This window comes from Pelobates fuscus, chromosome 3, assembly GCF_036172605.1.
Source record: "Pelobates fuscus isolate aPelFus1 chromosome 3, aPelFus1.pri, whole genome shotgun sequence".
Taxonomy (NCBI): domain Eukaryota; kingdom Metazoa; phylum Chordata; class Amphibia; order Anura; family Pelobatidae; genus Pelobates; species Pelobates fuscus.
The window spans coordinates 22821480-22937656 of record NC_086319.1 but is presented as its reverse complement, the minus strand read 5'-3'; the positions used below and the strand labels follow the sequence as shown (position 1 = coordinate 22937656).

The 116177-nt window shown below is 44.7% G+C and overlaps 3 protein-coding genes across 5 annotated transcripts in view; 1 reads left to right on the top strand and 2 right to left on the bottom strand.

The window, feature by feature from the left end:
* TRABD (TraB domain containing) overlaps positions 1-10020 on the bottom strand; it is a 22145-nt gene extending 12125 nt beyond the window's left edge. For both annotated transcript variants that reach the window (XM_063445072.1, XM_063445073.1), the window contains exon 1: positions 9794-10020. The gene's annotated coding sequence lies outside the window, so the exon portion shown is untranslated. The remainder of the gene's footprint in view (positions 1-9793) is intronic.
* A 7238-nt stretch (positions 10021-17258) lies between these two features.
* LOC134600693 (tetraspanin-7-like) lies at positions 17259-19564 on the top strand. The gene is made up of 2 exons (XM_063445071.1): positions 17259-17926; positions 18866-19564. Exons 1-2 carry the CDS (start codon positions 17334-17336, stop codon positions 19305-19307), a joined length of 1035 nt encoding a protein of 344 aa, XP_063301141.1. The 5' UTR covers positions 17259-17333; the 3' UTR covers positions 19308-19564.
* A 13018-nt stretch (positions 19565-32582) lies between these two features.
* Positions 32583-85162, bottom strand: PANX2 (pannexin 2). 2 transcript variants are annotated; one of them, XM_063445069.1, is made up of 4 exons: positions 84799-85162; positions 83960-84298; positions 40511-41962; positions 32583-33402 (listed from the first exon to the last, which is right to left on the bottom strand). In XM_063445069.1, exons 2-4 carry the CDS (start codon positions 84183-84185, stop codon positions 33026-33028), a joined length of 2055 nt encoding a protein of 684 aa, XP_063301139.1. In that variant the 5' UTR covers positions 84186-84298; positions 84799-85162; the 3' UTR covers positions 32583-33025. The 2 variants fall into 2 exon arrangements, with proteins under 2 accessions (XP_063301139.1, XP_063301140.1); XM_063445070.1 differs by having other exon boundaries at positions 84884-85162.
* Positions 85163-116177: the final 31015 nt, after the last annotated feature.

Genomic DNA, 116177 nt, shown 5'->3' with positions numbered 1-116177 from the left:
AGGGGAAGTTGATACTCCGTATATTCTGTATCAAAGACCATTTTCACACCGTATGGTATTTGTATGCCCAATGCAGGGGGCAGTCGATTTACAACTACCTGGGTGCTGGGGTGTGCTCACCTTTATTCTTTAAAGGTAAAGTATGATTTACTGTGGAGTATACAGGTTGGAGAGAGAGAGAGAGACACACACACTATTTTGCAAAATCACAAACACCAATGCCAGAGGAGACAATGTACAGAATCCCAAGCTCAGCAGCTGCACTGCACCCTTCCCCTCACAGTAAACAGATGGAAACAATGAATCACCCATGACGCTGTGATCATACAAAGTACACAGCACAAGACCTGTATTCATAGAAAGAACAGGAACAACCAATCATGTGATTGCCTTTACAAATACACAATAAGGAACATAGAGAATGGAGACCAAGGCTGGCCAATTCCAGCTGTTGTGAAACTATAACTCTCATGATCCTCTGCTTACCATTCTGGCCATCCCAGATATAAAGCGCCTTGTGCAGAGCTGACACAGACCATAAAAAGCATACGATAGGACAAACGCACAATGCAGAGAGATAAGAATTGTTACACTGTAACTAGATTTGTTAACGAGAGATTGGTTAGTGATTCACAGATTACGGGAGTCGTGGATGCCACGGAAGTCACAGAAAAACTCAGAAATCTAATCATTCTATGACCCACAGGAAAGGGAAGCAATGGGTGTACTCAACAACCACCAATATGAACAGTTATTTCTATTCCCCTGCTTCGCATACAGCACTGCAGACCTTTATAAATAGTCAGGCACATCTAGAAGCTTAGTCTAATGCCATTTCCGAACATTTTATTTCATGAGCTCATAGTGGACGTACATATTAGGCCTAAAAAAGGTACGTACGTGGGTGTTTATGACTATAGTAGGCATTTAAACACAATCACACAGCAGCACAGATAACCAATAAGATGCTCCTTTTTAAATGGAATTTAGAACGTAATCTAATATTACGAAGGATGAGAGGTAACATTTGTCTACCACTTAAAGGTCTATTTTAGAAATCTGTTACCATGGCACCGCAACAGAAAGTGTTTGGGATTTTTTTCCGACTGATACAGTGTTTAGCATAACTATCATGCCTATACAACAGATCAAACCCAATGAAATGGTTTTCACCAGAATGTCATAGAAAATATCAATGCTAAAACCCAGAACTGGTGTAAAGTCTAACATCTTTTGTTTTTGCCAATCTTCAGTTTGGATTAGGATAGGAATGTGGTTGTGAGCTGTTGACTGTGCCCAGATTTCCTTTATTCGTATTGTGACAAATCACTAAACAGTCTCTTTCACGAAGATAAACACGTTTCACACAGATTCTTTAAACATAACCTACACTCATTATACCCAGGTGGAAGCAGGTCCCATGTCTGCACTTTGTTGCTTAGAACTGCAGAGATTTGCAAAACTGGTGCAGCTACAAGTAGCCCATTCCCCAGGGTCCAATATGTAACAGGCTAAGCTTTTTCTCCTCAAGCCAAAGATGTAGAGTTTGCCCAAAGGACAGGTGCATTCCATACAACATCCCTGCATGATTAAATACATCCATTCATGAAACATAAATCAAATGCAGCCAAGTGTGGGTATGAAAGAAGCTGTGCCACTGTTTCTATAAGCAAGATTCATGTTATTTCATGAATGAACCTGAACTAGCTGCAAAATGCTGAGACTAGTTGTCCCAGAAACCCCTGCTACTCTGTTCAATGGAATCTTTGAGCAATGGCGGGCTAGACCTTAAAAGTTCCTTGAGGGTCCATGGCATACTCCCTCACCACGGCTGAGTTTTTACTCACTCATGGCTAGTGGAAATGTTGAGCCTTGAAAGTGAAACAAAAAGGAAACCAGCTCAGCTTTCTGCTCTGAAAAACTGGAAGGAAAATAGCTGATGTAATTTCAAAACTGACACCTTTATATCAAATGTCACAAAACACTGAGTAATACATAAAGCAGAAATCACGGTGTTTTATCTACCTGCACGATATATTGAGACCTGAGTGGGGGGGTTATCAAGTCAGACCGGTCTGTGGGACCCTGTGAATTAAAGGACCACTATAGTGCCAGGAAAACAAGGTCCCCCCCACACTCAGGGCCAAGTTATGTCTTAATTTCTGTTGCATTGTTTTATAAACTGTCACTCCCAATTCTGCTACATACTCTGGCCTGAAGTCCAAAATTTTCAGGATGTTCGTTCAGGTCTGAAGATCTAGCAACCCTAAGCAAGCTACATACCCAGTGGTTCATTTGTTAAGCTTAATGTCAGTTCCTTTGAGTCCCTTACCACTTATACTCCTCCACTCTTAGCGGACATGTTCACTTTCACTTGGATCAAGCATTATTCAGCTTCATGTCAGGATAATCATCTACGTAGTTTTAATAGTTCAGTATAAGCTTATACCTGGCCCACTTTACCTTGTTTCACTTTATTTTACTTTGAAATAGTGCAATGTATTTACGTGCCATGCCTCTGTACCACCGTGTATGATATTGAATGCCTGTCGATGCTGCTGTGGCATCACAAGCTTGTCTGTAACTACCTACACTAAAAAAATAAAGAATTATTAAAAAAAATGTTTAATACATCTGCCTTTTAAATAAAGGATTGCTACTATAAATCATTTCATTCACTGACCTTTAAGATCACAAAAATATTAAAATGAATTACTAGTCTCCAATAAAGCTTCAACTTAATGAAGACACAATCATTACAAGATGTTTTTTGTATCAATTTGCACCGCTTTTTTTTTTTTATTTTTTTTTTTTTAACAAGAGACTGAATTAGCACAAAACATTGTTAAAAGGATGTATATCCCCAGACACATGGCACCAAGTGGATTAAAAAATGATGGTCTGGTCCTGCATTCTTCTGACATATCAAAAGCTCATAACACCACTGCTTTATGATGCAAAGAGTACATTTATCTAGTTTGATCACATTTTAACAGTCAGAACAACAAACAAGGCTCGTCTCAGCAAAAATGAATCTACACTGGGCACAGAAAGGGTATTATAATGGCACAGTCTGTAATTTCCTGTATAGCATGTATGATGCTATGAGACAGCTGTACAGTGTATCTGTGCTAGGATTCAGGTAAATCAGGTGCTATTTGGGGTACAGAGTGCTAAATGTTATTATATGGGAATAGTATTTATTACGTATTTAAACACTTGTTTATGCCTTAATAAATCTCACCTTACATGTATGAGCTCAAAAGGTTCTCCGTGCTGTCAGTATAGAGCTGTCTGACAAAAGATGACTGACTGCTAGGGAAGAGTACAGTTTAATTTAGATTTTTTTTTTGTTTGTTAATTTTATACATTTGCTAGCAGCCTCGCTAGTGATAATGTGGAGCCTTGCCTTATTTACTAAACCTAAATTTTATTTACGTTGACAACAAGTTAAGCAACCACTTCTCAAGTTTAAGGGAAAGTAACATAACTTAGTTGAATGGCCATAAGTTGCACAGGTTAAAAAATAAATAAATAAAGTAGCCACAGGTAAAATGCAAAAAGGTTAGCAGCTCTCAGCAACAGTTTCTTGTAGGAAAGGTGACTCGCTGTTGCAAACAGGACGACGTGGTGGGTGTTAAACCACGTTAGCAGATAATGAGCTTTCTGCAGTAAAGGTTAAATATATTCTCCTTCCATCAGGCTGGAGCAATTCATAGTGACCCTGGAACACAACCTTCACTGACATTTGCTCGCATCAAGACATCAGCCTACCGGCTTGAAGCCATGCCACTATAGAGGCATGAAACTAGAATGAGAGGGTTTGTGCCAGCGACGCAATGCCCAGGGCTGCATTAACACCAACAAAATACAACCATACCATATTGTCAGGACTTCTCAGTGGAATCCAGGCCAGTTATAAGGTATATATGCCATATCTAATAGCCACCTGTGAGCAAACAGGGCTCCCAATACATTACAAGAGGATTGAGTATACACCATTCCAGTTCTAAGAATGGCTTGGATTTGTTTTTTTAAATTAGAAAGATATCAGAGAGATGCTCCGTTTCCAAATACCGGATATCAATTTGCCCAAGCGGCATGTGCGGACTGTATACACGGCATTGCACAAAGTTCTTTTCCCGTCAACTAAAGAGTAGAATTGCAGATAATGGCCATCAGCACATACGTGTAAACTGATAGAAACACTGTGTGTAGACCAGGGGTGCCCAAAAAGGTAGATCCCCAGATGTTGTAGAATTACAACTCTCATGATGCTTTGCCTACCTTTGGAATGCCTATCATCATGAAAGTTGTAGTTTTAAAAACATCTGGGGATCTATCTTGCATTCCTGGTGTAGACAGAACTTCTGCTGGGGGTAAATTACTTATTCCATGAACCCCTGATGGACAGGAAATCTGTAGGAGAACAACATATTCCCATCGACTCCAGATTGAATGTCTCTTTCTGATCAGGAAGCAATTGCACATAGCAGCAAAAACCAGACTACCTATGATGCTGTATTTCCTGTATCACTTTAACAACGGACGTATTTTATGCAATAAATGTGCAAAATATATTGCCGATTTAAGGAAATGAACTACAACTCCCATGATGCTCAGTCAGCCCAGAGGATGTCAAGCTTGGCCATCGAAAGTGACAGTCACTTCAATAGACAAACACATGATTTCTAAACGCAGATAGTCTATTCACTTTACAATTCCAATAATTATCCCAATGATATGCATCTCTATATCACTCTCAGAGCAAACTTCCCCTTTTATTTATATCTGCTTCGACCTCACACATACACACGCACAGAGAGAGACTAATATTCCGTGACACGAGGAGTCGTTATCTATGCTAGAGATGGCTCCAGTCAGTATTCGAGATATACTCGTGGATGCACCCCTATGTGTCTGCCTGGAATACCGGTGTGTTGCTGCAAAGCAGGTTTTTGTGATTAAACGAAGAAAAAAGAAAAAAAAAGAAAGTTTCAAAATTAAGCTTCTACAAAAATACACAAAACTAGCTCAGATTTCCCCTAGATATAGCCATGACTGTGCTGATCTGTACAGAAATTTAGACGGGGAAGATTCAGAAAACTGGGGTTATGTAAAAGCAAAGCAAAAACTATGAAGACCAGTTGAATGGCCATAACTACTTCTGGTAGAGAAACGTTTATAACTCATGCCATTAGTCCCTAAAAACATTTTTCAGTCAGAGCCAGCCAGCAGTAAACAGCACGATGTTAATGAAGATGTTACACTTCCAGACTGGCAAAATCAAATTAGCCCATGCCTGGACAGCATTCACTGGTTTAACACGTCCGCTGACTCAATGCGCCTCCAGTCCATATTCGAGGGCAATTTGTGAGATCACCAACTTGCTAAACTCTGTGTGAAATCAAAAAACAAAATCCCTATAAAACCAACCTTTATTCTAGTGCTCCACCTCCCGTGAAGTAATCAGTAACGGAACACTATAGCAAACTTGTAGCAGATTCTAGATAGTGAAACCAACTACAGCTAACGTGTCCTCAGCCTTTCCTTTCGAGGGCAGCTAACACAAACCCAAAGTTGCAGAAGAAAATAAGGATTAGCTGATCGCTAGATGCTAGCAGCCACATAGCCCCAACGCACATTTTGCCTGCCAAGCAGCTCTTAAAACGTGCTTTGGGGCTACGTTGCTGCCCCGTGAATTGCTGTTATGGACAATTTGATGATTTAGACTTTCAGTGACTGTTAGAGTACAGCATTGTATGTGCAGCAGCTATCTATCTTGCCTTTACATTTCATTAGCCAAGTCTCCTCTAAGTCTGCTTCGGATTACTTAAAGGGACACTATAGTCACCTGAACAACTTTAGCTTAATGAAGCAGTTTTGGTGTATAGAACATGCCCCTGCAGCCTCACTGCTCAATCCTCTGCCATTTAGGAGTTAAATCCCTTTGTTTATGAACCCTAGTCACACCTCCCTGCATGTGACTTGCACGGCCTTCCATCAACACTTCCTGTAAAGAGAGCCCTATTTAGGCTCTCTTTATTGCAAGTTCTGTTTAATTAAGATTTTCTTATCCCCTGCTATGTTAATAGCTTGCTAGACCATGCAAGAGCCTCCTGTATGTGATTAAAGTTCAATTTAGAGATTGAGATACAATTATTTAAGGTAAATTACATCTGTTTGAAAGTGAAACCAGAGGTGTGGCTAGGGCTGCATAAACAGAAACAAAGTGATTTAACTCCTAAATGACAGTGAATTGAGCAGTGACATTGCAGGGGAATGATCTATACACTAAAACTGCTTTATTTAGCTAAAGTAATTTAGGTGACTATAGTATTCCTTTAATATTAACCCTTATTTTCTAAGGCAGCTTAGGTTATGTGATAGTTGCCCTCAAAGAAAAGACTAGGGACACTTTAGCTCTAGTTAGTTCAATTATCTAGAAAATGCTTGGTGTCTTCGAAGTCACAATTAGGGATCTAGATTTGATTTTTCCTTGCTGTAGAGCCATTAGGGAGTTAGAACCCTCCGCTTTATTAAAAGAGCAGCAGCTATCTTATAGACCTAACACAAGACTACTAGAGAACCAATCCAATGCGAATTCTATATTAGAGATATCATTCCGCAACCTCTGTTTTGATTTGGCTAGATTGAGAATGATGGCTCTGTTTTTTTGTACTGTATATCTGTGATTTATTTCAATTGTTGATTACATTTAACGTACCAGTGATTCATTTTAAATAGACAGCAATAAATTTACGACTATTTGCATTTCTGGATTACTCTAGTGTTAGTTCAGTTCATTCCACCTACAGCTCCTGCCCCCACCCCCCTCCATTATTTCCTTCCTAGTTATACTTAAAGGAACACAAACATACATTCCTGACACTATAATGGTACAGGTCCCTGGCTCCTTCTTCCGACAGTAAAAAAGTTATGTACCTTTTTTCCAGCACCACTCCGGTCTTGCCCTGGCCGACCTCATCTTCGGAGCTGGGATCAAACTTTATGCTCTCTGCCCATCCAATGTTTGCCCATAGGAAGGCATTGGGAGGCTACTGCGCAAGCACAGCAAAACACTGCATTGTGTAAATCAGCATCTCCTCATAGAGACGCATTAAATCAATGCATCTCTATGCAATGCCTGTTGGAGCAAAGGAGCACATGGAGCTTGTAGACCTGCAAATTATACATACTATGCTTATTGCTACAAGAAAAAGTACTTGTCTTTCAAGAATGACCACAGTGTTCATCAGACAAGAAGATGTTGGAAGAAGAAGCGGTGTTATGCTTAGCAGGAGAACACCTAATGGAGGTGGAGAGGATGTAGCTGCAGGGGATTGTAACACAGAGAGAGAGCGACAGTGTTTGTAAGAGTTTGATTGTATTCCTGTGAATTGAATGAATGAGCTCTTGAGAATAGAGCGTTTGTTGTGTAGAGACCAGCACCGTCTCAGTGACTGCCACTAGAGGTGTTCCTAGGAAGTAATGCAAACACTGCCTTTTCTCTGAAAGGGCAATGTTTTACACAGTTTGAAAAAAACGGGCAGCATCTATACACCAAAACCACTTAAGAATAAGTAGTTTTGGTGCTTCGACTGTCCACTTAATGTGCTGCTGAACCTGTCTTTGGTAAATACCACATTTGGAGATTTACAGAGAGTTTTCTTGTAACGGAGTATCACTGACCTATAAGTCTTTGAAAATGAACCTGCATCTTTGGAAAGGAGGGAACAGTAATGTGTATTAATATCACACTAGTAAATTAATCCATACAAATGTATACACAACCTAATTTTCCACCCTCCTCACCCTCCCGCCCAAAGTTGTACTACAACTAATACATATACACACTATATATTACACGTTTTATAAGAAATATATAAAATGGCAGCATTGCTAGAAGAAATTATAGACAACCAGTCTTTGATGAATGAATTTCATGAATTAAGAATGAAATCAAAAGCGTGTTTAGAATTTTACTAATTAAAATTGAAATCAAAAGCATGTTTAAAATTTCAAACCAAAATTGCCAAATTGAACCTGGAAAAGTTTGCCCCCATTTTCTCTAGTGTGGGCTAAATTGTGAGCATTCCCAAGAATACACTTTTCAATGAGAATCTTTGAACGGGTTGTTACAAGCAAAATGTCAATGAATGATATAGAGTTAGATCTGTCACATGCTGGTAGAGTTATTTACATAAACATTAAAAAGAACTCAATAACTGCACCGTACAGAGCTCGAAACTTCAACTCCAGAACTACTAGCCGGGACTAAAAGATTCTCACCAGTTATTGCCGAGCTTGGTGGGTCACTGCATACTAAATTAACACTCACCAAGGGCTAGTGGACAATATGACCCCTGCAGTGTATTATACACACACACACACACACACACACACACACACACTTAAAGCAATACAGGAACCATATGTTTCAGGAAACCCAGCCAATATTAGTCCAAATGGCCAGTTACAGGTGTAGAATATCATACTGGAACATATTCTGACTCAATGCTTTTAAAAGCTGTTGGGATAGAAGTGCCCTACCCTCCATCTTTTTCTTTTTAAAGCAGAAATCACAGTGGGCATCAACTAGTAAATGAATACAAATACAACAACAATACAAGTAACCACAAGCATGGCAAAGCAGATACACACACATTTATCATAAAGTTAGACTCCAAGCTAGTGTAACGCTACAACTCCGCTATATATAACTTTAAACAAAAATAAACAAACACGAGAGGAAACCACTAGCATGGCAAAGGCACATTCTTTATAGAAAGGCCTACAGGTAGACTCTCGATACTTATAAAAAAAAAAACCTACAGCTCCCAAGATGCTCTGCCAGCTTTCAGACTGGGAGTGCTGTGTAAGGCAGGGACTGACAAGGATGGGGAGGGCTGGCAGTACCAGGAATGGTGTAAAACAGGTAAGGCTGAGCCTTTTAGCAGCTCCCAGCTGCCAGGGGCCCTCTAGCAGCTGTCAGCTGGGGGGTCACATAATCAGAATGTCAGGGGCCACATAACCAGCCTGCCAGGGGGCCCCTATAACCAGCCTGCCAGGGGGCCCCTATAACCAGCCTGCCAGGGGGCCCCTATAACCAGCCTGCCAGGGGGCCCCTATAACCAGCCTGCCAGGGGGCCCCTATAACCAGCCTGCCAGGGGGCCCCTATAACCAGCCTGCCAGGGGGCCCCTATAACCAGCCTGCCAGGGGGCCCCTATAACCAGCCTGTCAGGGGGCCCCTATAACCAGCCTGCCAGGGGGCCCCTATAACCAGCCTGCCAGGGGGCCCCTATAACCAGCCTGCCAGGGGGCCCCTATAACCAGCCTGCCAGGGGGCCCCTATAACCAGCCTGCCAGGGGGCCCCTATAACCAGCCTGCCAGGGGGCCCCTATAACCAGCCTGCCAGGGGGCCCCTATAACCAGCCTGCCAGGGGGCCCCTATAACCAGCCTGCCAGGGGGCCCCTATAACCAGCCTGCCAGGGGGCCCCTATAACCAGCCTGTCAGGGGGCCCCTATAACCAGCCTGCCAGGGGGCCCCTATAACCAGCCTGCCAGGGGGCCCCTATAACCAGCCTGCCAGGGGGCCCCTATAACCAGCCTGCCAGGGGCCCTATATCCAGCCTGCCAGGGGCCCTATATCCAGCCTGCCAGGGGCCCTATAACCAGCCTGCCAGGGGCCCTATATCCAGCCTGCCAGGGGCCCCTGTCTCTGGGACTGTGAGATCCACTAGGAGCCTGCTGGGACACGTGCAGTGTAATGGCTGTCATGGCACTCACTGGATCCAGTGACCGGGCTGTGGGTGCAGGTTGGGCTCTCAGGCTGTCAGGCTCTCGGTGCCCGGAAACTGCGCTCAGCTGGAACTAGAGCAAATTGACGGTCCAACATGCTGCACTAGTCATCTCTCAGGAGGCGAACTACTACAGGCGGCCGCTAGCATCCACGGGAGTCGTAGTCCTCGCCCTTGCACTAGCGGGGCTCTTTGGTAAGCGGCATAAATAATGTGGAACTACAACTCCCGGCATGCCCCGGGCTGCACGCTCAGCTGAGGAAATACTCTCCAGTCGGCGACGGTCTGTCAGCAGAACTTGGAGCCAATCAGAGCGCGAATTGTAGAAGGGGCGTGGTTTAGAGCCACGTCACGGCTGCTTACGTCACTGAGTAGTGATGGCTGCATTGCCTACCTGGCTGGGGTTTATTCCCTGGTCTGGTGCATACCTCCCAAGTGTCCTGGATTCAGTGGGACAGTCCTAATTAGGGAGTCCAGGAAAATGTCCCTAGAATATGCAGTGCATTGTGCCTATCAGCATAGCTCCCAAGTGTCCCTATTTAGGAGGAACAGTCCCTATTTTGGGCCCAAATCCCTCTGTCACTGTTTTCTAGGAGCTCTATATCGTTATATGTGTCTGAGTGTACACTGATTAGCCACCACATTAAATCCTCCTGCCTAATATTGTGTAGGTCCCCTTAGTGCTGCCAAAACAGCCCTGATCCATCGTGGCATGGACCCCACACGGTATAAGCAGGGCCGTCTTTAGCACGGGGCAAACGGGGCAGCTGCCCCGGGCCCAGTTGCTCCTGGGGGGCCCCAGAGCAGCTGCTCCGTGGGCCCTGCGATTTGCGCAGCCCCCCTTGGACCCAGTGGTGCGGCTGCACAGAGCCGCACCATCCCGCATGCTAAAGAGGGCCCCCGGGTGGCCCATGCACTAAGGGCCACCCGGTGGACATGTGTCAGCAGGGGCCCGGTCGGGCGCTGTTACGCTTAAACAGCGCGACCGGGCCCCTTCCTGTTCGTCAGCCGGCTGGGAGGAAGTGAGTGCCGCGCGTCACTTCCTCCCACCGGAGATCAGAGCCGCACCAGGAGAAAGGCAGGGAGGAGGGGAGTTTAAGAGAAGAACTCCCAACTGCCTCAGCCTGCCACTGTTCCCCAGGGAAACCACCCTCCAGAAAAGGTAAGGGCGGTTGGAGGGTGGCTAAATGTATGTCAGTATGTTTGTGTGTGTATGTCTGTCTGTGTTTCAGTGTATCTGTGTGTGTATATCAGTATGCCTGTGTGTGTCAGTATGTCTGTGTGTGTGTCAATACTTCTGTCAGTGTGTGTGTGTGTGTGTCAGTATGTCTGTGTGTGTCAGTATGTCTGTGTGTGTGTCAATACTTCTGTCAGTGTGTGTGTTTGTGTGTATATCAGTATGCCTGTGTGTGTCAGTATGTCTGTGTGTGTGTCAATACTTCTGTCAGTGTGTGTGTCAATACTTCTGTCAGTGTGTGTGTGTGTGTCAGTATATCTGTGTGTCAGTATGTCTGTGTGTGTGTGTGTGTGAATACTTCTGTCAGTGTGTGTGTCAATATATCTGTGTGTGTGTCAGTATGTCTGTGTGTGTGTGTGTGTGTGTGTGTCAGTATGTCTGTGTGTGTGTGTCTGTGTGTGTGTGTCAGTATTTCTGTCTGTGTGTGTCAGTATGTCTGTCTGTGTGTGTGTCAGTATGCCTGTGTGTGTCAGCATGCCTGTGTGTGTCAGCATGCCTGTGTGTGTGTGTCAATACTTCTGTCAGTGTGTGTCAGCACGTCTGTGTGTGTGTGTCAGCATTTTTGTCTGTGTCTGTGTTTCAGTATGTCTGTGTGTGTGTCAGTATTTCTGTCTGTGTGTGTGTCAGTATGTCTGTGTGTGTGTGTCAGTATTTCTGTCAGTGTATGTGTCTGTGTGTGTGTTAGTATGTCTGTCTGTGTGTGTCAGTATGTCTGTGTGTATGTCAGTATGCCTGTGTGTGTCACTGTGTCTGTGTGTATGTCAGTATGCGTGTGTGTATCAGCATGTCTGTGTGTGTGTCAATACTTCTGTCAGTGTATGTGTCTGTATGTGTGTCAGTATATCTGTCAGTGTATGTGTCTGTGTGTGTATGTATGTGCGTCTGTGTGTGTGTGTGTGTGTGTGTCAGTATGTCTGAATGTGTGTCAATATGTCTGCCAGTATATATTTGTGTGTCAGTGTATGTGTGTGTCAGTATGTATCTGTGAATGTTTTAATATGTCTGTCTGTGTGTGTGTATGTGTCAATATGTCAGTGTGATTGGGGGTTGGGCGTAATTGGGGGGTTGGTGGATTGAGAGGGTCACAGGGCCGAGGGGGCCCAACAAAATTCTTTGCCCAGGGTCCTATTCATATTAAAGACGGCCCTGGGTATAAGGCACCAAGACATTAGCAGCAGATCCTTTAAATCCTACAAGTTGTGAGGTGGGGCCTCTATGGTACGAATTTGTTGTTCCAGCACGTCCGGCAGATGCTCAAGGCAACACCTTGAACTCTTTGTCATGTTCCCCATGTCATGTTTACCATTCCTGAACAGTTGTTTCAGTGTGGCAGGGTGCCTAATTCTGTAGTAAGAGGCCACTGTCGCCAGGAAACATTGCCATGAATGGCTGTATGTGGTGCGCAACAATCTCTAGGTAGGTGGTATTTTTAAAAGTAAGTGTCAAATCCATGATGAGCGTCAAGTACATGACCCAGGATTCCCAGAAGAACATTGCCCAGAGCATAACACAGCCTCCACCATCCTGCCTTTTTCTCATGCATCCTGCTGCCAATCTCTTCTTGACGTACATCTCTTCGAATGATCTGATAGAAAATGGGAATTATCAGACCCGGTGTTCTGTCAGATCACTATACCTTATCAGAATGCTATACCGGAAGTGACACGGTCGCACCGGAAATGACGTTTCACAGCTAGAGGAGGAGGAGAACAGGTAGGTGAAATTTTCAAAGACAGTACGGGAGAGGAGGCCACCTAATGCGCATGCGCGAACCCCACACTGCTCCAGCTGTGAAGCGTCATTTCCGGTGCGGCCACGTCACTTCCGGTGCGGCCGCGTCACTTCCGGTATAGCATTCTGATAAGGTATAGTGATCTGACAGAACACCGGCAACCTTCTTCCATTGATCCAAAGTCCAGTTCTGACACTCAATGTTCCAATTGAAGGGGCTTTCGGTAGTGGACAGATTGGTGCGACTTCACTGACACGCTGAGCTTACGTTCTCGCCGACAAGCAGGGAGCCGTCCCGCTGGGGTCTCCGTCCCCTCTGCTGCAAAGCAAAATGGTGCCGACCATGCGGTCGTGGCCATTTATAGCCCCGCCCCCCAAGGTCACGCAAAAGTGCATCACGATGGTGATGCACGTTCTGGTGTCAGAGGTCACGCTCTGACCAAGCACAGCACAAGGAGGGATATTTAAATCCCTGAAGTTCTCTAGCTCATTGCGCTGTGGGGGTTTCAGTTCCTGGTTCCCGAGAGTGCGTTTTCTTGTCTTGTATTTGATATTCCCAGTATTTTGACCTTGGCTATCCTTGACTACTCTGATTTCTGGTTCCCTTGACTCGGCTTTCCATATTGTTCTTGTGTATTTCTGGCTTCCTTGGCCTCGGCTTTCCCTTGACCATTCTCTGTCTTTCAACGTATTAATTTGGCAATTCTAAGGACTGGTTTACGTTCTGTCCTTTTGCTATTCTGTCTATGTAGATATTACATAGTTCTGCGTGCTGGTCCACACTGGACCTAACTATGTAGCAGTCGTGACACCAACTTTGCTATTTTGGCATACAGTTTGAAATTAATTTTTGGTCACAGCAATTCTTAATAAATGTTTTATTTATTTTAGAGCAATACATTGTGCTGTGTGTTACACTGTTAAACCTTTCCTATGCATTGATGCACAAACATCTGACCAGCCTTAACTTGCATATGAATATCTGCTCTTTTTTCCAATTATGCCCTTGCTTCTAGAGAGACACACTCTAGAGAGAGTTCAGTTCTTCTCACAGCTGACTAGAGATTCCTCTATATCAGGGCTGCCCAACAGGCAGAATCGCCAGATGTTGTAGAACTACAACTCCCATGATGCTTTGCACGGCCTTTAAAATGTATGTAGAATGACAAAGCATCATGGGAGTTGTAGTTCTACAACATCTGGGGATCTACCTGTTGGGCAGCCCTGCTCTACATCAAGCATGTCAATCTCGCGGCCCAATGAATATCTTTGCAGCCCAGCAAGCCGCGAGTAGATGCTTACTGTTAGCAGAGTAGGCACCTGCTCTTCCCACATTGCAAGTGCCTTCTCTGTTGAAATTTACCAGGCCGGGTGGAGGGAAAGCTGGCGGCAGTGATCGCAGTCTGTTCTTCCTGCTCCTCACTGCTTGCGAATTTGACGTAAGTCCGGCCCAACATTACTAAACTGTGTGCGTGAAGGAGCAGTGAGTAGCAGGAAGGGAGACCTCCCTCCAGAGAGAAGATCTCCACTGGACCCCAGGTAGAGGCCCCACACCAGCTCCCGAAGGTAGGGAGCAATCAGCAATAAATAAAATGATTTGTGAGTGTGTGCAAAAATGTGTGTGTGTGTCTGTCAGTGTGTGAGTGAGTGTGTGTGTCTGTCTGTGAGTGTATGTGTCTGTTAGTGTATGTGTGTCTTTTACTGTGTGTGTGTGTCTGTCAGTGAGTGTATGTGTCTTTTACTGTGTGTGTGTGTGTCTGTCTGTCTGTCAGTTAGTGTGTGTCTGTCAGTGTTGCGATGGCCACGGCTGAACAGTGGAGGACCTGGAGGTGCACGAAGGCATGCAACGCCACATCACATTACAACGGGACGTCAACGTGCTCCACCTTCACAGGGTTTCAAGGAGTTATGGAAGGATCTGCTTTTTCACAGGGTGCGGACAGCGCCATTGGGGGTATAGAGGCCGAACTCCGGAGTCACATGAGGGGACTGGGATTAAGTAAAGTGGGGGACTGGGGTTTAGTAGAGGGGGGGTTGTGGTTTAGTGGAGGGGGGCTGTTGTTTAGCGGAGGGTGGGCAAGGGTTTAGTGGGGTGGTTAGGGTTTAGTAGAGGGGGGTTTAGTAGAGGGGGATGCTGTTTTTTTTTTTTATATACTGTACTTTTCAAAATAAACTTACGTTTCTATGAAATGTTTACGTTTTTGGTTTATTGCGGCCCACGTGAACTTAAATCTTGTTTATTTGGCCCGTGCTAGCCTTTGAGTTTTACATGCTTGCTCTACATGTTGTCCAAAAGGCTGTGCATTGATACATATACACAGGGGTGTCTAGTTACACCTCCCTTTATGTGACTTGCACAGCCTTCCTAAACACTTCCTGTAAAGTGAGATCTAATGTTTAAACTTCCTTTATTGCACATTATGTTTAATTTAGAATTCCTTATCTCATGCACTGTTAATGTAATTAAAGTTCAATTTAAGGAGCAGGAGATATAACTTCTAAAGCAAGTTAACATCTAATTGAAAATGAAACCATTTCTTTCTTTCATGCAGGCTGTATCATTTACGGCCAGGGGAGATGTGGCAAGGGCTGCATAAACAGAAACAAAAGTGAATTAACTCCTTAAATGGCAGCAAATTAAACAGTGAGACTGCAGGACTATGATCTATACACAAAAATTGCTTCATCAACAGGGTGACCAGACGTCCCGGCTTTACAGGGATTGTACTGGTTTTCGCCTGTTTGTCCTGGTGTACCGGGAATCTTTCTCGGGACGCATAAATGTCCCGGTTTAGCAGAGACGGCTCCTTTCCACATATCGAGGCCGACAGGGGAAATCCTTTCATCCCCCTGCCGGCCTCATGCAGAGTAGTGGGCAGGGGTACCAGATGAGCAGCAGCAGAAGCTTGTGGAGCTCTGGATATGGAGGTAGCGGCCTGAGTTTGTAATTCTTGCATGGCTTGAGTGAGTGTAGACACTTGCCTGGTTAGTGTATGTAACATTACGGTCAAATCTGCGGGCACTATGTAAGCTCAGTGATTCTGGAGTCCAGGAGGCAGGAATCAGCCAAGGCGAAGTACCAAAGTGAAAACCAAATTCGTAGTCTAGGAAAGCCAGGGTTCAGTTCAGGCGGCACAGGTCCAGAGACAATATAACAGGCAGAGGGTCAACCGGATAAATCAGATAAGGCAGGATAGGCACACTGAAGTTGACACTACAGTAAGCACAGTAGAACTGAGCAATAAGGTAGAGGTAGACTGCGATTATATAGGGGAGAGGTACCCACCTCTCACATTCTATTGCTTAGAAAGTGATTAGTCCTTTAAATAACTTCAGCTGTACTGTACCTTTAAAAGGCCGCTAGTGAGAGTCGTCTAATGTGTATGTATTTCTCTGGGGTGTTTTATTTATTTATATTTAGAGATTTCTGTATCGCTAATCGGTGTCCCTGTTTTTTATTTTCAAAATCTGGTCACCTTGTTCATCAAGCTAAAGTTGTTTTGGTGACTATAGTGTCCCTTTAGCCCCTTAAGGACCAAACTTCTGGAATAAAAGGGAATCATGACATGTCACATATGTCGTGTCCTTAAGGGGTTAAGGTGCTGTGCTCTTGCCCTCTGCTCCTGCCATGCTCTTGCACCCATCTCCTTTTATTCTGAGACAGTTTAATGTTTAATTTTTTTTCTTACTGTCTCAGATTGGCTTATTCCCCATCTTTTTAGGAAAACATGTCAAAATAATGGTTAATACCTCTCTCTCTACGGTCTACGCCAATCTGCCAGTACCTCTTTACACATAATGTCGGTTCCACATTTCACTCTCTCACCGTTCCGTTCTATAGCGTTCCTGCACATGTCCTATATTTGTATATATGTTAATAGATACAGGCGTCATACCCAGCAATATCTCTTGCCTCGGGACACACTGCTCTTTACTCTTGTGTTTCTTTACTACACAGCTTATACATTGTAAGCTTATTTGAGCAGGACTCTCTTCACATGGCCTTTTTCATCTTATATTAGTGTTTTTATATCCCAGTTGTAGAACGCTGCAAATTTGGTGCTGCATTAATAATAATAATCCTAAGATTCCGGATCCATCCTAGCAAAATTTGTACGAGGTTATTAAACCAGGTTCTCCGTTTATGTAACTAAAAATATAATTTTGAATGAACAACCTATCTGATTTAAACAAACTAAACACAAATAATTTTACTGTAGACTGTTGTGAATTTAATTGCTTTAAGTGCCGTTACGCACTCATACTCTCAAACACTAATAATTTGGAGGGCACTTGAGAGGTCTGCATTCTATTTGCGGGTTCTGTTGCCTTGCAATTGTTTTTCTTTGTATTCCAATGAATCGTGCATCTTGTGAAGGCACAGCTGCTGTGTTACATAGATTAGAGAACAGGAGTAGCTGATTAATCCTGTATGCAGGAGCCCACTGTGTGACATTTATTGCTGAGCCAAAGGTGATCTATTGCCTTTGCAGGGAGGTGATGAGGGTGCTGGGTGGAAAGAAGAAGAAAGAAAAAAAAGAAAAGCAATTGCAAAAAGACAATGACGGATGAAATAGCAGACCAGGTACTGCTAAAGCGATATGCTGCAGTGAAGGACCACGTTTTTGAGCAGCTGAGTAGCACAAGAAAACCCAATGTGCCTGGCTTTCCTATGACATACAACCCTTCTAACGCCTGGGTGCTTCCTGCTTATTCCCAGGAAGATTCGGAAGGTCAGCCGTCTGTGCCGGCAGGAAGAATACGGCAACACGATGACATCTTGGATGGGTCTCTGGTGATCTCTAAAAGTTACCGTCATCACAGTAAAAAGTGGAGAGGCAGTGGTATGGCTCTGTTGAAGGCGTCACTCATGGCTTTCAGTTTTGTGTTTTGGGTCGCTGGGCTAGTAATGCTCACCGTGGGCATCTGGGCTAAGCTCTCCTTAGAAGAATACTTGGTTCTATCCACGAATGATTATCCGAATACCCCACTCATCCTACTCGTGAGCGGAGCCGCTGTCTTACTGTGGGGCTTTCTGGGCTGTCTCAGCGCTGCCGCGGAGAAACGTTATCTCTTGCGTATCTATGGACTCTTCCAAATGGCAGTTCTGGTGGCGGGACTGGCCGCGGGACTCTCTGGTTTGTTCTATAGAAGGTAATTCCATTTCCCTATTCCTATTCTGCTAAATATAGCATGGCATAATGGTGACAAAGAATTTGATTTGATTTCATTTTTACAATATTATAGTCCACTAAGTCCAGGTTAACATTACACTAAAAAAGCTAATTTATAGGCCAAAATAGCTGTAAAAAATAGCTTAATGTGAGATTTTGTTTCCCCAGATTAGCTATATTCTCCTGCATTTTGAAATTCCCTACAAGATTGTTTGATCGAAAAACCCTGTTCGTGTTTGGCAATCAAAAATACAATAAACGTTCTCAGAGAGGAGAGAGCCATACATTTGTTCCAGTTTTCCTGCTTACTGAAACTAACTGACAAGCAGTGTTTCTAATAACTGGAACTATAATGTATACACATCAGCAGCAGAACTACCAGCGATACAGCCACACCTGGGCCACACCATTGGCCACCATTGGGGCATTAGAACTCATTCTCTGATCAGGGGCTCTGTTGAGCGGTTGGGTCCTTTAATGCTACATGATCAGGTTGGGGAAATAGAAATATCTCCCCAAATTGGAATGTATTTAACAGCACCCCAGCCCATGCCCCTGCCAGATCTAAATGCCAGTGGTAGGATATGATTCCTCTACAGCAGGGGTTCCCAATTAATTTTTCCCGTGGAACCCTTTGACATAGTGTATCAACATCGTGGAACTGTTTGTTTTCCTGGCACTGGAGAATCCCTTTAATTACCAGTTTAGATGGATCTTGTGCTAATGTAATTGCTTAGAATTGTTGCCCGTTTCAGCCTAAGAATCCTCACTTTGCCACTGATTGCCATGATACAGCTTGGGCGTGTTTCACTGCCAATAAACTGTCAACAACAACTCTTAGAATTTAAACTTTTATTTCTGCGAGGTATACATTGTCAATGAACTACATGTTGTGTGACTTTGTACATGTCTAAAACAGGGACATTGCTGATGGCTTTGAAAGCGGCTTGCAAGATGCAGTTATTTCCTATTCTGAAGATGAGGAGAAGGCCGATGCGTTGGATGTTATTCAGCGGGCTCTGCACTGTTGTGGGGTTCACAGTTACAAAGACTGGCTGGATTCCCCTTGGTCAATAGAGCAACGGGAGCAACATTCGTACTATGAATACAGCAATGGCTCTGTGCCCAGTAGCTGCTGCCAGGCACGACGGGGATGCCACAACAGCCCTGTGCTCGCCGGTGCCCCAGGTATCCACAGGGAGGGATGTTTTAAGAAAGTCTGTGACTTTGTAAGCGACAACATGTTCTACATAGCCACGGCGGCCCTGGGACTGGCTATCATGCAGGTGGTAGGCATCATTTTAACATGTGTCTTGGCCACTAAAATTACTCAAAGGATGTCCGATATGGTTCCAACGTAGGATCTGCGGGAATGTGTTTTATATAATGCAGGCCTGTCAGTGAGCTATAAATCCCATTAAGCCTTCCAACCACTTTTTGTTGTTTCGGTTGGCAGAAGAATTACAGTCAGCTGACTTCATTTCATAATATAAAATGTAATCTCTGTTACATGTTGTTTAATTTTGTTATTTATTACTGCTCTGTTAAGTTGCCTTGTCCAGAGCCATTTAAGGTGCATGCGTAACAAAAGCCGTATCTAGTATTGAAAAATGACTGGCTTGGATAATGCAAAAGTATACCAGATCTGTAATGCTTGTCCCTTAAACTTTAAGATTGTCAATTAGATGAAGGAATTTTCACATTTGAAATTAAAGAAGATATACAGGAATATTTCAGCGGTTAGAATTCTTGTATTTATTTACCCTATAAAAATGTAAGTTCATTTATGGTTTTCCTGGCAATTGTTACTAATATGTAGTAGATAATTGCATTTTGAACTTCATGCTTACGACATTCTAAACGGAATTTCCAAATTATGATAGTACACCCTGTTCTTTATCTGGTTCCCCCTTAGTTATCAATCTAGGTTATCGAAATATCAGTTTCGGTTACTGCCTGTATAGTTCGTATTAATTTCAATGCCGTGTTATATTGATCAACCAATGGGATCACTGGCAATATGTTTGGTGTACAAGCAACTTCTTTAAAGGGACACTCCAAGCCTGCTGTAGTGATTATGGTGCCATTAGTGCTCTCTGGGTCTTACTTCGTCCCTGCAGCTGCAGCCCCTGCATCTAGATTCTTATGGCAGGACACACACATACACATTTATATACACACGCATTTATACACTGATACACGCACACACATACATACACAAATACACTGATGCACAGAGACGCTCCTTGTCAGATACAGTACAGACATACAGTCGCAATGTGTGTCTGACAGGGTGGTGTATCTGGCTGTGTGTATTTCTGACTGAGTGTGTCTTTGTGTATGTTGATGCCTGAGCATGTGTGTCTAAAAAGAAAAACACAGGCAGCACTCCAGGATATAGAAGGTGAATTTATTCGTGGGTTCACCACCTCACCAAAATAAGTGTAACGTTTCGGCTCCTAAGAGCATGCATGATTAAGGCTCTTAGGAGCCGAAACGTCGCATTTATTTTGGTGAGGTGGTGACCCCACGAATAAATTCACCTTCTAAATCCTGGAGTGCTGCCTGTGTTTTCCTTCTTTGATACTACATTGGTGGATTCAGCGGTGTCCATCCTATACAGAGCACCCCCTTGGTGGAAGGCCGGAGCATATGTGCAGGACCTGATTCCAGGGTATTCTGTTTTTGTTGAGCATGTGTGTCTGACAGTGAGTATACTTGTTTGTGAATGTACGTCTCTACGTCTGAAAGACTTTTTGTGTATGAGAGGGAACGTGTGTGGGGCAGCTGCTTGTGGTGTGTTATGTGTATTGCACATTGTGTTATGGCCGGGCTGTGTTTTATGTGTGTATGGTGATGACTTTATTTAGGGTATGGGACTGTGACAGGGTGTGTGTGAGAGGGCAAGTGGGGTGGGTGTGACCAGAGCCTCCGCCTCCAAATCCCACCCACAGGAATACAGACACAAACACACGCACTGATACAGAAAGGACACAGATACACACACACAAAGATACACACATACTGACACACACACACATACATACTAACAGACACATGCTGAAACAGACATACAGGCATACATACTGACACACACATACTGAAACAGAAACACAGACATATACAGACACACAGACATATATAGTGACACACAGACACATACTAACAAACATACAGACACACACATGCATAAGGGAATACATACACACACACATACATACTGACATACACACACATACATACATACTGACAAATATACAGACACATACATACATACAGACATACATACACATACACACACAGACAGAGACATATACATAAACATACTGACATACATACAGACACACACATTCATAAGGACATACATACACACACACATACATACTGACATATATACAGACACATGCATACATACATACTGACATACATACACTTACATACAGACACACATACATATACATACTGACATACATACATATACAGAAAGAGACATATACATACACATACTGACATACATTCATACATACACACACACATACATACTGACATACTTACACATACATACATACAGACAGACATACATATACATACTAACATACATACAGACAGACATACATATATACACAGAGACATATACATACTGACATACATACATACTGAAATACATACAGACATACACACACACATATACATACTGACATACATACATACTGACACACATCCTGAAATTCATACATACATACACACATACATACATACACACACAGCTAATTTTTCAGCCACCCTCCTGTTTCTTACCTTTTCTTTGAAGGAGGGTGGCTGTGGATGATGGGAGTCGGCTTCCTCTCCCCTCCCCTCTGTCTCACTTCCTCCCAGCACTACTTGCGGCAGCATTTTTACATGGCCGCAGTGCTGACCACACCCCTGAAGATATAGGGCCTATCGGATGGCCCTAAATGCTTGGGCCACCCGATGGGTCCTATTAGCGTGCAGGCCCTGGTGCAGCTGCCGTGGGGCTTGGACCGTCATGGTTGTCACTCCCTGTTGGTGGCCCTGGGTGTGACAAAGAGAGTGAGCCTTTAATCGTAATGTTAATCTGGCCCTGTCCCACACCGGCAAAGGACTACTTGTAACCTGAGAGACGGCCATAGAGGCATGGAGTGTCGCAGTATCTGTGGATCTGCCTCGAGGACGCTGTGGGTGCCCTGAAACTGGTAAGTAACATCGGACAATGTGACAGTGTGTCAGCATGTTTAACTGTGTGTATATGTGTGTAAATGTGTATCAGTGTGTGTGTGGCAGTGTATGTGTATATGTGCATACATCAAAGCATTCAATCGCCAACAGTACATACAAACACACTCCTACATTCACACACACACATAGTTCATACAAAAACATGCTTACTTTGAATACATACAAAAATTGCTCAATGCTAAATACAACCCTGCAAGGATGGGCAAATGGTAGATCCCCAGCTGGCAAAGCAAGCACTGTGAGAGTTGTGCGATGGATGGGGATCTACCTTTTGGCCACCTTTGTGATTTTGAGGGGGCCCAGAAAAATTATTGCACCAGTTCCTCCACTGCTAATGTCTTCAGTTGTTACCAGCTTTATAAATCATGCATGTGAACAAAAGTGATTTAACGTAAAAATAAAGTTTCACCGGAGTTAAGGTATGATTATATGTGGGATGCCAGCAGTCGTCAAGGTTACGTACTGCTTTGATTATCTCAAGTTCTGGAAGGTTGGGAAATGGTAAGTCAGAAACACCCTGGTAGCGTAATGCTTCTTTGCATCAGAGAACAAATAAATAAGAAAATGTTCAACTGATTTTGTAGGCAGAACAGTGATTATGGTAGAACCACTAGTTAGATTGCTTTCTATCTGTGAAGAGATTGCTAAGAGTCACAATGGGAATTTCAGTGCGATTAGGGTACTTTAATATTTGTTTATTATTTCTGTAGCTCATACAAATGTGCTGAATGATGTAGTAGTAAATGTTTATTTCAGGACAGCAGTGATAAAGTACACAACTATCCCCAGGGAGAAAAAAATATAATTATTCCCATGTTGCTAGAAATGTGTCTGTGAGTTTTCCAGACAAAAGAGTCGAGAGAGTAGAAGGAGACGGGTAAAGCTGTGTGTGCTCCAGCAATATGACATTGAGCTTAAATTCAAGTCTGATTCCAATGACAACTTTCTGTGATTGTGTCGAAGGCATTATTACCACTGACCTACGTGACAAATATTCAACTGTAAGCAGAAAGGGCTAACATAACGTTTTTATGAAATGCTCAAAAAAACTGTGTTAGAATATCACTGAAATTCCAAAATGCAGTCAAAGAACATTGTAAGACAAAGTATTAGTGTAACCACTGTAGTGATGTCCTGATGCCAGGTGAAATCGGGTAAACCATTTAGTAAGGGTTTGTCCTCTTACCCGGGTCACCACTGGATTCAGAGGCTTCTCTCCCCTCGTGTGACTTGCTGCAGGAGCCAGAAGTCGATCCCGTCGGCATTCATTGGCTGAGAGTGTCTGTTCACCGCCTCCAGCTAATGAATGTCAGACATACTGTGTATGAAAGTGTTTTGTACAGAATTTTCATTAGCCAGTGCAGAACTCTTCTGGCTGGGGAGTGATGCCCAGAAGACACTGCCGGAGGCGGAGTTACACCTCCGTTAGCCAAGGGGTTAAACTTCGTATGTGCAGCATTTTATACAGAATAACTGCACTTATAGACTCCAGTTACTATGACCACTTTAAATCACTAAAATGGTTGCAGTGCTTGCAATTATTATTATTATTATTATTATCATCACCATTTCTATAGCGCCAACAGATTCCGTAGCGCTTTACAATATTATGAGCGAGGGGATTTAACTATAAATAGGACAGTTACAAGAAAACTTACAGGAACGATAGGTTGAAGAGAACCCTGCTCAGACGAGGTTACAATCTATAGGAGGTGGGGTATAAAACACAATAGGCCAGGAAAAAGCTATCAAATAAGGTGGGAGTGAAGCAGAGCTGGAGGAAAGCGTAGAGTGCTGCCCATTAGGAGAGAGCAAGGGACAGGTATGTGGGGTAGGGGTTACTGTGGGATGCCGTAAGCTTTCCTAAAGAGATGGGTTTTAAGGCACTTCTTAAATGATTGAAGACTAGGGGAGAGTCTGATGGCAATAAACCTTTAAGTCACAAGATGACAAAACTTGTCAAAAGGCAGAGCTACTGCAGCAAATCTGGTCACTTTCCACAGCCGTCACTAGCGATGGCTACAGGAGTAAGGCGTTATCGTGCTTGTCATGAGACAATATCAGCAGACGCGTCTAGCGGGATCATCCCAAGCTATGAGTGTTACATTCTCGCACATGGAGCTGAAGATTGAACATGACACCACCTGCGGTTGTCAGCATCAGGTAAGTACAACTTAAAGGGACACTCCAGTGCCAGGAAAACAAACCGTTTTCCTGGCACTGCAGGTCCCATCTCCCTCCCACCTCCCATCCCCGGTTGCTAAGGGGTGAAAACCCCTTCAGTCACTTACCTGAGACCACCGCCTATGTCCCTCGGCGGTGGTTTTGGGTCGCCGCCGCTCCTCCCCTTCCTTACGTCAGCCGGTGGGCGAGACTGATCCAGCCCGCTGGCCGGTGGGCTTGGAATCTAACCAATCAGAGTGCTCTGTGTCATTTTACACAGCGTGGGAAAGTTCTTTGGAATATTCCCACGCTGTGTAAAATGACAAAGAGCACTCTGATTGGCTTAAACCAGCCAATCAGAGTATTCTTAGCCTAATTGCAGGGCTTTATAAGCCTTCCCCCGCCCTGCAGTGCTCAGTTTGCGCGGAGCCCACCATGGGTGAAGATGGATTATTTTTTTTGCACTCGTTTTTTTTTTTATTTTATTTTTTTATTGCGTCGGTTCTTATGGCTTTTTATTTGGCCTTTTTTGGGGCTGAAAAAAGAAGATTTCAGAAAAAAAAGACATCAAATGGTAAGTTGAATTTTTCTTTACAGGTTAGTTATTTTATTCCCCCTTCACTATTTTTTAGGGTGAGGGGGGTAGGTAGGGGGTAACTTTTTTGGGGTGGGGGGTGGGTGACTAGGGGCTTGGGGACCCCTAGTCACCTTTGATTGGGGGGGGATTTTTATTTAGGGCCCCCACCCACCACTCAGGGGTGGGGGCTGGGGGAGACAGTAGGTCCCCCCCTTATTGTTTTTTTTAGGGCCCCCACCCACCGCTCAGGGGTGGGGGCCAGGGGGGGAGGACAGTAGGTCCCCCCCTCTTTATTTTTATGGCCCCCACCCACCTCACAGGGGTGGGGGCGGGGGGAGGACAGTAGGTCCTCCCCCCATTGTGATTTATGGCCCCCACCCACCGTGCAGGGGTGGGGGCCGGGGGGGAGGACAGTAGGTCCCCCCTCATTATTTTTATGGCCCCCACCCACCGCGCAGGTCCTCCCCCATTGTGATTTATGGCCCCCACCCACCGCGCAGGGGTGGGGGCCGGGGGGAGGACAGTAGGTCCCCCCTCATTATTTTTATGGCCCCCACCCACCGCGCAGGTCCTCCCCTATTGTGATTTATGGCCCCCACCCACCGCGCAGGGGTGGGGGGAGGACAGTAGGTCCCCCCCCAGTGTGTATCAGGGTCCCTGAGGACAGGTGTCAATCCATATCTGCCAAGTGACCCTATGTAGGGGGAACAGTCCCTATTCTGCTCTGTGTCAGTGTGTATCAGGGATCCTTAGGATAGGTGTCAATACATATCTGCCAAGTGACCCTATGTAGGGGGAACAGTCCCTATTCTGCTCTGTGTCAGTGTGTATCAGGGATCCTTAGGATAGGTGTAATTCCATATCTGCCAAGTGACCCTATGTAGGGGGAACAGTCCCTATTCTGCTCTGTGTCAGTGTGTATCAGGGATCCTTAGGATAGGTGTCAATCCATATCTGCCAAGTGACCCTATGTAGGGGGAACAGTCCCTATTCTGCTCTGTGTCAGTGTGTATCAGGGTCTCTGAGGACAGGTGTCAATCCATATGTCAAGGTGTCATCAAGGTGTCAATATGTCATATGTCAGGTGTCAATCCATATCCATTGTGATTTAGGAATGTTAGGTGATTTCTGCCCTTTATGGATTAAAACCAGATTCTGCATCAACTGTGTAATTTTCCATGTGAGTTTTGCCATGGATCCCTCTCCGGCATGCCACAGTCCAGGTGTTAGTCCCCTTGAAACAACTTTTCCATCACTATTGTGGCCAGAAAGAGTCCCTGTGGGTTTTAAAATTCGCCTGCCCATTGAAGTCTATGGCGGTTCGCCCCGGTTCGCCGGTTCGCGAACCGAAAATTTTGTGTTCGCGACATTACTAATTAACACTTCTGTGTTATGAATGTCAGTTTTATCTAACCTGGACCGTGGGGACTGAGAGTGCTAGGGGTTAGTAATAATAATGCTCTCAGTCTATCAATGCTGTCAAAGTTGGACAAAACTGACATTGATAATAATGAACAGTTACTTCTGCATTATCAGAGGCATACACGAGGGGGAGGTCACTGGGTGCAGCACTGATCCACGTCTTTGTCAGACTGCTTCTAAAATGAAAAGATGATGTGCAGATGAATTGGGTAATATAACCACTACACTGAGTGTTGCTTGCTTGCAGAAGCCCAGTGTTACTATGACATTGATTTATATCCCTGCATTGATATTGTAATTTAGAGATGGATGTCAGAAAGCATAGTGTCTGGCCACTGCAACTCAATTCTACAGTACATCAGGCATTGAATGGTAAAAAATAAATACAAGTATTTTTTAACGGGGGCACATTGCACGACGGCAGCAATTACCTTTGGGGGATTTTCCACCCCAATTTCCAAAAATGAAAACCTAATGTTTAGCAAAATCTCACCAATATATTTCCTGAAAGTTCCTCTAACAGAATGTATTGATAACCAATGAAATTGCCCAATGCACACTCGTTTTCAAGTTTGTGAATACGTTTACTTATAAGAAGGACAATTGTTCCCATCTTTTCCATGGAATTAATTTGCTCAATAAAACACAAACAACACATGAGAAATCGGTTTATTGACACATAGTGCTATTTATTATTTTTTTTCTTCTGTTTCTTAGGGACACTTAGTAGTCTAGTTTAAACTTTTTATAGGAATAACAATCCAATTATATTCTCTAGTCTTGATGAATCACTTAACATAAATTCCATCATTTTGGAATGTAGGTTTATAGTATGTCTTAGTGCATTTTCTTTGCAATTTATATTTGTGTATTACTTATTTATGCATTTTTTTTGTTTCTCTTATTTCGATAGTTAAATAATATTTTGAGTTTCACAATTCTAGATAAAGACAGAGAAAGATTAATTCAAGCTAAAAGTCATTTTCATTCAACTATTGTGAGTGAAAATCCAGAAACCCCATAGTAATGTCTAGTAATAGTTATTGCTTTTATGATTTATATATATTTTCTAGTTTACTGTAACAAAATGAATCTACCATAGCACATAAAACATTGCAGCCAGTTTGTGGTAAGCCAAGCCAATAAATTCCTTCTAAAGGAAAAATGTGAATTTTAAAATGAAAAACTATAATCATCATTAGAAAATACGATACAAAAATAAACTCTACATTTGTTCTTTGATTCTGCTGAACATGTGCTTTTAAATTGGTCCATGTTAAAACGCAAACATACAACCTGTTTCTTGCTGGAAAAGTCTGGCATAGGTTGCACAGCAATACTGACATGTTCACTTTCCAGAAATGAATGTGATGCAAGTTAGCATTTCTGCATTATAATATATATCTATTGTAAGTACAATGCCCTGTATCTTGAAATACTTCAAATGATGTGTATATATGGACTAAATATTAGCAAAAATATTTGTTGTATTTTAAATAGCTTTAAGTTTCATATTATATTACCGTAAATATATTATATAATCTCACTTGTTTTAGACACATGTTGAACATATAATAATTGTAGCCATTACTACTATAGTGCCCAGACTATTGCAATCAAATATCTAAAAGGAATTCTACAAGCACCATGACCACTACAGCATGTATAATTGGCCAATGTTTAAAGGACCACTATAGTGCCAGGAAAACATACTTGTTTTCCTGGCACTATAGTGCCCTGAGGGTGCCCCCACCCTCAGGGTCCCCCTCCAGCCGGGCTTGAAGGAGTGGAAGGGGTTAAACTTACCTCTTTTTCCAGCGCCGGGCGGGGAGCTCTCCTCCTGCTCTCCGCCTCCTCGGCTGAATGCGCATGCGCGGTAGGAGCCGCGCGCGCATTCAGCCGGTCTCATAGGAAAGCATTTACAATGCTTTCCTATGGACGCTTGCATCTTCTCACTGTGATTTTCACAGTGAGAAGCACGCAAGCCCTCTAGCGGCTGTCAATGAGACAGCCATGTTTATATAAAACAACTGCTATGTTTATATAAAAAAGGGTTAAACCTAGCTGGACCAGGCACCCAGACCACTTCATTAAGCTGAAGTGGTCTGGGTGCCTATAGTGATCCTTTAACTTCTTAAAGTCACTGCCTCTTTGCCAACCAGAAGCTCTATGCTTAAAGGGACACTATAGTCACCTGAACAACTTCAGCTTAATGAGGTTGTTCAGGTGAGAACTATAGCTCCCTGCAGCCTTTCTCATGTAAACACTGTATTTTCTGAGAAAATACAGTGTTTACATTGAAATCTAGGAACACCTCCAGTTGTAGTCACTCAGAGTGAACCAAAGGGACTTCTGAGTTGATGGAGGCATAATATGCCTCCATCCACTCTGATCTGCTGTGCAGAGCATCCTGTGATTCAGTATCTCCTCCCACTGCATGCAGACACTGAACTTTCCTCATAGAGATTCATTGATTCAATTCATCTCTATGAGGAGATGCTGATTGGCCAGGGCTGTGTTTGAATCATGCTGGCTCTGCCCCTGATCTGCCTCCTTGTCAGTCTTAGCCAATCCTATGGGGAAGCACTGTGATTGGATCAGGCTATCACATGTCAGCAGACTGCTTGTTTTTCCTGAGTCTAACAGCATGCATATTTAAAGCTTCTGGCTTGAATACAGTAAGATTTTTACTATATTTATGGAGGCATGAGGGGCCCAGGGGGGCTAGATGGTCGTGTTAACACTATAGGGTCAGGAATACATGTAGTTGCACTGGTGACTATAGTGTCCCTTTAAGCTAATTCCATGGTGCATGGCTTAACTCATTGGCTGAGAGTTATCGGCGCACTCTAGTGGTTATGGTACTTGAAGTTTTCCTTTAGTCTGCAGGCACGTTACTAAATAAACACACACCAAGAGTGTGATCTTTAAAAATAAAAGTACGATATATAACGAACACAACATGAATATGTAGAAACATTGCTGTTTTGTATTATCTGCATATTTCAAGTTGGACTTTGGAAAGTCCCCCTTGGGCACAGAAACTCGAGAAATCATGTTTCATATGGGCAATTATATGCATGATATACAACAGTCTTAACATACTGCTTGATTTCATAAATAAAAATATATAAACTGCTATGTGTTCATTACGGCTATACAGCAACACTCTTATACTCAGACGCTTTATTTTCTCTAAAACAAACCCATAAACATGTGAATTGTATTTGCTAGATGTCTAAACTCATTACGATATACATACATTTAAAATAGGAAAGAGAAAAGGCTACATTATTATAGTGATAGATTCTCCTTAGGGAAAATAGAGTTTGTAGCCTTATAAGCACCTTACTGACATAACTTATTAATACTGGACATAACTAATCATTAGATGCTCATAAAAAAACAGACTGGAAGAGAGGAGATTTCACCTACAGGAGAGGAAATGGTTCTTCATAGTAAGAACAATAAAGATGTGGAATTATCTGCCTAAGAATCTGTACTGTGTACAGAATTTTAAACAATGTCTGAATGGGGTTTTCTGGAATATTCAGAGATAAAATAGTTAATGTGTAACAGCTTGCTGATTGTAATACTTACCCGTTACGGAGCTCCCCGATCCGGCGGCGGGTCAGACGCTGCACGCTCTGCTTGCACATCTATTTGTATGGAGTCGCGCCATACATACATAATCATGCGACTCAAAGTACCGAACCGATGTGTTCGCACGAAATTAAACTCCCAAATTTGGCTTTTGGATGAATTCGGGCGTTTAGGAGCTCTAATATGATGCAAACCAATGGGATTGGTTCCCTGGCTTTATAAGCCAGGCCCTTTCAGTTACTTGTTGCCCTGTTGTGGTTCTTGTTGACCCAATAGTGCGCTTTATATTATATTGGATTTCTTGTTACCGACTTTGGCTTGCTTATAGTTTCTCCGCTTTCTGTGTTCCTGACCTTGGCTTGTCTTACTGTTTATGCTGTACTCTCCTATGTTTGACCTTGACTTAAATCCGGCCATTCTAAGGCTCGGTAATACATTACCTCTCCTTTAGCAGATTAGGGTCTGTGTGTTTTGGGTTCTCCTACTTTAGTCGTGACACGAATCAAAGGAGAAATTTGACTATCACTTTGGAGTCAAGGTTGTGGCGAGACTGTAAATCACTTTAAAATGTTTATTTTGCCATCAGCAGTAGTACAGATATTGTAAAGTCTGAATTTGAGTCATATTTCAGCCTGTATTACTATATAACTAAATCGAATGTGTGACTTAACTTTGTCTGCAAGGTAATGCAGTTAGATATAATGAGAATGAGCATGATTGTATACCTGTATATCTGTTTATCTTTCTATCTAACAAATCTCAGAAGCACCTATTTTTTTCCATGAGATAGATTAACAAAGTGCATTTTTGTGTTGGTTTGTGTCTGATGGTCCACACCGAAAAAAGCATCCTTCCAAAGTCACACATATATTTTGTCCAACAACTGACATTGAAACATCTAGTCAGCTAATAGTTCAATGCAGCACTGGTGCCAAAGGTCCCACTAAAGAATGCAATGTCGAATACTGAATAGAATAGAAACAGCAGTTTTTTGAAACGCCATCCCCATTAGTTATCAGGGTGGCCTCTTCTAAACCATTGCATAATGTGGCTGGAGTCAAAACAAATACTGGGCACTAAAGAACTGGAAAAACATTGACCGGTCTGATGAATCCTGGTTGCTACACGTTCAACATGATGACAGGTGTGGAGAAAACCCCAGTTCTATAAATGTGAAATGAAGTTTCTATTTCTATTTCATATTATAGGCCTACTTTAATTTCAATGTTCTGTATTGTGAAATAATTGAAACGGTGAATCCTGGTGGCTACAGTTTCAACTTGAAACAAACAAATTGCTGCATGACAAGTACTGGATGGTGTTAGTGAAGTGATGGTCCATTCAATGCAGCCATTGAGCACCTTGATAAACGTGTAAAAAATGCCACAAGACGTACAAACAGTATTGCCAACCAGGTAAATTCTTTCATGATAAGTAGTGTCTGGCAATGCATGTTATTGTAAGATAAAAATACCAGACATACAACAAATAACTTAAGATATATAAGAATGTAGAAAAATAACATGGACCACACTCAGTTACAGTCATAAAGAGATTCAATGTCATGAAGTGATGCCTCGGACAGGGTCTTGTGATTTTATTTTGCTATTTCCATTTTGCAGTGTTTCATGGACAGGTCTTTATAAAGACCCCATAGGGTTGAAACACATTTGACTGTAGTGATGTATACCATCCCAGTAATCAATACCTTGTGCCTTTTGCATATTAGTCTTATGTAATGTGTGAAAGCCCCCACTTGCGAACATATTTTGCCACGTTATAATACTGTTAGTGGTAGCTGCCAGTCCTGATTCACACTTCACCTTTTGGGTTGGGGGTACAGCTAGATAAATATAGATATTGCTGGTGTAAAGGGTTGTGCTACTTGTCTAAGATAACTGCAAACACTGTGAAAGGTGATTAAGAGTCAACAGTCACTGATCACTGTCCTGTATAACAACTGAAGCTGTGAGACAGCAGACTTTTTTGCTAATAGAGGATAAACAATTTGTGCTACAAAACCTTCCTGCTTCGCTACAGGTGCATGAAAGATTTTGCACTGAGGTATTCATACATTTATCTGCAATCACCTCTAATTACCTTGTTTGCTCTTAAAGCGGCTATGTTACCTTCTGAGGTCTTTGCAAAAAAAAACAATGGTGATTTTGCTGCTTGCATTGTGGTGGTCGTGGGGTACAGTGAAAGGTAAGTTCTACTTACCTGAAGCTAAGCAGTCCCTCGTGGTGGCTGCCATAATTTTCTGTGGAGTAAAACACTGATGTCTATGGAGGATCCCACTAAAGCCTCTATAGACAAAGCATTTTTCATCTCAGCACTCTACGTAATCCATAATATTTCCTATGATATCTTTTGACTGTGCTGGAATTGATTATCTTTATAAAATGGCCAATATTTTGAGGGGAGGAGACAGAGCCGCTTTAAGAGGCACTGTATATGAGCAATTTTGAGTATGCTTATACACAGTTCCCAATTCTTATACTTCTATTTTGATGAAGAAATAAGTCATATAAAGCCTTTAGAAAAAAAGTGTGCTCACATACTTAAAATAGTGTTCTTACAGTATATACTTATAATTTCACACAACTCCTCTTTGTGAACAGTCACCAGAAAAGTTCAACATTTTAACATAACATTAAAAGGAATGTTCTATAAGTGTGTATCATGGGTGTGCCGATAACATATATTTAGATAGATATTTATGAAAGTATCCATTACGTATCTGTTAAACTGGTACTTGAGTTACATTTTCAAGAGAGCAAAAACAATTAGGAAGAAACTTCAATGGCTCTTTCAAAGAACACTATTTGACTACAATGAAACGTGTATTAGTATTTTCGACCCTACTTGTTTTGCCGATTTCATCTATTATAAACTAAAGTAGCTTGTGCTTTACATAGCGGCCTAAACTGATGATCCATTAGGTAATTCTTTATGTGTTGACAAAGTTGTGAATACAAGCTTCAGCTAGCATATTTAGAGATAATTTCTCCATGCTCATGCAGTGGTTAGCACGGTGGTGTCTCACAGCATTAGATGTTAATAATCAGCTGAGCTTATCATTGACCTAGACTCCTCAAAGGGGGCTAGTATTACTTTTTTTGGTGGGATCACAGTTATGACATCACCAGGGTCAGGAGGAGAGTGGTCCCTGTCTCTCATCCCACTAGTAACTCCATCTTCGAGGTCTTCATATAAAGTGCTAATGTGGAGTAATGGATGTGTGGGATTTCGATTGAAAACAGTCATTGGTTCAGGCTTTGTCTGACTAAGTGTTAAAGTTGAACTAGCAACTGTTGACCCTGACATGTGACTGTGGCTGCAGGTTAAGAATGTTCCCGAGACAGAAACATCTCTAAAGCTTTCAGATAACGGGTGATTCTCTTTCTCTAGGTCCTTCATGGGTTTTGAGGTATCTGTAAAATAAAAAAGCAGTTGAGAGTTACTATCACGGCAGGAAGTAATGTCCTGGCACAGCATGTTAATGCACCTGCGAAATCACAGAAAGATGATGTCAAATGTGTTCTGGAACAAAAAGACAAACACAGTGTTTAATACAGTCTGGAATTGGCTTTGGTTTTTATGTCCTTTACTTTAAGTACGTAACTCTTTAACTCCTAAAAGGGGTTAAACCAGTGTTAGCATTACCTCTTTGATGTGCCCTGTTGTTTTGGAGGACACTAGCTATGCCTCCTGCTTTTGAAAGCCCCACATGACTAGGGGTTTCAGCTATTTCTGTAGTTACAAGTCACAAATTCCAAAAAGTGCATTGCTGTTTTACAGTTATATGGTTTTTGGCATTTTTTTCTGAACTTGTAAATTCAATCTTGTCATAAATTTGGTTATATATGTCTTTATCGAGAGTAGATGACAAAACCTACTTACATATTTAGAGGATAAGGTAAGAGCCACACACCAGTTATAAAAAAGCAGAGATGCAACAAGAAAAAGATGATTTTCAGTAAATAAGTCAGACATCAAATGTAGACTAGTGTCAATTGTCTCAATGTTAGCTAGTCAAAAGTTATGCACGGTAGTTTTGATGTTAAAAAGTCAATGGTCAGGAAAAGTCTTGATGCTACCTATCCTCCCTGAAACACAAATATGTCCCGTCGAGGCCCATGTGCTCTGCCGAAGACCTACGTCTATCCTCTGTCCTCCAAGACTTCTCCAGGGTTGCACCTTTTCTGTGGAACTCCCTTCCCTTCTCCATTAGACTTTCACCCAGTCTCCATTCCTTCAAAAAATCTCTGATCTTTTACCCCCCTCCATGACTCCTCTCCTGCAACTGTCAAAAATAACCTACTAGGTTCTCAGTGATTACTTTTCTAGCAACCTATTTCATTACCTCTACTTATATCCTTTGTGTGACTATACACTACTCCCTCTAGCATGTAAGCTAATTGAGCAGGGCCCTCAACCCCCTCTGTTACTGTGTCACTATACCCCACTCCCTCTAACATATAATCTCACTGAGCAGGGCCTCAATCCCTCTGTTACTGTCACTATACCCCTCTCCCTCTAACATGTAAACTCACTGAGCAGGCCCTCAATCCCTCTGTTACTGTGTCACTATACCCCACTCCCTCTAGCATGTAAACTCACTGAGCAGGGCCCTCAATCCCTCTGTTACTGTGTCACTATACCCCACTCCCTCTAGCATGTAAGCTCATTGAGCATGGCCCTCAACCCCTCTGTTCCTGTGCATCCATTTGTCTAGTTACAATTACATGTCTGTTAGTCCACCCATTGTATAGTGCTATGAAATTTGCTGGAGCTATATAAACAATAAAATAATAATAATATTAATAATAATGTTAGGAAGTCAAAGAAATAATTTTGACAGTTTTTATGCAGTTGTTTTATTATCAGTCTATGATACACTTTTTAAGAATAGATGCCATTTCATTCTTTTACACACAAAAACTCTAATACATTTGAGCTGTGCAAGACTTGTGTGTACAGTGATATATCTGTTGTATACCTATAGGGCCAAATTACAGATGTGGCAATTTTATCTTTACTGGTTTATAGTATTATAGCTGTATATAATACATTTAGTATACAGTGCTCCTGTGTGTATTATATTTAGTATACTACACTCCTGTGCGTAATACATTTAGTATACTACACTCCTATGTGTAACACATTTAGTATATTGCTCTTCTGTGTGTAATAACGTCTGTACTCTACACTCCTATGTGTAATACATTTAGTATATTGCTCTCCTGTGTGTAATACATTTAGTATATTGCTCTCTTGTGTGCAATACATTTAGTATATTGCTTTCCTGTGTGTAATACATTTAGTATTCTACACTCCTATGTGTAACACAGTTAGTATATTGTTCTTCTGTGTGTACTGTGTTTAGTATACTACACTCATGTGTGTAATATATTTGGTATACTCTTGGTTATATAACATGCTATAAAATATATAAATTTGACATGCTAACATTTTTTAAACATTTTCTTGATTTATTTTTTCCATTTTAGGGAATTATTTATTATGACTTCTTTGATATGCTAAAACTATATCAAGGTTAAGCAGTAGTAGTAGGATGAAAAAAACAAGATGTTAAGCGCTAAGTGAATAAACCCCTTATATGGCAAGCAGGTTTCACTATGGACAAATGGTGAAGGAAGTCCATATAATATTGTATGACAATTACTGATGTAAATTAACCAGCATAATAGGTGAAAAAAACACACGCGGGGGGGGGGGGGGGGGGGGGGGAAGAGACAATGCCTGCGACAAAATCCTCCTTCAGGTGATGTACCTTTAAATATAGAAAGAAAAATACATAGCGTGATACCGTAAAATATATATTGGTTTATTAACAATCTGTGGCCCCCAAATTAAAAACTCTTACAAGAGATATATGTGGTTCTTGTCTCCAAGTCCCACACAACAGCTTGTCTGTTTTAGCCCAGCGGCTCTTTAAAACACGTTACCGATCCCAGTCGTCTGCAGTTGATGTTTAAAGTCCCGTGCACTCGGACAAGTTGTTTATCAATGCAGGTAAATGCTGGAATCTTGGTTTAAATGTTCGGCTTACTGGTGTCTTTAGTAAGTTGATTTCATCAATTTCATCTACGCGTTACGCCTGCTAGAACCCAGGCTTTTGAAATCAACTTACTAAAGACACCAGTAAGCCGAACATTTAAACCAAGATTCCAGCATTTACCTGCATTGATAAACAACTTGTCCGAGTGCACGGGACTTTAAACATCAACTGCTGACGACTGGGATCGGTAACGTGTTTTAAAGAGCCACTGGGCTGAAACAGACAAGCTGTTGTGTGGGACTTGGAGACAAGAACCACATATATCTCTTGTAAGAGTTTTTAATTTGGGGGCCACAGATTGTTAATAAACCAATATATATTTTACGGTATCACGCTATGTATTTTTCTTTCTATATTTAAAGGTACATCACCTGAAGGAGGATTTTGTCGCAGGCATTGTCTCTCCCCCCCCCCCCCCCCCGCGTGTGTTTTTTTCACCTATTATGCTGGTTAATTTACATCAGTAATTGTCATACAATATTATATGGACTTCCTTCACCATTTGTCCATAGTGAAACCTGCTTGCCATGTAAGGGGTTTATTCACTTAGCGCTTAACATCTTGTTTTTTTCGTGTTGTTTATATCTGAAAATATCTGAGAATTTTCATGTGTATGTTATAGCAGCGTTTTACTAATTAGTCACTTATTACATCTGTATATATCGCGCTCTCTAAACAGTTTTGTTTTGTGAGTAGTAGTAGGATGTTATGTAGTATTATTTATTGAAATATACTGTGGTGTAACGTGTATATTGATTAAATATTCTCCAGGTGGATTAAGCTACATAGCTTATTAGGAAGTACCTACTGCAGATAAAAATGCGTTTGCAGAATGGACTTTCTTCTATATAACACTTCTTCACATGCTTTTAGCTAAAGTGAGCATGATTTAATTGCATAAAAAGTCATATTAATATTTATCTCTATAGAGAGAGAAAATGTAGCCATCTTTGCTGAGGTTTTTGATTTTTTCCTCGGATTTCCAAGTCCATGTGAGCTCAGTGTAGTGGATTTATCTCACTGCTGTGAAGGGATAATTTAATGAAAACTATCCTTTCGTTAGCTTGGTATATGTATGATTATTTACAGTGAAAATTGCTCTTTGACACATTTTCAATAGATGAAAGAGGACAATAGGAAAAGCAATAAATAAGGGAACATATATATTGGCATGTGCACTTATATAACATTCAACCAAATAAGCGCTAATTTATATAAATGGTTACTCCAAGCACCATGACCAATTCAGTGATTTGAAACACTGTTTTTGGTTGGGGCAGCCCTTTAACAGCACAATTAATGTATAGTGCATGGTGCTGATACTGTCAAAATATTATTCTGTTTATAATTGTTCTACGTTTGCTCTTGCAGCAGGCTTCCCAACAGTCCCAATTTCAGGGTCCTAACCCGCTGGCTCGCTTTAGTTCCCTGGTGTCCCGCATTTGGAGACACCATGGAACTGTCCCTGTGGAGCACAACACCAGGATATCATTAGATGCGCTAGCACTGTGTACCGGGCACTAGGGCCGTACAGTGCTCCTTGTAGGTGACCAGCTAGGCAGCCTGGCAATGGCCAAAATGCCTCTTTTCTGGGTTAGCGCAGCCATATGGGCATCACTTGTCCTGATCCACCCGTTCAGACTGTTGGGAGGTGTGTTGCAGTTGTTTTTCAGTATAGTTATTGTAAGTCAATGAAAGAGCACAGTGTAACATTGCTAGCAGATGGCTTTACTGATGTGAACTTAGTGGTGAAATACATTGCAGGCTGTCCAGATCCAGGCTTATATCAGCACCCTAAGCCTGTGCCCGCTCCTCTGATTATTTGTGAAATTTGTGGTCACCAGGGTGGTGCAACAGATAACTGCTGGCATTCGTCACTTGGTAAAGTTTGAGTTATATGTTCAAAAAGAACAAACACATTGCAAACTAAAAACAAAGGAGTTTATACTTGTAAAATAAAACGGCTAACACAAACCCAAACAAATACCCTGATTAAAAGGAAAGAGGGGTATAGCCTAAAGTCGTGTGGATGTGCACTCAAATAATATCGGTCAATCCATAATATAAAGAAACGACAGTGATAATCAGATTTGGTGATTCTCCCTTGATAAGAATAAAGTTAAGGAGCTGCAAAACAATGTAATAGGCTGACCTCTTGTATCTAAACAAGTAACCTGCTTTAAAATTATTCCTTCCGATCTCTTAGTTTATGATAAGCCAATTAATGAGTAACAGAAAAATCTCAACAATTGATGTAAAGCTAAAAAAACACTACATTGCCACTGTAGGGAAACTTACTATCGGCACATTCCTCCAAAGAACTAAGACACTGTAGCCACTTAATAGTGTATCACAATGCAAATTCGCCAGTACATAATATTGCTACAAAAAGTAAATCTCTAAAAATATTGATACAGTGCCATGTCTGCACTCTTAATCAGGCAGCTAAGTATCTATTAATCCCGGAGTAACTAAGAATTCAAACAGAGTAAACTAACCCCATAGTAACATTGAGAAATAGTTGTCTAATTCAAACTCAAATCACTGAAAGCGATCCGAGCCCCTGATGTGTGTGTTTCGTCAGAGAGGGTGAGAGTGCTCATCAGCTCATTAGATTTCCGATAGATAAACACCTTAGTTTTTTTTGTTTGCAGTGTGTTTACTCCCCTCCCCCCCTTCTATTTTTTTGGTGTTTTTATATTGATCAATTATATGGCTCAACCTTTTTTTTTCTTTTTCTTTTTTTTTATTAATTCAGAAAGAACATTTTCCCTTGCCTCCCTAAATATAGTTAAATCTTATTCTGCAGCTGCTGGTTATGCCCCTGTCTGTGTCTGACCTGCCTGCTGTCTGTTGACATCATCAGAAGTGGTGGTCTGATCCAATCACAATGCTAGCCCATAGGATTGGCTGAGACTGTCAAGGAGGCAGATCAGGGGCACAGCCTTTACCAATCAGCATCTGCTCTATGAGGAAAGTTCAGTGTCTGCATGCAAAGGGTGGAGACACTGAACGGCAGTGTACTCACTGTGTAGCACTGCCCCAGGAAGCAACTCTAGTAGTAAACTGAGGAGTGGCCAGTGGAGTTATTACTAAGCTGTAATCTAAACACTGCATTTTCTCTGATTATACTCACAAGAACAAATGCAATAAGCTGTAGCTGTTCTGGTGACTATAGTGTCCCTTTAAGCAGAAGCAACCCATAAATACAAAATCCTCTCTCGGGGCACCTTAAAGTAGATCTGTCATCTGCTGTTTTTCGTTCTGTTTATTCCTCGAGTGACATTACAAAATAGCACCTAATATGCATTGAATAAAAAGATGTAGCAGCATACTGAAGGCAAATCAAAAGAATGACAAGCAGGATTTTATAAGTCAAGCTGGTCCAAATGCATATAGTAAAACGTATTTTAAACAGTTTCACTTTCTTAATTTTAAGTGCTCAGTTTAAAGAATATACCTCATATCAATGTTTTTCCTGAGTGAATCATTCCAGGTTGTTAGTTCTAGCATTTCAATTGGTCATTAATGATTGATGAATGAGCAATTTTAATGAAATGTACATGTACCGGATGATCCTGGCCTCTAAATACAGATATACTGGAAGAAAATATTGACATCACCCATCTAACAAGGTCTTTGGCAGAAGGCCAGCTTGTATTCATGCTCATGCAGGAGAATACATTGATAACTAGATGGTGACGCAAATCACCACAAATGAGGATGGACAAGTTGGCATGTTTGAGAAGAGCCCTTCTACCAGCAATTTAAAAAAAAAAAAGTATAATTAGTGGGGTAATAGCTTTTTAATCCAAATAGATATCTGACTGCCATTCTGGGGTCAATACATATTTTTTTCCTAATTTGTTAGGAAGTACTTTAGACTGGAATTTTGTCTTCTTTTGGTTCAACAGCAAACACAAATATGAGAAATGCTGAACTTGATGGATACATGTCTCTTTTCAGCTTTGTAATTATGTAACCATGTATACATGAACCCAAATCCTATGTATTTCTTTTTACTTTTAAATTTTGGTCTCTTATGAAATCGTTTTGTATTTTTTTTCTTTTTTAATCAATAAAATATATTGATGGTTTCAAGTAGTAATAGCAGCAAATATAAGTAGTATAATATGTTAAGTTATGTTATGTTAATAATCAACATATACATACATAAAAGTAAACTATACACTGATTATATGTGAACAACAATCCACTCACTGACTGACTTCACCCATTATTTGGAGCACAGAAACAGAACAAAAAAGGGTCAAGTAAAATTAGTCCGTGTGGAAGAAGAAAAGGAATGGAAGAGCAAAGTAAAGTAAGAAGGGATGGAGGAGAGGGGGAAACCTTTGTACAATGTACCGGTGACAAAATATTTACTTTGAATTTATACCAATGGTTAATAAAGGTTGAGCCTATGACAATATGAAAACAAGAGGAAGGTGACTTACCTTTCACAGATGATGAGACGTGGACAATCACAGTATCTTCTTGATTCAGGAAACCGCTTTCTTGGCTTTCCGATGTGGCAATAGGAGCATTGTCCCGTGCTTCTGATTTGTTTTTTTTATTGCTTAGAACGTATGGGTGGACATCCAACGAGAAGTGCCTAGCATGTTTTTTATCGCCGTTGTCAATAGTGATGGTGCTTGTATCCATTTTCTGCGGCAATGACTGTGTAGAGGATTTGGATGAAGTCTCAATGAGGGGCGCTATCAAGCTGTCTGTTGCAGTTTTCCGTCTCATAGGTTTAGGCTTGTCAGGTTTGCTATTTTCAATCTTCATTATGGCTATTTGTTCCTTAAAGGGTTGGGGTAAGGGATTGCTACTTGGTATCCATTTCATTTTCTTCCTAGGACGTTTGATGACAAGCTGTTCGTTGACATCTATATCTGCCGGATCAGCGCTGGGATCTACCGTTTGCATCCCTGAATCACGCATGGTTGGTGTTGTATCGTAATTAGACTGGGCCAGCGCTGCAAGCAATTGGCGAACCACATTGTCGTACATCAAGTCACTTTCGTTTGTGATGAAATCCAGGCGATTAAGGGACTTTATATGGTCACGGTTTTCATTGCAAAACATGGCGAGAATATTGATATCGCAAAACTGGGATTTTTGCCATTGTTTCTTTGTTTTTATGCCAACCTTATTGAGCTTGTCAAAAATGAAGTTGGACTTCCGAACGATAAACAGGTGGATTAAATTGATGAGGATGATCAGGTTCATCAAACTGAGAAGAAAAATGTCCACTGAAGCAATAATTCTTTGGAGCTGAACAGATGGCAGCTTACAGTTCACCCATATAAGGTGCTTTGAGTTGCTGGTTTTATGATGGGGCTCCCCCAGAGCACAGGTGAATTCATTCTGCTTTTGAGTTGCATAATAGATACTTAAATAGGTAATGGGTATGATGCTTAAAAATATGATGAGCAAATGTCTTGCCAAGTATAGTTTGGCCAAAAAGTTACTTCGTCCCCTTCTTTCAAGATACTTTTCAAAAAGATTCTGCTCAGGGCTTTTCTCTTTCTCCGCGTTTTCGATGATCTCCCTCTTTTCTCTTTCTGTGATACCCGGTCCCTTGGATTGAATTTGTTTCTCTATTTTGGGGGCCCTACCCTCAGCTGCTCGATGGTAGCAATTATCAATTTCTTGAAGCAGAAAGTTCAGTTCTGAGGTCAATCTCGTTGAGGCAAGGAACTCCCAGCCGAGGGCAGGAATGTACATTATCCCAGCAAATGCCAGGAGAGCATAAGGGAGAAACTTGTGCTCAAACAATGAAGACCACTGACTGGCGTTCACTCCCGGAAGTGCATCTTTAAGTTCAGTCCAGCAATATCCTCTCGCATACAAGGCTTGATCACGGGTGAAGTTGTGGGGTGTATAGCAATATATAGGCTCCTCTGCATAACAGAGAGAAAAGTCACTGCTGTGGTTTTAACCTACAAAAGAAGCTCTGAAAAATAAATATATTTAAAATGATAGAATTTTTGGCTTGTACTATATTATAAAAAAAGCATTTTGGCCAAAAATAATAATAATAATAATTAGTAATCGCCTACCATCACTACTTAATTGCTTTTTTTCTTTTTGACCAATCCAAAAATCAAATGCAGTGATTTGCATTATATAAAAAAAAGCAGAAAAGATACATCAATTCAAGCCCTAACAAAATCCAATGCTTTGTTTCTTTAAACCTTTATACCTTATTGTGGATCTGAAGGCATAGCTGCAATAAATCACTTTTTACTAATTCCCTAAATCTACGTGAAGGTTGTGCTTTCCTGGTTTGTTTTTTTATCTTTTTAATTGTTTTACATCTATTTAGTTTAAAAATCAGGTACTATTTTATGTTAACAGAGCTGATTACAGGGGCCTGGGAGCCCGTATCCACATCACTCGAGCAGCACCTGCATCCTATCCCATTTGTACTGCTACCAGACCCAGTCAATCTCCAACATTACAGGGAATAATTATCTAAATCACGTTACTTAAATGTACATTCCATTTCATTAAACTATTAAAGGGGAACTGTTACTTCTCAAGATTTTTACCTATTTACTTATCCCCTATATTTAAAGGGACATTATAGGCAGCCAGACCACTGTCCCTGTCAGTTTAGCCCTGCAATTGTGATTATTGCAGGTATTGAGAAACTCCAATAATTACAATGCAGGGTTAACTCCACCTCTAGTGGTTGACTACCAGACAGCCACTAGAGATGCTTCCGGCTTGTTAGGCAAATTTTGGTCACATAACTGAGCCTGGACGTCCTCACGCTATGCATGAGGACATCCAGTGTCAGCTATAACATTGTACGAAAGCATTGAATCAATGCTATCCTATGGGGTTGTTCTAATATGATCGCGGGGATCACCACGCATGCGTATTAGGTCCCCAATGTCGGCCGAAGTCAAGGGAGGAGGAGTGAAGGTTGAGCCTGACCCAGCACCGAGGGACATCAGCACTGGATTTAGGTAAGTGACAAAAGGGTTTTTAACTCTTTCATCATTACAGGTAAGGGGCATGTGATTTTGTATTACTAGCCTATAGTTTTCCTTTGACAAATGTGTTTGTGAGGTGAAAAATAAAATGTAATGTACAAATCCACACTCTATCCTGGAACAGGGCATCCCGATTTTAACTTCATGTCAATGATTGTTATAATGTATAAAGTGTTGCCCTTTTCTGCCATTGAATAGTGGAGTTAGTGGAAAATGAGAAACAAAAACAATGTTTCTCCTCCTCATTTGCATTGCGTGCCCTGGCTCTGCCTGACTGACTGTGATGTCACTAAGTAAGTAAATTCTTTAGTAAATATTTAAAAGAAAATGGAGCATCCCATAAAAAAAATAAAAAACTGTTGCCACACGTTCTAGGTGCTTTGCAATGTTTATTCAATGCTATACTTTATAGGGATGGGACAGTTTACCTTTAAGCATATAATACACTATAAACTGAAGGGTGTGAGAAAGTGTTAATGCAACTTTATTGACAATAACATAAAAACATAAATGCCACTGTTTGGGTTTGTGCATGCATAATGATAAGACAAAAGATATTTATTGGGGTGATTTTATATATATATATATATATATATATATATATATATATAAACTCTATAAAATATAGGTAATCTAAATTAGTCACAGACGATAAGGAGGCATTCAAAGCACCATAACCACTACTGCCCAGTCTATGTTACTCATATATAGGTCAAACTGTTTTGGAACTCTCTCTGGTAGTCATAGAAAAAGCTTTTATTCTACAGCTTTGAGAACGTCTAACTTACATTTCCATATTATCAATATAAATACAACCTAAAAGGCGATTCTAAGCAAAGCACTGCACTAAACCTCCCCCAATGTTTTTAGAATATTATTACCACCCACGTTGGACAGAACTGATATTAATAGTAAGTGAAATGTTGGCACAATCAATACTGCGGAAAAAGAGGACATTATAAACACTAAACCCAGCTGTAGTGGTTATGGTACAGAGATTGTCCTTTAAAATTGCAGCAACTGAATATATAGACACAGTAACACAGGAGCTCCGAGATCCATAACCTTTGCAATGAGCTAATATTGTTACAGTAGCATATATTACTCTAGATCTTATGGTGTCCCTTTAATAAGCATGACACATAATGAACAATGTTGCAGTGTGCGTGCCGTTACAGATTACAAAATGGTCATTTAGCCAATATCTAATTGGAACAGGGCACAGATGGTCTAACATTAAATTTCTAGTCTGTACATGGAAAAACGTCACAGAGGAATATGTTGCTTCAACAAATAATTCACACACAAGAGAAATAAGCCATCTGTTAAACATTCTTCTGGAGGCAGAAAAATAAATATATATTTACTTTATTAATGCTGTTTGCGGTTCTCACAAGGTAGATGCCTGAAGCTGGTAACATATTTGCAATCCTTTCCATTGCGATATTTCACCATAGAACATGTTGGGTGCACATGGAATCCCAAGGCAAATTATGTCATGTAATTGTCCTGCTATTTCAAAATATCTCTTACAAATCAAAACAGTATTTGATTATTACTATAGTTATACAAAACGAATACAATAAATATTCTGATCTTCATATTATCTCTCTACTCCCAACCCTGTGTATACACGGGGTCATTTTTATTTGCATTATAGCACAATGTTAAATGATGAGTCCATTATCTTGATAAAATCCTAGTATAGGGGCGAAAGTGCTACTGTGCTTGCAAGCTACATGTTTTTATTACACTTTATAGAGGTACTGAACCCCCTGTGAGTAGTTTTGTGGATGAGAAGATATTTAATTTCACTTTTTCACCTACTTTGAGGTTTTCAATATTTTAGTGGGTTATTTACTAAACTGAGAATTCAAAGTGAATTTCAAATTTAAAGGAACACTACAGCGTTAGGAATGAAAACCTGTATTCCTAACGCTACGTGGCCCTGTCCCTGGTTCTGTATGGGCATCTCGCCTATTTGCACTATAAATTAGTGAAATAAAAGTTTGACTTACCTGTGACATAATGGAGGAGGCATGGTCTCCTTTGCAATGGGCCAATCCAGTGCTCCTCATAGAGGACCTGATGCGCATGTGTGCATTCGAGTTTCCTCATTGGAAAACATTGTATTCCTTGGTTTTCTGTAGGGCTTGTGCGTCACGTGAAAGAGTTTTACTCGTTCATTGCAGCAGAATCGTCTCTGGTGGCTGTCATTATGACAATCGCTAGAGGTGGATTTAACATAGTTTCTAAAACAACTGAAAACATTTGCATTGCAGACTTAATAAGGGACACTGCGCCGTGAGATCACTTCATTGAGGTCAAAATAGCTGAACGGGGAAAAAAAGTCAGCTGTGCTTTCAATTTGGGAACTCTGGCCATTTCACTTTGAATACTCACTTTAGTAAATAATGTGTATTCTCAGCTGGCCTTACCCCTACTGGATATGGCTTCCTACACGAGTCTGGGAAAATTAATTGGATCTACTAAAGAGTCTTGAAGTTACCCAGGTACCAAGTTACTTCGGCTAATATTGCTGTTTTCAGACCTAACTAAGACTTTGTTGGGACTAAGTTGTGATGGAAGCAAGGTAAGTAAAATTGATTTTTTACTTGGTGAGGGGTGGACACCTGATAGCTACTAGAGACAGTTAGACTCTGCAAGGCAAGCTTGGCCGTTTTACATTACTGGCTTATACATACAGGGACGTGGCACCCAGATGTCCCTTTAACATATTTATAAAATAAACCCATGTAATAATTCAAAGTTATTGTGGGGTGCTTAACATGATCCTTTAAACAAATAGGTTCACTTACTGTCTGCCACTTGAAGTGCTCTCCATATTAATCAGAGGCCATTTAACGATAATTCTATTTATTTTACTAATTGTTTACTATATCTGCTTCCTTAAAGTTCTGTAAAAGCAACAGTTTGTTTGTAACAAAGGCATTTAGATGATATTGAGAAATAGGTATTCCCGAACAACACTTTAACATCACTTCATCTGAAATCATTCCTCCCGTTTGAAAATGGACCATGATATAGCCTGAGCCCCAGCTGTGAGCATGTACAAATTGAGTCTCAGTAGCTTTCTTACACAAATCTGTTACACTGAACTGTTAGCTGCTTTGAAGCGACTCTGTCTGTCGTCCCAAACTTACCTTTCTCCAATCTTATCCACTTCTCTTCCTCTTCCCGAATCTGTTCTCCTTTTCTTTATTTTTATGAGCTATTTTGCCTTGTTTTTCCTGTGCTTGACATATCTCAACAAAGAGTGTTCAAACAAGTTTAAAACAATCAAGTTTAGTTATTAAGGCTTTTATTGTGACATGTGTAATTACATACATAGGTTATCTGAGTGGAGCTCACGTTGTACAATATTTTGCATATATTAGTTATGACAACCAGTTGATGTTCGCATTTTTGTGTATATAGCCTTTTCCAGCTCCGTTTTTCACCGTGTTCTTGGGAGTCCATCAATTCCTGGTGTGCGCATCTTTGCCAGGATATAACCAGTATCAGTAAGTGCATCTGCCCCAACTATTTTCTTGGGTAGTATTAACTTAAACTATAACATTAACCTTCATCAAAACTATGCAGTTTCTCCCTAAATAACCGCCTCCGAACTTGCGTTCATCTCCTTTAATACCCCATCCCTGTGGGAGAGTTGCTGGAACTTCTTTTTCCCCTTTTCTCGTATTTGGGGGTAGTTGATGCGTAGTGTTGCTGGTGTGTTGTAGTGTTCATGTTGTCTGTTTGCTGATTGTATATGTAGCTGAAGCCAGTGCGACTTTCCCCTCTAGCGTGTGTTTCTCCTATTGTCCTTTGTTCCCCCAAGGATCTAAGCCCTCTGGCTTTGTCCCTGTCTCTCCCTCTCTCTGTAGTAATTTGAGCAATGTCGCCTCTACAGCCTGTTTTAGAGCTGGATTCCTGTTCCCGTTGGGGTGTAGTTCTCGTCTGCTGAGTATGTGCCGCGTGGTTGTGTGTCGGTCAACTTTGTGTGTCCCGCCTCCCTCTCCCCCCCCCCCCTGGTTTGTATGGCCTATTCCGGCCCCGCCCCCCCTCCCCCCAGCGTACTCCTAAGCAAGTTGTCGTGTCTCAGTCTGCACCCCCTTAGGGGTTTCTTCTCCCTCCCTGTGGCTCTGGTGGGTGGATGTCTGTCAGGTTGCTCCCCCCTGGGAGAATCCACATGGGAGACAAGAGGGGATGAAGGGAAACAGCGAAGGGAGGGTGGGGGGCATCAACACAGGGTAGAACCAAGGAATGAATTTGCCGTCCGCTCCACCCCGGGAGTCCCCCCCCCCCCCCCCCCAAGTCAGGCCCGCACCCCGCCCTTAGAGCCCTCCACCTCCCCCCAACCCCCCGCCGGCGTCTTCCGTGAGCCACCTCATCCAGTGGTACCATGTTTGGAGGTATCGCTGAGTTTTCCCCTCGGCTTCTCTTATTTCTTCCACTCTGTGTATCCAGTCTCTTGTGGTGGGAACCGTCTTCCGTTTCCAATGGCTGGGTATGAGGCTTCGCGCTGCATTGAGCAGATGTGGCAATACCGTCTTCTTGTATCTCGCCGGAGGTAATGAGGTTACGTAAAGGAGGTAAGCCTCTGGAGTGAAGTCGATGCTGGCATCTGTGATTGTGGTGATAATTTCGTGCACCTTCTCCCAGAAAGGCTTGTTTTTAGGCAGGTCCACCAGATGTGGAACTGCGTGCCCAGTTCCCTGTTGCATCTCCAGCACTCCGGGTCGTTAGTACATCCCGTGAGGGCGAGTTTTTCCGGGGTCCTATACCAATGTGTTAGCATCTTGTAACCCGACTCCTGGTACTTGGTGCTGATCGAGGCTTTATGCGTGTTCAGGAAGACGTCTTGCCATTGATCTTCTGTCAGGGGGTGTCCCAGGCAGGGGAGGGCTGGCAGCCTTAGGCCTGGGGGGCAAAACCAGTCAAGTGGCCCATTGCGCCACTAAATCAGTTCACCGTCCATGCCCACCTTTTTCTGGTTTTATAACGGATATTGATGTTATGCAAATCAGTAGCTCTTTGCCATACCCGCTCCTTCACGGCTCTGACTTTCAATGTTGTCAGAGCACAGGCTGAGAATCTCTTAGCCTGTGCTCTGACTCACTAACTGAGCGCCGGAACCACGAGGGAGAGGATATGATCTGACTGCACCTACTGCTGGTGCGCACCAGTGGACCACCAGTGAATCGTTTAAATTAAATATGCTGGTGTACCCAACTTGTGAGCTGTGTTGGCAGCCAGGCGCCTCTGTTGTCATGGCACCCTGCGTGACCGCACAGCTTGCCCACCCTAACGGCTGGCCCTGCTGACACACACTGATGTTACTACTTAGACATCCCTCAATATTAATACAGAGATGAGAGCAAACACCAATAAACTGTGGAAACAGAGCTGATCCCCCCCAAATTTATAAAGGTTTGCTTAGAGGATTTATTCAAGATTAAATCATGCCTCCTCCTCTCTCCCCCATGCGCTGCTCTGTAGGCTGGGAGGAAGTTGTGACGAGGTGCCCTTCGCCACTTTGTCCTGGAGAGGCCTGCTTGCCCGCCTCCTCCCCTGCGACTATGGTCCTGGACTATATTGCACTGCAAACCCTGTATTCAGGCATATGGACTTGTATTAGACTGTCTTTTTCCCTTTATCTATGCTGTAGGTTTGGACTGCTAATATAACCTAACAGCCAGGGGATTTAGGCGAATATAGTGCATGAGAATGCCATTACTGGAGAATACAGCCGTTCGCATGATTTCATGCGAATTCTTTGTGCTCTGAATAGGTGGCCGCCATTTCGGGACTTTTCCACGTGTTCGCGGCCATCTTGCGTGCGAACAGCGGTGTTTGCCTGTGAACGCATGGAACTGAAATCGGAAGCACAAACAGGCGAATACCGCTAAGACCTCCAGACATCCAGAATTACGCACGGAAACTACCGAACGACCGGCCGTTCGGTAGTTATACTTAACTTAGTATGGGGATTCTAGCGACCACAAAGATGCGAATGGATGGCAAGAATTTCGTCTATTTTACCGTGCGAACGGAGACCGACCGCAAGGCCAAAACTCATGGAACTATTTTCGGCTAGTTGGTCTGTGCGGTCGGTCAAAACTTTGCAGCCCTGTATCTCCCGAACCATCCATCCGAATGGGCTGATTTTTGGACAGACTGTTCCCCTGAACAAGGGCTATTTGGGGATACCAGATTTAAAGCTGTACCCCCTGTTTTTGGGGTACATCCAGAACTTGGGTAAAATAATGTATGTTTTAATTAGGTTATGTGTTTATCTGAGGGGAGGAGACGTGGGGGTGTTACCATGCATGTGATTGGTCAATTTCATCCTCCCCCTGGGAGTGTCCTGTATGTACCTGATCCTAATAAAAAGCAGGCTGGGTGTTCCAGTCCTCAGACCTCTTCTGACCCTCAATACGTAGCCGTGTCTCGTTATTGGAGGGAACTGCTATATCATACTGGGGATTGCTATGCTCTGCATATTCCCCTGAGCTCTTAATCACTTAGCTCTTTTAAGAGCTTGTTCCGGATACGCTCTCCTGGAGGAGAGGTCTTCCCCACACGGTCCTGGAGGACAGAAGCCGATCCAGGGTGGAAGGAAGACGGCGCGGCTCCAGTTAAGCTACGGCGGTTGTGGAGCCTGCGGTGGTTGTGGTGTCGTCTGCAGTGCTTGGAGTCCTCTGAGAGCGCTAGGAGCATCCATCAACGGAGGGTACTCGGTCGGGGTACACGGAGCTCCGTTACATTGGTGGCAGCGGTGGGATGGCATCCTAGTGCGAGGAGAAGCAGCTCAGAGACACGGGTAACGTTTGGAGTTACAATTGAGGGCAACGCTAGCCATTGGGCAGCGCCCCTGGCTACAACAGGATGGCTTCCCTAGGGCGAGGAACAGCATCCTGGGAACACCCAGCCAAACTGGACTATTGGTATAGTCACGTACAGTTTGACGCTATGCTGAAGCGGCGGTTGGATATCTACGGGTCCCTTCTAACCGAGGAAATGGTACCAAGAATAAGGAGAGAACTGGCGGAGTATCTGCAGATGGAAGCCGAATATCGGGCAGTGAGGGCAAAGTATTCCGTCCCTGCGCCCCAACAACAGCGTGAGTTACAGGGGGCCGAAGGGGCCGTCCTTTCCCCCCAGCAGCCGTGTGTCCTACAGAGAGCAGAGACAGTTGGTCCCTCTCTACAGCAACAGGACCATGGTAAGGGAGTGGAGACAGGCAGTCTCCCTCTCCAGCGGCAGTGTGTACCCCAGGGGGCCGAAGGTGCCGTCCTTCCCCCCCAGCAGCAGTGTGTCCTACAGAGAGCAGAGACAGTTGGTCCCTCTCTACAGCAACAGGACAATGGTAAGGGAGTGGAGACAGGCGGTCTCCCTCTCCAGCGGCAGTGTGTACCCCAGGGGGCCGAAGGTGCCGTCCTTCCCCCCCAGCAGCAGTATGTCCTACAGAGAGCAGAGACAGTTGGTCCCTCTCTACAGCAACAGGACCATGGTAAGGGAGCGGAGACAGGCGGTCTCCCTCTCCAGCGGCAGTGTGTACCCCAGGGGGCCGAAGGTGCCGTTCTTCCCCCCCAGCAGCAGTGTGTCCTACAGAGAGCAGAGACAGTTGGTCCCTCTCTACAGCAACAGGACCATGGTAAGGGAGTGGAGACAGGCGGTCTCCCTCTCCAGCGGCAGCCTGTGTTTCCAGGAGAGGAGCACAGCACCCCCTCTCCCCAGCGGCAGCTTCCCCCAACAAGGGGAGACACCAATCCTCCAGACGGCGCAGATGGGACCGTGGTCTCTGTGCCTGACCTACAGGGATGCTGGACAGCCCTTCCAGATCCCCAACTACCCTCACCGGGACACCCAGAGGAGGGGGTAAGTACAAATTCCCCTCCCCAGCTAACCCCTAGCGTGGCACCAGGGTTAACGGAGGCGATGCTAACCCCTCCTGACGTCCATGTTCCCTTGACTACTGAGCCGGACTATGGTCTCAGTACCCCAGCGGAAGAGCTGGCAGCTGGACAGAGCGCAGTCGGCCTCTGCCCTACCCTTGTCCCTGGTCCAGAGCCTGATGTCCTGCAGGCTACCCCAGCGGAAGAGCTGGCAGCTGGGCAGAGTGCAGTCGGCCTCTGCCCTACCTTTGTCCCTGGTCCAGAGCCTGATGTCCTGCAGGCTACCCCAGCAGAAGAGCTGGCATCTGGGCAGAGTGCAGTTGGCCTCTGCCCTTCAAGTACCCTCGGCATGTGGCCTCATTACCACAGCCAAATACCCAGGTGCAGTAACTGTGTGTTGTGGGTAGGCTGTTCCTGTACTTTGATGTTGTGGGGGGGCCACTCGGACATCTGTTTATTGTGGGTTGGTGGATCGACTAACGGAGGCACTGACCGACAGAAGGTCAGGTGCCTGGTTAGTCTTCCCCCCAAAGGGGAGATGTGTGACGAGGTGCCCTTCGCCACTTTGTCCTGGAGAGGCCTGCTTGCCCGCCTCCTCCCCTGCGACTATGGTCCTGGACTATATTGCACTGCAAACCCTGTATTCAGGCATATGGACTTGTATTAGACTGTCTTTTTCCCTTTATCTATGCTGTAGGTTTGGACTGCTAATATAACCTAACAGCCAGGGGATTTAGGCGAATATAGTGCATGAGAATGCCATTACTGGAGAATACAGCCGTTCGCATGATTTCATGCGAATTCTTTGTGCTCTGAATAGGTGGCCGCCATTTCGGGACTTTTCCACGTGTTCGCGGCCATCTTGCGTGCGAACAGCGGTGTTTGCCTGTGAACGCATGGAACTGAAATCGGAAGCACAAACAGGCGAATACCGCTAAGACCTCCAGACATCCAGAATTACGCACGGAAACTACCGAACGACCGGCCGTTCGGTAGTTATACTTAACTTAGTATGGGGATTCTAGCGACCACAAAGATGCGAATGGATGGCAAGAATTTCGTCTATTTTACCGTGCGAACGGAGACCGACCGCAAGGCCAAAACTCATGGAACTATTTTCGGCTAGTTGGTCTGTGCGGTCGGTCAAAACTTTGCAGCCCTGTATCTCCCGAACCATCCATCCGAATGGGCTGATTTTTGGACAGACTGTTCCCCTGAACAAGGGCTATTTGGGGATACCAGATTTAAAGCTGTACCCCCTGTTTTTGGGGTACATCCAGAACTTGGGTAAAATAATGTATGTTTTAATTAGGTTATGTGTTTATCTGAGGGGAGGAGACGTGGGGGTGTTACCATGCATGTGATTGGTCAATTTCATCCTCCCCCTGGGAGTGTCCTGTATGTACCTGATCCTAATAAAAAGCAGGCTGGGTGTTCCAGTCCTCAGACCTCTTCTGACCCTCAATACGTAGCCGTGTCTCGTTATTGGAGGGAACTGCTATATCATACTGGGGATTGCTATGCTCTGCATATTCCACTGAGCTCTTAATCACTTAGCTCTTTTAAGAGCTTGTTCCGGATACGCTCTCCTGGAGGAGAGGTCTTCCCCACACGGTCCTGGAGGACAGAAGCCGATCCAGGGTGGAAGGAAGACGGCGCGGCTCCAGTTAAGCTACGGCGGTTGTGGAGCCGGCGGTGGTTGTGGTGTCGTCTGCAGTGCTTGGAGTCCTCTGAGAGCGCTAGGAGCATCCATCAACGGAGGGTACTCGGTCGGGGTACACGGAGCTCCGTTACAGAAGTGAAGAGTAATCACAGTCTCCCAGCACAACACCACCTGTGGCTGCATGGGGAACAGCTGTTTAATGTAATGCTTGCAGGACGGCCAGCTGCCGCAGAACCTCTTTGTTTCCGTCTCTGCAAAGGGCTCTAGGCACTGCTTGTTGTGAGTGTGAGCCACTGTAAATTAGGGGCAGAGGGCACTTGCACTGCGGTCAAGACAGGTCTGGGCAGGAGGAGAGTGCAGTGCAATCAGTGCACTCCCCTCCTGTGGGTCACCAGTAGACTGGTGCACCTGCCCAGGATCAGAGCCGGTGCAAGGATTTTTGCCGCCCTAGACAAAATATAAATTTGCCCCCCCCCCATGTGACATCACAATGCCCCACCCATATGATCTGCCATATGAACTAACGCCAGTGCTGCACACAGTGTGTGTTTACATTAAAAAGCCTGCAGGGACCAGCTATAGACACCAGAACCACTTCATTAAGCTATAGTGTCCCTTTAATGTGAGGTAAATTATAGATTAGTGTCACTGATAATATACTAGATTGCCTACTTACAATTAGATGAGGATGATGATGGGCTGCAGTTTGGCTCCACTGGTCTGGTGTAGAACAGGACCTCTGGAGGCTGTTTGCAACTGTGGTCACAAAATTCAACGTTCTGGGAGAATTGGAAGCAGCTCCATTTTTTGGGGGCCCTTACACAGCTCAAGGTCTGGGCCCCAGTGCCTGACGGTGAGTATGCCCATAAGGCCCACTCATAAGTCCACTTATATGTTCCACCCACCCATGAGCTCGCTCACAGGGAGTGGAGTGTGTAGGGGATGTGTTATGTGTTATCTCATATGTGTGCTTATGGTATGTAGTGTATAGGGATACCAGTTTGTGCAGGTGATGCAGTGTGTTTGTGTGTAGTGGAAGCAGTGTGTATTTGTGTATAAGGGATGTATTATGTGTTTCTGGTTGTGTGTGAGGGATGCATTGTGTGAATCTGTGTTTGTATGCATAAGGGATGCAAGGTGTGTGTCTGTATGTGTGTGCATTGAGTGTAAGAGATGCATTGTGTTTCTGTGTGTATGTAAGAAAAACAGTGTGTGTGTTTGCATGTGTGTGTAAGGGTTTGCATTGTATGTTTCTGTGTAAGGGTTTGCATTGTATGTTTCTGTGTATGTGTGCAAATGATGCATTGTCTTTGTGTGTAAGGGTTGCATTGTGTGTGTGTGTGTGTAATGGATGCATTGTGTGTTTCTCTGTGTGTAAGGGAAGCATGTTCTGTTTCTGTGTATGTATAGGGATGCATTGTGTGTTTCTGTGTATGTATAGGGGTGCATTGTGTGTTTCTGTGTATGTATAGGGATGCATTGTGTCTGTGTGTGTGTGCGCATAGTGTTAAAGAGCTCCCTGTCTTGCCCCCTGTCCTATAGAGCTGTCCCTTCTGTCCCTTAGAGCTCTCCCCTGCCCCTTAGTGGTCTCTCCTCTCCCCCACCCTCCCCTAGCGGTCTCTTCTCACACTCACCCACCCTCCCTGTGCTCTTCTCATCCCCCCTCCACCCTCCCTGTGTTCTTCTCACTCCTCCCTCTGTGTGTTCTCACCCCCCCTGTGTTCTTCTTACCCCTCCCTGTGTTCTTCTTACTCCCCCCCTTGTTCTTCTTAACCCCTTCTTCTTATTACTCCCCCCTTCTTCTTACCCCCCTTCTTCTTCTTAACCCTCCTACTTCTTCTTACCCCCTCTTCTTCTTCTTACCCCCTCCTTCTTCTTCTTACCCCTTCCTTCTTCTTCTTACCCCATTCTTCTTCTTACCCCCCTTCTTCTTATTACTCCCCCTTCTTCTTCTTACCCCCCTCTTCTTCTTACCCCTTCTTCTAATTACTCCCCACTCTTGTTCTTACTCCCCCCTTCTTCTTCTTACCCCCCTCGTTCTCACTTCCCCCTTCTTCTTACTCCCCCCTCTTATTATCCCCCCTCCCCTCTTCTTACTCCCTCTCTTCCCTCTTCTTACTCCCTCTCTTCCCTCTTCTTACTCCCCCCTCCCCTCTTACTCCCCCCTCCCCTCTTCTTACTCTCCCCCCTCCCCTCTTCTTACTCTCCCCCCTCCCCTCTTCTTACTGTCCCCCCCTCTTCTTACTCTCCCCCCTCCCCTCTTTTTACTCTCCCCCTCCCCTCTTTTTACTCTCCCCCCTCCCCTCTTCTTACTCTCCCCCCCCTCTTCTTACTCTCCCCCCTCCCCTCTTCTTACTCTCCCCCCCTCCCCTCTTTTTACTCTCCCCCTCCCCTCTTTTTACTCTCCCCCCCTCTTTTTACTCTCCCCCCTCCCCTTTTCTTACTCTCCCCCCTCCCCTCTTCTTACTCCCCCCTCTTTTTACTCTCCCCCCTCCCCTCTTTTTACTCTCCCCCCCTCTTCTTACTCTCCCCCCTCCCCTCTTTTTACTCTCCCCCCTCCCCTCTTTTTACTCTCCCCCCTCCCCTCTTTTTACTCTCCCCCCCTCCCCTCTTTTTACTCTCCCCCCCTCTTTTTACTCTCCCCCCTCCCCTCTTCTTACTCCCCCTCTTCTTACTCTCCCCCCTCTTCTTACTCTCCCCCCCTCCCCTCTTCTTACTCCCCCCTCCCCTCTTTTTACTCTACCCCCCTTCTTCTTACTCTCTCTCTCCCCCCCCCTTCTTCTTACCCCCTCCCCTGTAGGTGGCCGAGCTGCACTCCGGTCCGCGGTCCCGACAGTGTCCCTGTCCTTGCTTGTATTAGGGTCCCCCCACAAAGTGCAGTAATATGAAAATAAAAAGGTTAAAGATGTAGTCACATTTTCCCAGCTGTTTACCTATCCCCACCCTTCCTTCCCTCCCCCCCCCTGCCCGCCCCCCCCCCCACACACACAACTTCATGGAAAAGGAGCCTTATGTGCTTGTGTGGTGAGTGTCAATGCTTTCCTACGGAGCTTATGCATCATGTGACCACGTTTTACTTGATCAGTACCGCAGAAGCGCATATGAAGGTTGCCACACTGACAGCCACTAGAGGTGGATTTAACCCTGCAACGTAAACAGTGCAGCTTCTAAATAAAAAACGGATTAAGAGGGCAGGGACAAAGCATACAGCACGTCATTGACGCCAGGGGCGGGCTGGGAAGGGGGGCAGGGAGGCAATTGCCCCCCAGGCCGCCCTAAACCCAGGGCTGCCCACACCCAGCAAAAAAAGGAAAAATCTGAATCCCCTGCTTCTGGCTCTCTCCCTGCTTCTGGCTCTCTCCCTGCTTCTGGCTGAGGAGTCAGATTTTTCAACTTCCCTCACTCTCCCTGCAGCCTGCAGTCAGTGGAGTCGCCGGCCTCTCCTGATGATGTCAGGGGGAGGGGGCGTGACTTCCACTGCTCTTCTCACAGGACCGCTGGGGAGTCTGGGAGAAGAGCAGAGGAAGCCACGCCCCTCCTCCTGACATCATCAGGAGAGGACGACTTCACTGGCTGCTGTCCACCCCTCCCTGGCCTAAGGTAAGACTCAGGGAGGGGGGGGGGGGGGAAATACACTTTAGTGTTTTTTTTATTCCCCTCCTCAGCCCCTGTCCCCTACCTCAGCCCTGTCCCCGCCTCAGTCCCGGTCCCCTCCTCAGCCCCTGTCACCCTTCCTCAGCCCTGTCCCCTTAGTCAGCCCCTGTCCCCCCTCCTCAGTCCCTGTCCCCTTAGTCAGCCCCTGTCCCTTCCTCAGCCCCTGTCCCCACCTCAGCCCCTATCCCCATCTCAGCCCCTGTCCCCACCTCAGCCTTAGTCAGCCCCTGTCCCCACCTCAGCCCCTGTCCACACCTCAGCCCCTGTCCCCACCTCAGCCTTAGTCAGCCCCTGTCCCCATCTCAGCCCCTGTCCCCACCTCAGCCTTAGTCAGCCCCTGTCCCCACCTCAGCCCCTGTCCCCACCTCAGCCTTAGTCAGCCCCTGTCCCCTACCTCAGCCCCTGTCCCCACCTCAGCCCCTGTCCCCATCTCAGCCCCTGTCCCCACCTCAGCCTTAGTCAGCCCCTGTCCCCTACCTCAGCCCCTGTCCCCACCTCCCCTTCGTCAGCCCCTGTCCCCTTAGTCAGCTCCTACCTCAGCCGCTGTCCCCTACCTCAGCCCCTGTCCCCTACCTCAGCCCCTGTCCCCCCTCCTCAGCCCCTGTCCCCTTAGTCAGCCCCTGTCCCCTTAGTCAGCCCCTGTCCCCTTAGTCAGCCCCTGTCCCCTACCTCAGCCCCTGTCCCCTACCTCAGCCCCTGTCCCACCCTTTCCCTGCTCCTTTCCCCCCTCTCAGCTCCTGCCCCTTTCCTCAGCCCCATGCCCCCCACCACAGCCCCATAACATCCCCACTACAGCTCCTCTCCCCCAATTGCAACCCATATTACCCACACCACAGCCCCTTTCCCAAATTGTAGCCATCAACTTGCTTCAGCCCCTATCCCCCCGTACATTTCCTAAACCCCCAATTACAGCTTATACCCTCCACTACCACCCCCCTGTCCCCCACTACAGCCCTGTCCCCTTACTCAGCCCCTGTCCACTGGTTTTAAAAGTGTAAAGTTTGTGTGTGTGTGTGTATGAATATGTCTGTGTGTATGAGTATGTCTGTGTGTATGAGTATGTCTGTGTCAGTCAGTATGCCAGTATGTCTGTGTCAGTCAGTATGTCAGTATGTCTGTGTCAGTCAGTATGTCAGTATGTCAGTATGTCTGTGTGTGTGTGCGTCAGTATGTCAGTATGTCTGTGTGTGCGTTAGTATGTCAGTATGTCTGTGTGTGTGCGCATCAGTATGTCTGTGTGTGTGCCAGTATGTCTGTCTGTGTGTGTGTCAGTATGTCTGTCTGTGTGTGTGTCAGTATGTCTGTCTATGTGTGTGCAAGTATGTCTGTCTATGTGTGTGCAAGTATGTCTGTGTGTGTGTGTGCCAGCCAGTATGCCTGTGTGTGTGTGTGTCAGTATGTCTGTCTGTCTGAGTCAGTATGCCTGTAACAGTGTTTCTTTCTGTGTGTGTCTGTGTGAGTACCAGTATGTATCTCTGTGTGTGTGTGTCAGTATGTCTGTGTGCAAGTATGTCTCTGTGTGTGTGCCAATTTGTCTGTGTCAGCCAGTATGCCTGTGTGTGTCAGTATGTCTGTCTGTCTGAGTCAGTATGCCTGTAACAATGTGTCTTTCTGTGTGTGTCTGTGTGCCTGTCAGTTAGTGTGTGCGTGTGCCTGTCAGTGAGTGTGTGCTTTTTAGTGTGTGCCAAATCAGCAAGTGTGTGTGCCTGTCATTGATTGTCCCCCCCCCCCCCCCCACACACACACACACTTTCAATCACATGGGAAAGGTGTTTTTACTCTCCTCTTTGTGCAATGGGCCACTTGACTGGATTTGCCCCCCAGGCCTAAGGCTGCCAGCCCTCCCCTGATTGACGCTATTGACTATAGTACCTCTTTAAGGAACTTTAAAAGTAAGATTTTTTTGCCTTTTTTACATAAATGTTTTGTGCATTATTTACAGCGGGTTTCTCAAATAAACCCTCCAGATGCTAATGGCCTACATTTCCCAAAATTCTCTGAATGCAATAGATGGCCAGAATAATTAAGGGATTTGTAGTTCATTCAGAGTTTAAAAATTGGCAGGGGTAACTTTCTGTATTATTATGTATTATGTTCATTTACAGTCACGTGTTGGCAATAAAATGAAATTAAATTATTATTTCCCCATTTAATGCACTCTACTAAATGATGTCAGCGCAAAAACAAAACAAAAAAAGTCAAAATAATCTGTCTCAGCTTGGTATGGATCAAAATGTGTGAAAAACCTCCATTAAGAAATGTAAACATATCCTAAAAACTCACTATGCTGGTACAACTCTCCTACATATCTGTAACTTAAACCTGTTACAGCCAAGAATAGTGGGACAGGGACAAACCACAGGACCTCTAACTGGGATGGGGGATAAGTAGGAGGGTAAATTATGGCCCAAGTATTTGTGGAATCTTTGTTCCTCACAGTATTAGGACCAGGAGATTGGGCATTCCCTTGTGTCTGAATTACTGAGCTTGAGACAAAGTAACCCTGGCATACCACTAAGTAATACCACCTCTACCCTTTGCTAAAAGGGCAAAATAAAATGAAGTAAAAAATAAAATACATACGAGACAGGGCTGCCCCCTTTCCCCACTCCTGTTTGCCCTCTCATTAGAACCCCTACTCTAAACCTTACGCACAGACACAACAATAAAAGGAGTACACATTAGAGAAGAAGAATATAAAGTGGCAGGCTACGCTGACGACCTACTCCTCACCATCACCGACCAGACGAATTCGCTCCCATCCCTACTACACACCATACAAGAATACGCACAGGTCTCAGGCTACCGCCTTAACCTGGACAAAACGGAAGCACTCCCGGTACAAATCCCCCAGGAGGATCTAGACGCACTAAAATCAGACTACCCGTTCCGCTTCAACCTCACACACATACACTATCTAGGTGTCGACTTACCAATAGACGTCTCCCAGACATACCAACTCAACTACTCCCCCCTACTGCTAAAAGCGGCGACCGACCTCAAGACTTGGGAATCCCACTCTATCTCTTGGCTAGGAAGGGTAGCATGCATAAAGATGAATCTCCTACCGAGATTCTTATACTTATACCAGACACTACCGGTCCAAGTAGTCGCCAAGGACTTTAAACTATTACAAACACAAATAGACCGCTTCGTCTGGGCCAACAAACGTGCCAGGATACGGAGAGACATCCTCTACCTCCCGACACGGTCCGGAGGCCTTGGCTTACCCCACTTCCTCCATTATTTCCACGCAGCACAACTGGCACAGATTAAAGCACTGCACGCCCCCATAGGGTTGAAAAGATGGGTGGACCTTGAACATGACTTATTTGGCCAAGATTTCCCTTCCCTCTATATCTGGGTCCCAAAACAAGCAAGACCACAACTCCCTCCCACCACACCAGCACTCGACACCTCCATTACAATCTGGAACAAACTCTCCATAAAACATGCACTCACGACGAACCCCTCACCCTTGACACCAATCCTGAGAAACAAACACTTCACACCGGGCATGACCCCAAAAGACTTCGCTCACTATGAAGACAATGACCTTGTAAGGACATATCAATTCTTCCGGAACCAGAAAATCACTGCATTCACAGACCTACCTCAAAATAGACCACTCACCACGCACGACTTCTTCCGTTACCTACAAATCAAAAACCTCTCAGATACCCCCTCATATAAACAAGCCGGCCTCACACCACTCACAGCCTTCGAACAAGCATGTATCCATGCCCCCATACAAAAAAGCCAGATCTCCACAACCTACACACAATTACTCAAAACTACAGGGATCCGGCCACCAGGGTATGTCATAGCATGGGAAAGGGATCTGGGACCCCCCGCAGACCCCACAGACTGGTCAGCAATATGGGAAGCCACAGCGACGGTAACAATATGCGTAACACATAAAGAGCAGGCATATAAAACCCTGATGCGCTGGTACCACACTCCCCTAAAACACAAACAAATGGGACTATCCGCATCGGATAGATGCTGGAAGGGGTGCGGCCAAAAAGGAACATATTACCATATGTGGTGGGACTGCCCACATATCACACAAATTTGGACAGACATAGTAGCCCTGGCCTCAAAAGTCCTACACAACAACATCCCAAGGGACCTGTGGCTGTGGCTACTATCCAAACCGCTCCAGGGTACACCTTGAGCCCATAACAAACTGCTGGCCAAACTAGCCTTGGCCACTAGGAGAGCCATAGCCTCCCACTGGGGCGCACCCACAATCCCGACACTCACGGACATAAAAAAGAAAATGAACGAAGCCAGGTTAATGGACAGCCTATCAGCGCTCATACATGTCACCACAACACATTGCAATAAAATATGGGACCTGTGGCTCATGGAACCCTCCACCGCCACTTAAAGAGGTATGGGGAAAAGAAGGAAAACAAAAACAAAAATAATAGGGAAACGAAAGGACAAAACAGAAAAAGATAAACACTCGCTATATGAAAACATGAGGGACCATAACTACCTACTCAACTCACACACCCCTTAGGCACGAAATGCATTGAGGGACTAGTAAATGGTAAGCACGAGAACTGTAACTTGGTCGACTTATGTGGATCAAACAAGAGACACACGAAGTGACATATTCACCTCAGGCGAAGGTCAATCCGGACCTGAGAAATCTATTAAGCAGTCAGTTTGTTCAACCTATACTCAAAACCCGGTCTTAAGTGAAATCACACAACAGGGCTACTCTTAAAACTACAAATACAACTTGAGTCAATACCGAGAAATTGCACAACCCACAGGTCAGGGACGCCTACTCACCCACCCATCACCCCCCACCCCCCTACAACCCCACCGGAAATCCCAAAGTAAGGGACCCCCAAAACACACGCCATCCTTGAGCTGTGTCAAATGTTAGTTACTGCTCCTCGTACCGCAACGAGGAAACATGAACGTACGTTCAAACTTGTTTGTATTTGTTTTGGTTTGTTTAAAAATGTTTTAAAAACCTGTCAGATCTAAATCGCTCAAGAAAACATAACGTTGTATTACCAGATAACTACTCTACCTGCATATGCCTCTCTGTATCACAATGCTTTTGTATATGATCTGTTCGCACTTTGGCTTTTGCATAAGCCCACGTAATACCTTTCGTGCAATATATGTATACCTGTCACTTCTGTCATTCGAAAAATAAAGAATTTATAAAAAAAATAAAAAATAAAATACATGGGCTACATGGGACCTTAGCATTAACCCCGACAAAGCTGAGCAGGCCCAGCAAATGGGATATTTAAAAAAAACATTCTTCTGCAGCCTTAAACCGTCATTTTGAAAATAGCAGGAGGTGTGTTGGATTGTTCTGCAAGAGTAAGGCCGCAGCAGGGAGTGTGCAGGGTGTCTACCAGCACGCACTGAGCTGGGCTGTGCATGGGCTGGTGGTCTGTGCTTTTAATGGCCTCAAGGTCTGACCCCTTGGGGAATTTCCCACTGGGCTGCAGTATCGGGGTGGACCAAGCTGCCAGAGCAGGGTGAGTGTGGAGCTATTTACAAGTGACTGCGGAGAGTGACATGAGGCAGTGCTCGTGACATTTCTAAGACACGCCAGTGTGCATGCGCGGCAAAATGCAGCGCTGCGACAATCAAATTCTCTCTATGAACAAAATATAATTGAATTTCCAAGTCTGACTCAGTTATTAAGTGCAAGTCAGACACACTGTCAGTAGAGGTATGTTTAGCCTTGCATTGTAAGCACTGCTGTATCTACTTAACAGCAATGTTTTAGATCTCATGCTTAAAACTAAAGGTAGGTACTGCACCAAGATCATCTGGATTAAGTGGTCTTTGTGCCTTTAGTGGTCCTTGAAAGTAAAACATATATATTTGTATATATCCCCACAACTGGTACGTCAATGGCCCGCCAACTGTCAGTCTGTCTTACCGGCCCACAGCCTTCAGGACCACGAATGGAGTGCTGCTAAAGTGCTCTCTGTATGGTCTTAGTGCCTGCTGCACAGCGTCAGCGCAGGATACCAGGAAACTTAAGCAGGATGGCGAGACATTACCTGGAAATTGGGACTGTCCCTCCAAAAGCTGGACTTTTGGGAGGCCTTTATTTGCAGTGTATGGAAAATATAAGGTATAGTTCCATGCTTCGCATCTGCCGCATTCTGTTAATGGACCCTTCGGCAAACTACTGGGAAGAGAATGTTGCAAGAAAAAAATGCCATGTGCAATATCACACTGATTAATGCAACATTAAGAGGTTATTTCACTTAAAGAAACAGAAATCTGCTATTTCCTGGAGTATATATTAGTTGCATGATATTCACTAAACTGTTAAATTTTAGACCAAAATAGCTGGATTGGTAAAAATCTCCAATTTAGCTATATTTTCAGTTTGACTCTTTTGGCCTACATTTTTTTTTTTTTTTTATGATTCTTTATTTTTCAATGACAGACATAAATGAACAGTGCAATTATGTGGCTTGCGCAGAAGCCCAGGTGTGGTATTAAAAAATTGTATAACCAGTTGCTTACATCAATTGTTTAAGCTATCTGTCTGTCGTCTTTTTTTTTTTTATACAGTATAGTACAGTAGAAAGTTCAACACTTAGAAAGCAAATATATAACAAGTTACGTAACTTTGAATCAACTGACATGGTTGTCGTTTGGTAGCCTTGGGATTAGTGTGTCGAACCTATAGGCCGGGTCACCGGTAAGCTCGGCCTACAATCAAGGAAAATGGGGTAGTGGAGAACTAGGTGTAGGGGGGGGGGGGGGGGGGGGATGGTCCTGGATGATGCCTGTGGCCATTTAGTCGTCAATATAGTTGTCCCACGGTTCCCATATCTTTGTGAATGCCGTCGTGTTGCCCCTCACTTGGGCCGTTAGTTTGTCCATGAGATGGCATTCTTTGATTTTGTTGAGCACTGCGGATAATGGGGGGGGGGTAGGCTGCAGCCATGTGTGGGCTAGAGCCTTTCTGGCAGCTAAGGCTATCTTGTTGAGTAGTTGTTGCTCTGATCTGGGTAAGTCGTCAAGGGGTCTGGCTAGGAGGAAGGTCCAAGGGTTTAGGTCTATCGGTCTGTGTAGGATCTCTGATGCAAGCTGCTGGACTTTTTTCCAGAATACTTTGATTGCGGGACAGAACCACCACATGTGTGCATAAGTCCCTTTTTCTCCGCAGTTACGCCAACAGAGATCTGTGGGTGTTCTTTTCATATGATAAAGTTGGACTGGAGTAATGTACCACCTCATCATTGTCTTATATGCCTGTTCTTGCATCGTTACGCAGATAGAGGTTTTGGAATTAGCTTCCCAAATATCCTGCCAGTCTATACCCTCTAGGGTTTCTCCCAAGTCTGTTTCCCATTTCTCCGTATAGTGTAGGGTCCCCCATTCCCGTGTGGTGGAACAGAGGTGGGAGTACAATAGGGTGATTAAGCCTCTCTGATAACTTTCTGTGAGGCAGATGCGCTCAAAGAAGGTTGGGTTGGTTTTAGCGGCCGCTTTCACTGTCGCTTGGGCCGCGTAATGCTTCAGTTGTAAGTATCTGAAGAAGTCAGCTGGTTTTAGGGTTGCTTTGGTTTGTAGGTTGGGGAAGGTGATTATCGTGTCTCCAATATAAAGTTGGAAGACCCTCTGGAGCCCGGCGTTCTCTAGGCCTTTAAAGTCCCAGGGTCTCATGCCTGGCGTAAATGCTTTATTACGGTATAATGGGGTGAGGGGGGAGGACGTGGTGGTGAGTTTGTGTTTGATGGCATAGGTGTCCCATAACTGGATCGAGTTAGTAATAGCTGGGCACGCAGTTCTCGGGAGTGGTCTGTGTTCCCTTGGTGTCCAGATATAGAATTGTGGGAGATCCGATTTCATTAGAGCTGATTCGAGATCTACCCAACGTCTAGTCTCTGGGGGGGTGTGCCATAGGGCAATTTGTGCCATTTGTGCGGCTATATAATAAATGTGTAGGTGGGGCAGCCCCAGACCTCCTTGCATTCTGGGGCGATATAGGATGTTACGGGCTACCCTGTGTCTCTTGTTTTGCCATATGAATCTGTCTATTGCTCGTTGTAGGGGGATGAGGCTATGTTTCGTGATGGGGATGGGTAGAGCCTGAAAAAGGAATAAAATTCGGGGCAGTACGTTCATCTTAATTGAATGTATTCTCCCTATCCAGGATATGGGTTTGTCCGCCCAGGTCTCCATGTCCGAGATGAGTTTGGCTATCATGGGAGTATAGTTCAGGCTATGAAGTGTGGATATGTCTGCTGGTAATTTTACTCCCAGATAGGTAAGGTGTGTTGGCGTAACACGTATGTGGTAGTCTGATGTGATTCCGAGTATGTCTGTCTGTGTGAGATTTATTGGGAGTGCGCTGGATTTGTCTACATTGACTTTGTATCCCGAAATCGTCCCATATTCAGCCAGGAGTGGTAGTAGGGCCCGTAGTGTGTGGGCGGGTTCAGTGATGGTCAGCAGGATGTCGTCTGCATATCCCGAAACCAGGTACTCCTGGTTGTCCACCGTGACCCCTTTGATTTGCTGGTGTTCCCGAATGGCTTGGAGCAGTGGTTCGAGTGTCAGTACAAAGAGTAGAGGGGACAGGGGGCATCCCTGTCGTGTGCCGTTAGTGATTGTGAAGGACGGGCAGGCCGTCCCCGTAATCTTTATTTGCGCTGAAACGGAGGTGTATAAAGCGCGGATGGCAGTTATGTACGTATGGGGCATGCCTAGGTGTTCCAATAGGGTAAACATGTAGGGCCATTGCACACGGTCAAAGGCTTTTTCCGCGTCGAGTGAAAGTGCTAAGGATGGTGTTTTTGTGTCAGCTAGTATCCCTATCAAGTCAATGTTGCGTCTCGTGTTCTCAAACAACTGGCGTCCGGGTATGAACCCCACTTGGTCTGCGTGGATTAGGCTTGTCAAGTATGGGTTCAATCGGCTCGCTAAGATCTTGGCGAAAATTTTGCTGTCATGGTTTATGAGCGAGATAGGTCGGTATGCTTCTGGCTGTGTGTGGTCCTTGCCCGGTTTCGGCAGGAGGATAATGTTCGCCCTAGTCATGTCTCTGTCTGGTGGAGTTCCCGTCATTAGGTCCCTGAACAGGGATTCGAGGTGCGGGACGAGGGTTTCCCTGAAGGTCTTATAATAGCTGCCCTCAAAACCGTCAGGGCCGGGGGTTTTGTTGCTTTTAAGAGAGGAGATGGCTGAGTCTATTTCCTCTTTTGTGATCGGTGCTGCTAGTTCTGTTATGGCTGCATTGTGTAGTTTAGGTAAATTTAGGTTGGTGAGGAAGTCCGCTATTTTCTGGTTCTCTGTTGTGTGGGCTACATCGTCTCGTGGGGAGTGGTTGTATAGTGTTGTGTAGAAGGTTGTGAAAGTACTGGCTATGTCGGCCGGGGAGGTTTTCATGGTACCGTCGGGGGCTCGTATCTTGGTGATGTGTGGGTGATGTGGTCTGGGGCGTAGTGTGCGGGCCAGTAGGGTGTCCATTTTATTGGACTTGTCATAATACGTTCTTCTTGTCCATGTGAGTGCTCTGGCTGTGTCATCTATGAGTAGTTGCCTAATCGTAGTGCGGGTGTTCTGTAGAATGTGAAGTGTTTGGGGAGTTGGGTCGGTTTTGTGGCGTTGCTCCGCCGTGCGGAGGGCGTCTAGCAGTTGTGTGAGTTTCTGAGTTTTTTGTTTTTTTTTATGGGTAGCTATTTTGATGAGGGAGCCTCGGATTACTGCCTTGTGGGCTGCCCACACTGTGGTCATTGGGATGTCTGGAGATACGTTTTCAGTAAAGTATGAGGTGAGTTGTTTCTGTATGTCCTCCACTACCAACGGGTCCTTGAGAAGGGATGTGTTCAATCTCCATGTCCATGGGGTAGGGCATTGGAGGCTGGTGAGGTAGATTGCGATGTCGGCGTGGTCGGACCATGCGATGGAGCCGATGTCTGTTTTTTGCGTTTTCGTGTAGCCTGTATGGTTGGTCAGGAACATGTCTATGCGTGAGTATGTGTCGTGGGGCGGTGAGTAATATGTGTAGTCCTTATCTGAGGGGTGTTGGGCCCTCCAAGCGTCTATGAGGCCTGTTTTGCGAATAAAATGGTGCAATTGTTTGTCCTGAGTGCCCATGCCGTGGGATCTTAGCAGTCCTGGGCGTGAACTTCTATCAATAGCCGGGGCGGGTGTCGCATTCAAGTCTCCCCCCAGGAGGATTATCCCGGTGGGGAGGGCGAGGACTATATCTGACATATGGTTCCAGAATTGAGGTGTGTGTGTATTGGGGGCGTAAACATTGATTAAGTGGATGGGTTGCGAGTGGATCCGTCCGGTTGCTAAGACATATCTACCGTCTGGGTCTGGTGTCACTTTTGTTATGTGTATCGGGCAGCGTTTGTGTGTGAGTATCGCTACTCCGTTGTGTTTGCGAAAGGAGCGGGCCTCGGCCGTCAAGCGGTATGAGGAGTCACGGAGGGAGACCTGGGCGGACCGAGGTAGGTGTGTCTCCTGAAGGAATACAATGTCTGGGTTCAGCCTACGGAGTTCCCTGTATAATGTCCTTCGTTTGCGGGGGGCGTTAAGGCCTTTGACATTAAGCGAGGATATTTTGAGGGCCATGGTCATGGGGGTTTGGTGTGTGCACTTGGACCCGGTGGGTGTTCGGGTGGTGTTGGCGTCTCCTTGTGGGTTGAGTGGCGTATGCGTGGAGAGGGTGGTGGGTTGCGCTCCCACCTCTGTTCCATTGGGAGCTGTGTTGGGACTAGGAATGGGATTGTGTCAGTTGCGTCTCTAGTTTCGTCCAGGACCGGTGTGGACAATAGGAGGGGGAGGGTGAGTAAGTGGATGAAGAAGAGTAGGGGGTGTAGAGGGAAGAGGAAGGAGAAGGTACGGTGGAGCCGTACTTGTCTGGTCTTATACCATGCCAGACGGTGGGGGGGTGCATGAACCCTCGTCTCCGTGACGGCTAATCCGGTCAGGAAGTGATGGGTCATGAACCTAAAAGCCGGTGTGGCCCCCTAATACCATAAAACGTTTGCTTATTATATCTTAAGTGTGTCATATGCTTTTTGATAAACCTAGCAGAATGTTCTGCTCCTCCGTCCCTGGTTCTTAGATGCTAAATGGTTGCCATGTGGAGGGAGGACTGGGAGCTCAGGTGAGTTTTGGGTGGGGGGGGGGGGGGGGGGGAGGAGGTGAAAACCTTTATGGATGAGACCCATAGTGTCGTCTCTTACGTGTCGAGTCAGCTCTCCCAGCAATGAGCACAATAGCGCCGGGGGTTAATCAATTTACATTTCGCTCTTATTTTTGTTGTTTTATGTTGTATTATTATTATTTTTTTTTTTTTTTTGGCTAGATAGGGATGAGGGGGTGAATGGAAGAGGGTCACATCGTCTGAATACGTGGTTGGACCGGCCGGCGGGGGGAGGGGGGAGGAGGGAGGGGGGGGGGGGGGGGGGGGACCAAGGACAAGGACAGGCCTGTGGCGGCTGCATAAAACATTACATGAGAAAAAACAGTACACATCATATTATGCCAGAGTAGGAAACATGTCTATTTCACACTCCCCTCCCCGTACGTTACACTGCTTTCCTTGGGTTGACTTAGTGTCTCTGGAGTCGTGTGCTCTGCAACCTGCCCCGGCCACCCACCCCCCCACCCCGCCACCCCCCCAAGTGGCCCCCGCCACCGGCCCCCATGCAAGTATAGGATGTGTGTGCGGTGGGGTGATGTTTAGTATGAAGTGTTACGTTTACAGTGGTGTGTGTATCCTGACTAGTTAACTCAATACATCCCACAGGTGTTATCAGTATACATTACACTTCCTTGCGATGTCTGGATTTTGACAGCCGGTACTAGAGTCTCTTTTTGGTGTCAAGTTGGCAGTAATAGTTCTTAGAAAGTCTCAAAGTCCACAATACCAAATAATTGGGTCTGTCGCCGTGGCAGGTGTCGTGTGGGTAGACAGGGTCTAGGGAGCCGGAGCTGCATGCGCCAGCGGCCGCCAAGGAACAGAGAAGGTCGCGTGCTGTAGTGTGGGGTTGATGCGACGGGGTCCATTACGAAGACAGGGTCTTGGGTAGCATGAGTCCCGTCCGATCAGCGGGTGGGGCATCTTTCTCGATGCATAGCGACCAGTTCATCTGCTTCTGGTGGATGGGGAAGGGTGGTTGCGACGCTATGCCGTTTGTCAGGAGGGGGTCGGGTGTGCTCATTACTGGGAGGTCGGGTAGGCCAGGTGGGTGTCGGTCTGCCGCCCGTTTATTCTCCGGCGGTGTACCAGTCACGTGGTAAGGGTTGCAAGATTGGGAGGGTGGTGTCCGGCACCGAGAAGCCCTCTGGTACTGTAATACCCAGGCCTTGGAGGAATGGCACAGGGTCAGTGCCTGGCATTAGGATAAGTGGTCTGCCTTGCTTAAAGACCATCAATTTAAACGGGTGTCCCCAGGCATACCTGATCGTGTTGGCCCTGAGCAGTTCCGTAATAGGTCTCCATTCCCTTCTGCGTTGGAGGGTGATGGGGGCCAGGTCTTGAAAAAGGGAGAGTTCCTTTCCTTGATGTGTGATGGGGTTGTCCCTGGCCTTCCTCAGCACTGCTTCCTTTGTCTGGAAGTGGAGGAACCGGGCTATTATGTCTCTGGGCCTCGTGTTGTCGTCTCTCCTGGCCCGTAAGGCTCTGTGGGCTCTGTCAATGTGCCAGTGTTCGTCTGGTATCTCCGGCAGGAGGGGGCGTAGTATCGTGAGGAGCAAGGCCGAAATCGGGCCTTCATCTTGTTGCTCCGGTAGGCCGCGCACGCGGATGTTGTTGCGGCGCGACCTGTTCGCTAAGTCCTCTAGAGCTGCCTCTGATGCTTCCAGCCGGGCTGTGAGCGTGTTGACATGGGCGGACATCGTGTTGTGAGCCACCGTGGTTGTTTCCACGCGGTGTTCGAGGTCTGCTGTTCTCTCACCCAGCTTGTGGATTTCGGACATCACCTCCTTCGAGGACCTGTCAATCTCTCGAGCCAGGTAGCTTTTGACCGCCGCCAGTTCGGCCAGTATGTGGGCCATATCAGAAGATGCCAGGCTGTGAGGCTGGGGTGTGCTCAGGGTCGTTGGTGAGGCCTGGGCTCGTGGGCTGGATCCGCCGCCATTTTGGGAGTCTTGGCGCGGTGTGCGGGAGGCCGCAAACAGGTCGGGTACTGTGGCGGTGTTTTCCATGGTTTTTTTCCCCGATTTTTTCGGCTGGCGCCTATCCATGGCGGGTCAGGGGAAGGGAGGTGAGGTTTGTTTTCGTGTTTGGTCGGTTTATCGCTGTTGTGAGCTGTTGGTATAGGGGGCTAAGCGCGGAGCTCTAGGCTTGCACGTCCAGCTTGGTTCCCGGTCAAGCCACGCCCCCCTACATTTTTTTTTTTTTTTTTTTTTTTAACTCACATTAAATTCCCTACAATTCAGTGAATAATACTAATAGTAAATAAACATGCAAATGAAGCTTTGACTTCTTTCGGGAAGCTGAATTGTTTTGTCCTTGTTGTACATCTGGGAGACACAGATTAAACTCCTATTCTTTTTTTCTGCAGGTCTCTGAATAGGTTATGCATCCAAATCATTATTCTTCTCTCCTATCTTTCCTCCCAGCCTTTTCAGTAACCAATAAACTTAAAGCTGTATGCTAAAAATTTAAGCATTCTAATGCATTTTCTTTGGAAGCAAGTTGCTGCATGAAGAAAAAAATACAGAAGCTGAAGAAATAAAATACATTAGCTCTTTCAATGAACATTCCATCAACCAACCCTAACACCAGGCTTCCAATCCAGATTTTATTGTGGGTGCATGTGTATAATGTCAGTAAGTGTGTATGTTGGTGTTGCTGTGTGCATGCAATGTCAGTAAGTGTGTATGTCAGTGTGCCTGTGTCAGGGTTTCTTTGCTGTTTTAAACAGCAACCCTTTCTGTTTCAGTGACTGTGTTTTCAGCTGTAATTACTATCAGCTCCTTCAGCATGTTGCCACGGTTACTCACCTGAGAGTAGTAATCAACCCTGCTGCTAATCAGTTCAGCCTATTTAAGCAGCAAATCCCAGAACCTCCTTGCCCTTGCGTGGTTTCCTGTTCCCCAGAAGTCTCCTTGTTCCTGTGTTTCCTCACTCCGGCCTTGTTCCTGACTTTGCTGCTCTCCGTGCTCCTGATCCTGGCTTGTCTGACTACCCGCTCTGGTGACTGATCCCTGCTTGATTCCTGGACTTTGCTTTTGTTATTTATTTGTTATTTATTAACCCTTTAAGTCCGCCGGGCGTATATTTACGTCCTTTTAAAAGCGGCTCTAAACGCCGCAGGACGTAAATATACGCCCGCCGTTTTTTTTTAACTTACCCGGTCGCCGGTGGTCCCACGCCGGCGATCGCGGTTGGGGGGACTCCCAGGGAGCCCCCCCGCGGCAGATCTTCCTCCTCCGGTCCCTCCCGGTCAGAGGACCTCACAATCACATGGCCGGTATAGCTGGCTCAGGCATTGCCAGCAGGGGGACCAACTGTAATGACAGTTGGTCCCCCTGCTGGCTGAAAATCAAATTAAATAATGTTAAAAGTGTAAAAAAAAATTATATATATATATATATATATATATATATATATATATATATACCGTCTAGGTGTATTTTAATATTAATATATATATATAATTATTGTTATATATTTATAAATAATATGTAAAAAAAATTAAATAAAAAAAATTATTAAAAATAAAATATTAAAAAATATATAGATGTGTTTTATTTTGTTCTAACTGTATTGTGATATTAATATATATATTTATATCAAAATACACGTAGAACAAAATAATATATATATCTATATACATAAATATATATATATATATATATATATATATATATATATAAATTCTCTTATATATATATATATATATATATATATATATATATATATATATATATATATTAATTCTACACATATATTTATGTAATAATTTTACATAATTAGGTATCCTAATTAATTACAATTAGCGGGACCTGCCTGACAACCCATACCGAAAGTATAAGGAATTTAATTTGCTAGCACTATATTTAACCCTATAACTTTCTAAGACACCATAAAACCTGTACATGAGGGGTACTGTTTTACTCGGGAGACTTCGCTGAACACAAATATTAGTGTTTCAAAACAGTAAAATGTATTACAACGATGATATCGCCAGTAAAAGTGAAGTTTTTTGCATTTTTCACGCACAAACAGCACTTACACGGACGATATTACTGCTGCAATACTTTTTACTGTTTTGAAACACAAATATTTGTGTTCAGCGAAGTCTCCCGAGTACAACAGTACCCCTCATGTACAGGTTTTATGGTGTTTTCAAAAATTACAGCGTCAAATATAAGGCTTGTGTTTCATTTTTTTCACATTAAAATTAGCCAGATTGCTTACGTTGCCTTTATGACCCTATGGTAGCCCAAGAATGAAAATTACCCCTATGATGGCATACTATTTGCAATAGTAGACAATCCAAGGTATTGCAAATGGGGTATGTCCAGTCTTTTTTAGTAGCCACTTAGTCACAAACACTGGCCAAAATTGGCGTTTTTTGCATTTTTCACACACAAACAAATACTAACGCTAACTTTGGCCAGTGTTTGTGACCAAATGGCTACTAAAAAAGACTGGACATACCCCATTTGCAATACCTTGGGTCGTCTACTATTGCAAATGGTATGCCATTATGGGTGTAAATTTATTTCCTGGGCTACTATACAGTCTCAAAGGCAACGTAACCAATCTGGCGAATTTCAATTTCAAATGTAACACGCTATATTTGACCCTGTAACTTCCCAAAACACCATAAAACCTGTACATAGGGGGTACTGTTTTACACGTGAGACTTTGCTGAATACAAATATGTGTATTTTATTGCAGTAAAAGCAAACAGTATTATGACATTGACAGTTAAAATGTCATGAACTAAAAAATTAAAAACAAATCTTATTTTCTCCCATGTTTTTCATATTAAATTATGTTTCATAGCTAAATATTTGATATTAAATGAAAGCCCTGTTTCCCCTGAATAAAATGATATATAATAAGGGGGGGTGCATTTAATATGAAAGAGGTGAATTACGGTTTGACAGACATATAGCGCAAATGCCAGGTTTTGTTTACATTTTGTTTCGTTCACAACTTGTACATTTGGCTGCGGTGTTAAGGGGTTAATAAAGGTGTTTTTGCATCTAGTTCTGTCTGTCTGGTTCCTGGTCCCTGACAGCCTGTGTGCGTGCAATGTCAGTAAGTGTGTATGTTGGTGTGCCTGTGTGTGTATAATGTCAGTGATTGTGTATGTTGGCCGGCCTGTGTGTGTACAATGTCAGTAAGTGTGTATGTTGATTTCTCTGTGTGTGTGTACAATGTCAGTAAGTGTGTATGTGGGCGTGCCTGTGTAAGTACAATGTTAGTAAGTGTGCATGTTGGCGTGCCTGTGTGAGTGCAATGTCAGTTAGGGTGTATGTTGGTGTGCCTGGGGGTGTACAATCTCAGTAAGTGTGTATGTAGGCGTGCCTGTGGGTGTACAATGTCAGTGTGTATGTAGGCGTGCCTGTGTGTGTACAATGTCAGTAAGTGTGTATGTAGGCGTGCCTGTGTGTGTACAATGTCAGTAAGTGTGCATGTGGGCGTGCCTGTGTGTGTACAATGTCAGTAAGTGTGTATGTTGGTGTGCCTGTGTGTGTACAATGTCAGTAAGTGTGTATGTTGGTGTGCCTGTGTGTGTACAATGTCAGTAAGTGTGCATGTTGGTGTGCCTGTGTGTGTACAATGTCAGTAAGTGTGCATGTGGGCGTGCCTGTGTGTGTACAATGTCAGTAAGTGTGCATGTGGGCGTGCCTGTGTGTGTACAATGTCAGTAAGTGTGTATGTTGGTGTGCCTGTGTGTGTACAATGTCAGTAAGTGTGTATGTTGGTGTGCCTGTGTGTGTACAATGTCAGTAAGTGTGCATGTGGGCGTGCCTGTGTGTGTACAATGTCAGTAAGTGTGCATGTGGGCGTGCCTGTGTGTGTACAATGTCAGTAAGTGTGTATGTGGGTGTGCCTGTGTAAGTACAATGTTAGTAAGTGTGCCTGTGTGAGTGCAATGTCAGTAAGTGTGTATGTTGGTGTGCCTGTGGGTGTACAATGTCAGTAAGTGTGTATGTGGGCGTGCCTGTGTAAGTACAATGTTAGAAAGTGTGTATGTTGGCGTGCCTGTGTCTGTATACACAGTGGCGGGCTCTTGTCTTCATGTTGGTTTTTGCATGCCATCAAATGTTACTAGATGCCATTGAATTTTGTATTTGTAAATATGAGATTAGTCTGCTCAGAGCACATTCTACAAACTCAATAACATCCAAAGTATAAGAGAAAAAAAACAAAGATGTAAAAAAAAAAACTATTCACTCAGCAATCTAATGCAGTTTCACTGATTACCAACATTTGTCCGCCCTTAGCAGGAGGCTTGTTGTAAACACTGTTCCATACACAGAAAAAAAAACTTTGTTTTGAAAAAAATAAAAATGTTCATTATAAAATCTATCTGTCCACTTCCAGTTAATGTCAAATGCTGAGAATTTCAAAATTTACACAGAAATAATAGCCATACTCCAAGTATATCTACTAACCGAAGGCTGGATCTCCCATATTGTAATCATTATTATCTTACAGGAACACTCCAATCACCATAACCACTATTGTGCACTGCCATGCTCCTTCCTAGCTAACCAACAGTTTGACTTGTTACCTGGGGTCCACTGGTTGCAGCTTCCTGCCTCCTCCTACCCACCGGAAACCCTCTGCCCAAGCTAAGCCTGGTAGTGCAGGGATTACCTCATTGGCAGGGCTTATCTCAGCACTACTTATATCGGGTGGCACCATAACCACTACATGGCACTGTAGTTATGGTGCTTAAAGTGTTCCATAAAAAATATTGATTAAATCCACAAGCATCTGCTAAATCAGAAATACATTATTACTGTGATTAGCTATTAATGAAGTTCTCTTGATGTAATATTTAAAATTACCTTATGATGCCTTGAATGGTTTATACGCCTACATGACAGCTGGTTAAGGGAACTATGTATCACAAAATAAACATGACTTTTATGATCTTATCACTCAGTTTAAAGGACCCCTATAGTCACCTAGACCACTTTAGCTCAATGAAGTGGTCCCCCAGGTTTTAACCCTGCAGCTGTAATCATAGCAGTCAAGGAATTAGGAACACTGTGTAGTGATTGGTTACAGGTCTGTGTGATGTTATATGGAGATAACATGTCATAAAAAGGCACCTGTAACTTCAAATATATAAAGGGGCAGGGTGTGAGAGTTCAGCGTCATGAATGACGTAAGAACAAGGAGCAAGACGTGCATGGAGCGTCAGAGGCTAAAAGCAGAATTGCTGAGTGTCAGGAACATGCGGACCTTGTGGAAGGACATGGCTGTGAGGGACAGAAGCAGGTAAGTCAAATATACATTTCCCTGCATGCCCAGGCCACTGCACTGGAAGTAAAGCTGTCATCATCTGGGGTCTTTGCAAAATATGAGTAGCTCGTTATATATGTAATGTCCACATTGAAGCCGGGACTTTGCAAAATATGAGTAGTTTCTCATATATTCTCCCTTCCCTCTTCCGTTAGAAGCTCACCTAGTCTCCACTCCTTCAAAAAAATCATTAAAAACTCACTTTTTGTGTCTAACTCGTCTGGTTACAAATATGTGTCTGTTAGTCCACCCATTGTACAGCGCTCTGGAACTTGTTGGCGCTTTATAAATAATAATAATAATAACAATAATAATAATAATTAAACTGTTAATGGCTCCAAAAAAAACACACTAAGTTTTTATTGAAAACTATTCTACCAATCTTCCCTAATACTTCCCTTACCCCTTGTGTTACTTTACCCCACTCCCTCTAGAATGTAAGCCTATTGAGCAGGGCCCTCAACCCCTCTGTTTCTGTGCGTCAAACTTGTCTGGTTACAATTACATGTTTGTTAATCCACCCATTGTACAGCGCTACGGAATTTGTTGGCACTATATAAATATAATAATATTATATGTAATGTCTGCATTACAGACGCTCGTTTTTATTCATACATATCATTTTCTCTATCATTTCTTAGCTATCCCAAGCATTATATGTAAGACTAGAAACCTGCTGTCAATCAGGTCTGAATAGAGTGGAAAGTAGGACTTCCTCCAGGAGCCATTCCTTGTCCTCCAGCCCAGTCCTGGGTTTATGTGTAAGAGGGGTGAGTGTAGTAAACCTAAGGGAGACTGGGGTTTTAGCGAGGCAAAGTATGCAGGTTGGGTGAAATCTGAAAGCTACTGCCCCCTGCTGGCTAGTGTTGAGAAAATTAACAGAATTACCTGTACTTTTGCATTGATTTGACATGATCTAGGCCAGGGGTAGGCAACCTTTTAGCAGCACTGTGCCGATATAGGATTGTGATGTCCCGTGATTGTAGCGTGCCGGTCCTATTTTTTTAAATTTAGGTGTGTATGCTGCCGTATTCTGCTGGTGTTATTTTTACTGCAGTTGCTTTGCATCATTGTATTTGTGCGTATATGAGCTATTATATTGTATGTGTTCATTAGTAGTTTATGGTATTGTGTATGATACATATGAATGTGGGCTGTGTATGAGGGATGCTTGTGGAATTGTGTGTGGATGGATATGTCACATTGTGTGTTTGGTAGTGTGTGTGGGCTGTTTGGGGTATTGCATGTGAAAGGCTGCATGTATGTGGATTGTTAGCGGGTTACGTTTGTGCAGATTGTGTGCATGTTTGTGTGTGGACTGTTCGTATTATTTGTATAAGGGGAGGGTTATTCTTCATTTCTGTGTTATGAATGTAAATTAGTGATAAGAAAAATGTCTATTTACTGTGAATACCTGTATTCAATATCTACTCAAAATGGCTGCTAGAGCACCCGCTCCCACTGACTAACTACCTCGTGTAACAAGATGGCGCCTACATCCGGAGTAAAATCCCGGGATGATGGTGACATCACGCCTCGTAGGATGTGCATTAGATAAGACACTTAACACAAAACCAATTAGAGATGTATTCTCTCTGTTATCTACATTTTTGCATATGATGTATTTTTGCCTTTATAAGGGGCTTGCCGCCCCCTGAGTAAACATTCCAAAGTTTTAACCTGATACCTGTGTCTCAGTGTAATTTACTTCAAAACGTGCACGCATTTATTTTAACAATTTGGAAAGGAGCAGATACTCAGATAAACACTTGGTTTAATCCACAATATCTGTGTATATCTAGCAGTATGGTTGGCTTCCCTGGGTTCCAGTGGGGACCAGGCTGGCCTGGTACAGGTCAAAGACAGGAGCTGCAACAGCAGCTGCAGGCTGCTCTACTACGTTGTGGATTCCCATTCACAAGTGCTTGGAGGAAGTGACCTGAGATAATTTCCTCTATGTGCTGCAATGCTTAAATTGAGGATTGTCCTGCTAAATATCTTAGCAGATATTTGAAGTTTTACTGGGACTCCTGATAGGCCAGAGCTCTAGCAGCCTTGAGTGCCGTGAAAAGACATCTCGAGTGCCGTGCACGGCACTAGTGCCGTAGGTTGCCTACCTCTGATCTAGGCCATAACAATGGAATAAATAAATTTGATAAAACAATACAAAAAATGTGATCTTCTAAATCAGGCATCTAAAACATCGGCCCCAAATATTGCTGAACTACAACTCCCATGATTTGCTGGCCATCTATTGCATTCAAAATATTTTGGGTGTTGTAGTCCATCAATATCTGGGGGACAGAGCTTGAGATCCTTGTTCTAATTAATCAGTAGTATTTAGTTAATTATGTGTATATGATTCCTTCTTTACAAATCACATGTCTGTGATTTAATGATGTAGAAAAAAACATTTATTTTTACTACTCTTTACGTTCCCTTGTTTTGTGCAGAGGGAATTAATGTATCTGAACTTAGGAGGGATGTTAGTGTGGACTGGCTGACTATAAATTGACTTTGCGCACTGTGAATTTGCGCACTATGCAAATGATATTGCTGCTTTAGTTTCTCTAACAGTGTGGCATGTTCCATTCATTCTACACTCACTTCATCTACATTTTCTGTGTCACAGCCTACAAACCAGGAGCTTCTGCCTCCTAGTAAGAAGGAAAGGAGAAGGGTGAACAAGTCAATGTTAGGGGACATCAGGGACACCAGAAAACATACAGCAAGTGAATCATTAGTCGCATTTGGTGCAAGCTCAGGATGCGGAAACAGCGTTGTCTGCATAGACTGCCCTTAGTTGGCCTGCGTGATTGGCAGGCAGCCTGGCATGCAGTCACTCCAGGCTGACCTTCGAATTCTTTGGGCAGACCAGCCCCTTTCTGGGCGGGTCCACCCCTTTTGGCGGTGTCAGTGAGGTGATTCACATCACAGGCCCACCTCCTTTTACCCTGTCCATGAAGTCCTGCTTCACAGGATGCTGATGTTGGAGGATATAGGTTTGGTGAGAGATGAAAGCGAGAGATTAGCATATGATATGTGTATTTTTATATATTACATCCTGTGAATCTCCTATAAAATACATCCTGTGCGTCTCCTCCAGGATCCAGATATATGATGCTTGGGAGGTATGACTATTTTAGTGTTTTCTGTCAATAAGATTCTATAATAAGGCCCATCATAATTGTCACCAGGCTCACTGGACTCTTAATCCGTCTCTGCTCGTGCCATCAGACTCTGCTCATGACACCTCTTTTTTTAGTTTACAATTTCCCTATTGAATTTAATTTTTCAGGACATTACAAAAAAAAATATATATATATTTTTTTTTTCTATTTTTTTGGGGGGTAAATTTTTGTTTATTCCCGTATTTCAAGTTATATATGCAGTGTTAAATATGGACACGCAGGTCCGCTGATAGAACTTTTCAGAGTACTTCCTGAACATGAAGTAGATATAAAAGAAAAATAACAGTGGTGACGTGCAAGTCACCCAACATCTGTCAGCAAACATTTCGGGTAGGGCTCGCAGGTCCTACAACATAAGTGAAGGCGGTAGGAAGGGGGGGGGAGGGGCGTGAGCTAGTTTCCGTACTAGGTTGGTTTGCGTTATCTGCCCTGCGTGATTGTGCGTTCGTGTTCCGGTTTTGATAGTATTTCGTCAAGTCAGGCTTCTTCAGTCAGTCAACAAGTCTCGGAAGTCTGCTCTGTTTTTTTTTTTTTTTTAATAATAATTTAGTATGTATATTGTTTTGAATCCATTGATAATAAATGGTCAGGCACAGAGAAAATGTAGCACGCATGAGTTAATTTGTTATGGTGTGAGGAGGTCCCAGACACTGGGTTACCTGGAAGAGTTAAACTATTAACTAACTGTTCTCCTCAAGGTCTTCATTCTGGTGCCCATCAGCATTAACCCTTCATGTCTGTTCCAGTGAAAGGTTTCAATCAGAAAGCTTTGGACCAAGTGCCTCTGATTGTCTGAGAGTATCAGCTGACACTCTCAGCCTTTTAGTAGATTCCTAAAAGAGGCTTCAGACTGGAATGTAGGTGAAGGCAGAGCTGACAGACAGCGGATTGAAGACTGTGAGGTTAAATCATTCTTTAACAGTTTAACCCTTTAGGCAAGGAATCTCATGGCATCATAACAACTTCATTCCCGATTAAATTATAGTTCCTGAAGTGGCCCGGGAGTTTGTTCACAATAGAACACTCCAATAAAAACTAGTTGTATCAGTATTATACTAGGAGCATGATATGTTATTTTTTTCTTGTTTTTTGCAGCTTTGGGCACAGATGGTTTGAAATACTTCAAGAATAAAATCTGCATTTTACAAGCAATTTCTACAGAACACTATTAGGATGTCCTTCTGTTGTCACTCACCGTGATGATATGCTCGACAAAAAACATATAAATCTGAGCGGTGTTGCATGAACTGCTCAGTGAGGTCATTATGACACAATTTTGCATTTGAGCTAAGGTCAGGACCTGACCATTCCAAAATGCTAATTATATTCTTCAAATGTTATAACATCTGAAGAATATAATTAGCATTTTGGAATGGTCAGGTCCTGACATTAGCTTAAATGCAAAATTGTGTCATAATGACCTCACTGAGCAGTTCATGCAACACCGCTCAGAAGTATCAATGAATCGAAGCAGTTCTGTAATGAAAAATGGATGAAAATACCACCATGACACATCACAGAAACAGAAAATATTATATTAAAGTCACCTTCTGCTTAAGGATCTGATGTTAATTTCTAAATCTAAAGGTTTACATAGATTTTCCAACAAAGGCAGTGAGTGAGCTGTGGATCAATATATTCAATAAATACGTGAGAAAATACGCTTTTAAAGCAACTTAATCAGGTTCCCTTTATCTATTATTATTATTAATGAATTCAATGAAAACCAGATCCCTTTATTAATCAGTTCAGTGCAGGAATACAGGAAATTCCGATAAACCTTAACTGCTGCATTAGCGGCACTTACAGAAGTTCAGGGGTCGATTGCCAACACAGGTACACAGGTACAACCAGGGCCGCCATCAGGGCATGACAACCATAACAGTTGTCATGGGCCCGGCGGTCCTGGGGGGCCCCGAGCCCCACATACTGCTACAGTAAGTAATGGCTGAGCTGGGGAGTTAAACAATCTCCCCAGCCAGCCTGCACTCAGCAAGGGGCCCGCACAGCCGTCCGCGGGCCCCTGCTGCTAAAAATGTTCTCCCTCCGTGCAGGGCATACTGAGGGGCAGCTAAGGGGCCTCCCAAAGACCCCACTAGGCTGCCCCACAGTGTGCCTGTCTCCAAACACAGCCTCACTGAGCTGCCTGTAACACTGCTCAGGGCAGCTCCGTGAGGCTTATTTTGCAGGAAGTGACATCACCAGTCACAGTGAGCTATGCGGAGCTGCCCTGAGCAGACTTACAAGAGGACCACCAGAGAGGTAAGGTTTGGGAGGGTTTTGGGAGCCACTACCCCCCCTTGCTCCCACTGCATCCCCTACCCCCCCCTTGCTCCCACTGCATCCCCTCCCCCCCTTGCTCCCACTGCATCCCCTACCCCCCCTTGCTCCCACTGCATCCCCTACCCCCCTTGCTCCCACTGCATCCCCTACCCCCCTTGCCCCCACTGCATCCCCTACCCCCCTGCTCCCACTGCATCCCCTACCCCCTGCTCCCACTGCATCCCCTACCCCCCTGCTCCCACTGCATCCCCTACCCCCCTGCTCCCACTGCATCCCCTACCCCCCCTGCTCCCACTGCATCCCCTACCCCCCCTGCTCCCACTGCATCCCCTACCCCCCTGCTCCCACTGCATCCCCTACCCCCCTGCTCCCACTGCATCCCCTACCCCCTGCTCCCACTGCATCCCCCTACCCCCCTGCTCCCACTGCATCCCCCTACCCCCCACTGCATCCCCCTACCCCCTGCTCCCACTGCATCTCCTACCCCCTGCTCCCACTGCATCTCCTACCCCCTGCTCCCACTGCATCACCTAGCCCCCTGCTCCCACTGCATCCCCTACCCCCCTGCTCCCACTGCATCCTTACCCCCCTGCTCCCACTGCATCCCCTGCTCTCTCTGCAGCCCCTACCCCCATGCTCCCTCTGCAGCCCCTACCCCCCCTGCTCCCACTGCATCCCCTACCCCCTGCTCCCACTGCATCCTTACCCCCCCCTGCATCCCCTACCCCCCCTGCTCCCACTGCATCCCCTGCTCTCTCTGCAGCCCCTGCTCCCTCTGCAGCCACTACCCCCCTGCTCCCACTGCAGCCCCTACCCCACTGCATCCCCTGCTCCCTCTGCAGTCCCTACCCCCTGCTCCCTTTGCAGCCTCTAGCCCCTCTGCAGCCCCTACCCCCAACTGCATCCCCTACCCCCCTGCTCCCACTGCATCCCCTGCTCCCTCTGCAGCCCCTACCCCTCTGCTCCCTCTGCAGCCCCTACCCCCCGCTCCCACTGTATCCCCTCCTCCCTCTGCAGCCCAAACCCCCCTGCTCCCTCTGCAGCCCCCACCCCCCTGCTCCCACTGCATCCCCACCCCCCTGCTCCCACAGCATCCCCTACGCCCCTGATCCCACTGCAGTCCATACCCCTTGCAGCTCCTACCCACTGCAGCCCATACCCCCTACAGCCCCTACCTCCCACCTCCCTCTGCAGCTCCTAACCCTTGCGACCACTGCAGCCCATAACCCCTACAGCCCCTACCTCTCTGCTCCCTCTGCAGCCCCTGCTCCCTCTGCAGCCCCTACCCCCTGCGACCACTGCAGCCCATACCCCCTACCCCCTGCTCCCTCTGCAGCCCCTGCTCCCTCTGCAGCCCCTGCTCCCTCTGCAGCCCCTACCCCCTCTGCAGCCCCTACCCCCTCTGCAGCCCCTACCCCCTGCTCCCTCTGCAGCCCCTACCCCCTGCTCCCTCTGCAGCCCCTAGCCCATACCCCCTACAGCTTCTATCTCCCTGCTCCCTCTGCAACCCCTACCTAATTCAGCCCCTACCTCCCTGCTCCATCTGCAGCACCTACCCCTGCTCCCACTGCAGCCCCTACCTCCTGCAGCCCCTACCTCCCTGCTCCCACTGAATCCCCTACCCAACTGCTCCCACTGCAGCTCCTATTACCCTTTGCACCCACTACATCCTGTCCCTCCTCTGCACCCACTACAGCCTCTATTCCCCCCTGTACCCTCTGCAGCCCCTTCCACTCACACCCTTTACAGCCCCTTCCTTTCGGCACCCTCTGCAGTCCCTTCCCCTTTGCACACACAAACATAAAGGGACACTATATAGTTACCAGAACAACTACAGCTTAATTTATATTATACAGCTTAATGTAGTTGTTCTGGTGAGTATAGTCTACCACTGCAGGGTTTTTGCTGCAAAGACTGCCTTTTCAGAGAAAATGCAGTGTTTACATTGCTGCCTAGGAACACCTAGGCGCTTCCTGTGTCAGTGTTGCAAAATGTGCAGCACTGACATTCAACATCTCCATGCTCTGCATGTCGACGCTGAACGCTTGTCATAGAGAAGCACATATATATATAGAGAGAGCGATTTTCGCTATATATATGTGCACAGAGGGCCCCCTGCTACCTATACGATGAAGAGGGGGCCCAGCAGCACACTCTGTCCTCCTTTCCAGCTGCTCTCTGTCTAACTTTCTTGCACCCTGCGGCCGCCAGAGCGTTGCCACGGGTTACTATGGCAACGCTCCGCACAGCACACAGGCCTGTTTCGTGAGATTTAGTCAGAGAGGAGCTGGAAAGGAAGACAGTGTGTGCTGCTGGGCCCCCTCTTCAATGTACCGCGGCTGGCTCCCTCCACCATGCCACTGGATCAACAGGAAATGCGATCTCCCTCCTCCCTGGCACGGTAAGAACCAGGGAGGGGGGAATAAAATTGAAATATACACAAAAAAATAAAAAAAATAATACTCCCCATCCCCCCTATTTTACACACACACTGAATCCTAACAAGCACACTCTGCACTACACACACACACTACATTCACTAAACACACTCTGCACTACACACACTACATTCACTAAACACACTCTGCACTACACACACACTACATTCACTAAACACACTCTGCACTACACACACACTACATTCACTAACACACTCTGCACTACATTCACTAAACACACTCTGCACTACACGCACACTACATTCACTAAACACACTCTGCACTACACACACACTACATTCACTAACGCACTCTGCACTACATTCACTAAACACACTCTGCACTCACTACAAACACTACATTTACTAAACACACTCTGCACTACACACACACACACTACATTCACTAAAAACACTTTGCGCTACAGACACACACTACATTCACTATACACATTGTGCTCTACACACACACCCACACACACTACATTCACTATACACATTTTGCACTACACACACACACTACATTCACTAAACACACTCTCTGCACTCACTACAAACACTACATTCACTAAACACACTCTGCACTACACACGCACTACATTCACTAAACACACTTTGTACTACACACACACTACATTCACTAAACACACTTTGCACTACACACACACACTACATTCACTATACACACGTTTCACTCACTACAAACACACTACATTCACTACAAACACACTACATTCACTATACACACTACATCCACTACAAAAACACACACTCTGCATGCACTATACACACACCTACATTCACTACACACACACTCTGCATCTAATGCATGCATACAAACATTACATACATTACACAAAACGTACAATCTGCATCCACTATACACACTGCATCCATGACACACATACTGCATCCACTATACACACTGCATCCATGACACACATACCGCCTCCACTATACACATTCTACATCCACTATACATACTGCATCCATGACATACATACCGCATCCACTATACACACACACACACACTTCATCCTTGTGGGCGGACTCGGGGCTGGCCCCGGGGGCCCAGATCTTGAGCTGTGTCAGGGGCCCTAAAATTTCTGATGGCAGCCCTGGGTACAACTGTCACCATGGCTTATTCAATCTATTAGACTTCTACCTTTGTGATCACATGGTATAACCGACCTAAAATTATTGATTCGCTCTGCAAAATGAATACGGTGACGGGTTTAATGCACATACTTAATAAGTGAAGATAAAATTACGTGAAGTCAGGATCCACTCACCAGCAAAGTTCTTTGTGAAGACTAAAGTGACTAAGAGTATGGGAATGAGAACGGTGCCGATCGTAACCACTCGGTCAAAGGGTAGTTCAAGCTTCAGCTGCACCAAGAGGGCAGCTAGGGAGCCCGCTCTGTCGTCCTGCGGCCCGGGCAGGATCAACTCCCTCAGTTTCTCTCCAGCTAGCAGAGCAGTAGCCATGTCTGGGTGATTATCAATGATATGTTGCATATGCGTTTCAGATTCCTGTTGGAGTCTCCTCTCCAATGCTGGGATGTGTTTTATTACCACTGGTTAATGGGGTGAATGCTGGCGGCTCCTGGCAATAGTAAAATCTGCTGATGCTGGCACGCAGGGGATACAACATGAGAAAAATAAAACAAGGACAGACGTTCAGTTACACAAAGCTGAAACACGTATACAGCATGTAATACCAGCTTTGGTCAACCCTTGTAATTATATGCAGTGGCAGATTCACCTATCTACCTGTCTGTCTCTGTCTATCATTATATGCATTAATACATACATGAATATGCATGCTGTAAACAGTATATTTTAAATGATATTTAAAAACAACATTTAAAGCAAATCGGATTATCATGTATTAAGAAGAAAATTAGTTTCTATTACGACATCAAATTATTTTGTATTAAGAATAAAAATGATTCTGTATAGTGAAGAAATTGAACACATAAAATATCTATGAGAAATTCAAGCTAATTTGTCATTAACAATTCCAGCACATAAAAGACACATCTGCACATCTTCCTGCACTGAGCTGCAGACCATCACCATCACAATGTAACTAACACAAAGAGTGGCACTTTGCACCTGTATAATTTACCTGCTGACTGCTTCCTGAGATTCCAAAAGGTTAGTCTGAGTAAGACAGCTGCCATCTACAGATTCCAGGCAGCCTGAAAACTTACATTTCATGTCACAGGAAGAGGGGAGAGCTTTCGATGAGGCTGAATGGAGGGCAAAGCTTGTCTCCAGTGCTGGGAGAAAGCTGTAATCTTCTGTGGGCACTGAACTGCAACATTAATGCAGCAGATTAGAACAACCAAAGGATACACTGCTGGTTAATCATTGCAAAGATCACAGGGAAGAAGGATTCAGATGCCAGTGCTATGATGGAAAAAGAGGAGAATCTATCAGTTTCTGCAGGCTACATAGAGAAGGAGGGGGTTGGCATTGTGGTTGAGCAGAACAATCTGTGCTGCTGTGTGCTACAATGTGCTGGCTCTTCCTCCTGGAGACAGGATCAGATAGGCTATTCCATTCACAATGTGCTTAGTGATTTCAGTTAATGCTTTTATTGCAAACTGGTCAATAGATCTGAAATTCTGGGTGGATGTCTTAGGAAATGTGCATTTAAGATGTTTTAAGAATCTGTTTTCTACATTGCATTTGAGTGGAAAATACTTCAAGGTCAACAAGCCAATGTGATTGAAATGGTAATCACACATGCTGGAGTCATTTTCCAACAATGTAATGAAGCTTCTTGCCTTACATTCAAGGTTTTATAATCGGATTGTTCGTTAATCGATGGAGAAGAGGCACGAATGAATATTAGGAGGTAGACAGGTGTTTATGTAAAAAATTACATAAGCATATAAACCATAAATACACTACTTGGGTTGCTAGGTCTGCCCTTGGGTTTTTACGTCCAAGATGCATTATCTTGCACTTATCCACATTAAATGTCAGTTGACACAACTCTGAGCATTTTTCGAGTTTACCTAAATCATTTGCCATTTTCTTATTCCTCCTGGAACATCAACCCTGTTACATATCTTAGTATCATCAGCAATATACCTTACCATCAAGACCTTCTGCAATATCACTAATAAAAATATTAAAGAGAATGGGTCCAAGTACAGATCCCTGAGGTACCCCATTGGTGACAAGCCCAAGCTTTGAATATACTCCATTGACTACAACCCTCTGTTGCCTGTCACTCGGCCGCTGCCTTACCCATTCAACAATATTGGAATCCAAACTTAAAGTTTATTGATAAGCCTTCTATGTGCAACAGTGTCAAAAGCCTTACTGAAATCTAGGTAAGGAATATCTACTGCACCACCCTGATCTATTATTTTAGTTACCCAATCAAAAAAATCAGATTAGTTTGGCATGATCTCCCTGAAGTAAACCCATGTTGTCTCTGATCTTGAAATCCATGTGTTTTTAGATGTTCAACAATCCTATCCTTTAACATGGTTTCCATCACTTTCCCCACTACTGAAGTAAGGCTTATTTCCCTTTAGTTGCCCGACTCCTCCCTACTTTCTTGTTTAAGGGCACAACATTCGCTAACTTCCAATCTTATGGGACTACTCCTGTTAGCAATGATTGGTTAAATAAATCTGTTAATGGTTTTGCTAGTACACCACTAAGCTCTTTTAATAACTTTGGGTGTATTCCATCAGGCCCCATCGACTTATTTGTCTTTAGTTTTGACAGTTGAAATAGACCCTCTTCCTCTCTAAACTCACATGTAACAAATGGCTCATTTGTCCTTTTTCCTAACTGAGGCCCCTTTCCTTTATTTTCATCTGTAAATATTGAACAAAAATATTAATTGAGGCAGTCAGCTAGACCTTTATCCTCTTCTTCATAAATTCCTTCTTTTGTTTTTAATCTAACTAATCCTTGTTTTACTTTCCTTTTCTCATTTATGTATCTAAAAAAATGTTTTGTCTCCTTTTTTTACTGACTGTGCTATTTTCTCTTCTGTGTGTGATTTGGAAGCTCTTATAACTTGCTTTGCCTCTTTCTGCCTAATCTTATAGATCATTCTGTCTTCCTCACTCTAGGTTCTTTTTATAATTACTAAATGCTAACTTGTTTTTTACTATTTTGGCACATCTGTGGAGTACCACAGTGGTTTCTTGAATTTCTTTGCTTTTACTGACAAGCCTAATGCAATTTTCTGTTGCCTTCAGCAGTGCAACTTTGAAATAATCCAATTTCTCTTGGACTCCATTTAAATTGCTCCAGTCTGATGACTCCTTTACATATATTCTAATTTTAGAAAAGTCTGTTTTTCTAAAGTCTAAAACTTTCTTTTATTAAACCACACTGACTGATGATCACTGGATTCTAAACTTTCACCTACAGTAATATCTGATACTAAATCTCCATTTGTTAACACTAAATCTAGTATGGCCTCTTTACGAGTTGGCTCCTCAACGACTTGTTTTAGAGACAATCCCAGTAGGGAGCTTAGAATATGTGTGATCCTGACACAAGCAGCTATTTTGGTTTTCCAGTTCACATCAGGAAGATTAAACTCACCCATGATGATAACTTCCCCCTTCATTGTCCTTTTTGCTAAATCCTCAACTAGTAGTTTATCTTTGTCCCAGTCATTATTTTGATCATTTTTATATATGATACATTGTTATATATCTGGGAAAAAAAATGATTTTCAAAGTTTATCAAAAAATATTAAATTAAGACCTAAATCAGGAATTTCAGAGGCATTAGGTAATTGCATTTTTATGCCAGTGTAAACGTTTCTCAACTCAATTTTTTTTTTCTAGTTCATCCATATTTGACCTACAATGTGGAATTACTTGTCAATTTCTGATAATTACTGGTTTTGTGACTAATTCAGATTACACAAATATTATTTATCAGAATTAAAACATATAAGATAAAATAACACTTTTATGACATGTTTGTATTCTTATTATATTAACATCAAATGCGAGTACTTAGACACAACATACTGTCTTTTTTTCAACACTGCAGTTTCAAGATATATGATAAATGGTGGATCTTTAGTGATGTATTTTTCTTCGGTATATATTAATGAGGATCCTATGGCAAGAGATATGCATACGATTGCTGCAACAAACTTGCAGATAACTTGTGATTGGATAACTCGAGACAAGGTGCTACAGCTATTAAAGAAAATTAATGTAAATAAAGCTCCAGGGCCTGACGGTATCCACCCACGAGTACTTAAGGAGCTAAGTGGGGAAATAAGTGAACCTCTGTATTTAATTTTTCAAGATTCTTTTGTTTCAGGTATTGTACCGGAGGATTGGAGGAAGGCAGATGTTGTTCCTATATTTAAAAAGGGTTCAAAATCCTTGCCTGGAAATTATAGACCTGTGAGCTTAACTTCTGTGACTGGGAAATTATTTGAACGGCTATCAAGGGATAATATTCAGGAATTCATTGGGAAGAACTGTGTTATTAGCAATAATCAGCATGGTTTTATGAAACATAGGTCATGTCAAACTAACCTAATTGCATTCTACGAAGAAGTAAGTAGAAATATAGATCAGGGTGTTGCAGTGGATGTGATCTACTTGGAGTTTGCCAAGGCATTTGATACAGTTCCTCACAATAGGTTAGTCTTCAAACTAAAAGAAATTGGTCTAGATGAATATTCTTGTTCTTGGGTAGAACATTGGCTTAAATATAGAGTACAGCGAGTTGTCATAAATGGTAAATTTTCAAGCTGGACAAAAGTGGTAAGTGGTGTCCCTCAGGGTTCTGTTTTGGGACCGCTTCTATTTAACATATTTATAAATGATCTTGAAATGGGCATTGAAAGCCATGTATCAGTGTTTGCAGATGACACAAAACTTTGTAAAGTAATAAAATGTGAGCAGGATATTGCCTTGCTGCAGAGGGATTTGGATAGATTGGGGGACTGGGCACTAAAATGGCAGATGAAATTTAACGTAGAAAAATGCAAAGTTATGCACTTCGGGGTTAAGAATGCACAAGCAATTTACACCCTAAATGGTAGTGAACTAGGGATAACCACACACGAGAAGGATTTGGGAATTGTTATAGACAACAAATTAGGTAGCAATATGCAATGTCAATCTGCCGTTGCTAAGGCCAGTAAGGTTTTGTCATGTATAAATAGGGGCATAAATTATCGAGATGAAAATATAATTTTGCCTCTTTATAAATCGCTGGTAAGACCACACCTTGAATATGCTGTGCAATTTTGGGCACCTGTTCTAAAGAAGGATATCATGGCACTAGAAAAAGTGCAGAGACGAGCTACAAAATTGATAAAAGGAATGGAGCATTTTAGTTATGAAGAAAGGTTAAAAAATTTAAATCTCTTCAGTTTGGAAAAACGGCGCCTTAGAGGGGATATGATAACATTATACAAATATATTCGGGGCCAGTACAAACCATTATCTGGAAATCTATTCATAAACAGGGCTATACATAGGACACAAGGTCACACATTTAGGCTTGAAGAAAGGAGATTTCATCTAAGGCAAAGAAAAGGTTTTTTCACAGTAAGAGCAATAAGGATATGGAATTCATTGCCGGAAGAGGTGGTTTTGTCAGAGTCTATACAGATGTTTAAATTGCAATTGGAAAAATACTTGCAAAAACATAACATACAGGGATACAATTTCTAATTAGTGGGCTAATAGCTGCTTGATCCAAGGAGACATCTGACTGCTATTTTGGGGTCAAGAAGGAATTTTTTCCTAGTTTGTTGCAAAATTGGAAGCGCTTCAGACTGGGTTTTTTGCCTTCTTTTGGATAAACAGCAAAAGCATATGTGAGGAAGGCTGAACTTGATGGACGCAAGTCTCTTTTCAGCTATGTAACTATGTAACTATGATGTTACCTAAAATGAATTAAAATGTGTGCCTGTAATATAGGTGGCAGCTGTGGGATTTCTTGGTAAATATATGATAATAAATAGCATTGTTTTTTGCTGTTGAAATGTTTTTCTTGAAGTTAGTGGTAGCTGTCTGGCAATGTCTGTAAAAGGGGTGGGATGACATCATTATAGAGGTGATCGACGGTGACAAATATGTATCACCTGTGACAAAACAGGACACAAATGGATTGTGTCAACTCTGTGTATATGCTTACCAGGATGGTACATTTCCCTGTGCTGTTGCTGATTAGCAACAGCAGGGAAAAATCCCAGGACGATTAAACAGGGTGCCGAAAAGTATGACAATATAATGATAATATCTACGTACTCCAAGTATCTTCAAATGTGTTTATTGGGACACTTACATACTTGTAGTTTTATTTGTACTAGGTTCCCCATGCACATCCTAAAGATGTATTGCAGTACTTTGAGTTAGAATGTGGACATGATGAAATATATTGAAGTAGAAGTTTATATTGTAGCAGTGGATTGATGCTGAGGATAAAACAAGATGTAACAGGTAGAAAGATTCTATGCTTTAAGGTAAAAATTATCTTTTGTAAGGGCGACCTCTTGTGGTTACTTGACACGAACACACTTAAAAGGGTGTTGGGTAAATCTAGCAAGAATGTAATTACTTTAATCTGTTCATATTTTATGTATAGAGTCTTCTGTGGCTGTTTTATAGTGTTTCCCATATTCTTATTAACCCATTAAAGTGGAACTGCCACTTCTTTAGTTTTTGAACAGCTCAATAACTAAGTAAAGCTAAAGGGTTGAGCTTTTTAATATTTTAACATCATATGACAGGCTGTCCTGGAGCAGCCACGGGGTTTGATAAAATGTTTTAGTCCACTGCACATAGGCTAGCTGAGGGGACATGGACCAAAGAGGTTTTATAGAAGGAATGCCTGAGCATACCTCAGTGGTGAATTCTGGTTTTGTGCTGCCCTAGGCATGACAAAATTCGGGCACGCCTCCCCCCCCCCCCTTCCAAATTTCTCTTCCTGACAGACACACACCCTCACTGATGCATGCACTGACATACACTCACTACAGATACACAGTCATTGTCACACACATTATTTAACCAACACACACTTTCATTGAAACATACACATTCACAGACATACACACTCATTCACAGTTACACTCACTCACAGTTACACACACACTCACATTCACCGACAGACACATACATACTCACTGACAAATACACATACTCTCAGTGATACACACACATACACACTCTAACAGACACACACTAAAACTCACTAACAGACACTCACTAACAGGCACGCTAAAACTCAGAGACACACACCAACACTCACTAACAGCTTACACACTAACAGACACACTAATACTCACTAACAGACACACACTAATGCACACACTCACTAACACTCACTAACAGGCACACTAAAACTCACAGACACACACACACTCTCACTAACAGATCACAAACTAACAGACACACTAATACTCACTAACAGACACACACACACACACACACTCACTAACAGACACACACTAACACACACACAAACTCACTCACTAACAGACACACAAGCACACTCACAATGTAAAGATAAATAAATTGAAGTTCAACACACCCAGCCGCCTACCTTTGAGAGTGCTGGAGTGGATTTACCCTGTGGTCCAGTGGGGCTGGCTGCAGCTTGGCAGGCAGTCGGGAGGTCTGGCAGGCAGGTGAATGGTGGAGGCGGGCAGCAAGGGAGCTCTGATCTCCCTGCTCAGCTTCCTCACGTGTCTCTTAGTGATGCCGGGGCCTTAGTGACATCATATTCCGGCTCCCTCACCGCCCACCTCCCACATTAGGTAGGTGCCAGCCTCTGGGGGTCCCTGAGATGGCCAGCGGGCCAGCTCCTGGGTCCCCTAGGACAAGAGGCTGGCAAGACATTTTCTAGTGGGGTTTGAGGGACGGCTTTTTTTGCCGCCCCCCTGAAAGTTCTGCCCAAGGAAAATGCCTTGCTAGTCTCACGGTAAATACACCGCTGGCATACCTGCATTTGCATACAACTTTACACGCAGATGCCCAAGTACACACGAGTGAGTCTGCAGTATATCATTCCTCTGATGCTTGTTTTAAAGACTTCTCTATGGCTACAGCATTCCTATTTTTCATCATTATCGCACTGATTGTGTTACTTCTACTATCACTACATGGATTCCTCATTTATTCAGGAAGACTACCTTTATATCCAGGAAGACTCCATCTTTAGTTTGTTGAGATGTTACATGCTTTCATAGGCACATACTCTGGGGTGCCCCTTGCCACAGAATGTTTTCTTCAAGCCTTATAGACTTCCATCTAGTCTCCACTCCTTCAAAAAAATCTTTGAAAACTTACTTCTTCAGGAAAGCATATAAATTAAACTGTCAACAGCTTTCCCTCCCAGCAGCCTGATTTCTCTCCTGCAACTGTCATCAAAACAAAATACTAAGCCCTCAGTGAATACTATCCTAACAACCTACTTTTCTACCCTACCCTTAGCTTTTGTGTCACTATACTCCACTCCTTCTAGCATGTAAGCTCACTGAGCAGGGTCCTCAATCACTCTGTTCCTGTGTGTCCAACTCCTCTGGTTACAAATGCGTGTCTGATGGTCCACCGATTGTACAGCGCTGCGGAATTTGTTGGCGCTTTATAAAGAATAATATTATCTGCACCAAGAACATTAGTGGCAGTCTGGGTCCAGAACAGGGTGGGGTGGAGATAAGAAGAATAAGGTGTTAATAAGCACCAAGCCCATCTTCCATTACATCATGTGGCCTTGACATATAGTCCAGCAAGGACATCCAAAGCCAGGCACATTTCTTGACCTATCATGCTGTGCAGCCTTTAAAGACTCAATTTCATAAATCCTGTCTACCCTAGTCTGGAATCAGTGTCTTTACCCCTTTGAGAAAATGCCTAGTGTGACGGTGTCAGGATTATAGTTTGATCCAGCACATGGAATTGTGTAACACAGAGGACAGATAGGTAACGTATACCGGACCTTAGAATGGCCGGACTAACGTACCAAAGAATAGTCAGGAACAGCCGAGGTCAAGAGATGGATCTGATAGGTTGTAATCGGCCCTTGACCCCAATGTATATCAGATGCTGGAACCCAAGAACGATCGGCTGGTCCATAACCTTTCCAATCCACCAAGTACTGTAAAGTGTGCCGAGAAAATCTGGAATCAATTATGGAGGAGACCTCATACTCTTCCTATCCAGAAACAACTAAGGGAGGAGGAGGGACACTTGAGACAGTATATTTATTGTAAACAAGAGGTTTGAGCAAGGACACATGAAAGGTATTAGGAAGGCCAGAAAGGAGGCCAGAAAGTATGCAACAGGATTGATCCTACGAAGGACACGAAAAGGTCCAAGGAACCTAGGAGCAAATTTCATGCTAGGAACTGTGGTGGAATCTCGGTAGAAATAAATTTAGTAGGCCGAGATTACCACGTGGCATGTGTACGTGCATATGCTGACGTATCGGTCGGTTGGTTGCACGTGGCAAGATACGATCAGTAGTGTACGGAGCATGTGCAAGAATACCGGATGTAGTATTCCCCTCCTCCATTGTGCTGGACAAGCCATGCGGTCAAGCAGGAAGTTAATTCTTATTTGTTTTGATTGGTTAAGAGAATGTGCGGGTGGAGCTTAATATGGGAGGAGTTATGTGCCTATATAAGGAGCCTGCACTATTGTCCGGGGCTCAGAACTTGTTGTATTTTGGTGACATTAGTCCCTCTGAGTCCCGATCGGGGAACCGAATAAAGAATCTCTTCCTTCCTGAAGAAACCTGTGTCCATCTCTCTGTGCTTGGCTTCCGTCAGTTTCTCCTGTATCATTTGGTGCATTGGCCGGGAAGCTCATCGTTCAACAGTAGCTGAGAAGCAGAGGCGTGAGACGGTCTATCTTTGCCCACGTTCTCTACGGCTGCACCCCTGAACTTCTGCGTGACTGGTGTAACAGCTGTGTGTGTACGGGAATTCCCTGAGTGTTTTTATTGTGTTACTGTGTACGTTTCACTTGGTAACTGTACCACGTGGTGCTGTTGCCGAAGGAACGGGTGTGACTGTTGAATAGAGTGTGTGTATAGCAGTCGTTGTCAACGATGCTCCATTGATAAGTATGGGCGCGTCGGAGTCGACGATTTTGGATCCCTTAGGATGTATGGTAAAGAATTTTAAAAAGGGATTTACAGTATGTGATTTTGGGGTTAAAATGTCTCCTGCACGTTTGATCACTTTGTGCACTAGGGAATGGCCTACTTTGGTTGCGGCATGGCCGCCACATGGCAGTTTAGATCCAAATCTGGTACAGCGTGTACACGTGGCTGTATCAGGTAGGCCTGAACTTTACGGACAGTTTCCATACATTGATTGTTGGAGGCAGGCCGTAAACGACTTGCCAAGATGGGTCCGAATATGCCACGAGGAGCAATGTCGCCTCATGGTGGCCAGGACTTGTTTGTCCACTAGGACCACGGTTAAGCCCATTTTGGACACGCCCCCTGAGTCCGAGATCCCTATGCCGCCCCCTTATTTCTCTGCAAGGGGAAGTGATACAAGTACAGGAAGTTCCACACCCCCTCCCCCGTTGTCCCCATCTACTTCCACTTCCTCCTCCAGCTCAGAATCCACCCCGCGCTATACTAAACCTCCCCTTCCGGTACCAGCCCCCGTTAAGCCCACCTATCCCAATTTGGCGCCATTTCAAGCTTCCGGTCAGGCTTCCTCTAGCCCGGCTCGGAATATTTTATTCACCGGCCTTCCCCATGATAAAGCTTCTACATCCGCACGTCTTATTACCCCCCGACCGGAACCTCTAACCGACGCCCCTCCACGAAGCCCTATACTAACCCGACAACTGACCGGAACCCCAAAACCTAAACATTACCAGATGCCTCTTCGTTTGAATCCTGGGTCAGCTTACCTTAATGATTTAGGTCAAATGGTGTATGCTGACCCAGTCTTCGTATATGTCCCGTTCACGACTACCGATCTCTTGAATTGGAAGACCCACAATTCCTCGTATACTGAAAAGCCACAAGCCATGACCGACCTGTTCACCTCGATAGTCCAGACGCATAATCCAACTTGGGCTGATTGCCAGCAATTATTAATGACATTGTTTAACAACGAGGAGAGGACTAGGATAAACCAAGCGGCTATTAAAGCGCTGGAGGAAGAAGCCCGTACTTTAAACCAAGCAAATCCAGCAGCATGGGCCGCAACTCATTATCCTAATGCTAATCCCGCATGGGATGTTAATGGCGCAGATATGGTTCATCTAAAAGCCTATAGAGACGCTATAATTGCTGGCATGAAAGCCGGAGGGAAGAAAGCCATAAATATGTCGAAGACGGTTGAGGTGATTCAGAAAAGTGATGAAGCGCCTAGTGTCTTTTATGACCGATTATTGGAGGCATACCATTTGTATACCCCCTTTAATCCGGAAGACACTGAGAATTCCCGAATGGTAAACTCTGCCTTTGTCAGCCAAGCTTACGGAGATATTAAGCGCAAGCTACAGAAGTTAGAAGGGTTTGCAGGAATGTCCATCACCCAACTAATGGAGGTAGCAAATAAGGTGTATATGAATAGGGAATCAGAAAGTAAGAAAGAGGAAGAGCGCAAGATGCGTAAAAAGGCGGATATGCTAGCGGTAGCGATCGCAGGCGTAGATAGACGGGGCCCAGATAGAGGTGATAGTAGGTGGAATAGGGAACCCCTGAGTAGGAATCAGTGCGCGTATTGTAGAGAAGAAGGGCATTGGAGAAGCGAGTGACCAAAAAGAGAGCAGTACGAGAGAGACCAACCCAGGGCAGGATATGGAAATTTTAGAGGCAGAGCGAGAGGTAGAGGAGGTCCCGGAGGGAGTAATTGTAGTAACAGAGGAAGTGTAAGAGAATACAGATACTATCCCGCAGCGCAAAGGTCCAGCGATAGAGAAGATAGGGACTTTGTAGGATTGGCTGACACGGTCATGGAGAGCTATTGATACCGACTGGGCTCCATCCCCCTTGGTCGAGCAGAGCCTATGGTCGATGTATCAATAGGGGGAAAAAGGAGTGCATTCATGATCGACACTGGTGCTGAACATTCGGTGGTGACTAACCTAGTTGCTCCTCCATCTGGAAGAACTATTACCGTAATAGGAGCAACTGGAAGGAGTGCTGCAAAACCGGTTCTTAAAAGTCGACTCTGTACATTGGGAGGCCACGTAGTAAAACATCAATTCCTTTACATGCCTGAATGTCCAGTCCAATTGTTGGGACGTGATTTGCTATCCAAATTACAAGCGCAGATTACGTTCCTACCAAACGAACAACATCCTTAAAGTTTAATGGACCTTCAGGTATTATGACATTATCCGTACCAAAGGAAGAAGAGTGGCGACTTTATACAGCGTTGACTAGCGAAAACCCTAAGAGTGATGAATCCTTATTCAACATACCAGGAGTTTGGGCAGAGAACAACCCACCAGGACTGGCCCGCAATATTCCACCTATTTGAATTGAACTAAAGCTTGGGGTTTATCCAATGAGCCTACGGCAATATCACATCCCGCAGAAGGCTAAGAAAAATATTCAATCTTATCTGGATAAGTTCATACGGTATGGTATCCTAAAATTCTGTACTTCCCCCTGGAACACCCCATTGCTGCCTGTTCAAAAGCCCGGTACAGATGAGTATCGTCCTGTGCAGGACTTGAGAGCAGTCAATGATGCGGTTGTCAGTATACACCCAGTTGTGCCCAATCCGTATAACCTGCTTGCTTTAATTCTGGGCGGGGCTACCTATTTTACAGTCTTAGACCTCAAAGATGCCTTCTTTTGCCTCCGAATTGCCGCAGAAAGCCAATGTATCTTCGCTTTCCAATGGGAAAATGCTGTAACGGGCTCGAAACACCAGATGACTTGGACAAGACTGCCCCAAGGGTTTAAAAACTCACCGACCCTATTTGGTTCAGCTCTGAGTCAAGATCTACTGGATTTCAAGTCCATCCCAGGAGAGTGTGTATTATTACAATATGTAGACGACTTGTTGATAGCAGCAGTTACAAGAGAAGTATGTCAGCAAGCAACACACGATCTACTACACATTCTCTGGAAGGCAGGATACAAGGTGTCTAGGAAGAAGGCTCAGTTGTGTCTACCAACTGTCAAATATCTGGTATTCCATATCTCTGAAGGTCAAAGAATAATGGGGCCAGAGAGAAAAGAAGCTGTGTGCCAAATACCAACACCCAAGAATAGAAGACAAGTGCGAGAGTTCTTGGGGGCAGCAGGCTTCTGTAGTATATGGATTCCCAGTTATGCGATATTGGCGAAACCTCTGTATGCAGCTATTAAAGGTACAGAACACGACCCCTTCCTATGGACTCAAGAACAGCAAACGGCATTTGAAGATGTGAAGAGGGCTTTGATGAGTGCCCCAGCATTAGGTCTACCTGATCACACACGACCATTCTACCTGTATGTACACGAGCAAAGAAGAATGGCTGTGGGAGTATTGACACAGTACTTGGGATCATGGCAAAGACCTGTTGCCTACATGTCTAAGCAACTGGACGCAGTGGCCAGCGGTCTTCCACCTTGTCTAAGAGCCGTAGCTGCAGCCGCCCTGCTGGTAGCTGAAGCCGATAAACTCACTCTGGGTCAAGAACTTTATGTACGAGTTCCACATGCAGTACAGACGTTGTTGGATTACAAAGGAAATCATTGGTTTAGTAACAGCCGTATGACCAAGTAGCAAGCAATGTTGTGTGAAAACCCAAGAGTGCATTTAGAGACTGTAAATACCTTAAATCCAGCTACCCTTCTGCCGCAACCTACTGAAAGTCAACACGATTGTTTGGAAGTGATGGATGAAGTATTTTCAAGTAGACCAGATCTTCGTGATTTTCCCATCCAGAACCTCGATGTCCAATATTATACAGACGGCAGTAGTTATGTGAAAGAAGGCATTCGCTATGCAGGATATGCAGTAACGACGATAGATAAGGTGATAGAAGCCACTGTCAAAAGGAACATCAGCACAAAAGGCAGAATTGATAGCACTAACACGAGCGTTACAATTGGCTGAAGGTTTAAGAATGAACATCTACACGGACTCCAAGTATGCGTTTTTGACCACTCACGCCCACGGAGCTTTGTATAAAGAAAGAGGACTATTGAATTCAGAGGGCAAAGAAATCAAGTACGCAGCCGAAATACTACAACTATTGGAAGCAGTATGGGAACCGAAAGAAGTCGGTATTATACATTGTCGAGCGCATCTGAGAGGAGATGGTGATGTAACCAAAGGAAATCGGATGGCAGATAGTGCAGCTAAGCGTGCCGCTGAATCAGGAAGACAGGAATATGTGGAACATATAGCTGCTCTTATTCCAACTCCACTGTCTCAATGGACTCCGGTTTATACAGCTCAAGAAGAGGAGTGGTTAAAGACTGAACCTGGAAAGTATTTGGAGAACAAATGGTATCAGTTAGAAGATGGGAGAATAGTTATTCCAGCATCACTAGCGGTAGAAATCGTCCAGAACTATCATAACGGGACGCATTCTGGAAGAGATAGTACAGAAGAATCTCTCAGAAAACATTTCTACATACCAAGATTGTCCAACTTAACTCAAGCCATTGTACGAAGATGTGTAACGTGTGCTAAAAATAATGCAAGGCAAGGACCAGTAAAGCCACCAGGAGTTCAGTATATGGGGGGACTCCCTATGTCCGATCTACAAATTGACTATACAGTAATGCCTAAATCTGGTGGACATCGCTACCTACTAGTAGTTGTGTGCACCTATTCAGGCTGGGTAGAAGCATGTCCTACTCGTACAGAGAAAGCAGGAGAAGTTGTGAGATTCCTGCTACGAGAAATAATACCCCGATATGGACTACCCTGCTCTATAGGATCGGACAATGGTCCAGCTTTTGTTCATCAGTGCCTACAACAACTGACTCATATGCTTGGTATAAAGTGGAGACTTCATACGGCATATAGACCTCAGAGTTCTGGTAAAGTAGAGAGAATGAATAGAACTATTAAGAACCAGTTGGCAAAAATGTGTCAGGAAACCCAACTTAAGTGGAACGTTCTTTTGCCCATAGCTCTGTTGCGAATTCATAGTACACCTACCAGAAGGATTTGAGTCAGTTGGGAGAAGGAATTACCCGGCAGCAGGTTGTAGAGTTGGGTAAGACTATGGAGGAGGTACAGAAATGGGTACAAGATAGATTACCTGTGAATATTTATCCCCCTGTTCATAGTTACCACCCAGGAGACCAAGTGTGGATTAAAGAGTGGAATAATGTACCGTTAGGGCCCAAGTGGAGAGGTCCTTATGTTGTTCTTTTGTCTACCCCTACAGCGATAAAAGTGGCTGAAGTGACTCCGTGGATTCATCACTCCAGGGTTAAACCAGCAGCGGTAGATTCTTGGCAAGCTACATCAGATCCAGAGAATCCCTGAAAGATCCGGTTAAAGCGCACGACTCAGTCGGAGTGACGAGGAAACTTGTGGATTACAAATTTTATTGTTTCAGAGATTGGTAAGTGAGTGTTTAGACGGCCATAATAAAGCCTGTCCGCTCACCGACGTGTAATTTAAAAGCCAGGAAAGTCTCGAAGGGACCCCTGTGAAGACGAGCAGAACTCCATTCCCTGCAGCCCTTACATCCTGGAAGCTGAGGTGCCATCGCACGGACGAAGACCGAGGATGCAGCCGACGAAAGATGTGCTTGTGATAATGTTTATTTATATGTATTTTTATATTCAGGAAGGTAGAGGTACCGACACTCCTAGCTGTGAGGTATGCATTAAGACTACAAGAACAGGTAATCATATTTCCCAGACCCTAATTTGGCATTCGCAATATGAGTGTAAAGGTGATGTGTCTAGGTGTAGATACTTAAATGTAGAGTATAGTGTATGCCATTTAGGGATAGGAGAACCTAAGTGCTTCAATCCAGAGTATCAACCCCGTACAATTTGGTTGACTCTCAGGAATGGAGATCCTCAGGGGACCCTAATAAATAAAACAGTGTTAGAATCCGTACATTCTTCGGGTGTTCTGCTATTTGATGCATGTAAAGCAATATCAAGTGGTAGAAAGCCGTGGAATGTATGTGGGGATCTTAGATGGGAGAGAACGTATGGGTCTAATGATAAATATATTTGTCCCAGTAGTAAAAATAAGTATGTGAGTCCTATATGCCCAAATAGGGATTATAATTTTTGCCCATATTGGTCTTGTGTGGGGTGGGCAACTTGGGGACAGACAGCAGACAAGGACATGATTGTGACTAAGTTGCCTACCAATCCATACTGTAAGTCTATGGAATGCAATCCAGTCCATATTCTTATTAATAATCCTGACCAATTCTTAGATAGATATGGTAATTTATTTAGGTTTCAAATATACGGGACGGGTTTAGACCCTGGGACAGTATTGTTTATAGGGATAGAGACCGATACGGTAACCTCCCAAACTCATCAGGTATTCCATTCGTTTTATGAAGAGATGAGTATAGATAATAAGATTCCCCATAAGGCTAAAAACCTGTTCATAGATTTAGCTGAGAGTATTGCCGGTAGTCTTAATGTAACTAACTGCTATGTGTGTGGAGGTACTAACATGGGAGACCAATGGCCTTGGGAAGCAAAGGAGGTAATGTCCGGTTCTGAGGCAATTGAACAATTAATATCCTCACAAGCCGATTATCAGATGAGTGTTAGAGGTAAATCTGAGTGGAGATTAAAGACCTCCATCATAGGTTATGTTTGCATAGCAAGGAAAGGAATGATGTTTAATACTTCTGTAGGAGAGTTAACTTGTCTAGGGCAAAAAGCTTATGATGATGATACAAAGAATACAACTTGGTGGTCGGCTTCAAATGTCTCAGAACCATCTAACCCGTTTGCAAGATATGCCAATTTAAAGGACGTATGGTTTGATTTATCTATCACATCTAGTTGGAAAGCCCCAGCAAATTTGTACTGGATCTGTGGTAAGAAGGCCTATTCGGAGTTGCCACAGGACTGGGAAGGGGCATGTGTGTTGGGTATGCTCAAACCATCCTTCTTCTTGTTACCTATTGAAACAGGTGAGACTTTGGGTGTTAAAGTGTATGATGTGTAAGAAAAGGGGACCCATAGAGATAGGCGCCTGGGAAGATGATGAATGGCCTCCCCAGCGTATTATAGATTATTATGGGCCAGCCACATGGGCAGAGGATGGTACTTTCGGATATAGAACCCCAATTTATATGCTCAACCGCATTATAAGGTTACAGGCGGTGGTTGAGATAATTACTAATGAGACCTCACAAGCGCTCAATCTTCTAGCGAAACATAATATCAGGATGAGGACAGCAGTGTACCAAAATAGATTAGACTTGGATTACCTATTGGCAGTAGAGGGAGGTGTATGTGGGAAGTTTAACCTGAGCAATTGCTGTCTTCAAATAGATGACGAAGGGCAAGCAATAGCTGAGCTTACTAGCCATATGGTTAAACTAGCGCATGTGCCTACTCAGGTATGGAAAGGGTACAACCCAAGTAGTTGGTTTGGTAACTGGTATGAGCAGATTGGAGGGCTTAAGGCATTGGTAGGCGGAGTCATACTGATTTTAATGTTGTGTCTGCTCCTGCCATGTCTTATTCCCTTAGTAGTTAGGTCTATGCAAAGCCTGATAGAAAATATAGCAGAAAGGAAGGCTGCAGCACAGATAATGGCCATATATAAATATGAGGCTCTAAATCAGGGAGAACCAATGCAGGAAGAGGAGTGTTGAGGGATTCACATCATAAGAAAAGTCTGGTCTGGTTCATGGTAACCTGAGGTGTATGCAAACCAAGGATAAGTGATGCCTCAAGTAATTGTGAAATATCAAGAGGCATCAAAGGGGGGAATGTGGTGGAATCTCGGTAGAAATAAATTTAGTAGGCCGAGATTACCACGTGGCATGTGTACGTGCATATGCTGACGTATCGGTCGGTTGGTTGCACGTGGCAAGATACGATCAGTAGTGTACGGAGCATGTGCAAGAATACCGGATGTAGTATTCCCCTCCTCCATTGTGCTGGACAAGCCATGCGGTCAAGCAGGAAGTTAATTCTTATTTGTTTTGATTGGTTAAGAGAATGTGCGGGTGGAGCTTAATATGGGAGGAGTTATGTGCCCATATAAGGAGCCTGCACTATTGTCCGGGCTCAGAACTTGTTGTATTTTGGTGACATTAGTCCCTCTGAGTCCCGATCGGTGAACCGAATAAAGAATCTCTTCCTTCCTGAAGAAACCTGTGTCCATCTCTCTGTGCTTGGCTTCCGTCAGTTTCTCCGGTATCAGAACTTTGAGCCTGATGTTACGAGAAGATAACCAAACCCTCTCACCCACTTGGTAAACAGGGTTGGCACCTCGACATGTATCAGCATAATGCTTGAAACGGTCAGCAGCAGTACCCAGAGCAGATTGAACTTTAACCCAGGTATCACGGACGGAAGCAGGGTGGTCATCCAAAGCAGGAATAGCCATATCAGAAGAAACAGCCGGTAGGACAGTAGGATGCCGGCCATTCTTAACAAAAAATGGACTATGTCCAGATGAGTCATGGTCAGCATTGTTCCTAGCAAACTCGGCCCATGGTAGTAATTTAGACCAATTGTCTTGAGTGCTATTAACGAAACAATGCATATATAATTCCAAGGACTAGTTAGCCCTCTCAGCTGGGTGTGGTAAGAGGATGAAAAAGACAATTCAATCCCTAATTGTTTAATGAAGGCCCTCCAAAACCGAGACACAAACTGAGAACCTCTGTCAGATACTATATTGCGAGGAATGCCATGCAGACGGACAATTTCTCGTATAAAGATTAGTACCAGGTCTTGAGATGACGGCAATTTCTTGAGAGGAATAAAATGAGCCATTTTAGAAAAACGGTCCACAACCATGAGAATGGTGGTATAACCGTTAGAACTAGGAAGTTCAGCAATGAAGTCCATGGACAAGTGAATAGGAATAGGAAAAAGTGCCTCAGGAATAGAAAGAAGTTGTAACAGGCCACAAGGGAGTTTATGAGGCACTTTGGAAACCGCACAAACAGAACAAGCCAGCACCTATTCCTTAACATCCTTCCTGAGGGAATCCCACCAGAATGACCTCATGATAGCAGAAGTGGATTTATTAATACCTGGGTGACCAGCAGACACATTGTCGTGAAACACCTTCATGATATTAATCCTTTCCCCCAATGGAACGAACAGTTTGTCCTGCGGTTTACCGCAGGGCGCCTGAGACTGAGCCTCCATGATGGAGCCAAGCAGTGGAGAGGACAATGAAAGAACAGTGGACGCAATGATACATTCCGGGGGAATGATATGGGACGTTTCTTGCTCAAGTATAGCCTTAGTATTAAACTGCCTGGACAAGGCGTCGACCTTGACATTTTTAGAACCAGGTCTGTAAGTGATAATAAAATTAAAGCGAGAAAGAAATAGAGAAATAGAGGCCACATAGCTTAGCAGAAAGAAATAGAGAAATAGAGGCCACATAGATAATCGCTTAGCATCTCCTATGTAAGCCAGGTTTTTGTGATCAGTAATGATCAAAAGAGGGTCCTTGGAACCCTCTAAAAGATGTCGCCATTGAATAATGGCCAACAATTCTCTATTGCTAATATCGTAATTGCGTTCAGGAGGAGACAACTTTCTAGAAAAGTAACCACAGTTTTCTGGCTCTCCCTCTGGGAGAGAACTGCCCCTACCCCTGTCTCTGAAGCATCAACCTCCAGTATTAAAGGCTTACTGGTGTCAGGATGTATCAATATGTCGGCGGAGGCAAACCGCTGTTTGAGAGTTTCAAAGGCTTCAAAAGCCTCCTTAGACCATATCGTACTACTAGCCCCCTTGTATGTCATATTGGTGATGGGGGCTATTACTGAAGAAAATCCCTTTATAAATCTTCTGTAAAATTGGTGAAACGAATGAACCTTTGAATGGCTTTCAACCCAGTGGGTAAAGGCCACTGTAGAACAGACTCTAGTTTTTTAGGATCCATCTGAAACCCCGAGGCAGAAATATTATATCCTAAAAACTGTACTTCAGACTGGTCAAAGATACATTTTTCAAATTTACAATAAAGTTGTTTTTTTTAACAAGGTTTGCAGAACTTGTTTAATGTGATCGTGGTGAGACTGGAGGTCAGGAGAATAAATAAGGATATCATCCAGATAGACCAAGACAAACGAGTAAATGTAATCCCTGAGTACATCGTTAATTAAATCTTGGAAAACTGCTGAAGCATTGCACAACCCGAATGGCATCACTAGATATTCATAGTGTCCACTTCTGGTATTAAATGCAGTCTTCCACTCATGGTTTTCCTTGATTCTTACTAAATTGTAAGCGCTTCTAAGGTCAAGCTTAGTAAACACTTTAGTGCCCTGGAGTCTGTCAAATAATTCAGCAATAAGAGGAATGGGGTAGGCGTTCTTAATGGTGATTTTGTTCAATGCCCTGTAATCGATACATGGGCACAACTCACCATCCTTTTTAGATACAAAAAAGAATCCTGCACCAGCAGGCGAGGATGATTTTCGTATATGGCCTTTATTCAATGAATCTTTATATAATCTTAATATATTCCTCCATTGCACTACTCTCCTGAGGAGATAGAGCATAGACTGCTCCCTTAGGTGGCATAGCGCCTGGTAGTAAGTTACTGGAACAGTCATATGGTCTGTGAGGAGGTAGAGTATTAGACTGAGTCTTGCTGAATACTTATTTAATGTCTTGGTATTGTATAGGGATCTCGGGATTTTGATGTGTACTAGTAGGTAATTCAATAGTGCCCACTCTTTTAGTGACATGAAATATGCACCTTTCATTACAATCCTTACCCCATGCTAATATTTCCCCATTAACTCAGTCAATATGAGGGTTATGCCTGCTAAGCCCTGGGAATCCTCATATGATAGGACAAGAAGGAGATGCAATCACCTGAAATGTAATCTCTTCCTTATGTAAGGCACCAATGGACATATTAATTAGTGAGGTTTCATGCGTTATCAATGGTTGTGAGAGTGGTCTCCCATCAATAGCTTTAACAGCTAAGGGTGATAGTCTCTCTTGATAGGTATAGTATTACCCTTGACAAATTGAATGTTGATGAAGTTTCCAGCAGCACCTGAATCCATCAGGGCTTTGCATGAAAAGTTATTTTTGTCAAAGGCGATAGAAATGTCAAGGAGAAACGTATTTTTATTCTTTTCAGAGGCCGTTTCCATTACACCTAAGACCCCTTAAGGTGCTTAGGTGCGGTAGTTTTCCGGATGTATGGGACAATTGTTTCTCATATGTCCCTTCCTATCGCAGTATAGACATAAGCCTTCTTTTCTCCTATATTGTCTTTCTGCTTCCGACAGTCTAGTGAACCCCAACTGCATGGGTTTGGGTTCGGACTGTACAGGAATTTCAGGGACAATAGGTCTGGAGAAACTGGGTGCTAAATGCATACTCATGCGTCTGGTCTTGTTTCTAGTAACATCTCTGGTTCTCAGTCTATTATCAATCTGCATGACAAAAGTGATAAATTCATTAAGCTTTTTGGGTAAGTCAATCTCATCTAGCATAGTTTCAGATAATCCCTTTTTACATGCAGAGATGAACCCACTTTTAGTCCAGTCTACCTCGAAAGCTAGGGTACGAAATTCTATGACATATTCCGAGATAGATAGACCGGTTCCCTTGTCTGATATGCATCAGGGCAGTAGAGGCGTCATCCTCTCTGCCTAAAGGTTCAAATGTAAATTTGAATTCTGTAAGGAACTCCTGGTAATTGTGTGCCCCACTCCTATTACTCTCCCATAATGGATTGGCCCAAGCTAAAGCTTTACCTTTTAACTGATTCATTAGGTAACCTTTGGTTAAGAAATCCCCAGCATTCTTGAATATTACCATCAAACTGCAGGGGAGGCGATAGGGAGATAGTAGATGCCTTGTTTACTATAGATGGAGGTACATAAGGTGGAGGTGAGACTGCAGGTTGCAGGTGCGCTGTTCGGGTAAGAAGCGTACTAAAGGCCTGGGCAAATTGATCCACACAGTGATCATTATCCTCCAGTTTCCTTTCGCAAGCAGCTATGTGCTTACACAATTCTACAGGATCTGTGGCCATGTTGTAATGTCAGGATTACAGTATGATCCAGCATGTAGAATTGTGTAACACAGAGGACTGATAGGTAACGTATACCGGAACCTTGGAATGGCCGGACTAACGTACCAAAGAATAGTCAGGAATAGCAGAGGTCAAGGGATACAGAAAGAGACAGTACGATAAGGAAAAGCCAGGGGTCAGGGATACCAGAAAAGAGGGAAGTCAAAAACAATGCCAAAGTCAAATAACCAGAATTACCAGAATCAATAACGTGCTCTCGGACAACCACAAGGGAAACCACGACAGGGCACTGAGCAGGATGAGAACTGGGCCTAAATACCCCTCCTCTGGATCTGATAGGTTGTAATCGGCCTTTGACCCCAAAGGCAGTTACCAGGTTTCCATTTGCATAATTGCTGCTCAGCACAAACCCTACTGTGGATTTGATTGCTGCTCCGCACAACTTTTCCTGTCTGAACATTAAATTCCATTAATCACATTTTTATAAGCGGATGAATACGTGACAGATGGACCGCCTGGCACCCTGACTGGGTACCTCCGCCAATCAATGATTCCTAGCTGACCCTGAGTACCATAAGTACCGCCCCAGACACCATAAGCACCGTATCCCCTTAGCCGCCGTAGCTTGGCTGGGGTCTCGCCATCCCTTCCCACCCTGGACCAAATTCCTGGATCCAGCTCCCAGTTGGAAGGCCTCCCCTCCAACAGAGTATTGCAGGTATAGCAGTGTAGATTTTACAAGAGCTAGTGATTATAGCAATCCAAAGAACAATCCCAGGAGCAGGGATTATAGCAGGTATAGCGGTTCCCTCAATCACGAGACAAGACTCTGTGTTGAGGGTAAGCAGGAACTAATTTATTGGTAGCCACAACTGGCCTTTTATGCAAGTCCCCATGCAAGGGGCACTCCCCCCGGACCTTAGAGTAAACCACAGCAGAAACAAATACATGATTACATCGTCTCTCAGATCCAGGACACTCCCACACATAATAGGTTAATCCCTCCTCTGTGCCCAGGAGATAATTGAGTCATGAACTGAACTTAACTCAATTATCTCCAGACACAAAAACACACATTTTTATAAAATCCCCAAAATACCTTAAAACACACAAACCCCCCACCCTGATCTGGGTGACCAACATATCCAAAAATCACCCAGATCGGTTCAGGGGTTTCCTGGAAATCTTATTTTTGACCGACGGCACGCATGGTCCCATGCCCAAAACAGTTCCAGAGAATCAGGGCTTGCGGTCGGTCTAGTTTGGTAGTTTAAAAACGAACAAACTACCGAACATAGTCAATGTTCTTACCCTGGAGCTTGTTCGCCTCATCCAGATGAACGATTCAACCGAACAGTGCCCTTCTAAATTGTATAGAACCGAACGCAGGCGATGATGATGCAAGTCTAGCGGTGTTCGGGAGTTTGTGTGTCCGATTTTAGTTCCATGAGATTCATGCCCAAACACCGCTGCCTGTGTTCATGCAAACAAGATGGCTGCCACCTTGTGGTTGTCCACAGGAATTGCGGCCACCCAGATAAACAATTAGAACACTGCGGTGAGAACCGCTGCAGGGTGTTAATAAGCTCCCGGGTGGTCCCTGGTTCGTGCGGTTGTTCGGTAGTCGAATAGGACAATTTTAGAATAGGAGGGGAATGCAATCTACCGAACAGACAGGCGAATGGAACGGAATCTTAATCCAGGGACAGGGAATCTGTCACACCTATATAGAGGTTTTTTTTTTTTTTTGTATTTAGCTACTCGGAGATACGTTTGGTGAAGTAGAATGGAATAAACTGCACAGTCTTTTTTTCCTGGATTGTGGTAATTTCGTCCTGTATCTGTTTCCAAAATTAATCTCCAGCTGATATTAAAAAGCATACCAACCCCATTCCAACAATGCGAGAATGTTTGGGGGTGGAGGCATCAAAACTGGTTAATCAATTCAGAGGTCCTACACCACCTTGTCAAGAGCTTGTAGTTAACTTCTTGAATCTTTGAATCTAGAAAAGGCCGATGCACCAGCAAGAAGATTGCCACAACCGGCCATTTATGACAGTCCCCATGCAAGGGGCACTCCCCCCTGGACCTGAGAGTAAACCACAGTAGAAATACATACACAATCACATTGGCTCTCAGGTCCAGGACACTCCCATACAAAATCAGATAATCTCTCCTCCAGCAGACAAGTGCAAATATCGCTGTATGTGCAGTGTTGATAAAAATGACTCACTGTTTTTATCTTGATCACTGTTTTACAGAGTAATTAAAGCGGCACTGTCATGCCGAACTTACCTTTCCTCAATCTCTTCCTCTTCTCACCCTCTCTCGGGATCTGTTATTCATTTCTTCCATTCTTCTAAGTAGGGACTCTTTGTCTTATGGGATTCCTCCGCTTGACCAGCTCTGACCAGCGGAGGAGCAAAGTGTGCTTCATTTCCGCTGGTCAGAGCAATTTTCCCATGATCCCTAGCTTTCCTCCCTGTTCCCACAATGCTTCCTGTCAGTATTGCCGAAAGTCCTGTCACTTAGACAGAACGCCGGCAAAACTGCCGAATTGCATCCTAACAGAATGAGCACTGTTTCTCCATTGGTGTTAGGACGCAATTCGGTACTTTGTTCGGATCGGAATTTCATTCAAATGAATGAAACTCCGATCCTATTCATTGCTGTGGCTGCATCTTGCAGCCGCTTAGTAGATAACTCCCTAATTCCCACGGTATCAGGGAGCTATCTACTAAAAGGCTGAAAGACCTAAACTGGTCTTTCAGCCAAATTTACTAACACCAAGTAAAAATGACTTGGTATTAGTAAATAATATGCCCCTACTCGCTATACCGCGAGTAGGGGCATGTCTAGTAAGCAGTGAGCAGCCTGTGGCTGCTCACTGTAGAAAAAAAAAAAAATATATTGCCCCCCACCCCTAAATGACGGGTGGGGGCCGTTAAGTAAAATAAGGGAGGGAGACCTATTGTCCCCCCCCCCCCGGCCCCCACCCCTGAGCGGTGGGTGGGGGCCATAAAGATAATGAGGGGGGGGGACCTACTGTCCTCCCCCCCCGGCCCCCACCCCTGGGCGGCGGGTGGGGGACATAATGTTAATAAAGGGGGGGGGGGACCTACTGTCATCCCCCCCGGCCCCCACCCCTGGGCGGCGGCCATAATAGTAGTAGGGGGGGGGACCTACTGTCCTCCCCCCCGGCCCCCACCCCTGGCCGACGGGTGGGGGCCATAATGGTAATAAGAGGGGGGGGGGACCTACTGTCCTCCCCCCCGGCCCCCACCCCTGGCCGGCGGGTGGGGGCCATAATAGTAATAGGGGGGGGGACCTACTGTCCTCCCCCCCCAGGCCCCCACCCCTGGGCGGCGGGTGGGGGCCATAACAGTAACAAGGGGGGGGGACCTACTGTCCTCCCCCCCGGCCCCCACCCCGGGCCGGCGGGTGGGGGCCATAATAGTAATAGGGGGGGGGACCTACTGTCCTCCCCCCCCCCAGGCCCCCACCCCTGGGCGGCGGGTGGGGGCCATAACAGTAACAAGGGGGGGGGACCTACTGTCCTCCCCCCCGGCCCCCACCCCGGGCCGGCGGGTGGGGGCCATAATAGTAATAGGAGGGGGGACCTACTGTCCTCCCCCCCCCGGCCCCCACCCCTGGACGGCGGGTGGGGGCCATCATAGTAATAAGGGGGGGGGGACCTACTGCCCCCCCCCGGCCCCCACCCCTGGGCGGCGGGTGGGGGCACTAAGTAAATCCCCCCCCCCCATCAAGGTGACTAGGGGTGCCCAAGCCCCTAGTCACCCACCCCCCACCCAAATAAAAAATGCCCCTACCTACCCCCCTCACCCTAAAAAATAGTGAGGGGGGAATAAAATTGCTAACCTGTAAAGTAAAATTAAACTTACCATTCGACGTCTTCTTTTTTCTAAAATCTTCATTTTTCAGCCCCAAAAAAGGCCAAATAAAAAACCATCATAGCCGTCGAACTAAAAATAAAATAAAAAACCCGAGCGCAAAAAAAAAACCCGAGCGCACAAAAAAATAATCCATCTTCACCCATGGAGGGCTTGAAATCCATCCAATCACAGTGCTCTGTGTCATTTTACAAGCGTGGGAAAGTTCCAAAGAATTTTCCCACGCTTGTAAAATGACACAGAGCACTGTGATTGGATGGCTTGAAATCCATCCAATCACAGTGCTCTGTGTCATTTTACAAGCGTGGGAAAGTTCCAAAGAACTTTCCCACGCTTGTAAAATGACACAGAGCACTGTGATTGGATGGATTTCAAGCCATCCAATCACAGTGCTCTGTGTCATTTTACAAGCGTGGGAAAGTTCCAAAGAACTTTCCCACACTTGTAAAATGACAAAGAGCACTCTGATTGGCTTAAACCCACCAATCAGAGTGTTCTTAGGCTAATTGCAGGGCGGGGCAAGGCTTTATAAGCCTTGCCCAGCCCTGCGGAGCTCAGTCTGCGCGGAGCCCTCCATGGGTGAAGATGGATTATTTTTTTTGTGCGCTCGGGTTTTTTCTTTTTCGTCGGGTTTTTTATTTTATTTTTAGTTCGACGGCTATGATGGTTTTTTATTTGGCTTTTATTTGGCCTTTTTTGGGGCTGAAAAATGAAGATTTTAGAAAAAAGAAGACGTCGAATGGTAAGTTTAATTTTACTTTACAGGTTAGCAATTTTATTCCCCCCTCACTATTTTTTAGGGTGAGGGGGGTAGGTAGGGGCATTTTTTATTTGGGTGGGGGGTGGGTGACTAGGGGCTTGGGCACCCCTAGTCACCTTGATGGGGGGGGGAATTTACTTAGTGCCCCCACCCGCCGCCCAGGGGTGGGGGCGGGGGGAGGACAGTAGGTCCCCCCCATTATCGTTATGGCCCCCACCCGCCGCCCAGGGGTGGGGGCCGGGGGGGGGAGGACAGTAGATCCCCCCCCCTTATTACTATTATGGCCCCCACCCGCCGGCCAGGGGTGGGGGCCGGGGGGGAGGACAGTAGGTGTCCCCCCCCTTGTTACTGTTATGGCCCCCACCCGCCGCCCAGGGGTGGGGGCCGGGGGGGGGAGGACAGTAGGTCCCGTCCCCCCCCCTTATTACTATTATGGCCCCCACCCGCCGCCCAGGGGTGGGGGCCGGGGGGTGGAGGACAGTAGGTCCCCCCCCCCTTATTACTATTATGGCCCCCACCCGCCGCCCAGGGGTGGGGGCCGGGGGGTGGAGGACAGTAGGTCCCCCCCCCCTTATTACTATTATGGCCCCCACCCGCCGGCCAGGGGTGGGGGCCGGGGGGTGGAGGACAGTAGGTCCCCCCCCCCCCTTTATTACTATTATGGCCCCCACCCGCCGCCCAGGGGTGGGGGCCTGAGGGGAGGACAGTAGGTCCCCCCCCCCTTATTACTATTATGGCCCCCACCCGCCGCCCAGGGGTGGGGGCCTGAGGGGAGGACAGTAGGTCCCCCCTCATTCCCATTATGGCCCCCACCCGCCGTCCAGGGGTGGGGGCCGGCGGGGGAGGACAGTAGGTCCCCCGTCCCCCCCTTATTACCCTTTTTTTTTTTTTTTTTACAGTGAGCAGCCACAGGCTGCTCACTGTTTAGTGGACATGCCCCTACTCGCGATATAGCGAGTAGGGGCATTGGGGAGATTTGAATCTCCCTTGTGCTATTATGGGGGTCATATTGACCCCCATAGAGTGAGGGGAGGACCTGGGGGGCTAATGAAGTGGTGGGGAGCACTGCTCCCTGCCGCTTCTGTCTTTACATAATGCAAGGAGGGAGCTGCACGCCGGTAGCTCCCTCCTTGTAATAAACCGAACGAACAAACTAACACTGATACACAGTGTTAGTTTGTTCGTCTGATTTTTTCTATTCATTCATTCGTCTGTCTGATGAATGAATGGGTGAAATTCCCGTTCGCATGTCCAGGTGTTTCACTGGGCATGTGCAGGAATCTCACAGTCTGTGTAGTGTGGGTAGATGACGTGTCCCACAGGGACTTCACCTACCCACACAAAGATGGCGGCGCCCTGAATATAGATCGGGGCAGAAAATAAAGAATAAAAAATAGGTAATGTGGGGGGCATAGGGGCATTTGGGGATGACTAGGGGGTCGATTGGATGTAGTTGAGGCGGGAGGGGGGTTAAAAAAAAAACGGAATTCGGCATGACAGTGCCGCTTTAAGGGCAGACGTGCAGTTGTACTTTTTATAAATATATATAATTTTAAAATAAACAATTCACAATTTCTTTATATTTGGTCAACCGAATTTCGATGATGCTGCAGTTCAGCTTGTCCAATAACATCCATGCAAACGGTCCTTGAAACCCTATTCAGACTAATCAAAAGGGCGCAAAAAATTAGCATATCACTGTATTTATGCCATGGTGTAATTCCCCAACACGTAGAGTTTAGGATAGCAAGAGACAAGACAAGGATATAATGTATACCGGGACTTAGAGTGGCCGGACTAAACGTCAGACAGAGATAAAGCGTAGTCAGAGACGAGATGAGGTCAGGGTAACGGAGAATCAGTGAAAACAGAGTCAGGTACACAGAAATAGGCAAACAAGACAGGAAAGGGCTAAAGATAAATTCAGAGTCAGGAACAAAGCCAAGGTCAATACCAGAATAAACACAACACATCATGGAACGCACTAAAGGGTTCTGAAACAGAAACCACAACAGGGCAAAGTGGATAGGGCTAGGAGAGTTTAAATAGCCTTACTTAACATTTAATTGGCCCAGGGTACCTTGTATTTTGGTCCCTGAGACACAGCCTGGGGGAAATATGCAGATCTTCTGTGGATTCCCTCATTGTCCTCCTTACTTCTTTAGTGTTCCAAATGCTGGCGTCTGTAACTGTGCCCCCTTTCATGATATGGTGTGTACGCACCAACATCATGATGCCAATTACATCAAGCAACGTAAAAATCCTCTCCTATGGTCTTTCTGGGTTTGATCATGGCTATTATCCTATCTGTACTCTTTAACTCTGCTATTGATCATCCCTATTCCTGAATTCTGGTTTCCCTGACTATTTTGTGTTTACTGTACATTGAGCCTGGCCACTTTAAGGTCTGGTATACATATATTCATACTTATATCAGGTTACACTCTGCATGTTGGGTCTCCCTAAATTTCTGACAAGAAGTCATAGGGAACAGAGAGTTGTTAGCTATTATTCGCACCCTGAAGGAATGGCAACACTGTTCATTTATACCAGTAATGATATGTGGGTATCTCTGCCGAATATCCTCGAAGCTGGAAGAAGCTCTCTGTAACGGATGTCCAGTACTCCGACTGAGTACCTCCGTTTGAGGGATGCTCCTAGTGCTTCCCGAGGACTCCAAGCACTCCACCAGACACCATAACCACCACAGACCCCACAAGCCGCAGCTTGGTTGGGGTCTCGCCGTCCCCTACCCACCCTGGACCCAAGACCAGGGTCCGGCTCCCAGTGGGTAGATCTCTCTTAAATCCAGAGAGCAGGAACAGGAACAAGCTCTTAGCAGAGCTTAGTGAATATATCCTGGGGAGTATAGTGATTATAGCAATCCCCAGAGTGTAGTTCTCCAATTCCCCAAACATGAGCCAAAACGTCATGAAGGTGCAAGATGATCTGTTTAATTAGCACAAAGGCATTTCTTTTATTCCCCCTTTTTAGGCCAGAGGCACACCCCCTGGACCTGGTGGTAAACCGGGACAAAAGGGACACAAACCAATGGGGGCAATAATTAACATAGTAACACCCCCACATACACAGTAAGATCCACCCCCTCTATCCTGGAGATAATTGGTTTAAGTGGCTGTAGTAAACTTAATTATCTCCAGGTATAGAAAATATTCTTAAGTTAAAACTGTAATAAAAACACATTAAAATACATAACTTATGGGGGGGCGGAGCCTAGCAGTGAATCAGGCCAGATGCCATATCTGGCAGCTCCTGAAAATACAAACTCAATCCGCTCGATATCGCAAAAACTAAATGCCATCCAGGCACAAAACCCACAGCACTGAACAGGGGAGACCATCCCGCATCACCCGATGCCCTTCCGGTATACCCCAAGGCAGGCCAAGCCGAAAAGCAAAGTTCGGGCCTACTACACACCGAGCAGCCGTGGCCTGGAGTACCTGCTGGGCGGAGAGGACGCCTGGAACGCCGGGGGAGAGCTGCAACAGGACTCAGAGTACGAAAGCACGGAGATGGGACGCAGATCACAAAGATCCCAACAAGGTACTGCCACAGCACAGCCTGACATAGGCACCCTATTCCAACGACAGGCATCCGCCAAAATGGCGGCCGAACAAGGCCCAGACCTCCCACACACGGCTACCCCCACAGATCAAACCTCCCAGGGAGTCACACAAGGGGCCATGCAACCTAAACAAACCACGCTGCCCAAACCCACACCCCAGCAGGGAACCACAGATCTGGCTACCAAGCAGGACCTGCAGCAACTGCAAACCATGCTGCAGGACATACAACGCTTGCTGGCAGCAGACTTACCTGCACTCAAAACGAGCATGCAACAGATCACAGAGAAAGTTGTCAATACAGAGAGTGAAGTTAGAATGATCCAGGGAGAAGTCTCCACGCTGAAGGAGTCCTTCCTCCAGCTGCAACACAGCCACCAACTCCTCACAGTACAAGTGGCAGCACAAGAGGATAAAAACCGACGCAATCACATTAAAATTAGAGGCATACCGGGGGGCGGAGCCTAGCATCCAGGCTGAGTGGTTGTGCTGAACCTCAGCTCCCGCTTACAAATGCACATTTCGGGGATAATCCCCCTAAAGAACGGCGCACCTACTCCCTGGAGTGGAGCTATGATGAAAGGGACACCGGGAGGATTACATAGATACCCAGAACAAGCACGCAACCCCCGGGGAACCCCACATCACACCCTGAGGCCTAACGGGAGTCGAGTGATGGGGAGACGGCCGCTCCCCGCGCTGACGGCCCTGAACTTGGATGCCTCGGAGCTCTCATCTCCTACCACCCCCCCTCTGGACCGATGGGGGTCATCTCGGTCTAACACAAGCTACTGGGGTAACAGATACGAGCGGCACTTACAGCCGGGTGACTGGCAAAACCAAAGCAGCAGAGCACATGGAGCGTCTAAAATGGCGGCTCCAGATGCAACAAGCAACATAAGACTCCTGCCTGAGTTGGAGGATTCCTGCAACATCCAGCAACGTCTAGAAGCCACCTTTGCCCGATTCTGGCGCAAGCTATGGAGAAGATTGCGGGCACCTACGGCAGAACTGCAGACCCTGCCATATCAGGGCAGGCCGACCGGAAAACAAAGTAAGCTAAACGGGACTACACCGCTAGCACACAAGTCTGGGGCTGTGGTCGGGGGGAAGAGGCACCCTAATCCGGGCAGAAAGACAAACCCCAAGCTGACCATACACACACGTTGCCCGCCCAGGCTGAGGGCCACACGGAGAGAGCCTCCGAAGCATCCGCCACCCTGCGGGAAGACTGCCCGCCGCTGGCGGCGACGGAACACCGGCAGCATCCGCTACACCCACAAAGGGTCTGCCTCGAACTCACCGAGCTCTCGAGCCAGTGGCAAGAAGATGCCACCCTTTATACAGGTCTGGGGCTGGAGGGGATCCTCACCCCAAGATTGCCGCTCCGACGCCTTGAGCCATCCCGCCCAGGACGACAACGTGCCACGAACCGGCATGGGCTGACAGAGACTGGTTTGTGGGCCCACAACCTTCGATCCTCTTAGGTCGTATTGACACTTCTCATTAAAAGGACTCTGTGCTGCTTATGCTATACCCTAATCGCATAGTCAGCCGACCCCGTCAGTTATGTTTGATCTATACCAAAGCTTACAAGTTAATGTTTCTCATTATATAAGATTAGTAATGTTTATCCAATGTATAGTCATTGCAGATGCCATACTGCCGTTGTACAGATTGCAATAACGCTTGCTCTAAGTGTTGAGGCCTCGTGAGCTTGCCAACTGATGCTTTGGGTCTGTTTGATCACGACCACTTGTAGAATGTGCAGTGCTTATAACTCATATGGGTAGTCTCAACACAATCTGCTCCCACGACAATTTAACACCCAGCCCCAGAGAGCTAAGGCATATCCCACATAGACTGTACACCCATACATACCCAATATGGCACTGACCCGTTCCTGTAAAGCCACGTATGCAGACACCTACCATTAGAGATTAGCCATGACAATGTGTGACTAATAGTTGACAGTCCCACATCTCCTGGTTTGTAGAGGGGATAGCGGTTAAGCGACGATTGCCCGATCCTTCTAACAGAAGCATAGACAGCTCAAACTTACTTAACAATGTGTACCCACTCTCTACCAGTGGCGTATCCCACCTTTGG

What these genes read in the sequence shown, in the direction of transcription:
- PANX2 (XM_063445069.1), bottom strand. Translation starts at nt 84,185, where the DNA reads ATGCAACATATCATTGATAATCACCCAGACATGGCTACTGCTCTGCTA. An exon ending in CTTCACAAAGAACTTTGCTG is followed by an intron (nt 41,963 to 83,959) that starts GTGAGTGGATCC and finishes TCTGTTATGCAG; the next exon opens with AGGAGCCTATATATTGCTAT. An exon ending in CGTCTCATCATCTGTGAAAG is followed by an intron (nt 33,403 to 40,510) that starts GTAAGTCACCTT and finishes TTTATTTTACAG; the next exon opens with ATACCTCAAAACCCATGAAG.
- LOC134600693 (XM_063445071.1), top strand. Translation starts at nt 17,334, where the DNA reads ATGACGGATGAAATAGCAGACCAGGTACTGCTAAAGCGATATGCTGCA. An exon ending in TCTGGTTTGTTCTATAGAAG is followed by an intron (nt 17,927 to 18,865) that starts GTAATTCCATTT and finishes TGTCTAAAACAG; the next exon opens with GGACATTGCTGATGGCTTTG.